The sequence below is a fragment of the Lycorma delicatula genome, chromosome 2, assembly GCF_047948215.1.
Source record: "Lycorma delicatula isolate Av1 chromosome 2, ASM4794821v1, whole genome shotgun sequence".
In the NCBI taxonomy this organism is placed as follows: domain Eukaryota; kingdom Metazoa; phylum Arthropoda; class Insecta; order Hemiptera; family Fulgoridae; genus Lycorma; species Lycorma delicatula.
This window is the reverse complement of record NC_134456.1, coordinates 225129811-225273989: the sequence shown is the minus strand read 5'-3', so window position 1 is coordinate 225273989 and position 144179 is coordinate 225129811. Positions and strand designations below refer to the sequence as shown.

The window sequence follows — 144179 nt, the reverse complement described above, 5'->3', positions numbered from 1 at the left end:
ATTACTTTGGAGAATGATATGTATGAATGTAAATGTAATGTAGTCTTGTACCATTCCTGAGGTGTGTGGTTAGCCCAACCACCAAAGAACAGCGGTATCCACGATCTAGTATTTAAATCCGTAGTAACTCTACCTTTACTATACAGTCAGACTCAAAATAAATTTTACTGTCAAAAATTTTAAAGTTTAAATAATGTTTAGATACTTTCTGAATGGCATAAAATTTATTTTTAAATTCTAAAATTTTGCAACACCAGATGGGAACCACTACACTATAATATTACAATTAAGCTCAGTCAACTGAAATGGCTCTGTCAATGTGTTTTACAGTTATTGTGTACTAACCAACCAATACAAATGAGGCATTTGCAGTTTATAGTAAGACAATAATTTTCAAAATTTTTGCATAGGCCATCTTTTGCTTCACAAGCTTTAGTAAATTAAGTTAGGTTGAGAAAAAAAAATGAGCGGCCATCTTTTGCTTCACAAGCTTTAGTAAATTAAGTTAGGTTGAAAAAAAAAAAGTTACTACTTCTGCCAACAGATCAGAAAGAACAATCACAGAAAATAAAGAGTTTTAATTTCTAAGGAAACATTTTATTCATTCAACTTTAAATCTCTTTATTGTTGGAAATCAATCTATTCTATAAATAACACACAGGTTGCAGAAACTTATGTTGGGGATTCTTTCAACACATGATAGATATCACATGAGGTGTAACAAACAGCTTTTGTCTCTGGGCCGAATTGGAAAGAAAACTTTTTCACAAGCCAAACAAAATATTAAAAAATGTTAAAATACAACGATTCATTGAAGTAAACAAAATCTTATTATGGAATTTCTTTTAAGTTGAGCTGAAGATTATTAAATATTTCTTGGCAAGTTTTTTTTAAATTTCTGTATTTTCCATTATTCAATTGCTTATAAAAAAAAAAAGTTAATATTGGAAAATTTTTCATGGGCCGCAAAACCATGCCTGTATTGTGGATATATAATGTATTGATCTATTTTGTTACAACTCAGCAAGTTTGCTTCAATCATAACCATATATTATTTAATATGCATTCAATCATACTGCAGATTACTTTCTAAGAGACTGCAATTTACATCGTTTTTATTGATTCTAAGTCATGAGGAAATCCCAAGCAGCAAACTAACAATTAGAAAAGTTTGCACTCATATTTTCATAACCATGAAAGATAAACAAAATGAACCAGCATTGCGAAATAAAATAAAATAAAATAAAATAAATAAAATATTCTGTTTTACTTGGTATAAGTTTTAGCTTTCTAACTACAACTTAATGGATTAAGTTGTAGGATTCAAATAGTACTTAAGTTCTTAATGGATTCAAATTAGGTCCACATTATAATGTGTTGTTCTAGACAACAAAAATAGTCAGTTTTCATTCTATGTGATGACAGTTAAAGACAAACCAGTTTTTATTACCTGTACAAAAAAATTGAATTATGGAAAAACATTTTCCCAGCTGTGACATAGATGTGGCAGAAACTTGCCCACTGTGAAAAAATTCCACAGAAATTATACAATGTTTTTGCATAATATGGAATCTACCAAACTCAAAAACATTAAGAAATAATTGAATTCACTAGAAACTTTGTGTATAATACGAAAATATTTTCACATCTATTTACTTTTGTATACTACAATACTACTTTCACCACTTGTTCATCCACTCTACACTGTTTACAGGTAAGTACACATCTTTTAAGGACCAAATAATGATGCTTCAGCAGATACTGAAAAGATGGGAGAATGTCCTACCAGCATTCTTTTTGCTTTGTCAATATGGTGTAAAATATTCCAAACTGACAGTTAGAAGGTGAGGGAGAATGGAAATATCTAAATCCTTGTAAAATATTCCCATAGGTCTACCGACCCTAGAATAACCCACTCATTTTTTTACATGTTAGCGAACCAGTCGAAGTCATTTGGGATTGAATCACTAATGCAGTATCAAAGAATATGCACATATCTGGACTAATGTTTCACGCAATGTCAAAGAATATAAACATATCTGGACTAATGTTACAAAGTAAAGTCTTTGCTGTAGCCAAATCTCCCATAAATGAATTCAAGATGTCTATGGAATGGCTGGGTAGTTTCAAGAAGATGCACAGTATTGTGTGTAAATAACTGTGCAGAGAATCCAAGGACGTGGATCAAAGAGTAGTGAATAAGTGGAAAACTCTCTTAGTTAAAGGAGAAGTGTTCTGGAGACAAAATGTCCAAAGAAAAGTTCATGGTGGTGTTATGTGGGAATATATGGTAGGTGAAATGGAAAAGCTTCTTGTAATTTAGAAAGCTGTGAAACTTACATGCTACAAAAACTCCCAGTGTGGTGCAACAAGGCTTGGATGACTGTTGCATTAATGGAAGAGTGATTTTAATGCCAAAATGAAGAAAGAAAATTGGAAAGTAATTGTTTACCTTGACAAAACCATGTCATCCAAAGATAACTCTGTCCAATATAAAACTCACTTGGTTTTCTCCAAATACAACCAGTGTATTGCAGCTATGGATATGGGTCTTATTTACACCTTCAACTCTCATTACAGGCAATATCTGATGTAATGCCTTTACTGAAAATTGAAGCTAACAATTCGTATACTTTGGCGAGATCTGTGTCTGTACTAGACGCTGTTAAATACATTAGCTTAGCAGTAAACAGATACTGTACAAGTGGAAGCCTTGTACAAGCCTTGTGGAAGTAAATACTGTACAAGTAAATCAAACTTGTCAAGATAAACCAATTTCATATAGAAAACTTCATTAGTTCTTGCCACTTCAAATCAGCTATTGCCCTTCTAGCACAAAAAATGATGAAAATGAAGAGAACGCTGTAGAAACACAACTGAGATCTGCATATATAACAAGGCCCTTCAGACTGTAAATGACAATTTTCAGTTCTCAGCAAAGTTAAGGACTGTATAAAAATGCTCTGCACAAGACAAGTAATTATGCAACATAAATGCATTTGCTGCAGGTTTGCAGATGTCCCCCCATAGGTATGTACTCGAGTATAATTTATACATCACATAAATCTAACTTTCTTACATTCATTAACCTCTTACTGGTCTTTGGCGGTATACCTTGTCAACATTATTCCAATAAAAATTACCCTTGATATCGTCTGTCATTATGTCAACAAAAAGTGCCTCTGATATATTATTTTATATATTATTAAGAGATATTATTTTATCTGACAAAGTATTTCATTGTTGTGCACTTGCATAGTTCTTTTAATAGCCGTGGTTTCGCACAGAGCACTGATTGCATTACCTTAGGAAATATTGATGTTTGATCCAAACAATGTGTTGCTAGGTTATGTTGACAATTTTTAAACACTGAACGTGCATATTATTTTGTTGTGCTTATACTAATTTGTCTTGAATTGCTTAGTGAATACATAGATTTAGTTAATGATGTATTACACATGTTTTCATTAGAATGGCTACTACATCTGGAATAAATAAAATATTTTGGATGATATTCTGATTAAATTATTTCAGAAGTCTCCCAGTACCTAAAAAAGTTAGGAATTCAAAAGAAAACAAAAACCCCGCACACAAAACATTAGGTATTGAGTGGTTAAGTTATGATGGTGCTGAAATATTTTGCCATCTAAAACAATTTTCTAGTACTCCAGATATAAGTGACAGTTGATGATCCTAATGATGTTTACTCTAAATTATTTCACTGATGAATTCAATTAATTGTTGAACAGACTAACCTCTATGCTGGAAACATTTTACAAAATAAGAGGCTAAAAATATTTTTGAAACAAACAAACAGTAATGAGATATGAAGACAGGTGTAATTTGGAAGTCACAAATAAAGATTTTTACACAAATCTTTTCTATAGCATGATTTTCAAAAGTTTTGTCTGTAAAAGAATGAGATTTTCTCTTGTTTCTTGTAACTGACAACCCCCCTTGTAATCTTTCATATCTGTTTTTCATTATTTTATCAAGAGATTAGTTTAATTCTACAATCCAGAAAAAAATGGCAATTTACGAGAGCTTGCTTCTGCGGAAAGGGCAAAGTTTTATTCAATTTATTTGAATTAAACAATTATGGTTTTGAATAAAAACATATCCTCTCAAATCTAAATTTGGTTATATTTATAAAAAAATTAATAAATTGAAAGACCCCAACCCAAACTTGGTCATAGCTCTAATGTAGTCATATTTCTAACAATGGTTAAAGTATCCACACAGACAACTTTTACTGGTTTAGTTTGTGCTATTAAGTAACTTAGTTGGTACTGTTTAAAGTAACTGTGTTTTGTCTTCTCCCTGGTTTGGCTGATCAAAAACTATATAAAAATGATTGCTTTATTCAAAAAAGATGGTAAAATGGTGGTTTGAAAATAGCAAGACAAACAGGAGGCATTACATTCATCAACAGTCCATGACTTAAAATAGCACTGAAGTACTGCATAAAGGAAAAATAAATTGGTTTCAACTTTAAATCAATGATCAAAACAGCAGAGGGGATCAAATGCTTGGTGCTTATCCATTTGAATGCAAGAAGTCTGGTATAAGAAACAATTTAAGACATTTAAACATAAAATCATTTTTAATGCTCATGTTATTCATGCAAAAAGTGGAGGTAAACTATCTTCACTTCAGTTTAGATAGGCTCCAATTCAAAGTAGTTGAAAGGCCTCATGGAACAGATTCCAGAAAAAGGCAGGACTTCCTTAGGCGTTTCCCAGAGTATATTACTAGAACAGAGAAAAAGACTGCTCTGACTCGAAGGAGCAGTTTGTTCAGCAAATAAAATTACAAATGAATCTTGGTACTACTGCACTGAATATGACTTTGCACAGCTCCTTGCTTTAAAAATGTTCATACTAAAAAGAACTAGCAATTGAAAAAAACTATCCAGTTTAATTTTTATCTTTTATTATCTGCTTGTCTTTAGTAATATTTTAAATAGTCTAGTATTTTTTAGTCATTAGTGTAACACTTTAATAAGTGCAGTTAAATAAAATATCAAACCAAAGATCAGTAAAATTTTTCATTTAATTATCCACAATATTTATTGTCAAAGAACTGTTTAAATTTTGTTGCAAGTGTTAATAGCGATAGAAAAGTTATAATAATTACTATTATGACATAATAAGAACCAAATCAAGATTACTGTCAGGCTCTGTTAATAAAAACTCATATTTCTTATTCTATGACTGTAAAATGGGTAAGATGCACATGAATATGGCTATTAAATAGACTAATGCTATAAAATATTTTATTTTAAATTTATACATATTAAGTTGTTATCCCATTCAATATACATCTCTCTCTCTCCTCTATCCATCCCTACAATGCTCCATGCGAATTTTCCATTGTTCGAAACAGTCCAGGAAGTCACCCGTGAGCTCTTTCACAGAGTTAAGCAAGGACCTTAAATAAAGATAAGAATAGTTAAAAGACTCAGATTACCTTTTTTTTCAATATTTTTATAAGTTTTTGATGTGGAAGGGCGAACTGAACGGACATCATCTTCAACATATTCTTTGCCATCTAGGAAATGCTTAACCATTCAAAAACCCACACACATCATAAACATTCATTGCCATATACTTTTTTTAATAAAAGATAAGTTTCAGTAGCGGTTTTCCAAGTTTTATATAAAATTTCACAATTCTTTGCTCTTAACACTTATTTTTCAGCAAAACAAAACACAGATGTTATCCAAACAACGGCCACGGCCAGACTAATATGTCTACAGAAACTGGAGTGACAACAATTGAACAAGAAGCCTTCACGCTACACAGCTGTCAGTCAAACGAATTTGGCACATGTGTAGGCAGTTCTTCTGTAGCAGCATTAGTCATATTTTATGAGCAAAATATGACAAAATTAGATGTGCTCAACAGCTTAGCGTTAAATGAAAAAAAGAAACCAGTAAGGGGTTAAATAGCTTCTGTAACCATATTAACATGAGGTGCTAATTACTTGATGCATCATACTCTGCCAAGGGATTGATGACTTATTTCTATTTTACATTCCTGTAATCGAGCTTGGGTTAGTTTTATGTTGCTAACACGACATAACACTCTGAAACATGTTTTCAATGCTATTATTAAAGTAGTAAGTACACTAATTTGAATACTATTTAAATACATACAATTAAGTAAGACAATCTTTATGAAAACAAAAGAGATTCAAAACTCTTAAGTAATTCTGTTTGCCTGTCAGCAACTAATATTTGCAAAACTAAAGTTCAAAAAACAATTGTTTTATTAATTTCCCCCTCAATAGATATATAATTATACTAGATGATCAAAAAAGTAATGTAACCACAATTTACAAAATATTCTGCGTCACTTCCTTAATAATCCAGGCAAGAGATTTTATCTACCTACTGTACATGCTTGTTACATCCATAACTAAATGTGTAATAAATAAGCAATCAGCTCTTTCATATAAAAGAAACCATTAACTTATTTATTGCACCTACATTGTTGAGGATTTGAAAATTGTAATCTGTCAACAAACAGTGAAAAGGCTTTTGCTCAAGATCATCCAGATACGTAACTTTTTGGGAAACAGTAAGTGATGTTGATTATAATTTTTCACGTTTAGAAGAATGTAATTTTATCAAAGATATGAGATTCACTGATGCATTCATCTACAAAAATTAATTAGTAAAATGTGGTACACATTGGATTGATAACATTTTTGTATTATTTCCTCTCTTCTTCTGCTTCTTTCAATATGTGTAATAAAGGTTATAAATTAAGAAAAATCATTTTCATGAAAACTGTGAAACATTATATTCAAATTTACATCTGAAACTATTAACTGATAAAGTAATAATAAAAAACTAAAAAATAAAATAAAATAAATTATATATATCACACAAATAAACTGCATATAGGCTAATAATATTAAAATCTGCAATTTAACAAAGCCTGAAAACAAAAGAACTTAAATCACTTTTTTTCACAATCATATACTTATAAATATAACATCAATAAATATAGTGTTAACTGGAGAACTGTTGCATTACTGACATATTCTGTAATAATAAAAATTAGCAATGAACAAATGTCATTAACTTAAAAAAATAAACTACAATAATTCTTATCATTGGCACTGGCCTTTTCTGATTTATGAACATCTTCATACTTATCAATAAATAATTAAAACTTGCATTTCTAGTTTGTTATAGAAAAAAGGCCACGATAATATATTCCAGTATAAAAAAAAGAAAGTTAATTACAATATAATCAATTACATCTAAATTTCAGGCAGTTAATATTATTCTACATGTTTTATTAACTTGCATTTGTGTATATATATATTTAATTATAATGTTTCATTATTATTATTAATAATATTAGTGTTACAGTTTACGATAGCAACCAAAATTTATTTATATATATATTTGTATTATAAATCAAACGTTAAAAAAAAGATGAATTTTATGTAGTTGAATGTCAACTATTGAATTTTAAAATGCACCTGAAAACAAAAGATTTACCCAGTTAATTTCGGGTATATTTTAACAAGTATGGTAAGCAATAATTAACAGTGGAATGGATTTCTACATTTATAATAGCCGTAAAAAAAATTCGGGCTTTCAACGCATTATAATTATCATCTTCATTATCATTTATTAATATTAAAGTAGGAGTGTTCGTTTCTTAGCCAATAATACAAAAAACACAAGTTCGAACCTAATTCATCAAGACAACACGAAACAAATTAATGTCTTTCGATTGCATCAGACCGAAACGTGTGGTCTCAAAAAGAAATGTATTTATATGATTTTTTGGTGTTACATTCACTCCAATTCAGGCGGATCATCATCCGAATCAGAATCAGCATCCAAGTAGTCTAAGTTTGGTTTATCTCCTGATCCACCTCCTAATCCACCCATTGACCGCATCATCTGATAATAAAGAAATTAAATTTTAGAATCTTTTTATTACATTAATAATATTTAAAAATGGTTCCAAATGTACATATTTGGTATTAAAAAACACAATGAATATTTATTTCTCTTACTTTTTAATAAAAAAAAAAAAGAACTTATAATGAGAAATCTACAATTTACAACTATAAAACACAGCTAACAAACATCATAATGCTCAGAATTCCCAATTTCCTTATAATGTATATATACAAATATATATTTGTAATCAGTCTGCTACTTTATAAAACGATATTAACATCCAGTAAATTATTTTGGTATGAAGTCACAAAGAGTAATAAATTGATACTGCTTCTAATTTGGCTATAAATATAAGCTCATAATAACTACATTTATGTTCAGGGTTTTCTAACACTGGCAAAACAAATTAAAATTAAATTTAGCAGTTCACTTAAACTTAACACAAATAATGGAGTCTTCAAAGATAATGCAAAAAGAAATTAATAGTAAAATATTTTTAAAAAAAATTCATGATTGAAATTTGTAACACGACAGCAAATTGATACAGCTGCTGTCACAACCATAGCCAGTTAGGTATATCTATTAAACACTTATCGACCAACCAAAGATGCTATAATTAGTTAACACTAATGCAGTTACATTAGAAATTGTAGTTGTAAAATTTGTACTTACTGTTCAGTCAGTCATCTTTTTTTTTTTGAACTCACTGAGGGTTAAATTAAACAGAAAAAAAAAAGCTGGTAAACAAACACTTATTTTAGACATAAGTAACACGCAAAACATTAAACTTACATGAAGCTTGTGTACTAAGTGTTAATACAATCAAATATAGCTTCCTTCTATTTTATCATTTAAACATAAATAAGCTTTAATGTTTATATTATTTAATGGAGACTAAACAATGAATGGTGGTAGTACTTTAGTATGCAGTCTACAATCAAGTTTACGCTTTAATATGCTGTCTACCACAAAACAATCCCTTGAAGTTATAATACTTGTGTAATAAACAGATAAGGAATACAATCATAGTCACTGCATGAGTATATTGCATAATCCTAACACAACATAACAAAGCCACTGTAAATTGATTTTATATGCAACAAAACTTACAAGTAAATTGTCATCAAGTGAAACTCCATTTATGATAAACACAACAAACATCAGAAAGAAAGGCTAAAATACATCTTCATTTTTCTGCAGAATTTTCCAGCTATCATCAAGATGAGATATGAAGTGTTTCTCCACAACGCTTTGCATTTTCTTCAAAATTTTTAATCTTTGCATGAAACCAAGATTAGATTGCTCAATCAACTCAAGATTTGCATCAAACAGAGACTGCCCTGCATATGGGTGTCTGTGTTCACAAAATTCTCTCGATGATTCACTGCATAGAGTTTAAAGCTAAGCGTCGTGAGATAACTGTAGGATGCCTACTCATTAGAGACGCATTCACACTGTATGATGGGGAGCAGCGTAATTTTATTCCCTTGCTACACCCAAAAATAACACACTTCCTTTCTTAAAGCCAGAAACCCAGGGTCCATCTACCTTGCAATTGATTTCTTCAGTTATTCTCGACTTTGGCATATTATCATATTCAGGCCATTCATCATCATTCAACGTGCAAACCTTGTATTAACATCTTCCTGCAAACCTTGCCTCGCCGATTTTAATTCAGGTATTCTACAGTACTAATATCACAGAAGAGTGGGCATGTAATATACTCTTATTGTACTAAGCACAGATTTATTAGAATAAGCCTCAAGTACTTAGGCCAAATAATTAATCTGTACTTAGGACAATCCTTGTCCTAAACACATACATTGACATTTGAAAGTCTAAATCTGCCCACAGGGTGCTTAAATTATAATACCATCAAATGAACTGAGAGAAAATAAAAATATCAGTACGCCTGGAATATTTTGCAAAGGAATGAAGAAAAATAACTGATAACTTTCAAAGACTTGTAGCAAGAAATATTGAATAAATTTTCCTATTGCAAACATGAAACAAGCTATTAACACTCAGATCTACAGATAACATTCAAAAAGTACCTGAAAGATTGAAGCTGATATAATGAACACCAACAGAATTACAGGAAAAAATCAAATAACACAAACACAGAGATCTACAAAATGTGGCTGGAAACAAAAGTTAATAATAAATTTTCCACTTCATTAGGTTTTGGTAATGAACAATACTTGACATCCTAAAATAAATTATGTAAATATCAAATTAAAATTGCAGAAGGCAAGAATTGTACAAATTAGTATGATTAAATCAACTATGCTGTAAATGTACTACTTCGACAAAATATTAAAGGATTACAGACAGTCATGATAAATTAAGTTGTCACTATGTCTTGTTTTTAACTTTATTGAGTTTATTAAGAAAATGTTTCACATCAGCAAAATATATTAAATGGCTAAGAAAAAAAATTATTACCAGCTGAATGTTGAAAAGTCAGTACTACACTCATACCAATCAAAATTGTCTTACGCAACATAGATTCAGACCTACAACCAATTAAGTCGACCAGTTACCTAACAAGGGGAACACAACCTCATTCTGGTCTGTGCAGGAGCCAGGGGACAAACCCCGCACCCCCACCAAGTCCCATCATGGTGTCTCACGTGGCATTACCAAGTCACAATCACGACCACCACTGGCGGAGGGAAACCACGCTCTCTTGTCACATGAGTTAACATACCTCGGCAGCACGGTCACCCCACTAGCAGAAGCTAATCACAAACAATACCAATATAACTGTGGCATGATGCCAATGCACCTACCTCCAACCAATCCAATGCCTAAGCTGGAATCCTACCAAAACAAGAGTACCTCAATTAAACTCCCTCTACAAACTTGCACCCTTGCGGTGTGTAGGAAACCAGCCACTATAGACCACTCCTTGCAGATCATCCAGTTAATACGTTGATCCAGAAACGAATGTACTCTTTCAAGTTCCCTAACAGCTCGTGAACGTTTGACCTCGTAACGTGATCCACTGTATCATGTCCCACAATCCGGGCACCAACTCGAATCCACCAAACGAAACCTAGCCAAACTCCCCCAAAAGGCACCATGCTCTGAGAGAAACTGTGTGATACCTACTGCAGGAGACCCATTCAATCGCACCTAAATCAGACACTATAGGAAATATACCATGGGTGTAGCGACCTGGGGGATTTGTCCCAGCTGACCTGCCAAGACGCAAGGTCCTTATCTTAAATCTCCTGCTTTTGTTCTGACGTCAACAGATTGTTTACCTTATGCGTTCCCTATGCTCACTAGCCAAGCTATTTATTGGTTTGACTGGCTATAACACAGACTGCATCTCACGAGATTGTTCTATAACCAACTATAACAGCCAGCAAGGGGAGTCGCTGGGCCCACAGCAAAATGTCTGCGCAATACCTAAAAGCAATGTGGTGAGCCCAGACAGGCGCAGCATACAGCATAATATAGCTTCACTGACACCTTTGTAAAGGATACGCATGGTATGGAAATTCAACCCCCAATAGGGATGAATGACTACGGATTCCATAAAAAGCATCAGCGGCCTTATTTGCTACATACTGTAGACGTTCCTTGAACCGAAAATTTTCATCAAGTATAAAACCCAGGTATTTTTGAGTTGTAACGTACTGAATGGGGAGACCAGTCATCTGGGCCTGGATTCGTCAGTAGCAGCCAATCAGCCCTTGAGCAACATCATTATTGTGGTTTTCTCTGGGCTGAAAATCATCTTATGTTGGAGACTCCACAGTCAGATTGTCTCACAAGCACTCAGAACTCTACATCGTTACATGAATCCCCTTCAATCAAGCAGCGCGTCGTTAGCATAAGCAACACAACCATACAGCAACCTTAAACGCAACATCGAATCAAATTCTATGATCCGAAGAAAGGGAATCAGAACACTGCCCTGAGGGCATCCTTTAATTAAGGTCTTACGAACCTCCAAGCTGCCGTCACGCAGGGAAACGGTCTGATGGCTGAAATAACTTGACAGCACTTCTAGTTCATTTCATACACACTTACACTTCTACATCTGAAACAGGGCAGTGGGCCACCGTAAATTGTTAAATGCCCCAGATATGTCCAGGAAAATCCCTAATACATATTTACATGGACAAGAGGAAGCTATATCCATCACCTTTAGTATGGCATCCTCAGTGCTCTTACCCGGTCAGAAACCATATTGGTTGTCCATTACTAAATGATCAGTGGCCAATCTAACATTAATACGCAACACTGAAAACAGTATTGTGAACATGTTTAAATATAGAACAGAATTATTAAGACTGTTGCCGACATGCAAACTGACAGGGTTTGCAACAGCTAACAATGATAACACTGCTAAATTTGTCACCAGACAGTGACTATACAAATGATACGGAACCATTAAATTAAAAAACTATATTGTTCTTTTCTACATTTGCTTTTTGTTAAAATAATGAAATGAATGTAGTATAAACTCTAAAAATAACTAAAATAAATAAAAAAATAGTTTTAAAATTGGACATAAAAAAATATAAAAGCAGCATTAAGACAGATAATAAATGTAACTGTCACGTTCACCATACAAGCATGCATCTGCAATAAACACATACATATATATGCAAACAAGTGTGTTAATATTTATATTCTTTGTACCTTTCTGCTTTCAACAGGAATACTCTTTGCATTCTTTTCCAGCATGTTCATAACAGAATTTTCTAAACTTGGATGAATAATAAAAAAAAGGAAAAGATCATTTAATATATCTAATTATAAACCTCTTCTAATATATTATCCTTCTTATATTACCTCTTCTAAGTCTTCAGACTGTCCATTTGCAAATTCATCTTCACTATCATCTTCATCCTTCCATTTATCAAAGTCAACCTTCAACCAATGAAATTTTGTTTTCTCTTTGGTCAACTGTGGCCAGTACGGGCCTTCTTCCTTCTTCTTTAAAAATAGCTCTATGTTTCTATCTCTCACAAACTTTGCCGATTTCTAAAATAGAACAAAAGATATTAAATAACTTAAATGCTCACCTAAATCAACACATGTGCAAACTGACAATACATAACATAAGGTTTACAAACAACAGATTACTGTAATAAAATCCATAACTTTAATAATCGGTATTCTTCAAATTGATCAATTTAAAAATTAATTGAAATAAATAATCCCATAATGCTCCATTATGAGAAACCATCAGGCTGCAAGAGAAACAGCTTAAAAAAGATTTTTATCATAGTACATAATATACAAATGCATGGTATAAACAATCAATAGTACACAATCTTAATCCTATCTGTTCTGAAGTAGATCTCTTGCATATGTCATCTCCATCTTTCTCTATTACCAGCTAAACTTTTGAGCTCCTGGAATCTCCCATTTCCTCTAAATAATTTTTATTCTTTTCTGGGCTCTTTTCTTATGTCTTAGGTTATTTTCTCTGTATTGACATATCAAAAGACACTGCCAATAGTCATTTGACTATTAAAATTATGCATTTAATGAGGTTAATGATTTTTTAATAATAATATTGTCATGTGCAAATATAAGGAAAAGTATGAAATAATCTTTCAAGAAGTTGAAAACATCAAAATATTTAAGTGGAAGAAGAGTGCAAATTATACGTTGAAATGTGGGTGTGAAGCAGTGTGTGACTATGGAAGACACATTACTTCTATAAAGATAACTTTAATATGACAGGTAAATAGGAACAAGATCTCAATTACGATGTAGAACATAGCTGAGGAAAGAAAAATTGGATAAAGTCAGTTAGCATGTTAATTAAAAAATTAATAAAAAAACTAGTTTTGTATATAGAAAAAATATTATATAAAATATGTACAAGTTCTTTAATTTTTATTTGTACATACTAACAAAAAGAAGAGAATAAGTTTAAAACTAGTTAAATGTCTGATAAAAAAAAAATTAATAAACTTGTCCTATGTTTATACGAATATGAGTAATTTCCTTTTTGAGAATTCAAAGTTAAAATTATTGATATAATCCTAGCCACATATTACACATTACATAATAATTATTGTGATTGTGACTTAATTGTTTATAAACAATGTTTTTAATTCATTTATCATGAATTTTATAAAATTACTATTAAACTGTTTCCAATTTAATTACTTTGCACAGTGTTTTAATACAGTGATAATTTTCCTACATTTTAATATTAACTATATACAATGAGATACACTATTTACAATAAGTGTTGCTAGTTTTTTCTTTTCTTAAATAAAAACTAGCATAATTTTATAATTTATTATTCTTTTCAATTGTATGGGTTTAAGATTTTAAGAAAAACAGAACTGAAATAGTGAAATTAATATTCCCAGACGCTTTACAGCAAAATATGCTCTTCAGAAGTTGTATATTGGTAAATTTGAGTTCTCTAGCCTCACCTGTGATTTTTATTTATTTATTCTAAAATTTATTTTTAAGTTGAAATAAAGCATCAGAACTATAATTAGTTGCTGCAAAACTAGTTATACTTAAGATAATAAACCCTACAACTAAAACCTAAATTTTATACAGATTATAACTTCTTTCTTAATAAATAATGCCTCTTTCACCATTTCAGTCCTGTTTTTCTTAAAATTTTAAACGCATACAATTGAAAAGAATAATATATTATAAAATTATACTCTTTTTATTTACGGCTTCTGGAAACATTAATCCCACTTTTATTTTGACTAACTAATATCGTCATATTAATATCAGCTGTAAAAAAAAAAAACCATTATGAACTGACAAAAAAAAAATTACCTCTGGGTCAATCTCTTTGTACAATGTTAAATTAAATTCGTGATTTTTCTTTTCTGTTCCACCAACTCCTTTAAAAAATATTTTGTCATTTTCTAATTTAATATCAGGATTTTTACAATCCTCAAGACAAATAGTCATAAATACACAATTTGTTCTTTGAGCCCACATCACAGGTGGAGGAACAGGACTGCTATAAAAAAAAATCAGAAAAAATCATTTATTAACTATTTTTACTAAATCAATAAAAAAAACTCACGCTACATTTTAACTATAAAAACATAAAACATAACTAAATAATTGATATGAACTGGTAGCTTAATCTCGTCAATTAAACACAAAGTGTTCAGATGATTTAAAATATTCTTATATCTACTGTATAGTTTTATAATATCTACAGTAAGGTGAAAAAACAGATTCACAATCTATGTGAGCAATCCCACCGGGTTGTTCCAGTGGTGAACTCATCAATGCACATCAGCTGATTTCGAAGTCGAGAGTTCTAAGGTTCAAATCCTGGGAAAAGGAGTTATATGGATATAAAAGGAGTTTATATGGATATGAATTCTAGATCTTGGATACCGGTGTTCTTTGGTGGCTGAGTTTCAATTAACCACACATCTCAGGAATGGCCGACCTGAGATTGTACAAGGCTACACTTCATTTACATTCATACATATACTCATTCCCAAAGTAATACCTTACGGTGGTTCTGGAAGCTGAACAGAAAGAGAGAGTCTTTATGAGCAGTACTGTGTGCAATTCTGCAGGCCAATTGACAAAGAATAAATAAGGAGAAAGGTAAATTGTAATTCATAACAATTAACATTCAGTGCCACCATATGTGCCAGCTCTGTAGCATATACTGAGCTGCACTGGTTGAAGTAATATTTCCTCCAACAGGCAGCAGCTAGCGCTAGTATTGTCTGTTAGCCATGCACACACCAAAACCCTAGTCATTGTTCCAGTAGCTGAGGTTTCAGTAGAATGACAATTTTTTGGCCGTTCAAAATTGTTTCTTTGTGCTTTGTATTTATTATTTGATGTACCCATTTCTTGATAAATATGTCTTCTATATTTCATCTAGTAAACGACAGAAAAAGTAAAAACTTGTCAGATACCCATGTCAGATTCCAACGGTATTAAATATATTCATAAATATAGACAAGGAAATAATAATCACACAGCCCTAGCAAAAGTAACACGTGACGCGTACGCCAAGATCATGAAGACAAAAGCTGTCTTAGTAGGATCTGAAAACTCCAAGGTGTATGCCAATATTAAGAGATGTAAAACCTGCAGTGGATATACTCATAGTTGAATAAAGTGCAAAAATACCTTCAAAAGACCTCAAGCATGTTTGAGATATGCTGATGGGCATAATGTATCTGCATGTAATACAGAGATTAGAAAATGTATCAGTTGTATTGTGCCAACAAGTATTTGTCTAAAAAAGGATCAACAGAACATTCTGCTGATGACAAATAACTGTGAAGCGACAAGGTGAGATGAGAACAATATATTAGTGATAACAGATTATCCCTGGAAACCAGTCACCATTTGGATTTGTTGTTTAATCTTTGGTTTTAGTTGAGATTTTATATTGAATTCTATTTATGGAAATTGTAGACTATAATCTTAGTGAAGAATTAATTTTTAACAAGACTGTTGAAATAAACAAAAACTCAAAATTTTCCAAGTCTGAGCTATTAATCCTGCATTTTAATGTAAGTATAAAGAAAAATATTATTAAGTTCAAAGCAATGATAAATGCTCTTAAGAATAAATCAGGTGTTATATGTTAAGAAGCATGGCTAATAGATATCAAATTTATTAATCTCACAGGATAAACACATTTTGAAATGATAATAGAATTAACAAAGCAGATGGAGTGATTGTATATGTAAAAAATAATCTAAGGTACTGGATTATTAACGAACAATTTGGGGATTTAAAAACCCTTAGCCTGCTTATTGATGATAAATACTGAATTCAGTATTTTATTTTCAGCAATAAAAATGCGTTAAATCATTTAATCTTGGGTGACATGAATATTGATATCATTGACCTTTAAAAAAAAGCTGAAGATTATTTTTATATTTTGTTACAGGATTACAATGATGGAACCTACATTAATCACATTTTTATCGAAGGAATATGTCAGGCAAGTGCTGGTAAATTGTTGGATTTTATCACTGATCATTACACCTTATTCTGATTTCACTATATGATTCATATTTATATTTTGAAGCCAAATTTATCTTGCTAACAAAAAAATATTTTTGCGATTACGTGAATCTGAACAATGGAAACAAATTTTTAACATAGAAAATAATGAAGATGCACTGGCCCTACTGACTGAAAAACACCAAAATAAAATTTCCAAAAACTGACTGAAAAACACAAAACCTCCCAACCCTGATTAATTCAGTTAATACCAAAAATTGACTGTACAAGGCATGGAAAAATGATCAGGCTGATTTAACTAAGAAAGTGAGGTACCTAAATTATTAAAAAAATACTTGAGAGCCTACTCAGGACAGCAAAAAATAAATGTGAGCTAAACTATATTCAAAATGCTGACTCTAAAAAATTGTGGCAATATGTTCATAGTAAATTGGACCAGAAGACAAATTCGATAAGTAAATGATCAACATAATGATTTACATAATGATCAACAATAAGCTAATTTTTTCAATGAGTTTTTCGGATCTGTGGTTACAAGGCTAAATTAGAGTGCAACTTCTCTGCAACAACATGAAATACCAAGTATACAATTTAATCAGCATTCACTGTTCCTCACACCTATAAATGAGAGTGAAGTTATGAAGACTATACATGAACTCCGAAATAAAGCTGGAGGCAGCAATGCGCTCCATGCATTCACCATGAAGTTGGCAGTACCTTACATTTCACTTATTCTTACACATATTATAAACAATGTTATGGAGCAAGGTACATGTCCACTGCAATTTAAGATGGAAGTTACACACCCAATCCATAAGGATGGATCAAAGACTCTGGTCAACAATTATCGACCTATAACATTGATATCCAACCTGGCAAAGGTATTTGAAAGAATAATTTTCTAGACTGTACAAGTTTCTTATAAAACACAATTAGTGTCAGTTTGGTTTTCTAAGGAATAAAGCCACCGATGATGCTATTGCTCACCTATGCAAATTTATTTACGATAGCCTATGCTGTGGCAGGTCAATGATGGTTGCTTTTCTGGCCTACTGTAAAGCTTTTGATACAGTTTTATCATACGATTCTCCTATCCAAACTACACAATATGGGAATAAGAGGTGTATGCCTATCTCTTATAAAATATTACTTGCAAGACAGAACTCAAGTTGTTAAGGTTAATGATACCAGAAGTCAGCCAGTTAAGAAGAATGTTGCAACGCCGCAGGGCTCAATTTTAGGGCTGTTGTTATTAATTCTCTATATAAACAACTTGCTAATTCTACAGAAGGATCTAATTACATATGATGATATGACCATAACAATGAATGGACATACATGGCATGAACTGGCAGATTCAATGTCTGCTAAGTTTGATTGAATTTTCTCATGGTTATATCAAAACAACCTTACATTTAGTATAAACAAATCAGTGTTCATAACTTTTGGCAATTAGAGAGATTCTATACCAGACAATATAGATATCACGATCGATGGTCAGCACCTCAGGAGAGTCAAAACTAGTAAATATCTAGGAGAGACATATGACTAAAGTGGGAAGTGCAGGTAAACAACATAGTTTTCTACAGGTTGAAACAAGTATTATCAAGAAAGGCAGATATGTTGCAAGTATACTATGATCTTTTTCACAGTATGGCAGTGTATGGAATCATCAGATGGGGTGGTCTTTATGGTTCTTAGTAAAAAAAAGTAATTTTAAAATAATTGGAATCTGTGAACAGGATCCGGACAGATCGTTTGACATCAGGTATGTTTGTTGTGAATTCTATTGTGAACCTATATAATGAACTAAAAAATGAGTGTATCCAAATCCAATTAACACTCATTTTAAAGTACTAAAACATCAATTTTTTTATATTTTTAGTATAGTTTATTTATGTACGTTTTAATTGAGTGAGCGTATACTTTACAATTTGTGTAATATATAATTTTTTTAAATTATACACAACCAACCTATGTACGGGTATTTATGCCTCCTCTAGATCCTTTTTGTATTATGTAAATGCTTTAAGTTATTTTGTAATAAATATATAAAAATAAATATAATCTAAAAAATTATAAACATTACATTTCTTAGTGAAACAAGACTTACTTTAACTAAACAAGAATTTCATGTAACTGTCAGAATGTATTATGCAATCACCAGTTTTGATTTTTATATATACTGTTATAGTACAGGTGAAGTTTTACAGGTGGAGCATATAACCCAACGGTTTGGTCTAGTGGTGAACGCATCTTCCCAAATCAGCTGATTTGGAAGTTAAGAGTTCCAGTGTTCAAGTCCTAGTAAGGTCAGTTATTTTTACATGGATTCGAATACTAGATCGTGGATAGCAGTGTTCTTTGGTGGTTGGGTTTCAATGAACCACACATCTCAGCAATGGTTGAACTGAGACTCTACAAGACTACACTTCATTTACACTCATACATATCATCCTCTGAAGTATTATCTGAACAGTAATTACCAGAGGCTAAACAGAAAAAAGAATGGTGGGGCATATGCATGTTTTGCAAATTTTTTTTGTTTTTTTCTGTCCGAGTATAGTGTACGTAATGGGGAAATTAGGTTCTTTGCAATGTCAAATAATTGTAATTAACTCTTTCTAGCCATGGTTGAAAATGATGTCAATCATTCTGTACCATCAAAAAGACATCCCTCAAACGTATAACAGCTACATATAATAAAAAGAGAGAAAAACTATCAATCTATGACATAAAAGAATGCTTGAGACATGGGAATCAGACCAAGATGTCGAACCCAATTACAACTGCTCGGAATCTGAATTTGAGAACAACACTAACAACGATGTCTATGGACAATCATTTACTGTTACCGACCCCCACTCCACCTTCTAATCCTCCCTTACGAATACCTTTTTCCACAGTACCTGGATTGTTAAACACACCGACTGACAATAGTTCTCTAGGTTTTTTTATTACTAACAAATTCCATGTTTTTTTGCAATGATTTTAAATGGTACAACTCTACAAATCAACAGCAATAGCCCCACAATCACGGATAAAAAATTTCGGCCAAGTAAGTTTGCAAGAATTTTAGACATTTTTATTATTACACATGGAAACAATAAAATTTCTGCAAATTAATGTTTACCGAGAGAGATTTACTGTACAAAATTCCAATTTTTCCAAAATTTATGAGTAGAAACCACTTTCATCAAATACTTTGGGCTTTACACTTCAATCAGACGAAAGAAAACAGTGGAGATTTTTTTTAATCTCCATTACTAAATTTTTTTTAACAACCTTATGGAAACTATTCACCAGCGAGAGAACTTTGTATTGATGAATCTACAGTCTTTTGGAGAGGAAGGTTAATTTCCAACAGTTTATTAAAAACAAGTGCCATAAATATAGTATCAAGCTATACATGCTAAACAAAGCAAACAAACTGACACTAAAATTCTTTGAATATATAGGATCAAACAAACTTGACGAGTGATCAAGCCATATCACAAAAAGTGTTGAAAAACTGATGAAAAATAAACAATCCATGACTCTCTTGAAGAGACATTCTTAATTTTTATACTAGTGTTGAATTGCTATAAAATTTAGAGTATCTATTTATACAGGTACATTAAGTTCTCTAAATACAAACCAGGTGACGTAAATAAGAAATTAAAAAAGGGAGAAATGGTGCAAAGCTTCACTAATAAGAATGTCTGTTCTGAAGTGGAGAGACAAGAGAGAAATTCTTACGATCTCGGAATCTGATGGAAGCAAAGTTTAAACTTAAACTACTCTTACAAAAGAAATTCCTAAAGCTGTAGCGGAATACAATACATGGGTGGAATAGATAAAAAGGATCAAATGATCACTTTTTACTCATGCGAAAGAAAAATGCTACATTGGTATAAGAAAATAGGCATCCATATACTTTTCAACTTCTGCTACTAAATTTGTGTAATCTATATAAAAACATAAAACATGTACTCTTTAATATGAATTTAGAAATATAGTTATATAAAAGTTATTGGGAGATCCTGTCTGACGAATTCTTGTTTCGTCTGTCTCAATTTCCCACTTGCCAGCTTTATAGAATTAAAGAAAAATAGAATTAAAAAAAATGATTCAAGGTATGCACTGTACACAAAAAGAAAAGTGAAGCACATTTTACTGTCCGAAATGTTCTGATCAACCAGGGTTATGTCTGGATAAATGTTTTGCAATTTACCACAAATATCAGCATTGATGAAATTTCACTTTTTTTTCAGTAGGCAAAATAAAGTATGTTATATGATAAGTTTTTAAATTTTCTGTATGAATATAGAAATTAATATTCTGTTTTGGAAAACTTTTTTTGACTGTATTATTTTATTTTTTCTTATTATCTTCATTAGTTTTTTTGTGTACATTATAAAAATATATTTATTCTACTTATTTTTTTTTTTTTTGTGTGTGTGTGTGTGTATGATGTATAATTTCACTTTGAGGTATATGTGAATGTGCACATCCATGTGGGTGTCCCAAGTAAGCATACACCCGCATCTGCACAAAATGTTGTATGTATGTGCCTAACATAATATTACATGATAAAATAATGTAGTTTACATGACACAGTAGTGTTGTGCTATGTGCCGCCTCAGTATATGCTATAGATGTTGTATTTACTATATTTGCCATAAAAAATTGGCAACAATTTACAGTTATAGTTTCGTCTCAGTTTGTAGAAGAACTTCAATTGTCTAAATTTATTTTATCTAACAAGTATAACAAGTCTTCTTCTTCTATGAATCATGAGACCTTGCCTTGTATCGCTCTATGAGTGATACAGAATAGCTGGACCGAAGGTGCAACCATATTGGAGAGGTATCTATTGAGAGCCAGACTAAGGAATGATACCTGAAAGAGGGCAGCAGCTCTTTCAGTATTTGTTAAGGACGACTTAAACTGCCATATCAACATCACTCAATCCTCTGAATACTGCGCAGCTGAAAGCAATGATGCAAAACTACAGCTGCTTTTTTCCAAGAAATTCATATAACAATGATGGAGGCACCTTCCTTTGTAAAATACACCGGAGGTAAACTAGTCCACAGTTCAGATCTCCAGGTGCGGACTACTAAGGAAGGGGTCAGCCGAAAATTAAAAAATAACATTCTACAAGTTGGAATGTAGAATGTTAGAAGTCTAAAAAAGGTTGGTAGGTTACAAAATTTAAAGAGGGAAATGGACAGGATAAATGTAGACGTAGTAGGAATTAGCGAGGTTCGGTGGGAAGAGGAAACGATTTCTGGTCAGGTGATTTTAGAATAATTAACTCAGCTTCAAATAATGGGCAGGCAGGAGTAGGTTTGAACAAGAAGATGGGGAAGATTATTTCAAAATGCATAGTAATAAGGATAAAATCAAAATCTAAACAGACAACGATTGTTAACATCTATATGCCTACAAGCGCCCATGATGATGATGATGAGGAGGTAGTGTGTATACAAAGAAATTGATGAAGCAATTAAATACATAAAAGGAGATGAAAATTTAATAATAGTTGGAGATTGGAATACAAGCACTGGAAAAGTCAAGGAAGGGAATATAGTAGGTGAATAAAGGCTGAGCAAAAGGAATGAAAGAGGGGACTGACTTATAGAGTTTTGCACAAAGTATAATTTAATAATTGCAAACACCCAATTTAAAAATCATAACAGACGAATATATATACATGGAAAAAGCCAGGTGATACTGCAAGGTATCAGTTAGATCATATCATGATTAAGCAAAGATTTAGGAATCAACTTGTCGAGTGCAAAACTTACCCTGGAGCAGACATTGATAGCGACCATAATTTAGTGATAATGAAATGTAGAAAACCCTGAAGAAAAGGTGACAGATGAATTGGTGGAATTTAGAGAAGTTTGAGGAAGAGGAGGTAAAGAAGATTTTTGAGGAGGACATCGCAAGAGGTCTGAGTAAAGAAGATAAGGTAGAAAATGTAGAAGAAGAATGGGAGAATGTTAAAAAGGGAATTCTTAAATCAGAAGTGAACTTAGGTGGAACAAAGAGAACTGATGGAAAACATCTGATTTCAGAGGATACGTTGAAGCTGATGGATGAACGTAGAAACTATAAGAATGCTAGTGATGAAGAAAGTAAAAGGAACTATCAACAATTAAGAAATACTATAAGCAGGAAATGCAAACTAGTGAAAGAAGAGAGGATTAAAGAAAAGTGTTCAGAAGTGGAAAGAGAAATGAACATTGGTAAAATAGGCGGAGCATACAGGAAAGTAAAGGAAAATTTTAGGGTACATAAATTAAAATCTATAATGTGTTAAAAAAGATGGTATACAGATATATAATACAAAAGGCAAAGTCAGAGGATGAAAGGGGAGAAAATACTGTTATCTGAATTTAAGAGAGCATTAATAGATTTAAATGGCAGAGAGGCTCCAAACGGAATACCTGTACAATTACTGCGCAGTGGAGGAAACAATAGATGGATTACAAACTGGTGTGCAATATTTATGAAAAAGGGGAACTGTCATATATCAAAAAGTGCTATTTATAGTCATGATGCCAAAGAAAGCAGGATCAGACAAATGTGATGATTACAGTACAATTAGCTTAACTAGCCATTCATCAAAAATTTTAACTAGAATTCTGTACAAAAGAACTGAGAGGAGAGTGGAAGAAGTGTTAGGAGAAGATCAATTTGGTTTCAGGAAAAGTATAGGGGCAAGGGAAGCATTTTAGCATTCAGATTAATAGTAGAACGAAGATTAAAGAAAAACACACCAACATACTTAGCATTTATAGACCTAGTAAAGTTATTTGATAATGCAGACTGGAATAAAATGTTAAGCATTTTAAAAAAATTAGGGTTCAAATACAGAGATAGAAGGATTGATAACATTTACAGGAACCAAACAACACTAATAATTGAAGAATAAGAAGCCGTAATAAGAAAGGGAGTCTGACAAGGACGTTCCTATCCCCGTAATTTTTTAATCTTTACATAGAAATAGCAGTTAATGATGTTAAACAAGAATGTAGATCCAAAGTAACAATACAAGGTGAAAAGATAAAGATTCTACGATTTGCTGATGATATAGTAATTCCAGCCTAGCATGGATGAAGTCCTACACAAGAACTAACGCATAAAAATAAACAAGAACAAAACAAAAGTAATGAAATGTAGATGAACCACTGAATGTAAAAATAGAAAGAGAAATGATTATGGAGGTAGAAGAATTTTGTTATTTGGGAAGTAGTAGGCTAAAGATATGCAAAGCAGGAAAAATGCCAAATAGCACAGGCAAAACGAGCCTTCAGTCAGAAATATAATTTGTTTACATCAAAAATTAAAATGTCAGGAAAAGATTTTTGAAAGTATATGTTTAGAGCGTAGAGCTTAATGTGGAAGTGAAACTTGGACCATCTGAGTACCTGAGAAGAAAAGATTAGAAGCTTTTGAAATGTAGTGCTATAGGAGAATGTTACAAATCAGATAGGTGGATAAAGTGACACATGAAGTGTTACGGCAAATAGATGAAGAAAGAAGCATTTGTAAAAATATAGTTAGAAGAAGAGACAGACTTATAGGTCACATATTAAAGCACCCTGGAATATTCGCAAAAAATTATACAGGCAGACATTTGGAACATGTAACACAAATTGTTAGGGATGTAGGGGGTATTCCGAAATGAAACTACTAGCACTAGATAGGGAATCTTGGAGAGCAGCATCAAACCAGTCAAATGACTGAAGACATAAAAAAAAAAAAAAAACAGTTAACAATAATGTAGGAACTAACTCTTTTACATAAGAGTAAATTTATCACAAAAAAAAAACTGATGGCATCTGGGTAAAATATATCCATAAGGGGGTAGCAGTATAAAGTTATTTTGTGGCTAATAACAAGAGCAATAAATGCCATTATCTAGGAATAGAAATAAAATAAGAAAATTGCCAAGATTATAACAAAATTATTGTCAATGTCAACAAAGTTGACATGAGTAAGTATAAAATATTTAAAAAATTATTTTAAACGACTCATCAATTAACCATTTAAATAATCATTAGAAACCTAACAAATGTTTGTGTTTTTGCTTAGAAAAAAGCAGTTACTTGCTTGAATTTTTGCACATTCAATAAAACTTTGTTTATTTTTGTTATATACATTACAGTTGTATCCTGCATATTCAATAGTTGTTGAATACTACTGTTTTATAAAATGTACCTATTGTTTTATATGCTTATGATTTTTACATCTTACAAAAAAAAACCTAAAACTGTTATGTAAATACAACACTACTCCATAAAATTACATATTAAATAAAAGACATAATACAGAATCTCAATTGGTGTTTTTAGATTTCAGATTTTAACATACCATTACAACAAAAATTATAACTATATTTGAAGGGCAAGTTAAAAATATATATGCTCAAATCAAATATTTTTTCAAGCATAAAAAACTGAAGAGTTTTATTGAAGAGTTGTATTGTGTTAGTTGTATTGTGTTCATCAAGAACACAATAACAAAACTACCTCAACTTTTGAAATAAGCAGCATGTGTTAGGCAATATCTATCTTTAGACAAATAAAAACATTTATCCTCTCACTACCCAAACTTAACAACAACCATACTTTTATTTTATTTTTTAAATGCTTATTTCAATTTTTCTTCAGTAACTTAAATATTAAAAATACTTTTTTACATATAAAAATTGTACAGCATAAGATCAAAAAGCTTTAATGTTATTTCAAGTATGATATGAATATCAGTTCATTCAAGATACTAATTTAATTTATTCAGGTATAGTTCAAATTTATTATATGCAGTAGGTATATCCATACTGTACTGTCTAAATATGGCACTGTGAACACATACACGCATAATGTGTGCTTTCTATTAAGTGCTTGTAAGTTGGGCTGACATAATTTAAATTTAGGTTATTACTTTAAACATAACCAATCAAAGAATATTAATTACACAATCTTTTATCAGACTGGATATTGTATACAAACTTAAATCTTATAATCTTTATCGATTGATTAAACAATTTTTAAACACCATCAGACTCTTTGGTAAAGTATAATTTTTCAAGCCTTGATTCCTAAACTCTTTGGTAAATTATAACTTGCTTACTTTGGTTATAACTAGGTTTACTTTTTGGTTGATAATTCACAAAACACAACACTGAATTTGTAGTTTACACTGTCATAGTGTTTTATTAGGAGCTACAAATTTAAAATATTAATTTTCAATTTTTTGTGAAGATCGTGTTATTTTTGCACCTACATGTGTGTTGGTTGCTAAATTCTCAAGCAACCTACCTTTTATTTATAGTCAAATCAAGAATTGAAGTCTTCAGTGACTTAGTATAATGTAACTGTAACTGTACAGGTAAATATGTAGTTTTCAACAAACTCAGGTCAAACATTCCAGACGTATGGTTAACTGAAACCCAACCACAAAAGAAAACTGGTATCCACGACCTAGTATTCAAATCTACATAAAACCAGCAGCTTTATTAGAATTTGAACCTGAGAACCGCTGACTTTGATTTAAGAGTTTACTACTACTAGACTGATCTTTAACATCCTTTAACATCTATTGAAAAGAATTTTTTTATTTTTTAACTAAGGGATACAAACTTTTAAATATAGTATTTAAATAATAATTGTAATTTTACAGTACAAAACTCTGGTATCCAACACAAACACTGACACTAACTACAAACCTCATCATAGAAAATACAAGCAGTTTGTTAAACACCAGATACAATATTTACAATTAATTATCTACTACACCACAAAACTCAAATACATATCTTCTTTCCATAACAGTGCACCTTTATCACTTACAATCATCAATAGATACTTGAGGTCTTGTTGGACATATAATAAAGTAATTTCCAATTAATGATTTTTAAAAACATCAACTGTATAATAAAATATCTAAAACCTATACTTTCATAATGAATGAAATCATTGTTAACACCAAAGTAATAGACAATTATCAAATTTAATAAAATATATAACCTATCAGTTATTAATGAAAAGTATATACACTGTTCTCTTAATTATTAATTCCATTCTAACTAAGTTATTATGTCTAACTTCTACTTGACTCAGATTATTATATATTACATTATAAATTAATGGGTATTATTATTTGATTTCATTCAATTGCTATTTATAGATTTTATATGTTTATACAGTATATAAGAGTGTGTATATTGTAGCTTGTTTGTTCAGTAGTTGTGTAGATAGAAATAAGGATGTGCTGTAGCATCACAGCAATAGTTTGCGGTGGAGGTAAACAACTTGTCAGGTAAGATCAGAACCCTAAGAGTGTACAACATTGTGTTTATATACTTTTCTGAAAATACTGAAACCATTTTTTATAACCAATAACTGGATTTAATACTTATAATCAGCCTTTGTTTGCAGCTGTTATTTGTTAATAAGTTTATTAATGTATTAGTGCCATTAAAGAAACTTTTTTTTTTTTAGTTAACTTTAATTGAATTGTTTATAAATTTATCTTATTGTAAACATAAACCCATGTCAGAAAAAAAAACAGTAAAATTGGGGGTGGGAAGAGGATTATCAAAAGTCAGACCCCAGCAGTTATATTCTTAATATTTATAATTTTATGAAAAAAGAAGCTGAAGAAGGGAAAGCAAAAAATTTAAAACAAATTCACAGTCGTGTTTCTAAAGTGACTGGTGCATCCATTAGATCCCTTCAGTGCATTTTAAAGCAACAAGAACATGAAACTAATGGAAGAGAATTCAGTATGCCTTGTAAAAAAAACCGCAAAGGATGAAATTGAAAACTGACATGGGCAATTTCAACAAAGGTTATTCAGAGGACGGTGAGTAAGTTACACTCACAACATGGAGACTCCCACATATTTGCCATTAGTAAAAAAGCAAATAACATTTGAAGAGGATACATTGGGCTCTTCATATTGTCATAAAAATTTTTTACTTCCATTGGAAAAAACTGAAAACAACAGCAAAATTTTGATAGAGAATGATGATATACAAGATAAAAGATTGCATTATCTGCGCTCCATAATGCAGTACAGAGAAGAAAACTGTACAATTATATACATGCATACATTCTTCCTGCAGAGAGCCAAGAATGGACTTATGGTTCTTCAGAAGCGCTGAGAGCAACCAATCCTAAAGGGAGTTGAGCAATAATAATTAATAAGGGAGGAGAAAATGATTTTATCAAAAATGCTCTCCTAACAGTTAAGTCTTGTCAAAATGCAGGCTATTACCATGATGATATGAATTTCAATAATTTTCAAAAATGGGTTGTGTTTCAACTGCAATCAGATCTGTCACAGATCTATAGTAGTTATAGGCAATGCACTATATCAAGATGATCAAATAAATACAGCCCCTAGTTCGAATTAAAAAAAACCCTTACATGATTAACTAGCTCATTAAAAACGGGATACCATTTTTACTATAAAAGTTCAAACTCAAATTGTATATGCTGATAAAATTGTAAAAACCATGATTTGAAACTGTCAAAATTGATTCTTTATTTGATGCTGAAAACTGATGTTTGGTGGTAAGATTTACCATCTTTTATCATCCACACTTAAATGCTACTGAGAATGTTTGGGCATGTGTTAAAAATTACATGGCCAAAGGAATTAACATTCACTTTAGAAGACACAATATAACTAGCAAAAGAAAAATTTAGAGAAATAAATGTAAATTTCTTGAAGGAAGTTTGCAAAACTGTGGAAAATTGTGAGATAAATTAATTATTTATAACTTATCCAATGTTAGCTGAAATTCTGTGTGTTTTATTGTAAAATTACATGAAACTAATTTCAGTTCCACAGATGACAGTGATGATAAAAAGGACAAATTGAGTGAAATAGTGTAACTTGAAAGAAATTAAATATGTTGTGCGTTATGTTAACATGTTAATTTAATGTGTCTAATAAAAATTATTTATGGAATCAATTTGGAAATTATGCAATATTATATGATTACTTGTGGAATTATGGTTAAGTCACTGGTTTTTTGATAAGTTAATTTTTTATATTACTATTAGCATCATGAATTGTTTCAACAAATATTGTTTCTGACAAATTCGATTCTACTGATATCAAATGAGTTAATATTTATATGATTTACAACAAACATATGCTTTGGTTAATGTTTAATCTGCATATAGTATTGTTAATTGAGTATGTTGGACATATGGTAATGAATCTTTGAATAAAAATAATCATGAATTAATGTCACCATCCACGATCATAAAGCTAAATTTATAACTAAACTATACATAGTAAAAACAAGATCAAAGATAAGCTTTGTTTTACTCAAGTAGATTTACGTTGGGGACATAAGGAACTCTGGCAAAGGCAAAATTATAGAGCCAAGTTTCTCTATGATTGTAGATGAAGGTTTGTTCTCTATATTGCTGTCTGCAGACTGAAACTCTCTCCATTACTGGATTGAAACAACTCAAGAGTTTGCGCAGCTCAAATGCCACTACTCGTCAAACTAATTTTATATGTATATAAAATCAGTTATTTATATATATATATATATATATATACATATATGCAATTATAATATAATTTGAATAATGTAACTGTATATTAAGGTTACTTAAATTTTTAAGGAATTATTTTTGTTTTACGTTCCCTTAAATCACATGACTATTATTTGATGCTCAATTAAATCATTACTCACATATTTTATATATGATGTGGTTCCTTTTCAATACATGTTACAATTAAAAAGTTTCATATTTTTTTCTAATTTTAAACTGAAGTTTTTTTTAAATTTGCAAATGGCACAAATGAGTTTATGGATTTAATATATCTATATTAGTCACATGTTCTGATCATTTTATGGCATTTTTTCAAACTATTCGTATTAAAAAGTTAGTTTTTCTACCGTTCTGGGGGTTTTAAACTTCATTTACAAAATTGATAATATATTTTATGCATTTTAATAAACCTTACATTTGAACAAATTTGATAAATTACACAGTTATTGTCACGATTACAAAATTAATTTTAGTGGCCATTTTAAGGTGAACCTGATCAGCTATTGAGATAGCTTAGATCAGGTTATTTATGTATTTTTATAATCCTTTAATGATGCTTAATCAATATCAGCCACAAAATGTTTTCACACATATACATATTGAATATGTATATGTAATGAACTGTTTTCATTGAAAATTGTTAATATTGAGAACATAAATTCACAATTTTAAACAAAACGAGAGATTATTTTTACATTTTTTTAAATTAAAGTGACTACATATAATAATTTTATTAAAAAACTTTTTTATAAACTACAATAATTACTTTAAAAACTATTAACAAGGCCAATTCTAACAGTCATAATAAAAAATTCTATAAAATAAAAAGACTGAAATCTTAAAAAACAATCTTTGGAATGATAAATTAAAAATACCCTTTAGGTAAGTTACTTGACATAAATATAATAAAAAACCTTGTTACGTATTGTTATATTAAAGAAAACAAATTTTTTAATCAATGTAAAAGTCAATTTTATAATCAAACTACGATTTAAATCACTTATTTCAAAAAATATACAGAACAAAAAAGCAGCAATGAGAAAATAGTTAATGAACAGGTGAAATTTAACAAATGAAGATATAAACTTTATTTTTGTTGTGTGTATTCCTCATGTGAATTATAAAAACACATTTCTAGAATTTTTGAAATTCCAAGTTAAATAACTGAAATATATTTTTTTAAATTTCTTTGTAACAATGAAGATATCAACCTGATCTGTGCACTAATTACACAATAATTATAGAAAAATAAATAATAGTAACACTAGCTTTGGATCTGAATGCAATCATTCATTGTATATATTACATCGGGTAGCAATTAATAGTGCACCACTTAATGAATAAAAAAAAAACTCTCAGCATGCCTGGAATATCTGAAAGGATCAAGTGACTATATACTAAACTAAACGACAACACTGTCATACAATGTAAAACTGGAAGAGGTAGATATTAACAAAATAATTGAAGTAGTAGTGAAACAAATACAATAGTTATAAAATTTGTACAAAATAAAACTACTCAACACAATTAAAGAGGAAACAAAAAATTCAATCACGATACATAACACAATCAGGAACATTAATAAAACTATCAATAAAAGTAGTCCTTTCTACAAGTGCAGAATTACTAACATGGTTAAAAACCAGAATGAAAGTGAGGAGTTAAAAATAAAACTATTCTATTTCAAGTGCAACAAAACCTTACACTAATTTTATTGTAATTGCAAATTAAAAAAGGTAGGTTATAACACTACACAGTGTGGTATTATACAGTACTATACAATAATTGTGTCTAATTTTCTATTATTAAACACGTTATCTGTAAACATAAATTTCTTCAGTGAGAAATTAATGAAAATGTGCATAAACCAAGACTGCATCTTTGTTATAATTTTGAATGACGAGGTACTTTGTTATAAAAATTGATAATTATGATACACACTTTCTGATCATAGAAAATGTTCAAACTGTATTACAAACACAATTTAAGTATGTAGCTTCTTCATGTACACACATTCCTTGCTTCAGCTTATAAGATATTCTAAGTTTACATGGTAAAACAATAACATCCTACTGAACACCATTATTCTGATACTTCCAAATTAGAACGATTTACCTGTTAATTACAGCAGATTTACATTAATTTCTGGGAAAAAATTTGCCCAAAACTTAATGTTAGCTAGAAAAAAAATCAAAACACAAATAACTTATGAACAATAAAATTTAATGAAAAATGTTAAGTTGGTGTGATAATGGTCATTTTACAAATTTCTTCCACATATTAAATAATTTATGTTCATTGTGCAGCCCTTTTAAGTAGTTTCTAGAAAACATTTACCAGAACAAGTATGAATATTTAATTCTAAAAACCGGTGAACAAGTGCAGCTATTAATACTTAAAGTAAAGCAAAAACCATGTGAAACAGACTTACTCCGCAGATTCCTTAACCATTATTTAAAATAGATTCAGTAACTTTGGAACAAAGTAGAACCCAGTGTGACGTTATACGAAGCACGAGTGCACGCTGATATTTCAGTATTTAAAGCCAATCAATATAATACTTAGTAAGATCAGGCCAGCAAATAACTTCAGTTATAAGTTATTTTTAACTATTAACTCAAATTATAAAACGGATTTTAGATAAATTAACAAATTAATCGACGCCGAAAAAACTCGTGTTGCAACGCAAATCAATAAGAAAGAACTACCATCGCAAAATGGCGGCGATTCGAATTACACAGAGGGGGGTTAGCTGCAATGACGACCACAACCTACCGAACAAAAATAAGTAGACTTTAGACATGCTCAGACAAGAATTATTTAATAAATAAAACCAACTTACAAAACAAATCGATCAGAACAAAACTAAACACTTACTTATCATCTCCAGACATCTTTAGTTAAATCAACAATAATCTGAAATAACTATAAGCAGCAACAGCAAGATTTCCTCTCCATGTTAAAAACAAATTTCCCTTACTTTGGTGAAGTAGTAGAAAATATTAAAATGTTTAGTCACTGTCGTTTCCTTTGAATTATTATTAATTTAATTTAAAATAACAGTTTCGTCGCAAAAATACCTTCGAAACAATCTCAATATTCAAAATCGTACTTTTTGTAAAAAAAAAATAACAAAATACACTAATTATTTGCGTTAATTTCTTCTTATTATTTAACTAATAGATCTAATGCACATGTTAATTATGATAATGTTAGCTATTGACGTAATATTGGCAATATTCCAAAAGCCATTTAGTTTTTTTATGGTTACTTGGGTTAATTCGTAAGGTAGTTCATTTTATTCTTTTTTTTTTTAGATTTCAGACTAATCTGACGAACATTTACTGAGAATTTGAATTACTTCGAAAATTATGAATGGTATTTACAGTTTTAAACCTTAAAAAATTCCAAAATCTATTTTTGATTTCTTCCTTTTAAGGTTAGAACTTCGAATGGATAATGTATATATGTTAGACGTGTAAAGAAAAATAAAACTATTTATTTTATGTAAGCAAGTTATTATTATGTAACTTGCTTATTTAAGTAAGTTAGAATACCAAAATAAACATTCCAAATTAACATATTGTCTTCCAACACTCCCGATAATACTTATAATGCAGCTATACAAAGTATAGCCAGTTTTCAGTTCAAATTTTGTAGATAAAACAACTGGTATACCATTGTAAGTTAATAGTAACATATGTTAATGCTACTCCAACAATATTTTTACATACAATTGTCAACTTTTTTTTATGCACTGGATGCTATTAGAAACTTACATGTAATGAAAATACATGAGAAAAATGTAAAATTACAAAAAAAACTATTTTCTACAGTTAATTAGTATTTAATAATAGCATTAATTAAAAAATAAATTGCCATACCAAAATACCAGCCATAATGCAAGTCGCTAAAACAAAAATGGATGTGTGTTAACAAACGTGATTTATAACATAATAGAAAAAACACATTTCCTTAATTGCATACAATTTCAGTTCTGTGTCTGAAGATTTTCTCTTTTGCTGAAAAATGCTGGATCACTTGGTAATTTTTCTTAACATAGGGGATTTATCACATATATCTTTTGTTTCCAAATCGTAAACAAACATCACCTGTGAGATGCTACAGGTCTTAAGAATAAAATTTAAAATTTTGCTGTCTGAGGATTCTATATACAAGCATTTCTTAATTTATCACTTAATTTAAGCGATAAATTAAGAAAATAAGTTCTGAAAGAACTCTTGTCCCTATCTCCAATCTAGTGGATTCACAATACTTCATAATGATACTAAACGTAATCAACCATTTGTGTTATTCTGTTGATAAAGCCACTAACCAGTTCATCCACCTCTGGGAAGGAGAAAGATTCTGTGAGTTAAATGGTTGTAGGAGCTCATGGTAATGTCCACTGCTCATACTAACACAGGAAAGTTTTCTGAAAAAAAGTTTTACCAGAGGTGAGCCTTGTATCTATGTTTTATTTGGTATTATAAATTAGATTATCTTTCTGATGAACAATACCCATGTCACATTTATCATTAATCCAGGATCCTTTCATAATGGCAAAGTTATATATTCCTATAATAAAGTAGGTTTATTTTGGACGATCTTTAAACTTTTTATTCTGAGCTAAAACAGTAAGGCTGTCTTTTACAGTTACAGGTAATACTTGAAATCCCAACACAAATAGCTAGCAGATTTGAGATCTTTCAACAATCAACCCTGCAGTCTCTAGTTTTTTCTGGTTTTATCTTAAGTAAATTGATAAGTTTTATCAGCACATAAAGGTAGCTCCTTCTAATTTGGAGAGAAGTAAAATGACATCTTCCTTTACTAAAATTAAGTTCTACAACTAGCAGCAGCAAACATAAGTGCTGAAGTCTTCATATCCTCGCCATAAAACCAAAGTCCTTCATTAGTTAGTCTCAGAAATAATGCTAAAATATAGAATGATAAACTAAATATTAATCAACTTCAAAATTAATGGAAAATTTCTCTGAACGTTTTAAAGCCAATTCTGCAGTTCCTGTTTTTATTACTTTTCTGTATAATCTTGGGAATTTTGTTAGTAAATTTGAAAGTACAGAGCACGTAACCTTTTTTCCTGAGAATGTTGTAGCTTTACACAAGTTTTGATTGACCTTGCTGTAGGCTAGTTTTATACATTTTTTTATTGCTAGAAAATGTGCCTCATTACAACACTTTTATTATAATTACCAACCAGGTGGTCTCTTACCTCTAAGAGAATGTTGTATTTGAAATGTAAATTGAAATGAAAAAAAAAAGAATGTCTGCCTGAGTTCTGAAACCAGAGAAATAAACAATTTGGTAGTAATCTTAAAATCATTTTTTGCAGCTTTTTTTAAAAATTATATCCTTTTGTTTTTGTAATAAAGTATTAAAAAGACAATTTTCTGAGGGCTTTAAGAGAAAAAACAAAATTATCTTAATTTCAACAATGTTGTAAAGAAATTATGCTAATGTAATCACTTCTCACTATTTCCTTCAGGTAATTGCAAAATTTTGCTTCCAATAAATTTTCATTAGAAAAGAAGTACAATAATTTGTAGCATAAGTGTTAGTTTCTCTTATGATTGTGATCCATGTAAGGGAACTTCAACTGATATTGGAGCTGTTTTCCCTGAATAATGATAATATATTGATGTATCTGTTCCTAGTGTGAATGTACATCCAATTTTTAATAAGAGATCTTGTAAGTTGATATGTGTTTATGTGTAGTGCTTTTACCATTCTACCTGATACAGTTGCTACACATAAAACAGATCAAGTATGTAAATTACCACACAGAAATGACACACATACTACAACTTTAACTATAAAAGGTTTTATAAATGGTTAATAGGTATTAACCATTTATTAACTATAAAACCCGGTCATGGGTTCAAATCCCAGTCAGACATGGCATTTTTCATGAGATACAAAATTTCATTTCCATATCCCATAGACAAGCTTTGAGATCATCAAGCAACCCAGTGCACTTGAACAAATATGAAATCTAAAAACATTAAATTTGACAATAAAACATATTAAATCCACCACACAGGCTAAATATGTCATTTAATTGCAAGCTGATATTTAATGGAGTTTTAAAAACTAACATTACAAAGAATTTTCTGGTGAGTGGAGAATAATGCTGAAATCAGACACTAATACACTCAAGGATTTTTACAAATTTGTAAAAAATTTGGTTTTAAGGAAATGAGAACCTTAATTTTGACTTCCTTCTTGTGACTAATTGATTAAGAACAGGAATAGAAAGCCTGGCTTTAACCATTTCGTCTACTCGTTTGGCTTTTTGTACAATCTCTAAGTAAGAACTAAAAGTTCTTACACAGTTCTACCATAATGCAAAATCTGTACCATTCTGCACAAAAAATAACAGCCTTTTGATATCTTAAGATATCAATCAGTAAGTCCCACATATAGAGCGCGGCGATTTACTCAACTTCCGTAGCACTTGACTAAAAAATAAAGAAAAAAAATTTTTCCTTGGATAGAATCAAAATAGGGAGGGCAACGTAAGAAGTTTATATGGGTTACTTGACTATCTTTCACAGGTCCGTCTTCCTTCTAATCCAATATTTTAAATTTCTTACCAGTAACATTTATTTTAGTATTAATATCTTGAACATGTTGTAGGGGGTTCTTTAATAAATTAAACTGTGAAAAGATGCCATAACCTCGTGGAGAATCGAATTCGAACTTGAGTAGTGGTGACAAACAATTTTCAACTCAACTTGAAGGCTGCGTTTGAGTAGTGTTTGTATGGTTTTTTTCAGTTTTTCAAATATAGAGAAAACTGAATCTCGTTTATTAAATAAGAAATATTTCAATTTTCCGTTAAATCATGATTTTCTGAAATTTTACAATTTTTTTAAAACTAATTTTTGATCTTCTCTGTATTAGCTTTCTCATCTCATCTCTATGTGTCGATTTCGGTTAAGTTTATAGGTTAGAGAATGTCATCTGAATTCATAAGTGTATTGAGATTGTGCTCGTTTTTTGGTTAGAATAACTTTTTTTGTGCTTTTTAACGTAATTGGTATGAATTTTTCGTTCATTTGCTTTTAAAGTTTGAAGTAATTTTGCTTTTAAAGTTAACGTTACGAGTATTTGCGTTAATTAGTACGTACAATAAGAAATAAGATGAAACTAAATCCGCCGTATTTTAAACGTATTAACTATCCTAAATGGCCGGTACCATTTGAACAATATTTACCATTGAAGTTGAAAAATAGGGTGTCTGGCAAAGGGCAAAAGACTAATGATATTGCATGTGTGCAAGAAATGTTTGTGCTGTTTGGATGTTTGAAGAAAAATGAATTTGCCAGCGGTGCATGTGCCGAAGAAGTAAATAAATTTAAAAAATGTTATTATACGCATTTGTCAGATTCAAAAAAACGCGATGAATTAATGAGAACTGGTGTACCACAGCCTGGTGCAAAGAATCTGAATCATATGCAGTTGAATACACTTCTCAATAAGTATCCTACTTAAACGTTTATGGATTTTTTTTTTAGTTGTGTAATTCACACATTAGTTTTTTTAAAATAATCTTCAATCTGTTCTAAACATCAGTTTCTGTGTTTAAAAGCATATTCAATTAAAAAAGTAATGGTTAAACATGTAAAAGTATGTTATTTGTTGTTTTTCTTTTTCCTGTTTAGCCTCTAGTAATTACCTTTCAGATAGTACTTCAGAGGATTATATGTACAAGTGTAAATGAAGTGTAGTCTTGTACAGTCTGTTTGACCATTCCCGAGATAATTGGTTAATTGAAACCCAACCACCAAAGAACACCGGTATCCACGATCTCGCATTCAAAATCCATGTAAAAATAACTGACTACTAGGACTTGAATGCTGGAACTCTCGACTTCCAAATCAACTGATTTGGGAAGACGCGTTCACCACTAGACCAACCCGGTGGGTCTATTTGTTGCTTCTAGTTACAATTATTTTAATATGGTAGGACCAATCTGATCAAATGCCTTCCCTGTATGTTTTAGTTAATAGGAAGTTTCTCTGTTTTGATGTTCATTTATTTTTAAGTATTCACTCATTTAACCCAGTTAGTTTATTGGACTATTTAAACAAAATTTGAAATAAATCTTATATGTTAATTTTTATTTTGTAAAATGCATTTTCCATTCAGTAAAATCTTATACTATGTACCAAAACTGATGTATAATTAAATTTGTTTTTCATAGCAGTTACTGTGGTTATTTTAAGTTTCTTATGATGTTCTAATCCATCTTGAGGTTTCAAATTTCATATGACCAATGAGATTTTTGGGCTTATGTCATTATTTGGCATTTAGTTTGAAGTTTGTGATGTAAAAACATCAGTTAATTTAAATTATTTTTTTATTCAATGTAATTATATCTATCCTCAGTAATTTTAAATAGGTTTGTGAAATATTTTTATTTATGTATTAATAATTTTTATTTTTTTACGTATTAATATATGCAAGGGTTTATTAAAGATTATATGTTATAATGATGTATTCATGTTTAAATTCATAAAAGTAGATGGATATGAGACATTTTCTTTATTTCATTTCCTGATAAAATTTTCTTCTATTTTAAAATTAAAGACAATATAATAATAGATTTCTGAGAATGCTGGTGTGTACTCCTTTAATTGTGTACTATAGTTTGTGAAAATTTGGTGGGAAATTTAAATAAATAATTAACTTTTTATTTATTATACTAATGTAAACAAATTAATTCAATTTTAGTTTCAGGTTATAAGTCTTAATTACAAACTGAAACTGATTGCTGAAATGTGGATAATTATTGAAAGGAAATATTATTATAATATTATTTGAAGTGAAATTAGAGGATGATGGATAGTAACATTTTAATATTAAAGCAAAGAGTCCAATGAGCAGTGATGATCTTTGGCTTAATGCTAGGAAAGTAATGTAATAAAGCATACTATCAAAGAACATTCAAGTTCAAATTAAAGTAACTGATTATACTTTAATAACAGTTTCAGAAGAGCCGAATCAGAATTATCTTCAATTTTATTCATACCTTAATATACCATAGTAGATATGCTTAGAATCAGGAAAACACAAGATCTAAATGTCGGAAAGCAAATTTGGTTAACCCATATAAGGTCAAGTCTGCCCCTTACTGTTAATTAGCAAGTTTTATGAGTTATGGTTTCATGTTCAGATGTTAATCTGACTAACTAATGGTCGTCAGAGTTGCAATTGAAGATGACTGACAACACTGTTCATAAGATGATTCATCATTCACATGACTAATAATATGAATCATGTGGTGTAGTCTCTCTCTATAGTGACTATATTCTGTTTAAACATAAATTTGGCAAAGTGTCCTACAAGATAGTGTTAACATTCATTGAAACCCAACCACCAAAGAACACTATTATCCATGATCTAGTATACAAATCCATATAAAATTATGGATTATTAATCCATATAAAAGTATCCATACAACGCCTTTACTAGGATTTAAACCTTAGAACGCTTGATTTTGAAATCAGCTGATTTGTAATGACAAGTTGCCCACTAGATCAACCCAGTGGAACTATTGTCTTACATTGGTAATTTATAACTAACCTCTCGCCACAAAAGTTTAACCTTAACCCTATCCTCTCAAATCTCCCCCCTATCCTATGTCAGAATGGATTAGCATTTTAACAGGTCTCGATAACTCACAAGACTGATAGTCAGTTGACTAGAGTTCTGATAACAGTATGAACTTTGATCTTGCACAGGTCACATGGTTTCCAAACCTGCTTTTTGATATTTAGATATTGTGTTTTCCTAATCCTAAGCATATCTAGTATAGTATAAAGAATGAACAAAACTGAAGTTAAGTAATTGCTCAGAATACCCGATTTTGATTTAGTTTTCTCTGTTTAAGATATAATATGGTTTAATCAAAGTGAATAAGATTCTTTTTCTTTCTATATAACTATACTTGAAATAATTTGTTATTTCTTATCGTATTTACTTGTTATTGTCACTGTATTGTACTTTGAGAAGAATAAGAATTTAATAGCTGATTATATTAAATATAGCTGAAATTAAATACTGATTATATTCCAGGAAAGTTTATTTAATTTATTAATGCATGTATATTTTAAAATTTAATTAAAATGTAAAATTGTTATTTGAATGTAATGTAATTAATTTTTATCTGTATATATTTCTTCTTCAGCATTTGGAAAAATATAGTTAAAAGAAGAGACAGACTTATAGGCCACATACTAAGGCATCCTGGAATAGTCGCTTTAATATTGGAAGGACAGGTAAAAGGGAAAAATTGTGTAGGCAGGCCACGTTTGGAGTATGTAAAACAAATTGTTGGGGATGTAGGATGTAGAGGGTATACTGAAATGAAACGACTAGCACTAGATAGGGAATCTTGGAGAGCTGCATCAAACCAGTCAAATGACTGAAGACAAAAAAAAAAAAAATATATATTTCTTCATAACTTTCATTTCATCTTCAGTTGTATGCAAATGGAGGACCTGTTGCACTGGCTCTGAAGTCATATAAAAACTGCTCAAATAACTTTCTATGACTGTTCAGTCCATCTGTATCAACTATTTATTTAGGTGTAGACCTTTCAGGATAATGATCATTTGATCTTTTCATACCTTTCTATTGTTTTCAATAAATATCACAGCCAATATTCCTACTAATTTTAACTTTATTTTACATATTTCTATCATGATCATTGATTAGAATTGGCCAATCATTTTGTATAAAGTTAAAATATTTTCTTTTTTTTTTTTTTTTAATAATTTTAAATTCAAATAAGTTTTGAATATTCCTCAGGTGAAGTAATGAAAAATTACAATTTAATTCCTGAGAAAATTGAGAATTTCTTTATTTCTCCTCTAATAATCTCTTCAGTAAAATATTATGTTGGTGAATATAAAGTTAGATGTTGTGAAAGGGTAGTAAGTTACTTAGCGTAAACTGAATATTAGAATTTCATATATGTATATACTAATATATATAAATATAATATATACTATTATATAAATGTGAAAGATTGTAGCAGGTTCTGTAAGTTTGTAACAGCATCATGTGAGAACCAACCAACAGATTGCTTTCAAATTCTCAGGATGTTTTTATGTTATCCTAAGGAAGGTTAAGCCATAGATCAAGGCCATTACCCCCTAGGGAGTAAAGAAAAAAAATTAATCCTTTTACTTAATTATATTTCTGTTATTGTAGCAACAAAAATCCAATTAAGTAAAGTAACTACTTTTTTTTTTCTTTAATGAATATGTGTAAAATATTTATTTAATAATCTCACAACCAAGAGATAACAAAAACACATCAGGTCCAGGTTGCAGATCCCTCTGGCTAGATGGGAAGGGGCGAGTGAAGCAAGCCCTGATCAGTTTTATATATATATATATATATATACATACACATTCCAAAAACAAAATTCAGTACAATCCACCAAAGTACAGAATCAATAAGAGCTCTTACCTTGTTTGATTCATTTCTTTTTTTCTATATATCAAAAGCGCTTTCGAGGAATTTCCTCATCAGTTGTAAAAAATAAATTATTACACGTTAAAACATTCATAAAACACTAAACGTAATATTATTACATATATGACATAATACATATAGTCAAATAATTAAAAATCTTTAACTTTAAAAACATTAAACATTTTTTAAACATGTTTGTGGCCAGCCACTAAATACAGCACTGTACTAATACAATATAAACTTTCCCTGCTATCTGTAGCAGCTTTGATAGAGTATCATTATTAAAATCTGTCTGCAGATTGATTAAGCTGAATTTCTGTCTATATTTATATATATATTTTTTAAATTGTCAAATTTTTTAATATTATTATTTTCTTTTGTGACTTCAATTATTTCCAAATTAGTTTCTAAGTCAGTATTATAATGTTTATTCACTATTAAATGGTCGGCAACATTAGAAAAACCCGATTCTTTGTTTATATAATATCTAAAATGTTCTGCAAATCTTACTTTAAATAATCTATTAGTTTTCCCAGTATAAATTTGATCACAATCATTACATTTTATTTTATAAATACCAGACACAGACAATTAAAATCATTATTATAATTATGGTTTTATAAATGTCTTATGTGGTTGTTGGGCTTATATACTGGTTTATATTTTTTATCATTTCAAACATCAAGGATTTTCAATAATATTATAAGCATAAGAGTATTTTATATAGATATTATCAACACTTTTATTTATAACTTTCAATGTTGTTAGGTTTTTAGATGCTTCATATCCATTTTTTATTGCAATACTTTTCATAATATTTATTTGTGCATCTAATTTTTCCCTGTTTTTCTGTGTGTAATGTATTGCTCTATTCAACATGTTTGTAAGTATATTAATTTGTGTGACCATAGATGATTGGATTTTCTATTAATAGTTATTTTAGTTTTTTATTTAGTTATTAATAGTTATTTTAGCTTGAAGAAGAGGAGGTAAAGAAGATTTTTGAGGAGGACATCGCAAGAGGTCTGAGTAAAAAAGATAAGGTAGAAAATGTAGAAGAAGAATGGGAGAATGTTAAAAAGGAAATTCTTAAATCAGAAGCAAACTTAGGCGGAATAAAGAGAACTGGTAGAAAACCTTGGGTTTCAGACGATATATTGCAGCTGATGAACGTAGAAAATATAAGAATGCTAGTGATGAAGAAAGTAAAAGGAACTATCGGCAATTAAGAAATGCTATAAACAGGAAGTGCAAACTGGCGAAAGAAGAGTGGATTAAAGAAATGTGTTCAGAAGTGGAAAGAGAAATGAACATTGGTAAAATAGACGGAGCATACAGGAAAGGAAAAATTACAATTAAGGAAAATTTTGGGGTACATAAATTAAAATCTAATAATGTGTTAAACAAAGATGGTACACCAATATATAATACGAAAGGTAAAGTCGATAGATGGGTGGAATATATTGAAGAGTTATACGGAGGAAATGAATTAGAAAATGGTGTTATAGAGGAAGAAGAGGAAGTTGAGGAGGATGAAATGGGAGAAACAATACTGAGATCTGAATTTAAGAGAGCATTAAAAGATTTAAATGGCAGAAAGGCTCCTGGAATAGACGGAATACCTGTAGAATTACTGCGCAGTGCAAGTGAGGAATCGATTGATAGATTATACAAACTGGTATGTAATATTTATTAAAAAGGGGCATTTCCGTCAGACTTCAAAAAAAGTGTTATAGTCATGATACCAAAGAAAGCAGGGGCAGATAAATGTGAAGAATACAGAACAATTAGTTTAATTAGTCATGCATCAAAAATCTTAACTAGAATTTTATACAGAAGAATTTAGAGGAGAGTGGAAGAAGTGTTAGGAGAAGACCAATTTGGTTTCAGGAAAAGTATAGGGACAAGGGAAGCAATTTTATGCCTCAGATTAATAGTAGAAGGAAGATTAAAGAAAAACAAACCAACATACTTGATGTTTATAGACCTAGAAAAGGCATTCGATAACGTAGACTGGAATAAAATGTTCAGCATTTAAAAAAAATTAGGGTTCAAATACAGAGATAGAAGAACAATTGCTAACATGTACAGGAACCAAACAGCAACAATAACAATTGAAGAACATAAGAAAGAAGCCCTAATAAGAAAGGGAGTCCGACAAGGATGTTCCCTATCTCCGTTACTTTTTAATCTTTACATGGAACTAGCAGTTAATGATGTTAAAGAACAATTTAGATTCAGAGTAACAGTACAAGGTGAAAAGATAAAGATGCTACGATTTGCTGATGATATAGTAATTCTAGCCGAGAGTAAAAAGGATTTAGAAGAAACAATGAACGGCATAGATGAAGTCCTACGCAAGAACTATCGCATGAAAATAAACAAGAAGAAAACAAAAGTAATGAAATGTAGTAGAAATAACAAAGATGGACCACTGGATGTGAAAATAGGAGGAGAAAAGATTATGGAGGTAGAAGAATTTTGTTATTTGGGAAGTAAAATTACTAAAGATGGACGAAGCAGGAGCGATATATAATGCCGAATAGCACAAACTAAACAAACCTTCAGTAAGAAATATAATTTGTTTACATCAAAAATTAATTTAAACGTCAGGAAAAGATTTTTGAAAGTGTATGTTTGGAGTGGCGCTTTATATGGAAGTGAAACTTGGACAATCGGAGTATCTGAGAAGAAAAGATTAGAAGCTTTTGAAATGTGGTGCTATAGGAGAATGTTAAAAATCAGATGGGTGGATAAAGTGACAAATGAAGAGGTATTGCGGCAAATAGAATAAGAAAGAAGCATTTGGAAAAATATAGTTAAAAAGAAGAGACAGACTTATAGGCCACATACTAAGGCATCCTGGAATAGTCGCTTTAATATTGGAAGGACAGGTAGAAGGGAAAAATTGTGTAGGCAGGCCACGTTTGGAGTATGTAAAACAAATTGTTGGGGATGTAGGATGTAGAGGGTATACTGAAATGAAACGACTAGCACTAGATAGGGAATCTTGGGGAGCTGCATCAAACCAGTCAAATGACTGGTTATTTTACTTGCTTTTAGTTTTGTATGTGCTGAAAGTATAATAGCCTACACTATAGAAAACCTACAGCAAGTAAAATAACTATTATTAACAGAAAATCTAATCATCTATGGGTACACAAAATTAATATATTTACAAACATGTTGAATAGAGCGATACATTACACACCGAACAACAGGGAAAAATTTAATGCAGAAATAAATATTATAAAGCGTATTGCAGTAAAAAATGGATATAAAGTATCATTGATTGATAATATTTATAAAAAACAAAATTTAAAATCTAAAAACATAAGTGTTGAAACCTATAAATAAAATACACAGTATTGATATCTTCAGTAAAGCGCTGGAAAATTTCTCTCCTTAAGGTAGGCGAACCTGTGTTGTTCATGACCACACTAGTAATGTACACTATGCAGCATTGTTGTCTGTAAATTGTCACATTGTAATACCTTTGATTACAAGTGAGTTATTACATTAAAATATGAATAGGAAAGTCAATGTTGCTGCCGACTGTGAAATATATATAGTCATATAGTTTTTAAACCATCAAAACACTAAGCCAGCTGAAATTCATAGGCAGTTGGTTGCTGTGTACGGTGGTAATGTAATAAATAAAGGGAACGTCAAAAAATGGTGTGAAAGGTATAGAAATAACAGAATTAATGTGCATGATGAAGAACATTTGGGGAGCCTTTGATAGTCACCATGGACTTGTTGAAACGTGTCGTTGGTGAAATCAGAAAAAATCGTTGCTCAATGATTTCAGATTTGTCCCTTTTACTTACTGATGTTTCAAGAGCTGTTATTGGTCGCATTGTTCATAGCCATTTAGGCTTCAGTAAGTTTTGTGCATGTTGGGTGCACGTCTTAACAGAACGTCACAAAAAAAATCTGAATGGAATCTTTTAAATTTTTGATGCGCTACACAGAAAAAGGTGATGAGTAGTTCCTTAATTTAATTCTTACCGGCGATGAAACATAGATTTTGTATTACACCCCTGAGAAAATGTGGCAGTCAAGTGAATGGCATCATCCTGAATCACCCAATAGACCAACAAAGGTCAAGCAACATAACGCAAACTGATGGCCAGTCTTTTGGGATTTGTTTGGCATACTGCTGATTGACTTTATGCCAAATGGAAAGACTATAAATGTAAAAGCCTATTGTGAAAGTATGTAAGTTACTTAGTATTTAAATTACAGGTTCCTCTAAAAAGATTTAAAAACCGCCAGATCTATTAAATTTCAATTATAAAAAATATACAAAAATCAGATGGGTGACAAATGTGGAGGTATTGCGGCAAATAGAATAATTAATTATCATTAAAACATTAAATTAAATAATTATTAAATAATGATTTGTTTGGCATACTGCTGATTGACTTTATGCCAAATGGAAAGACTATAAATGTAGAAGCCTATTGTGAAAGTATGTAAGTTACTTAGTATTTAAATTACAGGTTCCTCTAAAAAGATTTAAAAACCGCCAGATCTATTAAATTTCAATTATAAAAAATATACAAAAATCAGATGGGTGACAAAGTGACAAATGAAGAGGTATTGCGGCAAATAGAATAAGAAAGAAGCGTTTGGAAAAATATAGTTAAAAGAAGAGACAGACTTATAGGCCACATACTAAGGCATCCTGGAATAGTCGCTTTAATATTGGAAGGACAGGTAGAAGGGAAAAATTGTGTAGGCAGGCCACGTTTGGAGTATGTAAAACAAATTCTCAGGGGTGTAATATTAATTAAAAAATATTAATGCAAAAAATGTTCTTCTTTTACAATAATGACCATATTACCAATTTATGATAATTACTTCCAGTAACTACACTGTTTTCATTTTCTAATATATTAACTGCAAGAACTGCACCTGTCAGAAAATCATGAACATAATTAAAGACAAGAATAACGTAAAAAATCCTTCTAAATAATGAAAATAATATTTTAATGAACAGATTCATGTGTGGATTCAGAATTCATTCATGGATGTAGTCTCTAATGCAAGGGGGACAGGAAAGTATGTAGCAGAGATTTCTTTGTTGAACAAAGAACAATATGAAGTAAACACTTTATCAAATTTAAATAAATTTTTTTATCATAGGATTTATCTTTTGCTGAAGTTAGCTTTGCTAAATGATATTGCTAGCAGAAATCTGTTGGATGCAGCAGCTTCTCCGAATTAACATTTTTATAATTGAAATTAAATTAATTTTTATCGGCAACATGGGTGGCTTACTGATGGGTTGTCCTGCTGCAGTATAATGCACGGCCACATGTTGCAGATCTGACACATGATTTAGTGAGAACATTTGGATAGGAAATTTACGATCACCCACTGTATAAACTGGACTTAGCTCCTTCTGATTATCATTTGTTTGGGAAATTGAAAGAATTTTTGAGTGGTAAGCAATTCACGGGTGACGATAAACTTAAAAATGCTGTTAATCAGTGGCTAAATGGACTGGCTGGCAGGAGAATATGATGAGAGTATATTGAAGCTGGTGTATCACTAAATAAATATCTTTATGTGGTGATTATATACAGAAATAGCATAAGGTATGCAGTTTAAGAGAAATAAAAAAATATTTATAAAGTTTTGAGAATAAATTATTTTACAATGAAATTGACTTTACTTTAGAGATAATAACCTCTCATACATAAAGTACTCTTATTCTAATAATATTGAAGATCTAATTGATGTCTGAAATGACAAAAAATATAAACCAGAATATAAGCCCAACAACCACATAATAAGACATTTATAAAATAATTATAATAGTTTGTATGGCATTTATAAAATAAAACGTAATGATTGTGATGAAATTTATATTGGGAAAACTAATAATCATTTAAAGTAAGATTTGCAGAACTTTTTAGATATATAAACAAAAAATGGGGTTTTTCTAATATTGCCGACCATCTAATAGTTAATAAACATTCTATTACTGACTAATTTGGAAATAATTGAACTCATTTACTGAACTAATTTGGAAATAATTGAAGTCACAAAAGAAAATAATAATAAAAAATTTGACAATTTAGAAAAATATCATATGTATAAATACAAACAAAAATTGAGCGTAATCAAGCTGCAGACAGAGTTTGATAATGATACTCTTATCAAAGCTGCTATAGATAGCAGGTAAAGTTTATATTGTATTAGTACAGTGCTGTATTTAGTGGTTGGTCACAAACATGTTTAAAAAATGTTTAATGTTTTTAAAGTTAAAGATTTTTAATTATTTGACTATATGTATTATGTCATATATATAGTAATGTTACGTTTAGTGTTTTTTCGCTCGCCCTTTCCTATTAGCCAGTATCGGACCCGATGACTTTGTTATCCTCTTACATATACACACACAAGTGCATGCACGCACACACACACACACACACACAATTTATTAGCAACTAATGACCATAGTATTCAATGGTAATTGAGATTGAAAGGAAAAATAGACAAGCATCACATACACAAGCACCAGACATTGTGAATGCAGGTTGGTGCTGAAAAGATTAATACAAAAATCTGTTAAAATCGATTAAATATTTATTTAACAAATAATTTTACATTATAATAAAAAATACAAATCATTACTGCACTATACCACAGACTATAAAACTATCAATGCATGAAGATTCTTTCTTAAAAATATATTCTAAATATTTCTTTATATATCTAATTAACAATAACAATGTTAAATTATTTATCACAATAATAATAATTAGAAATAATACTTGAAAAAAAAAAATCACTTTTTTACAGTTTTTATTATTTTTTTTATTGTTCATTATAAATTTGATTTCAAGTTATCTAAAATACATTAATATAAATTATTGCTTTTTCCCTACTATTAGCTTATAAATTTGGTAAAATAAAATATTTAATATAAATGTAAATATGTAAGAGGATTGAAAAACTCAAATAATGCAAAGTATAAATTATAAATATATAAATTGATCAATAAGTGTACTTAAATCATGTCATTAAGAAATTATTATGATTTTAAAGCTGATTTATAAGATTTTTTTGGAAAATCATAGAGCAATAATGTGACAACAAATAAAAGTAATAAATATAGATAAATTCAGAAACTTAACTTAAAATCTTCAACATAAAAATTAAAAAATATTAATGCAAAAAATGTTCTTCTTTTACAATAATGACCATATTACCAATTTATGATCATCACTTCCAGTAACTACACTGTTTTCATTTTCTAATATATTAACTGCAAGAACTGCACCTGTCAGAAAATCATGAACATAATTAAAGACAAGAATAACGTAAAAAATCCTTCTAAATAATGAAAATAATATTTTAATGAACAGATTCATGTGTGGATTCAGAATTCATTCATGGATGTAGTCTCTAATGCAAGGGGGACAGGAAAGTATGTAGCAGAGATTTCTTTGTTGAACAAAGAACAATATGAAGTAAACACTTTATCAAATTTAAATAAATTTTTTTATCATAGGATTTATCTTTTGCTGAAGTTAGCTTTGCTAAATGATATTGCTAGCAGAAATCTGTTGGATGCAGCAGCTTCTCCGAATTAACATTTTTATAATTGAAATTAAATTAATTTTTATCGGCAACATGGGTGGCTTACTGATGGGTTGTCCTGCTGCAGTATAATGCACGGCCACATGTTGCAGATCTGACACATGATTTAGTGAGAACATTTGGATAGGAAATTTACGATCACCCACTGTATAAACTGGACTTAGCTCCTTCTGATTATCATTTGTTTGGGAAATTGAAAGAATTTTTGAGTGGTAAGCAATTCACGGGTGACGATAAACTTAAAAATGCTGTTAATCAGTGGCTAAATGGACTGGCTGGCAGGAGAATATGATGAGAGTATATTGAAGCTGGTGTATCAGAAATAGCATAAGGTATGCAGTTTAAGAGAAATAAAAAAATATTTATAAAGTTTTGAGAATAAATTATTTTACAATGAAATTGACTTTACTTTAGAGATAATAACCTCTCATACATAAAGTACTCTTATTCTAATAATATTGAAGATCTAATTGATGTCTGAAATGACAAAAAATATAAACCAGAATATAAGCCCAACAACCACATAATAAGACATTTATAAAATAATTATAATAGTTTGTATGGCATTTATAAAATAAAACGTAATGATTGTGATGAAATTTATATTGGGAAAACTAATAATCATTTAAAGTAAGATTTGCAGAACTTTTTAGATATATAAACAAAAAATAGGGTTTTTCTAATATTGCCGACCATCTAATAGTTAATAAACATTCTATTACTGACTAATTTGGAAATAATTGAACTCATTTACTGAACTAATTTGGAAATAATTGAAGTCACAAAAGAAAATAATAATAAAAAATTTGACAATTTAGAAAAATATCATATGTATAAATACAAACAAAAATTGAGCGTAATCAAGCTGCAGACAGAGTTTGATAATGATACTCTTATCAAAGCTGCTATAGATAGCAGGTAAAGTTTATATTGTATTAGTACAGTGCTGTATTTAGTGGTTGGTCACAAACATGTTTAAAAAATGTTTAATGTTTTTAAAGTTAAAGATTTTTAATTATTTGACTATATGTATTATGTCATATATATAGTAATGTTACGTTTAGTGTTTTTTCGCTCGCCCTTTCCTATTAGCCAGTATCGGACCCGATGACTTTGTTATCCTCTTACATATACACACACAAGTGCATGCACGCACACACACACACACACACACAATTTATTAGCAACTAATGACCATAGTATTCAATGGTAATTGAGATTGAAAGGAAAAATAGACAAGCATCACATACACAAGCACCAGACATTGTGAATGCAGGTTGGTGCTGAAAAGATTAATACAAAAATCTGTTAAAATCGATTAAATATTTATTTAACAAATAATTTTACATTATAATAAAAAATACAAATCATTACTGCACTATACCACAGACTATAAAACTATCAATGCATGAAGATTCTTTCTTAAAAATATATTCTAAATATTTCTTTATATATCTAATTAACAATAACAATGTTAAATTATTTATCACAATAATAATAATTAGAAATAATACTTGAAAAAAAAAATCACTTTTTTACAGTTTTTATTATTTTTTTTATTGTTCATTATAAATTTGATTTCAAGTTATCTAAAATACATTAATATAAATTATTGCTTTTTCCCTACTATTAGCTTATAAATTTGGTAAAATAAAATATTTAATATAAATGTAAATATGTAAGAGGATTGAAAAACTCAAATAATGCAAAGTATAAATTATAAATATATAAATTGATCAATAAGTGTACTTAAATCATGTCATTAAGAAATTATTATGATTTTAAAGCTGATTTATAAGATTTTTTTGGAAAATCATAGAGCAATAATGTGACAACAAATAAAAGTAATAAATATAGATAAATTCAGAAACTTAACTTAAAATCTTCAACATAAAAATTAAAAAATATTAATGCAAAAAATGTTCTTCTTTTACAATAATGACCATATTACCAATTTATGATCATCACTTCCAGTAACTACACTGTTTTCATTTTCTAATATATTAACTGCAAGAACTGCACCTGTCAGAAAATCATGAACATAATTAAAGACAAGAATAACGTAAAAAATCCTTCTAAATAATGAAAATAATATTTTAATGAACAGATTCATGTGTGGATTCAGAATTCATTCATGGATGTAGTCTCTAATGCAAGGGGGACAGGAAAGTATGTAGCAGAGATTTCTTTGTTGAACAAAGAACAATATGAAGTAAACACTTTATCAAATTTAAATAAATTTTTTTATCATAGGATTTATCTTTTGCTGAAGTTAGCTTTGCTAAATGATATTGCTAGCAGAAATCTGTTGGATGCAGCAGCTTCTCAGAATTATTATATTTTTTAAACAGTCTGTTGTTTGCAGCAGCTTCTCCGAATTAACATTTTTATAATTGAAATTAAATTAATTTTTAAAACAGAATAACCATAAAATTCTCTATGACTGAGGTTACAGGTTTTGGATACGGTAAGGTAAAAGTTAATAAACTGAACTACTGTGAATCATATTGTTTTCTTTATGTCACTTGAATTAATGGCTGCAAGAGTAAACTGTATTCAGCAAACCTTTGAAAAAAAAACTTAAGTAGCAATCACTGTATTTTCATAATCTTTCTAGTAACCCTATTTTATTAAAAAAAAACTGCTATAGTGTAATATTTAAACTATATGACAATCCTAACCTAACTGGTACAAATAGTTAAGGTATTTTGTATCCAAATATTTTCACATACCATTGTGTTTTTTTTCCTGCTGTATCAGAGTGACATCAATAAGATCCCAGAGGAAAAGAGTGCCATGACTTCCACCAAGTAGGAACACAGCACCGTTTAATGCAAGACATCTAAAAATGTTAGACAAAAATATTGAATGATTCATTTATTCTCAATTAAAACCTTTTATTACTGTTATAAAAAATGCCTATATATATATATATATATATAGGCTTTTTGATCAGCATTTTTTTATCTTATTGTGTATATATATTTTCATCTTTTACTAAAAAAAAAAAGCTGACAACATAGTTATAGGTCTTTACCGTCGTGCAGCTTTTTTCTGATGCACGGTACACACACAACTTAAATTATCGTTTTATTTAAATATAATATTTTTTGTTTATTTAATTCAAGGTATCCTAGGTATGTGCATGCGCTTTAGTTTTCATTCATATGGGTGTGGCGGAACTAGTGGCCAATTTAATATAAAATTCATTCATTTATTCAATCTTACTGCTCACCTGTGAGGTCACAACATAACAGACGACTACAACAGTTACACGTCAGTGTTACACTAGCGCTCGTTGCGGTGAGAGGGGGTTCTATTGAGGCAGTATACCCATTTAGCCGCTAGTTTATTTAGTTATTTTTTGCGGTGGGGGTTTGATTTTGCAAAAATATTTTTTAATTGACAAAAAATGTGCCTAAGGAAAATAAGACAATTAGGTGAAGTCTCAAGGTACTGAGGTGACCTTGCTTCACGCCATTAATCTTTTAAGTTGAAAATTTAATGGCATTAATGCCCTGTATATCGAGGCAATCTAACCAAGTTTGGTCACAATCGGTTCAGTAGTTCTGGAAATATAAGGAGTGCAAGACCAAATACACACACATACATATGAAAAATCCGTTTGGTTTTTTGGGTTCCTTAAGTGTCAACAGGTCAAGATCCAGTGAAAATCCCATACACTCAAATGGGACCATTTACAATACTTTCCCTTTTAAAGCTATAGCTGTGGTGTAGTGCTAGATGGGAAAGTAAAAATATATGTAATTTTAATTCTTGTCTTAATGTACATTTGTCATAGGAATCTCCTATATGTTTTGCTGCATCAATCTATCAGCATTGTCAGGTAATAAAAATATCCACAATTACTTTTCATCAGTCTTGCATACAAAAAACACATCACAATATTTATGTAAATGTACTTAACTATACATATTATCAGCAGATTAAAGTATATTTACAAGTGTAATGTTATGTGTTTTTTTTTTATACAACACTGACAAAACTAACTGTGGATATTTTCATCCCTGATGATGCTGATACAATGATGCAACCAAACTGAAACAAATGTCAGAAATTCCTATGACAAATGTATGGTACGACAATAATTAAAATTATGTATGTGAATTTAGTAGGAAAAAAAAATATATATACATATACAGATGGTTCAATTTAAAAGAAGCTCAGAAGTTTATACTGCATATATTGATACGAGATGGGTAAAATGATGTGGAAGATGTTGGTACGACTGGAGCTGGAATGGGGAGGACTATTTATTGCTTTACATTTGAGTTTTACCAATATGTATCAAGCATTGGGTTTTCAACACGGTTGCATAATTATGTTATTATTGTTAACTGTTAAACAATATGTATTCATGTTGGAAACTTATTTAGAGACAACATTTCATGTTGTTTGTTGGCAAACATTCAGGGAGAAATTTGAAAAGGAAGCATCAATGAAAAGTATTATTCAGAAGTTAATCAAAACATTTTGTAAAACAGGTTCGATGCCAGACCAGAAACATATCTGACATGGGTAGGTTTTAACGAAGCAGGTCATTAAAGTGGCAGTAATATCTCCTCTTAAATCTTTGTAGAGACTAAGCCAGGAAAAGAACACTTCACAAGGTTCAGTCCACACTGCAGTGAAGAAAATGTTATCCATATTTTATGCTAAAAGGTTCACTATTGTGAATGGTTCAAGAAATTCATTGACTCCATTGTTGCAACAATGGCATTTTAGATCAGGTGTTTTTTCACAGATGAAACATGGTTTCACCTTGGTGGGTATGTTAATAGTCACAATTACTGGACTTGAGGTACTAAAAACCCACACATTTTCTTTGAACTTCCCCTACACCCACAAAAAATAGGCATATGGTGTGAGGTTTCAAGACGACGAATAGTACCATCCTTGTTTTTTTTTTAAAAAACTATGGATGCTACTGTCTATCAAGAAATCACCCAAGAGTGCATAGCATTACTGCAAGAGGATGAGCGTAACTCCTGATTGCAACAGAACAGTGCCATACAGTCATTGTTCTATGGAGTTGCTACAATATTTTTTCATTGTAAGAATCATTTCTAAAGGATTTTTTTCTGAGTGGGGTTTTTTTTTTAGATGATTGGCTACATGCATCTTTAGCAGCGGAATCCGCACATTCATTATAGTATACATACATCTGTATATAGTACTGCATCTGGGTTTGTTTTCAATAGAAGTTGGTAAAACATTTGCTGAAAGAAGATAGTTTTTTCTATTATATATGGTGAGGTCATAATTAAAATTTATTGGATCGAGCTTCCACAGAGGATATAAACAAAAACCAGGTTGGGAAAATAGATTTGTCAAAATTTAAAAGGTACAGTAAATGCAAGGCATGAACACCCACTGGTGCTGCATAATGTGGATGGTTTTCAGAATTGTTGTAAATGAGAATTTGCAAGGACTGCTTTAACAACCAGGTGATTTGGTTATCCTTTAAGATGGTAGCAGCTGGTCCTGTCTATCCCAAAGTGATGGCTCACCGCAATCATCAAGTATGCTTGCAACAGGTCTTGATCTAATGGTACCTGTAGCGAGACAAAGAAAAGCGTGGTGTACAGCATCCAGTATCTTAAGCACAGTATGATGCGCTGAAGAGTATGTGATGCAACCATAATCCAAGTAGGACCAAACTAAAGAATAATTAGAAATGTAACATACATGATTGGTCGGCTCTCCACTTGCTGTTGCTAAGAACTTGTAGCAAATCTAGAATTTTTAAACCTCCTGCTTTTAACAGTTTTATATGTTTGATTCATGTAAGATGATAAGATGACTATGAAAAAGCAAATCTAAAAGTTTAACGTCAAGAGAGCTAGCAATTGCCTCTCCATTAGGACTTGTAGAATAAAAGGATCTCACAGGTGAGAAAAAGCTACATATTTTGTTTTCTCAAGTGAGAATGTGAAGCCAATGCCCTGGACCGTGCTTGAATATAAAATGTAATATTCTGTAGTAGTCTCTCAGCTGTGGCTGCTGATATACACAGCAAAACATGGCAACAGGTCATGATATACACAGAAAAATCATCAGCAAATAGAGAATACGAAAAAGGTGGCTGCACACATTTAGTAATACTACTATCATGGCTATAGTAAACAAGGTGGCACTTAATACACTTCCTTGAGGCATTACATTTTCCAAGGAGAAGCTACTTGACACAGAATCTCAAACATGAACATGGAAAATTCAATCATTAAGAAACCCCTAATAAAGAAAGGCAAGCATATGTCCCACGACTACCCGTTCTTTAGGTGTGTTCAAGAATACTATATTGCCAGGCCATGTTGTATGCCCTCCTGATGTAAAAAAAAATAGCAACAAATTATTGGCAGAGGAGAAAAGCATTTTGAATAGCTGTTTCCAGTGATTTCAGGTGGTCGTTGGGAACATTGTCTGTCATTGGTGGAAACCACATTGTTCTGGAGATATCAAGGCACACTTCTCTAAATACCATGTAAGCCTGCTGTTCACCATTTCCATCACTTAGCACAAAATTCTTGTCAAGAAAATAAGACAGTATTCTGAGCAGCAGGCTTTGTCTCTAGCAGGTTTAAGTATTAGCATGATAAGTACTAGGTTCTTGTGCAGGCATCAATACTCTAACATCTTCAATGCAGGACTGAAGACCCCGAACACTCAACTGGAAAATGTTTGTAAATGAAGGTAATAATTATAGATATATAGAATTACAGTTGTCTAATTAAATATTATAAATAATTAAACTTTTTTAGCACATACTTCAGTTTTGAGCAAATGTTGCAGTGTGGCCATACTCTTGATATATGAAACATGGCCATGGGTTGGGAGTGGAAGGTCATACTCGAATCGAAAGGTAAACTACTTTTATTTTCTCCGGTGTACAGGAATGCTGAATGTTAACACAAGGGAAGCTGTAGGTTCTTCCATTCCACTCTGAAATTTCATTATTCGCTTCACCTCTACAACACCTTGGGGAAGGAGCCCATCTGCTATTTCAGTAATGTCAATTTTTAGAAGGTATCGCAAAAAATTACTCCACGGCTTGTATTCAAAGTTTTGTGACATATACTTATGTTTATACTGCCCATGTTGGTGAGACATAAGAGAGATCTACTTTGTTCGTCATTAAATTTTTTGATTAGTATTGATCTGTCTCTTAGTTTCTTGATGTTCTTCAGTGAACTACATGATCCTGATCAACAAAGATTATTTCAAAGAACAATGAATCTAACATTTTTCAATAGTGATGGATGCATCACTATTTATATTATCTTCTACAGAACTGTTATCCTTATCAGACAACGCTGATCAAGGCCTTTTCACAAGACTATTTTCGGTGGTTTTTGCAGATGGATGTTGCAACACCACACAGTGTTATGTGTAAAAAGGAACAGTGTAAGGAGTTGTGTTGCCGTGTATGTATGTTGTAATTTGTGTAGTGTTTGTAATGTGGTATATATGTATGGTGTAAAAGGTTCAGCTCAGTGTGAAGTGGGAAAGGAAGCTGCATAAACTAGGGCCATGGGGGCATCTGGGTCCCCAAAGTTTTAAAGATTAAGACTTCAAGTAGGGGACACTAAAGGATTGTGGCATCAAGACCCCTTGATCTACTAGTCAGATTTCTTTCTACGGGGTTACTTCAAAGAAACTGTTAATAGGAGCAATCCAAACACCATGCAGGAATTGAAGACAAACATTACTAATGCCATCCAGTAAATAGATAGGCTATAGTTAACAAGAAAATCAATGTCGTCAAGTTCATAAAAGTAGCTAGACATCTATTCCAACACCTGTAAATTATTATGTAAATGTTTGCCAATAAATTATTATTTATAGACTAAACTAGTTGATGGGGACTCTTTTAAGTTGAACATCCTGTATGTATGTATAAATGTATATATATATATATTATATATATAAGTTCATATATATATATATGAACTTAAATGTAGTTTATTTAAGTGTATTTTTCTCTTGATTGTATAGAATTAAATATAATAAAAAGATTACCTTTACTAATTTCTTGGGTTAACCAATCAACTATACAAACTTATAAATTAAATACACAACGCCTCACTTAGAATTATCTAAGCTTCCTCAGGTTATAATACACATTCATACACACATCATATAAAATTCTCTTATATACTAAGAAATTAGGATGGGTCTACCCATCCTACACAACAATATTTTATCCCCAACCTTGTAATAGATCCCCCTACTTATACCTGACTCATCTCATCTTTAGATAATTATCTCTACATAACCTGATTGCTATTTCCTGTGTGTTGAAACCTTTACAATGTACATATTTTTTTCGAACATTATTTTCCTTAAAACTAAATTTACAATATATCATTTTTTAAATTAAATTAACATATATGTTGCGTAATTTCTATTGTTTATTAATTCTATTTCTAAGTTCTATTGTTGACAGCGTTTGTATTTTTCTTGATGTATATCATCATTTCTAGAGTGATCCTTTTACATGCATTTTTTTCTTTGTCTAATATAAGGGTGCTGTTGAAATATAATGAGTTTTCATGTTCTATTGTATGTTTTGTGAGCGCTTTTTTTCCTATATACACTGCCTTTTTTTCCTATATTTATGGGCTTTATCTTTTTTTTAAGGTATTGAGATGTTTGTCCAACGTACAATGCGTTACAATCTTTACACGGAATGCTGTGTACTACATTGGCTTGTTGATTTTTTCTATCAGCGATTTTAATCTAGAAAACATACTATTCAGATTATTGTAATATTGATGGGCTATTGCGAAATCCTTTTGTAGCAATTTTTTAATCTTTTCTGATGCATCTGCGACATATGGTAATGCAGCGTAATTCTCAGTCTTATTATTTTTATTAAGATGGTTGGCTGATAAATTATTATAGCGGTTATGAATTGTATTTTCAGATAATTATTGTTTACTAATATATCTTTTGCTTTTTTTTATATATTCTGGTCTATCTTCGGGATTTGTAAATTTTATTACTCTGCAAGATTGCAGAGATGCCTTTTAATTTCTAAATCTTTATTTTTAATTACTGCTATTGAATCATTAGTATAATAATTTAAAAAGAAAAGTTAATTTTTCTCTACCGATTACTTCTGATCTGATCACAGATTGAGTGTAATTCTAAGTGAGTGTAATTCTAAGTTAAAAGTCTTAAAACCTGAAATGTATAATAATTATAGTCATTGAATAAGGCAGAAAATTAAATTTACAAGCACAAAATAATGAACAGAGAAAAAATTAAAAATATTTGATATTGTTAGAAAAAAATAAAAATAATAATTATTTTTTTCCTCAGCAACAATAAAGCGATGCCCATTACGGTTTCTTAGATAATAAATTGTGTCTGTGGCATATATAATGATAATAAATAAGATGTAAAATATATTTACAAATTAAAATTGTAACACAAAATAATGAACTATTAAATAGTTTATAAAAAGGAAAATGTAGGTACATCATTAAGAAAATTCCCTTTTCTATTTTTTAACACTTGAGCAAAGTACAGAATGACTTCGCTATAATGCAGCTGTTCGTTGACAACTGTTACACCCACATTAATGGCTAACTGTGTTATTTTGAAGATAAAGTGGTAAACAAAACAAACCGGTGCCAATTTAGTCAATATTGCAAAATAATTAAAATATTACTGAATGTTACAGTTAAAAATGAAATTATGGAATAAAATAAAATGTAGAAAAATAAAAATACAGTACTGAATATGTGTTGTGCAGTATTTACATTTTTGTAGCTGCATTTACTTTTTACATTGTTTTTTTTTTAGACTGTAAACTATGGTAATTGACAGATTTTTAAGCACTTTCCCTTATATCCTAACTGAAAATACAGTACTGTAGTAACTGCTTTGAATTCAAAGTATTAAAAGTAATATTCAGTACTATTTTATTAGAACACATTATTACATTAAGAAAACACATCTGAATGTATATAACTCAACACTTTTATTTAAGATTAAAAGTAGGAAGTTATTTTTGTTTGCTTGGAGTTCATATTTTTTTTTCAACTATGTGTAATTATAGAGAGCTAAATGATTTTGTGTATTTATTTATTCTGTTCCATCTATTACTAAATATGTATACGTAGTTAAAATGCAAGTCTATAAACCTAGTAAAAAGTAGAAAATTTGTTTTATCTAAATACGGTTCTCAATTAATATCCGTGTTATAACTTATCCACACTATTTTGAACATGTTATAAAATGGTCAACTCTATTTGATGTAGTTACAAGCTTCTTACTAATGAAGAATAATGGACTTAAAATCATTTACATTTGCCTTGTCATATCTTAGTGCCCATAAATGGACAGTAAAGATTTTATCTTTCTACAAATAATTCCATAAAAATATAGTCCTTTGTTTCTGTAGTTTTAGTACTCAGTAACTTGCTTTTCTTAATATTTTTAAATGGAGTTCTTCAAAATATAATTTCATTCATCGTTACCCTCTTTGCAGGAGATAAAAGTATAAATCAGAAGATAATTTAACCCAGCATTTCATTCATTGTTGGCTATCAATGTTGTCCACAAGTGAATTTTTTTTGATGAGACGATTAAACTGACTTTATTTGCGAACAAGATTAAAACAGTACTGTTTTTTTATACCGTCTTGATTACTGAACTTCTCATTTTTAGTATAAAATATCTTGGATCTGAATAGTCAAAAAACCTTTTTAGGATATAAAATGAATTGTCACAACTTTGTCTGATACTGGTAAATGTAAGACTTGTTGACAGATGATTTAGTAAATGATTTCTAATATTTCCATGTATTTAGAATTGCAAATATACTACATTTATCTAAAATATAAGAAAAAATGTATTTCTAAAAAATTCTTTTCATTTTTATAACAACAGAACAATATTTATGTCAAATATCTTTACACTTTGGCCTACAATATAAACTATTATGGATCCATTTTCATTTTTAATAAATTGCCAAACCATCCAAAAAAAAAAAAATTAATAAATTTATTTAAACTTAATTAAAAGTTTCCTTTTAATAAAAAAATTCTACCCCCTTGATAAATAACACTTATTAGGTAAAATGAATTTTTTGTATATTTATTTAACTTAATAAAATTGACTATCACTTCTCTTTTTGGTTCATTAATTTTATAGTTTGTAATGTTTTATTGAATTTTTTCTATGGTTTCCTTGATCCTTAAATGCTAAAGCGGTTGCTTTTTTTATTTTATGGATTAGCTTATTTGTCACTACCTTCATGATATACATAATTAATAATTAAATATATTTAAGTACATCATTAATAAGCAAGTTAAAATTAAAAATCTTTTGAACCTTCCCTACAAAAAAAAATCACAAAATATTTCTTTGTTGTACATAAGTAGATTAAGAATAATTTGCTAAATTTAAACGCTTGGATGCAGAGAAGTGTCATTTTCACACAAATAAAGGAAATTGGAAATTATAAAAAAATAGTATAATAAATATAGTTATGCTTTATGAACATATCAAGACAATATTTATAACTACCCATCAATTTGAGAATGCTTTAATTGTTCTAATTTTATATGCTTATTTAAAAAAAAAAAAAAAAAAATTGTTAAAGGATTTGCATGGATTTTATCAAATCAATATATCGAATGTAGCAAAAGGATGCGAATCCAATTAGTTTGACAGTTCTTGTTCCGCTTCATGGTGAACCATTCCCAAAATATGTTTCATAGACTATTGGCAATAATTAAATCCCAAAAAATATACAAAATGGTTAACTTGGATACTTAAATCAATTTAAAAATATGTAATAAACAATAACTTAAATGCACTTTTAAACCGGGTCCTCCTGTTGCATCATAGAGCAACTATAATGACAAAAGCAATGATGCTAATCTCATGTAAATACCTCTTTTGGATGATTAATTAATTGATTTAGGTTTACCTGTATTTGTTTAGCTTGTTCTTTATTTTTTTTATATAAAAATTATATAATAATTATATAATTCCTGAAAGAGGGCAGCAGCTCTTTCAGTAGTTGTTAGGAGCGTGAGTCACAATGACTTAAACGTCCATATCAACATCACTCAGTCCTCTGAGTACTGCGCAGCTGAAAGCAATGGAAAATTACAGCTGATTTTTTTTCCAAGAAAATGTGGCTCTCTGCATTTTCACACAAGAATAATGGAGGCGCCTTCCTTGGTAAAATATTCCAGAGGTAAAATAGTCCCCCGTTCGGATCTCCGGGTGGGGACTACTAAGGAAGGGGTCACCAGAAAACTAAAAAATAACATTCTACGAGTCGGAGCGTGGAATGTTAGAAGCTTGAAAAAGGTTGGTAGGCTAGAAAATTTAAAGAGGGAAATGGGTAGGATGAAGGTGGATATAGTAGGAATTAGTGAGGTTCGGTGGGAAGAGGAAGGCGACTTTTGGTCGGGTAATTTTAGAGTAATTAACTCAGCGTCAAATAATGGGCAGGCAGGAGTAGGTTTCGTGATGAACAAGAAGATAGGGAGGAGAGTGGAGTATTTCAAGACACATAGCGATAGAATCATTGTAATAAGGATAAAATCAAAACCTAAACCGACAACGATTGTTAACGTCTATATGCCTACAAGCGCCCATGATGATGATGAGGTAGAGTGTGTATACGAAGAGATTGATGAAGCAATTAAATACGTAAAAGGAGATGAAAATTTAATAATAGTTGGAGATTGGAATGCAAGCATTGGAAAAGGCAAAGAAGGAAATATTGTGGGTGAATACGGGCTGGGCAAAAGGAATGAAAGAGGGGACCGACTTATAGAGTTTTGCACAAAGTATAATTTGCCAACACCCAATTTAAAAATCATAATAGAAGAATATACACTTGGAAAAAGCCAGGCGATACTGCAAATTATCAGATAGATTATATCATGGTTAAGCAAAGATTTAGAAATCAACTCGTTGACTGCAAAACTTACCCTGGAGCAGACATTGATAGCGACCATATTTTGGTGATAATGAAATGTAGATTGGGGTTTAAAACCTGAAGAAAAGGTGTCATATGAATTAGTGGAATTTAGAGAAGCTTGAGGAAGAGGAGGTAAAGAAGATTTTTGAGGAGGACATCGCAAGAGGTCTGAGTAAAAAAGATAAGGTAGAAAATGTAGAAGAAGAATGGGAGAATGTTAAAAAGGAAATTCTTAAATCAGCAGAAGCAACCTTAGGCGGAATAAAGAGAACTGGTAGAAAACCTTGGGTTTCAGACGATATATTGCAGCTGATGGATGAACGTAGAAAATATAAGAATGCTAATGATGAAGAAAGTAAAAGGAACTATCGGCAATTAAGAAATGCTATAAACAAGAAGTGCAAACTGGCGAAAGAAGAGTGGATTAAAGAAAAGTGTTCAGAAGTAGAAAGAGAAATGAACATTGGTGAAATAGAGAGAGCATACAGGAAAGTTAAGGAAAATTTTGGGGTACATAAATTAAAATCTAATAATGTGTTAAACAAAGATGATACACCAATATATAATACGAAAGGGAAAGTCGATAGATGGGTGGAATATATTGAAGAGTTATACGGAGGAAATGAATTAGAAAATGGTGTTATAGAGGAAGAAGAGGAAGTTGAGGAGGATGAAATGGGAGAAACAATACTGAGATCTGAATTTAAGAGAGCATTAAAAGATTTAAGTGGCAGAAAGGCTCCTGGAATAGACGGAATACCTGTAGAATTACTGCGCAGTGCAGGTAAGGAAGCGATTGATAGATTATACAAACTGGTGTGCAATATTTATGAAAAAGGGGAATTTCCGTCAGACATCAAAAAAAGTGTTATAATAATGCAAAGAAAGCAGGGGCAGATAAATGTGAAGAATACAGAACAGTTAGTTTAACTAGTCATGCATCAAAAATCTTAACTAGAATTGACAACAGAAGAATTAACAGAAGAATTGAGAGGAGAATGGAGGAAGTGTTAGGAGAAGACCAATTTGGTTTCAGGAAAAGTATAGGGACAAGGGAAGCAATTTTAGGCCTCAGATTAATAGTAGAAGGAAGATTAAAGAAAAACAAACCAACATACTTGATGTTTATAGACCTAGAAAAGGCATTCGATAACGTAGACTGGAATAAAATGTTCAGCATTTAAAAAAAATTAGGGTTCAAATACAGAGATAGAAGAACAATTGCTAACATGTACAGGAACCAAACAGCAACAATAACAATTGAAGAACATAAGAAAGAAGCCCTAATAAGAAAGGGAGTCCGACAAGGATGTTCCCTATCTCCGTTACTTTTTAATCTTTACATGGAACTAGCAGTTAATGATGTTAAAGAACAATTTAGATTCGGAGTAACAGTACAAGGTGAAAAGATAAAGATGCTACGATTTGCTGATGATATAGTAATTCTAGCCGAGAGTAAAATGGATTTAGAAGAAACAATGAACGGCATAGATGAAGTCCTACGCAAGAACTATCGCGTGAAAATAAACAAGAACAAAACAAAAGTAATGAAATGTAGTAGAAATAACAAAGATGGACCACTGAATGTGAAAATAGGAGGAGAAAAGATTACGGAGGTAGAAGAATTTTGTTATTTGGGAAGAATTACTAAAGATGGACGAAGCAGGAGTGATATAAAATGCCGAATAGCACAAGCTAAACGAGCCTTCAGTAAGAAATATAATTTGTTTACATCAAAAATTAATTTAAATATCAGGAAAAGATTTTTGAAAGTGTATGTTTGGAGTGTCCCTTTATATGGAAGTGAAACTTGGACAATCGGAGTATCTGAGAAGAAAAGATTAGAAGCTTTTGAAGTGCGATGCTATAGGAGAATGTTAAAAATCAGATGGGTGGATAAAGTGACAAATGAAGAGGTATTGCGGCAAATAGATGAAGAAAGAAGCATTTGGAAAAATATAGTTAAAAGAAGAGAGACTTATAGGCCACATACTAACACATCCTGGAATAGTCGCTTTAATATTGGAAGGACAGGTACAAGGGAAAAATTGTGTAGGCAGGCCACGTTTGGAATATGTAAAACAAATTGTTAGGGATGTAGGATGTAGGATGTAGAGGGTATACTGAAATGAAATGACTAGCACTAGATAGGGAATCTTGGAGAGCTGCATCAAACCAGTCAAATAACTGAAGACAAAAAAAAAAATAAAAATTAATCAAACGGTGGCTAATTTAGAAATCTAAAAATAAAATTCCTGTATTATAAATAATTAAAAAATTTTTTTTAAATTAATAATATTATCATAGCATTAATAATAATAATTCAAAAACTATAACTATTTAAAACAAAATTTCAATTAAAATATAATTATAAGTGAAGACAAGGTGACACAAAGAGCTAAAAGCTATTCTGTATAGGTACGTCCTTCTTGTTACTACACCAAGTCGTTAATTTGATTAATTAACATTGATATCAAGCAATTATACGTATAAGATTATTTCTTACTTTAATTCCTCATCAACAGTTTTTGTAAACACCTGTATTCCTGCAGTAGTGTCATAAACTCTGAAACTTCTATCATCACTACACGATACCAATTTAGTACCATCAGGATTGAATGCAATATCATTTACCGTGCTACTATGTCCTGCAAAAAAAATAAGTATACACATGATATCAAAAAAGTTATTCTGTGTTTAAAGAAATACCTAAAATAATAATAATTTACCATTTTATTGAAAATTATTATTAGCGCTTATTAATTTACTATAATTATTTTTTTATTAAATAGGGTTTGTGAAATAAAATATAAATAATCAAGTAAGAAATAAGTCAATACTTCAGTAAAATAAAATAAGTTAAAGAATAACATTTTGAGACAATCTCTCCATAATATTGTTTCAACTTCATTAAAATGATTTACTCTGAAATGCTAATGGAAAGAAAAATAAAACTATTCGATGCTAAAAAAATTCACGACTAAAAATTTTAGTAATGGATTTTTCTTTTGTAGTTGTATAACTGCATTTATCCACAGACTGTACTATCTACAACAGAGTTGTCATGACAGATTAAGGTTCTGTATAGTTTTAAACTCTACACTGAAAAACAATATATAAACTAATTATATAATACATATAAGAAAGCTTAACTCTGCAGGAAAACATGCAATTTAGTTAACAGCTGTTGAAATGAGATATTTGAAAAGAAAACTGAAGCAGGAACTTCTGATAGTCTGACACAAGTAGTTCACAGGAGGTAAGTGTTTTGGTTTGGCTATAAGATGAAAATAACAAACAGATTACTAATAAAAGCAAGGCCAAAGGGAGTACAGGGAGAGGTTTACCAATAAATAAATGGGAATAATTACATTCATAGAAACTGAATAAGAGAGGAAGTCTATGTGGAATAGTAAAGGACTGAATAATGTATAAAAACAAATGATTAGAAGCTATTATAATAATAAATGTTCCCCATTGGTATATGTAGTAATGGTATTTTTAAACATTTTATGAATGGAAAGAATAAGAAAAAATGTAGATTTTTTTTAAAGAAATTCAAAGAATTATGTAGGTCTGAAAATATTTTTTCAAATAAATAAATAATTAAAGCAGCATAAGAATAGTTTTGGTTTTTTTTTTTGTAAGAAATTCTACTTGAAAAGTTATGTTTTTATTTGACTATATAACAGAAAAACCAAACAATTCAAACAGAAATAAAATTTAAAAAAATCCCTTTTGGCACACCGGAGGTAGATTTTACCGGTGTTAAGTAGGGGATAAAAAAGATTTCCACCTTAAAGTTAAGAAAAACTTCACATTTACTCAATATGACAATGGTTGCATGTGAAAAAAAGTTTCACATGTTTAGAATACGAAAAGCCCCATCTTACAATTCCAGCAACATTCTGGTCATCCGTTGCCGTAAGGGTTGGTCATATCAAAAATTGTTGCGATAGGTAATGTTTAGAGGACTAACGACCACTAAACCAATTCAATATTGTGCCTATTAAGGGAGGTATGATTTTTATATCTGCAAAACCTCATTTTTTCCATCCCCTAGGCCAATGGTTGGCGATATCAAAAATTTTACTTACATAAGTCTTAGGCCCTTATGCAAAGAATAGTAGGAACTTCAAATGAATTCAATATTTTACTTAATAAGAAAGTTATAGTAATATTTTGTTTTTTCAAAAAAGCCCTCCCCATTTCCACCCCCATGGCTCGATTTTGGCCAATAAGATCTCGACCGAGATTTTGGAACGAGTTAATTTTAAGGAACAATTTGAAAGTGATTGGTGCAAAATTATGGCAGTTATCGTGTCCACTTATACATATATAAATGTATATATAAACTTTTAAGTTGATGGTGGTTTTGGGGTCTGGGAGATGTGAAACATGAAGATATGTCAAACTTTTCTGGAAGTCGAATCATAGTACCCATTATCATAGGTAGTTTTCTTATGAAATCTACGTGAAAGAAATAGAATAAAAACAAATTCAGAAGTAGAAAAACAGGATAGCTATTGATTTGGGGTTATTCTTTAAAACTTTTCCATGGTATTTTTGGTAAAGTTTCAGAAAAAAAAATATATGGAACTGAAGAAATGAATGGCTCTTTGTAGCTTAATACTCAATTCAGCCAATATTAGACATGAAGCAATGATAAAAACTAGGTAAAATAAGGGCTCAAATAATATTATACGTACTGAAATTAGCAGGAAATTGTACAACTGGAAGGTTGGAGAAATCCTGCAAAAGCAGTGGCGGCTTGCGTATAAGCATTGTGGAACTGCAACATCCCCTATTTCCACTTGATGTTAACGATAACATTTAATATAATGAGTCCTTTTTTCTTTCTTTATACTTTTACATTTATTAGAAAAAAAATAACTGGAGATATGCCATTGAATGCCTTACCAAAATCACACGAAACAAGTATAGTTAACTCTAACCTACTCGTATTCAAATGTATAGCTTCTGTAATTTTTAATAAGAATTGTAATTTTTCCTAATACCTAAGATTTTAAATATTTGCTTACTTGTCCCTAAAACGTTTTTCTAGACATAGACTACAAAATATTAATCTGTATTGATACTGAACAAATTTTTTCTGGTTAGGCAGGATCACAGACTTCAGGGAATATGAAATTAAATGTGTGGGAATGGAAAATGGGTAGACAAATAATCAGCAAAAAGTGACTTGAATACTGATTAATGTTCTTCTCTTTTTAAAGGTTAAATTGAGATAAAATAAAACCTAGAATGACTGCTACATTTTTAAATAAAATTTTACAAAATACTCGCTTCTTGGATATGTTTGAAGAAAATACAAATGTTACAACTTATAAGCAATCTTCCAGACTGTGAAAATTCAGCAGAAATTGATAAAAATGAATTGATGAGGTGACTAGTGAGAAACAGTTTAAATTAATGAATTTTTTTTAGTAACAGTACACTGATAAACAAAGACAGCAAGAGGAAATTAAGTTAAATTATTCAGTGAGTTAACATAAATATCTAAGCTTCATTAATGAAAGACTTAGTACCTCAATCCCATTTTAATGAATAAAGATTTAAACCAACAATACTGTAAATGTTTTTCATGGTCCAGTTCTTTTAACTTGTGAACAACATCAATGTGATAAGCAGGCCATCTTAACTTTTAGCTATTAACTATCAAATGTGTGTGGATATCTTTCTAAGAGAAAATTTCTTTTTTAAAAAAGATGTGAATAAGTAAAACACTTCTTCATGTTCTTCACAACTTCTGCGTCAACAGTGTCAATTGGCCTGGGAGCCTTTTGGTACTGCATACTTGCAGTCTAAGTTTGTACTTAAATTAAGTACAAAAGATAATATTTTTTCCTCATTTGTAGGTGGTACACAGTGGAAACAAATTTGAGTTCAATAATTGATAAGGGATCTTAACAAAGAAAGGTATACAAATCATTAGAAAAATTAATGAATCCTTTTTTTAAAGTGTTTTCATTTAACTCCCAATGTTTGTACTACCAGATAAAATCTTGAAATCAATTTTTCATTCCTTCCCATAATCCAGTTGATCTGAAATTTAGCAAAAAGGTCATTCCAATGAGAATACATCAATCAGTTATTATTATAATCAACTCATTGGTAACTAAGGAAATAATTAAAACTAAATAATATAAATTAACATAGAGTACGTAAAGAAAAAATTATATATATATATATATATTTATATATATAATTTATATAATACGATGTATATACATGTATACTAGCCCGCCCCTGTAGCCAGAACCTGGGCCCAAGTTGGCCCAGACGAATCTCGAAGCACATTTAGGAGCTCCTTGAGGTCTACTGGGGCCACGAGGCCTACCCCAGGGTTACAGAGCTCTCTTACCTCACTATTCCCATGTTGCAGGGGAACGGCGCTTTGAACACCCGCAGAGCTTGCTTCAGTTGCCATTCCAGACTACACACAGGACTCCACCTCCTGGAACACCTCTGCACTGTTTGTTTTATCCTCATAATTGTGAGAATAATACTGTCAAATAATTAAAATATTCAGGCTTTACAGAAACCGAAAAAGAAAGTAAATTATAAAAAACAGAATAATAGTAACTGTGGTAATTAAAGTACACACATCATTGAAGACAGAAAATTTATAACTTATTTATTTCCTGTGGAAGCAGAAATATGATGTAGGATTATCTTTTTTCCTTTAATGAATATCTTTAATTTACAACTTCTTCTTCCTTGGGGGTGAAGAAATTATATAAAGAGGAAGAGGGTTTTTGTTTGTTCGGGATAAACAAAAAACTACTCTATCAATCACAACCAAATTTTTACCCATATTTCTTGGCATAACTGACAAGGTTTTTAGATATATTTCATCTTGAAAAACCAACTGATCGATTGCTTTCAAATTTTCAGGATACATTCGTATTATAGTATGGAAGGTTTTAAGCCACGAACCAAGACCCTAGCTTCCTTGAAGGTTAAAATATTAAAAATATTCATTATTTTTTCTATCTATTTTTATTATTTTTGTCATATTATTCATTCGGATCATTCAGTTCGAACACAGTAATAGAGACTCACAGTTCATTAATTCAATTCATCAAAGTTTGTGCTTCAACCGGCAAATCTCTACTACTATTCTATTATATGTATATGTATATATATATATATAATTTTTTTTATATAAATATAAACCTTAATGTTAAGAACAGCCAGGTCATGTTCATCAAGTTTGCCAAAGAAGATTTTTGTCAATGGAAAACTCGGAACAGGTAGTCAATACATATATCTTGGCCAACAGATGTCAAGTGAAGGTGATACAATCAAAGTGGAATTGATAAGTTAAGCTTGGATGGCAGACATTTGGGAGACTTAACAGCATTTTCAAGAATAAACTCCCCTTTTGCCTTAAAAAGAAAGATTTGAATTGATGCATCCTGCGAATCCTTACAACTATAGAAATGAGACTTGGAAATTAATCGTTCAATCATAACAGAAGGTGTGGTTTGTAAAAAAAAATATGTAATGATGTATGCTTGGAGTTACCAGATGGGATAGAAAGACCAGTAAATGGATCAGAGAACAGACAAAATATCATTATGAAAATTAAAAAATTAAAATGGCAGTGAGCTGGCCATGCAGCAAGAAGAACTGATGGCAGATGGACTAAATTAGCACTAGATGTTAAATGCCCATGAAAAAGACCCAAGGCTTTTTGGATTGATGATATTATCAAGTACATTGGACTGAATTGACAGAAGAATGAACAAAACTGAAATTAGTTGGAAACATGCTGAAGAGTCCTTCATCATGCAGTGGATTCATAACAGCTGAAAAGATATATAAAATACAGTATACTTGTTTATGTATATACTGGGTCCCTGTCACAGCTTTGCCCGTGCTTTATGGTCACTTGTGTAACCATATATATATATATATATAGTAGGCAAATGAAATACAAACCATTAAAACACAGTAAATAGATAAGTTATTAATTCAAAGAATCAATTTTCATGAGATCCTGCATCTTCAGTTGTTATTGAATTCTATTATTACATTAAAAACTTATTTATTTATAATTTTGTTAATTTGTCAAAATTTTCTTTTATGTAAATTATTATGGATGAATATGTGAATTCTGCTGTCCAGTACTGGAATGATGTAATAAAACATCATAAAAAAAAATTGTATTTTCCTTTGTTCTATTGTCATTATTGTCAACTGTACTTTTATCATGTTTTTAATTAAATCATTATCTTCAAATTTGATTTGGTGATTTATCATTTTATATTTTTGTTTATATTTATAAATGTAATATTTCTGGAGTTTTTTCCTTTTTACAATTTGCATTTTCAAAAAATTATCACACACACACATTTGGTTTAGCTTCTTAAAAATTGTTTAAAATGGTTAATAATAACAAAGATAGTAAATCAATCATCCATGTGACCAAATCTGTAAAAATATTGAAATTCACTTTAAGTTTTTACTTCTAGGTTTCCTGGAGATTGAAGAAGAGCTTATTCATAAAATCCACTATCAAACTGGAAATTTTCTGACATTCATAAATCTGCTAACCATATTAAAGTGTTTTTAACAATTTCTAATTAAATATATAAATAATTATTTACCAGGTAGCCTCTGAATTATTGAACGAGAATCCAATGACCATAAAAAAATGTCGCCATCATCTGTACCAGATGCAATATGTTCATTATTACTAAAAACAAAATAAAAAAAAAAAGAATTGATTCAGTATTTGCAAGTACAATTTGATTATTTATTAGTGCATTTGAATATTGCTAATATACTAATGCTCCATTTAAACATAATTTTTGCACGGATAAAACTGCCACTAAGAAGGGTTCTTATGCTGATGTAAATTAGGTTATAAATAATTTGATGGTACTAGTAATAAATTTTTCATATTATTCAAATTTACTGCTCACAAGCTTATTAAAAGCAATGGCCACTTAAAACTAACAAAAATAAATCCTTTATTAGAGTAAATGCTGGTTTAAAAATAGAAGAAAATTTATTTTCGAGATAATTCTATCTTTATGCCTTCAAATTGATTTTTATATTAAAAAAAAAAAAAAACATTAAACAAACTACAATTGTTCACTAGATGAAAAGAATTTTCAAACATACTCTGGAAATTAAGTGTGCAATAAGTTGAAAAATATAGTGTCTAGTTCACAAAATAATGAAGCAAACATTTTATTTTTCTAAGTAAGAAGTATTTATGGGAAAAATAAATTAAAAACAATAATTTAACCCTTCTGCAATGTTTTTTGTATAATAAACCACTCTAATATGGTAGTATACTCTAATAAGAGTTATCAGAAGCAATTTAATAAATTTAGATGAGTTTACAAAACTCATCACGTAACTCTCCAGCAGCTTTCATAAAAAAAATTATGTAACTCTGTTAATAGTGCGTGCATAAATTGAATGATTTTTTTTTCATTCAAAATAAATTAACTAAAATTTTGGAATCAATTTATCATGTATTATGTATGTACTTGGTGCATATTTTTATATGAAAAGATTTCTTTATGGTAAAAGTATAAAGAGAGCATAGCACATTGACTACATGTTGATCTTGAAATCAATATGTGTTGTAGTCACAACAATTTGATATGAGTAAAATAAAATTTTTATCAATATTATTAATTACAAGAGAATACACTTTTACTTAAGAGAGCAAGTATATTTAACATCATGACATATTTATTGATATGCTAATTACTTAAGATATGTATGGCTCATATTGGCGGTCAGTTGGCTACTATTATTTTTATTTTCTTTACCTAATTCAGTTAGCTTATAGAGTTCAAGTAAACATACTGCACATACGAGTGTTCAGGTGGCAAATTCACAAATCCTAATGCATATAAAAGAAACTATGCAACATTAATATCCCCTTACCATGCGCTATTATATTTTACAATCAATTACAGATATATTTTAGATTTAAATAATTTAAGATGTGTTAAATGATCAATAAATATTTCTTATCTTGTTTGACATATCTGATAATCCATTAGTATTTCAGTCATTGAAATTGTTTATGGTTACGTAGTTTCCTTGAGTTTTTTATGAGTTATAAAATTGTCAATTGTCCACTAACAGGAAAAGTTCACTAATATTTTTGATTAAATTTCTAAGAGGTAACACATCGCTAAGCCATTTCTCAAAAGAAATGCTGTTCATCTTGTTATGATTGTTTCCTGTAGAGTTAGATTAAAAAATCCAGAGACCACCAATGACACACCCAGTATCACTGCTGATATGCATAACTGTGAGTGCCTACCTTTACCTGAGGAGCCTTTCTACCTTTAAAGGCCTTGCCTTACTACACAGAAAGGCTTCTTTTGATGAATTCACAGCTTTATCTTTTGAAACAAAGCTTTTCTTATGGCCTTCGTTAACCCAAATTTCATCCGTATAATACATTCTAAGGCCTTGCCTCATTTTTTTTATTTCAGAGAGGTAATGTCTTTGCCATATAATGATGCCTGTCAATTAAAGCACTTTCCCGACCCTGTTTTTCATTTTTTAAATTCATACATTTTAATAATTTATAAAATGTTGTTCTTCAAAAATCTGGTACATCGTTATCATCATTTACAACTTGTAACACTTTGTTGTAGGCAGTTTGTTTCAAAACTAAAATAATATACTTTTTTACAAATCACATTTTCATTGAAATTATCAACTTTTTCTTCAATTGACCCATGGGATTTTGTTTTCTTAGGAGACAAATTGCAAATCATGTAGTCCAGTGAAGCAGCACAACTTCCACTTGGCAGTTCTATTAATGAGATCCAATATCATCCAATGGTAATGCCGTTGGATTACTCTGTAATTCACTTTTGTAAACATTTAAAATGATGGTGTTTTTCCGTATGACTAAAAGGCTTTTTTGTGGCCTTTTTTCAGAGGGAATATCAATAATCATGCACTATTATCAGCTGAATCAGCAACAGGTATGTGTCACAATAATGGTATAACTCAAGTCGTACAGACACAAATCTAGGAATACACTATACTCACATTCCAGTAAACATAAAAAAATTGCATTATACTAACTTTAATTAACATTAGAGTAAATAAATAAGTAACAGAATCACAAAAATTGAACACAAGAACAAAAGAGTGACAATATTAAAAAAGATTTAATAGAACTGAGAAGACATAACATTAAATAAATGTTTGATTACATGACTACTATATGGCTAATTAAACGGTGACTAGTACATGAATAATGAATTTAGTGTTATAAATATGCGTTGTGAACCAAAACTGATACACGGGATGTGACTCAGCAGAATCATTACAAACTCACTAACACAAAAGCAATGTTTGTTTATTCTTCACTCTATATGCTAACTGAATGCAGCATAAAGGAAGATAGATTTGTAGGAATATATTTGTTGATTACTAAATAATAGGTAAACCACTGAAACAAGCAATTATAAACAGTTTTTTTTTTCTAGTAACAGATTTTTTTTCTTTATAACATTGAATTATAATGGAATGTTTGACATCAGTTCAACATTGAATAAGACTTTTGGTAAACAAAGTAATACATATACACCTATAAATACAGCCACCACAATAGTTGCAACATTACAAAATCTCAAATGGTCTCTCTTTCATTATTTAGTTTCACTTGGCTTGTCAAACGCCACTTATGAAGGAATCTTCATAAGAATCTACAAACGCATCTGTAAAATCCAAATACTGTAGGCATTAAATGATGCTGATATAGTCATATGATTTCTTGCTATCAACTTCTGAGACTTTAAAATGTTAACAAAGATATTACTCAAAATATGCTAACAACTAATGAACTATATTATAAGCAACTGCATCCTTTGGAATAATCAGTCCATATTTATTGAAGAACAATGATGGGAATGCTGTCACCATCATCACATCAGGGTAATGAATCTAAATGATAGAAAATCACTTCTTCATATACTGGAGAAACCTAAAATTAATCCAGTTACATTTTAACAGGATGAAAAAACCGATCACATAACTAGGTAATCAGTGAATGGAGTTAAAAGACTGTTTCCAAACTATATTATCTTCTGATACACTATACACTGACTTGAAGAATTTGTTAACTGAAGTGGTGGTTATCTTCAAGATATAGTGTTTAGAAATTATAATGTTTTAAGGAACGGTTAAATGCAATTAAATTAACAAATTTTAGTAAAGGTATTTTTAAAAGTATAAAAAAAGGATGCACATTTTAAAAGTGTTCTGCTTTATTAGCATACAATTTTTTTTTTCAATTCAGTTTTTAAATTGTCAAAATAACATTAAAAATTAACATAGATTTGTGCTTAAATTTTGTAAAAATATACATCTATCAACAAGCATTGCAAAAGAAAAAACTGAATTTTTCTAAGTAATAAATAAACATATAATTAATGTTAAATAAGCAATAGTACAGTAGCAGGCAGCCATATCTGTGTGGTCACTTTGAGAGGTATCCAAGGTGATAATAATAATAAATATCTTAATTTTATATAATAAAAAAATATTATAAAAATATGTAAAAAAAAAAAATAAATAAATAAAAATACATTTACTTACTGATCTATACTAACAGCAGTAACTTTAGTATCATGTTCTAATCGTGCTAAAAGTGATGATGCAGGTTTGATATTTGTGTATGGAAACTGTGCTCTCCATACACTTACAGAACAATCCCAGGAACCAGAAACAAGTATCCCTTTTTTTGAACCCCAAATAAGACAGCTTACTGCATCTTCATGTCCTAATACTTGATCCAAAACTTTACCAAACTCAACATCATATATTATTCTGAAATAAAAGAATTATCGAGCTCTACTTAGAAAAAAAGTAATATTGCGTTTACAAATTGAATGAATTTATGAAATTAAATTATATATGTTACATAATAATATACAGTACAATTTAGTTTAAGTATAAATACATTCTAATAAAAGGAAGACCTGCAGATATAATGAAATCAGAGTGTTATATGATATGGATTAATTAAGAAAACAAAATGACAATATTGCAATTCATCAGTTATAGTGACTTATTATTCAGATTTTTCTTTAAGATGATTTCCTGGTTCCATAGTGAAATTAAACAAAAACAATGATATATGCCATACTTGAGGTTATGGATGATTGTGATTTAATGGTATTAACATCATCCAACAGTTTGTGCATGCAGTTTGCACGTTAAATGATATTTCTTTGGTTAGGTTTTGTTTTTGGATGATAATACTGTTCTAATTTTCCTATAACTTAAAATGTACAATACAAGTCAAGCTAATCCTTTTACAACAAATAAAAATTATGGATTTGTTTTATGAGTTGGCCTTTGTTTTGCAAGATTTAGTTGTTTTTTAATTGTTAAAAAATCTGGTTTTTTTTTAATTTTTTTTAAAAGTTATGTAGTTTGGTAAAAAAATATAAAAGAATGTTATTACAAAAATTTAGATGCAACAAAAACTGGTGGCTACCAGATTTCAAATGAATGTTGAGAGATGATTTTCATTTTCAAATGAATTTTGTAAGCTGCTATTGTCTGTAGTGTTGCAACATACTCTTCTTATCATTTAATGGAATTTGTTTTTAGAATTAATCTACTCAAAAAACAAAAACTTAATTAACTGTTTTTTCCATCCGTGTTTGATTTTAAATACGATTTTTAAAAGAAAAAATTATATAAGGAATAATTTAACAAAAAAAAAATTATTTTTTTAATAATCTCTAAAAATAAATTGAAAGTCTGAGACTGAAAAACTGTTTTTTGTCCAGAACACATTTGATTTATGAGATTCTTGAGAAGAATCTAATGTTACATGGAACAAGGTCTTATAAAAAAGTCATCAATGAATTACATCTTTCCGGCTACGCTGGTGAAGTAAGCAATTCTTTTTTGAAAAACTTTCTGGTTACATCAGAAAACTAATTTAGAGAATGGATTTCAAATTTTTATCCAAACTGTACGCTACAGATATGAAAACAACATTTCACAAAGTTCAAAACCAACCAATAATTAAGATTTTGGATGCATGACGTGACTATGGTCTTTATGATGTCTATGTTTTTGAAAAAAATCCTACGATGAAAGTTATGATCAATCAAAGTACAACACTCTTACAAAATATTTGAAAATATGTTTTTTGAATATCCAAAAAGCTCAAAAATGTAACTTCAATTGCTAGGAGAAAGAAAAAATATGTAACAATATTAACCAAAAATATTCAATTAACCAGCTTCACTTATTTCTTCAGACATATTAAAAAAAAAAAAACATGTATCATAATGGATTTCAATGTTATTAATTAAAAAATCCTTTTTCTTTACTTCCTTGTACAAAATAAAGGAAGTATTGTGATTGCGAAAAATTTTGGTTTTCAAATTTCAATGGAAACATCCATTTTGACCATCCCTGAATCTATTTTGACTAGTTTCGGCATGACGTCCATACATATGTATCTAGCATAACTCAAAAACAATTAGCAGCAGTATGTTGAAATTTTGGATTTAGGACTTTTGTAACATCTATTGTGCACCTCCCCTTTTGATTGCAATCGACTGAACCAAAAGTGTCCAAAAAAGTTTCTTAACTGCAGTAGTAAATCCTCATTGAGAGCTTTTCAACAATATATCATAAATGGTACTTGTATTTATTTGTTTCAGAGTTATAGCCAAATAAAATTTTAATTAATGAAATATTTTTATCTTACAAGGGAAAGGCACATTGGTTCAAATCCAGCTTCATCTCCTTTTAACTTTTTTTTAAAATTTAAATATATTTATTTATTAATCTCCGATTGTAAAAATATTTTTACAATAAATAAAAATTCAATAACAAAAAAAAATAAAAAATATGAGAAGTTATTAATGAAATAAAATTTTATATTAAAAAAAATGTGTATATGTAATTTATAGGCGTACTAGGAAGTCATGTCGTGTCATCAGATTTTTTTTTATTAAATATAAAATTACTTGATGTTATATTTGCTTTTCTTAATTTTAATTTTTGAAGCCAAGATGCTCAACAATATAAGGTAATTATCAAAGTTTTTAATAACAGTATATTTGCATTACAATTTCAAAAAAAAATATGTGTTGTACTTTAGAATATCAGGGACTCGTGCATCAGGGGGCTTCTGTGGCACCCACACTCAATGGGAAGTATATTTGGGTAAAATTAATTTTTAAGAGATTAATCACTAAGTGGTGATAATAAATCTAAAACGTAACTTTTTAAAATTATTCAAAAAAATATATATATAATAATATATAGATACACACATACAAATGTTGGACTGACAAATAGATTTTTTGGATTTGGAAGCATTGGAATAAAAAAAATGTTTTTTAATGTCTCCTTAAGGGACAAAACTTAAAAAATACAAATTTATTCTATATACTTTCTTGTTATAGCTATAACAGCATATATTGCTATAGCTGGGAAGAAAATAAAAATGTATTTTATTTTACACTAAGTAATTCTTGCCAAATTAACTCAATTGCCATAAGTGTAACTTAATGAAGAAAATGGTGATGAAGAAATTGTGAGAGCATGTACGTAACTGACCAAATTTTTACTCAAAACTACTAAAAATAAGACTTAAAACACATGAATCACAGAAAACATAAAATCACAGAATGAAAAATTATCTTTTTACTTTAAGAAACCATAAAATTATATAGATTAGTCATATATGATTAACAGAGAGGTTAGGAATGCACAAATTGTAAAATGTGTACAAAAGGAAGAAACTGCACTTACTCATTAGAAGGAACAAGAATGAGCAGTGGCTTTCTATAAAAACAGTCTTAAATTTAATAGTAAAAAGTATGCAAAAACAACAAACACTATTGAATAAAATATATATAAAATGGTACTGAGACAATACAGAAAGCCAATGAAAATATTTTACATCGGGCAGAGTGCTGTGTACATTGCGAAGGAGGGATATTTTCTTTTACCATTTATCATTTCATATATTACTTTTCTGATTTGCTATTTAAGAATGTTTATTAGGTACAGAAAGAATTATATGATTTTCTATAACTTGTACGAGGACCTAAAAAAAAAATTGATTTGAGTTGAGTATTTTCTTTTCCAAAATAATTAATAATTTTGTTAAAATTCTGTTCATAACAGTCGGCGATGAAAATTATTTAAACCTACAAACTATTTATTTAAGTACAATAGCGTGCCAATTAATCCGAACACAGATGTTATTTAATAAAAGGTAACTTTATTTAGAATAAAAAATCATACCTGTACAATTTGTGAATATCTAATAATTAATATGTCCTTTATTCTTAATCACTTCACATACATAATTTGGCATCAATTCAACAAGTGAAATATAAATTTTTCTGATTTCTTCATCATGAAATCACACTGACATTGCTTTAATTAGATCAACTTTTATGGTACAATTCAATTTTGAGTCATTTTTTGACTACTGCCCAAAATTTTCAATTGGATTTAAGTCTGAAGAGTTACACGGCCACAGGAGCACTTTAATGTTTCATTGTTTTAAAAGTTTTAAAACTTTTTGTCAGTGTGGCATGGTGCCAAATCTTGTTGGAACACTCCATTGCCTTGTGGGGATTTGTTTCGAAGTTCTGTCACAACCCTCTCCTTCAGAATCTTGATGCACCCATCACTTTTCAACATATCAACTACTGAAAGCAATGTAATGTACTGTAAGTCATTAAAGTAATGACTTATCTTCAAATGTAAAACAACCCCAAAATATTTTTTTCTGGGGATGTATAACTGATTGTTAGTATGAGCCGGTAATGTATTTTCATCTGATGCTTTTTCAACATATAGAACCATTTGTCCCTGAACATAAAAATGTGACTCATAGGAAAACAAACATATTTTTCAGTCTTCTTTGGTCCAGTTAGCATGTGCTTTATCTTACAAGAGCCTTTTTTTGTACATTGCTGATGTTAAAAGCTTCTTTATAGCTAGTCAACAAGCTTTCTGTCCCATCTGCAAGAAATCAGCATATAATAGCTGTCATGTGTAAATCTGTTCCGTTGGCTGCTAATTTTCGATTTACGTCCGCAGCAGATAAATTTGTATCATGTTTACTTTTTCTCACTAACAGCTCACTAAAAGTGGAGTAGTTTTTCTTTTACGGTTACATTTGTCTTTCCTTTGAGGTGAAAAGGAACCACTTTTAAATTGTTTTAAAATAGCATTTGCTGTCCCTAGTCCAATGCCATACTCAGAAGCTATTTTTCATTGTGTCATACTATTATGTTTAGAAAGAGAAACAATTTTCATATGCTTTTTTGGAGTTATGTCCATTATTATATATTCAAGACACAAAAAAAAAAAACAAAAATATGACTGGTAAAACATGAAATAAACTCAAATAACACAACTAATTTATAACAGGAAAACTTGTACATAACTAAAGAACATAACCTCACATTTCACAAATTAAAGAATGGGTGTGGTCAAGAAGTGTACACACATAGAAACAAAAAAATTCTGTGTTTGGATTAATTTGCATGCTATTGTAAGTTTAATTTCCTAGAATTTTTTTTAGCTTGAAGATTTCATCACAAAAATTTGAAGCTTATGCATGGGAAATGGAAATGGAATTTTTAGTGTTAAAAAATGCCAATCCTGACCAGGATTTGAACCAAAGACCTCCGGATGAAAGGCCAAGACGCTACCACTCTGCTCCAAGAATTGTTTCAGTAATTTTATTAACTTTTCATTGCCTGCTTATAAACTTAAAATTTTTTTTTGCTATTAACACATTTTGCATAGTGGAGTTAACCACAATTTTCATGCCTGGCAGGTATGTTAATATTTTCTCTTATTGTACTTTTCTTTAATGAACAGCAGCTCTTAAACTCAATTCTATCATTTTGTGTGATTATTGATAACACTAAATGTTTAAAATTTATTACTGGCAGTCTATTTTACAAAATTGTCATATATACACAGTCTGATAATTAAATAATGAAAAAGACATCATGGAGTTAACAGAAACAGAACAAGTGAATATTAACTGTATTTTATTCAAAGTATATCCCTTCAGTATAATTATAATGGAATGACATAATCTAGCAATGACTGAAATGACCTATAGTCTTCTTTTAGGTGATCTGACAAGAAATGTGGCACAAACCATGAAATGAAATTCTTCTTGCCCTAATCTTCCATTAAGACAATGACTCAACACCAAAATCATCTACAATTATTCTCACTACAATTTTTAATTCGTTCTCTTACTCTGGTACTGAGTTACTTTTTATGAATAGTAGTTCGATGGACATTCAAGCCTATCATCAACTTCAAGGTTTTACCAGTTTCGAATCACCTTGAATGTGTTTTCATAAGATAAATTCATGACCGAGAATAATTATAATAATAAAATAAAATTTTACTGACTAACATAGAACAATCCCAGCAACCAGCCATGACAGTTTTTCCATCAGGAAGTACAAGTACAGATGAAAGAGGCATGTTCGATAAGGCAACACTTCTTTGCTGACATAGATCTTTAACTGAGTGGATTTTTAATAATGAGTCATGACCAACTGAAACTATACACTTTTCTGAATACTGCTCTGTGAAAGCAATTGCTGTTACTGCTTCTTTATGAGATGTAATTACATTTTTAGCTTTGATGGTCCATCCTTTTTTTGCTGCTTCTTAAAAAACAAAAATATAAACGTATTTAAAACATTTATCTTGCATCATTATCTATCATAAAATAAAATTCATTAAAAATTAACAGTAAATAAATTATGAGGCTTTGCAGTACATCAATGAGAGTTAAGGACAATATACATTTTTTCTGATCAAAAATTGTAATACAATAAGAAATCTGGACCCTTCTATAGAAGACATACCCTTTAAACTAGACACAACAAAAAATTAAAAATAACTATTCAAATTTTAGATCAAAAACATTAAACTAAAATTTATAGTCAATTACTATAAATTTTAGTTTAATGTTTTTGATCTAAAATTTGAATAGTTTTAATAGTAGAATAGTTTTATTTTTAATTTTTTGTTGTGTCTAGTTTAAAGGGTATGTCTTCTATAGAAGGGTTCACTTTTCCCAATATTAGATAATTTAACTTGTACAAATAAAACATCTGCTGATAAACATCCTAACACGGATTGCATTCAGGAGATTCAAATTAATCCTAAAACAGAATGTTCCTGTTATTATGGTTAGCCTGTCTTATTATACCGACAATAAAAAAAAAAACCCTTTCAGATTGCCACTATCTATCTAATTGTCACGGTACACTCAGATCAACTCAACCTCAAGCAATCTTGTAATTGTCTCAAGCAGTTTCAAGTTTGTTTTGTGATATAACATAGCAATGGTGTTATCATTCTAATCTATCTTCTATTTATATGGTTTAGAGCAAAAATGGTGGAGATGTTAATAAGGACTCTCTTCAGTGAAAGCATACCATCCTATCCGTTCCCTCCCAAGGCCCACTTAAACACTTATCTATACCATCAGAAAAAGCAACAGAACTATTAGATTCAAAAAAATATTTTAAATCCTTACATATTGTTATTTAAAATACACCACCAGTTTGTTGAATTAATTTTTCAACTAAGCAAAAACTACTCATTAAATTGTTTAATACATTGCATTTTATTATACATTCAAGGCCCATCTTTTTCTAAAACACAATAAAATTTAAATCAGCCATTAGGCTCATATGCAAATGCTCGGCAGGAAGACATAGAGGCTCTACATTAGCTCAGAGGTAGTAACTCTTCCATCAGAAACACTAAGGATACTGTGTGTACGGGAACTGGTAACTTCAGCATGAACATAAGAGGATCAAGAATAAGGAAAATGGAGGGTAGAAAAAAGTGATCTATTCTCTAGAGTAACAGTAAAATAAAACAAGCCAAACCAGAGCAAAGTTCAAGGCCCTTCAGGTACCAAAGATTGAGCCACACACTTTTCCTTAGATCAGGAAACTTTTACTCAGATGCAACAGGACACTACTGAATAATGATCTAACAAATAAAAATATATTTTATAATAAAAATTGTTTTTTACTCTAAAATTAAAGAACCACCTTAGAACAGGTACAATATTATTACTGAGTAGTTGAGAGTACCTACAAAAGAATCCTCAGAATAATGTGGTAAATGGAAGAACTAAGTGAATTACAATCATTCAGCCAGAACACCAATGTAGACAAAAGTTTTACATAAGCCATAATTTAATAAATTATAAGAAAAAGTAGCAAACACTCTGATCAAAAAAACATTAAAATGCAATGCTTATGAATTAGAGCACACTGTGCAACTGTTCCAAGTTTCCCTTTTTTGAAATGCTTTTCAAGCTAACACTAATCATAATCTAAATCTAATTTTATGTTTCACATAAAATAAAAATTAAAAAAAAAATTATTATAAATAATTTTACCTTTCCCTATCTTGGTGCAAGAAAGTGGTTTCTCTATTTTATAAATACATGTTCGCTGAGGATGTGGTTTGGTAAATATCTGTTTGGGTATTTGTCCAAACTCCATAATTTGAACTTCTAATCCATGTCGTTGACTCCAGTCAGACACAGAATCTAAATCCACAGCACCCTCATAACACAGGTAATAAAACACTGAAATTTATAAATCCACCTATAATATATGTAAACATAAAACAGTATATTTTAAAGCTTTTAATACCTTTTATTATTTGCTATATTTTTGTTAATATCAGTCAGGGACAAAAATAACCTAAAATTATAAATCTTTAAATAATACATCAAACCAAACCAAATTTAATTGACACAATATTTCTAATTATTTCAAAATTAGATATAACTTCTTTATGATACTACAAAGTTAAATTACAAATTACTTGAAAATAATACCACATTTTGAAGTAAATTAGTCAAAACTAATTTCAAGAATTTGGTTCAAGTCCATATTCTAAAATAGGCTTAACTATACCTTACCTTAACTTTCGTTATTTATTTATTTTGAGCTAAATTTTTGTCCAAGAGTCCAATCATAGATTATAGTTTAATGATTGTTCTTAATTAGTATCTGGTTGACTTTAATATTAATCAAATACTATTAATAATCATCATTACAGATACCTACCTGGGCCAGATCTCTTGAACCAATTCCATTCTCCTTTTTTCCCAGCGAAATTTTTGCATTAATGATAACTTCCATTTTTTTACCATCATTTATATATATATTTTTTTTTGCCTCTTTTTTGCATCTTCCACTGATCCTTTGAGCACTGTTTTAATCAATCTTTCTCCTCTCATTATATGTCTCACAGCCAGCTACCTGAATTGTTCTAATTAAGCTTCTTTTTTCAATCACTCTCCTCATTAGTTCATTTTTCACTGTCTCTCTATTTATTTTCTCCGATCTCCTCCATTCCTATATTTCAAAAACCTCCAATCTTCCTTTTTCACTTTTTCTTAGGGTCTATAATTTACATCTACACAAAAGTACAATTCTTTATTAATTTTCTATCTTTCCAATACGTTCTTTGACTTTTTAATATTTCCTTAAGGTGCTGGCTATCTAACGTAGTGTGAAGAACTTAAAACTGAACCATTACAAACTACACATAGTTGAGAGACGAAACATTTTTGAAAATATAAATTACATTAAATTCTATATTTACATTAGCAAAAGTTTACATATTTACCATATTTTAACAAAAGATGTTTGAATTGAGAACCCTGGACAGCAATGTACTTTTATGCTTCAATGATCATAATAAGAATCACCTGATGCAAATCATTGATGTCAATGACACTGATTTCTAGTTCAATGTTTGCCTTTAGTTCATTAATAGCGTAGGGATTTGATTGATAAACCCTTCAAAACTCCCAAAGGAAAACAACTGCAACTAGAGAAATTTGAGAAAGTGGAGACTACCACCCTCTGCTGACAGTTTGTTCTATAAAAACTGCATGAATGTAAGATAGTGAATTATCTGATTTGACACATTGCTAATTTTTATTGGAAGAAGCCATAATCTGTTTCATGATCTATTAATTGTGCGTAAATTTCTTAAAAAATTATGAAGTACCACTTCTGAATTGACAGTCTGGCCAAAAAATATTGTCTCCTCACTATACGATTACCAGAAACAGCACACCAACACCAATTTTCTCATCATGGATGCTCAAAGATCTGGTTAGGATACTGAAACATCAAATAACTGATGTTGTGGAAATTAACATACCCGGATAAATGAAACTGTGCCTTGCCTGGCATGAAATACAGCGTGGGTCTATCAGTTCATCAACAATGTTTTTGAGAAGCCAGTCGCAATAATTAAGACAATTTGGTTTGTCTGTTCTCTTAAGCACAGCTGTTATGTGACATGGTTTCAAATTTAAATCACGAAGAATCTTTGTTGTGATAATTTATGTGTAGATTTTTTAGACTTGTAGAAATTCTTCTTTGAATATCAGCTTTGGCATCTGAAGTCTTAACAGATTGTTACTTATTCCACTTTGCTTTTGAAACAATCCCATTATATAGCATTTTTTAACTAATCATGTATGCTTCTCTTGGCTAGGGTACTGGCATTATTCCTCAAATGTTTGACAGTTTTCTTGAAAGGATCCACAATGCAAATAAGCTTCTATAGCAGCAACTCTTTCCTCGATTAAATAATGCATTTTAGAAAAACACAATATAAAGAAGAAAAATATGCAGCACTGAATCATGAACAATCTACAACTAACAAAAATAGACAAGAATAGTAACACACACAACCAATAATAGTGCTAGTAGTAGCAGCGTTGAAGGTGACTTCAAATAACTACAGTTCAAGATAACCCAAAACATCTACTGAATGGCCTGCATTAAAACACCATTAGGACAGCACTTACAGCTCTATTTTTATCTGTAGTGTTTTATATGTTCTTTTCTGATTGATTTGTTCTTAGTGATGATGAGATGTTTGCTGATTTTATTAATATATTTATAATTATTAATGTTTTAATACTAAGCTTTGAATAGTTTTTTTGTGACCATAAAAACAAGTTCAAATTTAATCATAACCTTTGTGCCTTTATTTTCATACTTTTATTAGTGTTAAGAGATAGTTTATTTTAAAACTGTAATTTAGTAATATTAATGATGATAAATATTAATTTAGAATGGAAATAGAAATGTCACTGAATATCTATTACAATTTAGAAAACAGGCAGCAATACGTTTATTTTTTCACTATAGAAATATTATATAAATCAAAATAGTTTTTACTACAGTTACATGAAATGACATACATTTTTTGAAGTTAATTTTCCTTCAATTTTATATGATAAACAGATTAGTGTGAATTACATAATTTAAAATAATGAATATCAAAGAAAAAATCGTTAAATATTAATAAATGAATTTCCAAATAAAGTGCATAAACAGGACTCACTATTTGAGACAAACCTCTTAATCCTTTCAAACCTGTTATTATTTATATTAAAATATACTATAATAGTTATTAATTTAATTACTAACAGTACTCCTTATTTTTTTATTTTTTTTAATATTATAACTATCATTATTAATGTTGAAATTATAATTTTTGGTATAGAAAAACAAAAAATAAGTAAAAAAAGGAAACAACTTTTTCATCTTACCAATCATGTAATTTTGGACATGAAATTTTTTAATTTAATCTGCTTATTAATTTTCTTACATAAAATATTATTATTACTACTTCACTTATAACAATCATTAAATTAAAAAACGCATAATAAAATTAAAAAAATTCTTTTTACTTCCTTGTATGAAGTAAAAAAAGTATTGATCATGAAAAATCTCAGTTTTCCGATTTCAATGGAAATATCAATTTTGACTAGTTTCTGCATGATGTTTGTAAATAGATATGTACATACATATATATCTCACATAACTCAAAAAATGATTAGCCATAGAATGATGTGAAATTTTAGATTTAGGACTGTTGTAACGTCTAGTTGTGCACCTCCCCTTTTCAAAAAGGGCCAATAGTGTCCAAAAAAGCTCAAAATCCAAAAAAATCTGGATTTTGGACTTTGTCTTAACTGTATTAATAAGCCCTCAGTGACAGATTTTCAATGATATATCATAAGTGATACTTATTTTCATTGGTTCCAGAGTTAGATTCCATAGATATCATTTATAAATCCAGAGATTAATTAAAATTTAATTTTAATTGCCAAATAAAATATTTGAATCTTACAAGGGGAAGGTATATCGGTTCGAATCAGACTTCATATACATATATGTTCTTTTAACTTTTTTTTTTTTAATTTAAATATATTGATTTATTAATAATTATTAACCTCTGATTGTAAAAAAACTTACAATAAATAATAATTCAATAATAACAATAAAAAAAATCATAAGTTATCAGTAAAATAAAATTTTATCAACAATAATTATTACTAAATCAATAAATTAAATTAAAAAAAAAGGTTTATAAAAGAAATATGTATATGAAGTTGGATGTGTCCATGGTTACAGATCCGACATGTTCTCACTTACACCACATAACTACTTGAGCGACATGAACAAAATTAATATATAAAAGGCTGATAAGGACACCACAAAAAATGTGATGCAATGTGGTATTCACCACAGCGCAATTATTTAACTGTCCAGTTTATTTAAGAATTGGAGGATCGTATCTCACTTTCAAATGAAATAAGTTTCAATGAAGTGCAGGAAAAAATAGGTATATGTAATTTAATAGGAATAAAGGAAGTCAATGGTGCCCATATCAGATTTTTTTAAAAGTATTTCTGTATGTTGTAACATTTTTAAGTAGAGCCAAATTAAAATTAAACTAATAGTTATAAAAAAACTCTTAATCTGGCATCAACATTAAAATAACAAAAAATAAATTTGAGTAGTAAAAGTATTTTTTACTTTTCAGTATGCTTTTCGTGTTTTACAAGTTTGTTCTTTTAAAATTTTTTAAAATATTTCTTTTAATTAAAAAATGGGAAAGCCTAAAAATGAAAAAATCTGATGTGGATACCACGTGAATTCCTTGTACACCTATTAAATTACATATACACATTTTTTAAAAATGAAAGTACATAAAATTTTATTTCATTAATAACTTCTGATATTTTTTCATATTCTATTTTTTATTATTATTGAATTATTATTTATTGTAATTTTTTTTTATAATCTGAGGATAATAACTATTAATAAATCAATATATATCATTTAAAAAAAAGAAGATGAAGTCTGATTCGAACTGACATACCTTCCCCTAGTAAGATCCAAGTGTTTCACACTTGGACCTTACCATAATCATTGAAAAGCTCTCAATGAGGGCTTATGATTGCAGTCATGAAAACAGGCAAACTCCAAAAAAATATTGGATTTTGGGCTTTTTTGGACACTTTTGATTCAGTTGATTGCAATCAAAAGGGGAGGTGCACAACTAGATGTTACAGCAGTACTAAATTCAAAATTTCAACATCCTATATCATTTTTGAGTTATGTGAGATACGTATGTACATATATATGTACATACGTACAGACGTCATGCCAAAACTAGTCAAAATGGATTCAGCGATGGCCAAAATGGATATTTCCATTGAAATTTGAAAACCTACATTTTTTGCGATCACAATACTTCCTTTACTTCATACAAGGAAGTAAAAAGCTATTCATAAATAAAAAAAAGGTGAGAAACGTTGTACCTCTTTTTAAAAATAGGAAAATAGATGGGGAGACAAAATATTACCAAGTTTAAACTTCTTTCTTTTTCTGTTCAGCCACCAGGAATTACTGTTCAGGTATTGCTTCATAGAATGAATGAGGATGATATGTACAAGTGTATTCTTGTACAATCTCAGTTCGATAATTCCTGAGGTGTGTGGTTAATTGAAACCCAACCATAAGAACATCGGTATTCACAATCTAGTATTCAAATCCATATAAAAATAACTGCCTTTGGTAGGACTTGAATGCTGGAACTCTTGACTTCCAAATCAGCTGATTTAGGAAGACGCATTCACCACTAGACCAACCCGGTGGTTACCAAGTTTAAACTTTGTCTTCTTTCTTTTTCCTGTTTAGCCTCTGGTAATTACCTTTCAGATAATACTTCAGAGGATCAATCAGGATGATATGTATGAGTATAAATGAAGTGTAGTCTTGTACAATCTCAGTTTGATCATTCTTGAGATGTGTGACCAAACCAGTGAAACCAAACCATTAGACCAAACCAGTGGGTTTACAAAGTTTAAACTAAGTCACTGGAACATAACTCCTTATGACTTGGTAGAATAAATTTAGCCCATAATAATAAAACTGCTGGAAACATACAAAATCTGACCGTTTAAAAGGACTAGTGACATAAATCAAAGAACCAGAGAAACAATAAACATTGATGATCTCTTACTGCTATTTTAAACAGTTAGTGAAAATTGAATGGTATTTTTCTTGTAACAGTAACTAGCAAATTTTTTACTGTGTTCATGTGGAACAATATTCTCTGTAACTTGCTTTTCTAGACCCCTTTTCAAACAATTTTCGTAATTATTATTAAACCAGAACTGGCCTTTAATTAACGAAAAGCTAAAACATTTGAAGAACTTTTTTTTTTTTTAGTCAGAACAAAGTTTGATATATTTACTGGTTTATTCAGCAGTAAGACTTAATATAAACAAACAATGGAAAATGACTAAACATGCTAAGACTAATATAGCGGTGAGAACATCTCATTAAATAACAATTATTTTTACAACAAAATATCAGAGGTAGCAAGACTATATTATAGTAACTGCGAAAATGAATTCCTAAAAAAAAAAATAAAAAAAAAAAAAAAATAAACATGCCTCAGGCTTATAACAAACTGATGATACAGAACATGACAGCATCGGTGACACTTAATCTAATCAGATGAAATCAAAATTGTTTTTTTACAATATTTTCTCAAACTAACAATACAAAATTTCTGATAAAAAATAAAAAATATGCCATTTAATATAGTAAACACATAATCTGTGCATATCACCTTACAGTTATGAGCATTTTCAGCTTCTTTCCCCGATTGTTTATAACCAAATATGAGATCAATCCAGTGATGTAAATTGGCTGAAACATAATTAGATTCCAATGCTTGTCGCATTTTACTGATGAAATCTGTAACATCTACAAAAAATGAAATGGTTATTAAAATCAAAGCAATAAATGAAAAATCATAAACTTAGCTAAACTATAAAAATGAACAAATGTGATGCTAATATAAGACTAATAATAAATCTAAGTTTAAACCCAAGGTATAAAATAAATAAAAGAAAGAAAATACTTTGAATTCATCATCATAATCAGTGTTCTGCTAAATAGCAGGTTCTTCCACAGCACTGGCTCTCTATGCTTTTCTATTTTCAGCTAAACTTTTTGTTTTCCAGATATCTTATTACACAAGGAAACATCCCATTGCCTGCATGGTCACCTGATCTTGCAGCATGTGATTTTTTTCCTTTAGTGAGATCTAAAGGCTGAAATCTTTAAACAGAAGCCAAGAACCCTCGATCACTTAAAAGCTGCTATCAAACAATAAATCACTGCAATACCATTGGAAATAGCAAAAAAAATGTGGGATTTCAGGGAGAAGTTAAAGACCTGTATAGATAATGAATGTCGGCATGTGAACAACAAAATTTTTAAAAATTAGTAAAAAGTAAGTGAAAATAAATAGCAAGCACTGTTCTTTCAGATCATATTTAATTTATTTTATAATTTTGCTGTAATATTTATTTTATTTATATTTCAAATTGGGGAGTTATTTCTGTCAGACTCTGTATTATAGTATACTTCTACTTCTTCATTAGGGTGTTAGCTTGTTGTCATGTAAACTTCAATCAACATAATGTCCTTTTTTTGTACCCTTTAATTTCATAGTCATAATTATACTGTTTATATAAGACACCTTAATTATTTTATTCTTAACCTGCCAGGTCTTGTGGTAAAACTCGTACATTTTGAAGTCGAGAGTTCTCATGTTTGAACCCTATCCTCTATCTGCTCCTCTGCCCTACTAGAGGCTGTTGACTGTTGACAGAGTAGACTCCTTATTCCAGAAAACACTCGGCAGGCTGATTGATACACTGGGTGATAGGGTCACCACATCCCTATGCCTACTTATTCAAATAATTTTACTTTGATAAGGTATAATACTCTGATTTTTATCAAAATCTATCATTTCAAATAGTTCTGCCTGGCTAAAGTAAAACTCTTACAACTACTAACTTAACTAATTCAAATTTGATTTCAGAATTTTAACATTAATTTTCTTGAAAATATGAAGTTTGAATTTTTTTTCTGAAAATTTAATACAAAGAATATGTATTTTTAAAGACAGATTTTATCATTTAATTAATAAATCTATTAAAAAAAACATTAATGACAAAAACATTACTCATAAATGCCTGAAAAATGATTTCTTTAATGAAATTTGGATATTTTGATCTTAACATAAAAATATAGTTTCCAGTAAATTCAATTATACAGGAAACTATACAATGCAAACTACACAAACTGACTTTACACAATTAGAAACAAACTGAACCACCAAAGTATACAAAAATTACAGTAAAAGAGTTATAGAATGGTTTGTTAAAATCAAATTTAGAGAGACCATGTTTTATAGTTATTTAAAATTAACGACACAATAAATGTAAACCAGCAGGAAAAAGCAGCAATAAAAAAATAACCTGCACTAATACAAGTTTTCTTTTTTTTAACTTCTGGGACCACCGTCAGGTATTACTTCAGAGGATGAGATGGATGACAATTTTTGTAGCATTTGAAAATGTCAGCCTGACCAGGATTTGAACCCGGGACCTCTGGATGAAAGGCTGAAATGCTAACACTCACGCCATGAAGGCTGGCACACTAATACAAGTCGTATAAAAATTACTACACTTTCTTGAAGATTTACGATACTGAAAGGGCGCACTGTCAATTTCATAATATAATTACCTCTTAATTTTAAACAATGAAAACATCTTAGTTAAACATTTGAAAACAATAATGCATTCATTATAACTACATACAGTTTTTTGTGGCAATATGCAATTAAGTTATGCGATGTTAAAGTTATACATCCGAGACAGAAAGCAAATTATTTTTTTCTAACCTTAAAACAATGAAAATTTAAAAAAATTTAATAATTTGGATCATTCAATCAATTTATGTAGCAATTAATCCAATAAAACATGTAGTTCGAGTAACAGAAAAAAATACCTCAGTTTGTTTCAATTTTTATCACAAACCTTGGTAAGAAAACCATAAACTATAAAAAATTAAAGCCTGTTCTTTACTGCAGTATTTTATTAGCAACTCATTTAAATAAAACACTTTGTCATTTACATTTTAAAAAAAACAACTGTTTCTAATTATTAGTATGATATAATCAATTTTCATGCCTCATAATGCTTATTTTCTATTACTATTTCATTAGCTTTTGTTTTCGGAATGAAATAGAGGTTGCTCTACAAAAAATCTCCTGAACGACTACAGAATTTAATTTTTATGGTTTGTATCATTTAATTGCCATTCATTACTATACATTCATTTTTTTCTAAACTTTGTTACAAAATTATAACAGTTCAAAATCAAATTTTTTTTTTGTACCCAAACTTAAGTGTAGTTGTCGGCCGACAAAGAGATATACGTATTTAACCCACCGGGTTGATCTAGTGGTTAATGCGTCTTCCCAAATCAGCTGATTTGGAAAGTCAAGAGTTACAGTGTTCAAGTCCTAGTAAGGCCAGTTATTTTTACACGGATTTGAATACTAGATCGTGGATACCAGTGTTCTTTGGTGGTTGGGTTTCAATTAACCACACATCTCAGGAATGGTCGAACTGAGAATGTACAAGACTACACTTCATTTACACTCATACAGTATATCATCCTCATTCATCCTCTGAAGAATTATCTAAACGGTAGTTACCGGAGGCTAAACAGGAAAAAGAAAGAAAGATATACATATATATCTTATATACGATATAACCTGTATAGGTGATGTAAAATATATTAAAAAAGTTGCTTGTTGGACTATGTAAGGGCAGTTAGATGTCATATATAAGAACATGAAAAATATTTCCATACTGGAACAACATGAGAATTACATACAGATCACAAAATTTTAAAATAGCAACATATTAAAAGCAAAGACAACAAGGATAGAATATATTATATTTTATAATTTGGAAGTTTCTTAATCTTTTCAACATGAATACTATTAACAAGGGATTTTTACTGTTACTGATAGTTTCACTAGAAAACTCAACTGGTTAATTCCAAAAAAAAAATGTATAGTTCCAGTGTTCTGAAATTACAAAGTAGCGCCATATATCCATGTTAACTGGGGAAAACATGCCCAAATAATTAAAATTACAAATAATGCAGTATACATTTAACCGCATGAAAACTATTTGTCACGTGTATATTAACACTTTTGTATCGTGTAAGGCCTTGTAAAACAATAAATAACAAGTATGTCAGGTAAAAACTAAATTTTTGTCTATTCACTATTTACAGTAACTGCTACATAGGTGTTCTGTACAATACTACTTACAAAAAAATTATTTTTTTAGTCTGTGATTTTAATTTGTTTTTTTTAATGTAATTATTTTTTATTTCATTTTTCTGTCCTAGAATTTTTAAAATGTTGATATAATCTGCCATCTTGATTTCCATATAAGTAAGCAATTTTTCAACTTAGATTAATGCTTCCTTATTGTTCATATCACAAATTGGCTCAACATCGTCTTAGTCATCATTAATAATAATACTGTTGTTATTATGAGATGTGTTGGGCCCATGCATCGGCTCTTTAATGATACCAATTAAATTGTCATCATTTATTTTCTCACAGACTGAAATACATGCATCCACATTTAATCACTGTTGAATATTTACTTCATCAACATTTCTGCAGCCTTTTACATTTTTTAGCGACTGTAGCATTTCAGGAATAATTTTATTGCTTTCAGAGTTTGCTTCTTCTTCTTTTTGAATGTTGCTATTTTTGAAATTAAGCATTTATTTTTTAAAATGACTTTTTTACAATGGGTTTGCAACCTGATCCTAAGCGGCAGATATATTATATATGGCGTCTCTGATTGTTACTGATTTTTAAAACTGTAGTGCATTTCTACTTTCTTGTGTGACTAAGTCCACCATCAGATTTTTTCAGTATAATTGTTTCATTGTCTCAATTACACCCTGATCCTTTGGTTGAACCAGAGATGTGACATTCAGTGAAAGGTTAATTGCTACAAAGTCCCCATTTTCTGCTGTCTGTCTACAGATAAGTGGTGTTGTCTAAAATGAACAACACTGCTTTTTGAGGTAGACTTTTATTACAAAAAAAGTTTTACATGTAGAACAAACTGCTTTTGAACCACAATTCAAAAATATCTCTATTAATCCCTGTGGATGAAAAATTTTAACAGTCTACGAGTAGATGGTTTTTTCTTTTTAAACTTCTAGGCGATCTAGATTTACCTACCACTGCACTTTAATTAATCTTCTCCCAAAGCATTTGCCCAACACAAAATTGTAATTCAATTTTTGTTGATCTTGCAGCCTGATGCAGTTTCTTCTTTTGCAGATGTCAATGTTCGAGTAGGCATTTGTTCTCCAACAAAGCTCTATTTCACTGGTATTATATATTTGTGCGGGAACTAAACCTTTTTTTTTAATAATCTTCAATAATCTGCCAAATCTACAGAACAATGTTCTGGACAGAATAATGTTGTCCCCATTTTATCTGAACTAAGCTTCTCTTCGTGAATCTGTAATACCATGGTGATCTTTAAATTTTTAAACGACTGGATGAAGATTTTAATGTCTAAGCAATTTGTAATATATCAGAAAAACATTTTGCCTTGGCCAAAATCATTGGCTCTGATAAAGGAGTTCCTTGAGAAAACCACTTCACTATTACACTTTCAAGACGCTCACTTGTAGCACCTTTAAGTGATTTTCTATGAGAAGGTCCAGCAAATGTTTCACAACTAGTTGTAAATTGTTACAACTTAGGCTGTCGTTTAATTATATCTTGTACAGTTTATTGACAAATTCCAAACTCAATTCCTAGCAATGTAACATTTTCACCATTTTCATGTCATTTAATAATCACTAATTTTGTCTTGACAGTTAAAACAACTCGCTTTCTTTTATAAGACATGGCATTATATACATTGTATTAAAAAAAAAGACTCACCAGACTATTCAATATATAGAACGTACAATAATTCAATATATAACATATAAAAATATAACACTGTACTGTAAGGCAACATATTAAATTCAATGGCATAAAAAGTTGTAATGTAGGCCTGTTATGTAGTCTATAGAATTGTGTAGTTTAGTTCAAGGTTATGTAACACAAACAATGGTGTGGGCGCGTTACATGTCATACTGTACATGTGTGGAGTTCACTAAGGGAACTAGAACTAAATTTTAGTGTTGCGATCAACATTTTTGGTGGTATGTTGTGTTTATTTGCCTCGAATTACGAGACATTCACAAAATTGGCTCATAATAAATAGAACTAGGCGCGGGGTTTGTGCTTTCGCAAGCTCAATTAGCTAGTTCAGAGGGATACGATGTAGGACATTCAAGATGTCTGGACGAGGCCTACAGCGAAGGCAATAAGCTGAGTTATTAAATCACCGATGCAAATGTCTACCGAGGCATTTACATCGGTGGCATCCTAACGAGGCCAGGCTTATTACTATGAGATGTAAAAAGTCAGAAGGCTTGACTGCAGATGACTGCTGTTAAAGCCCAACAGGGCAAGGAACGTCACTAGGCAAGTGTCTTCCCATACGGGGTTGGAATGTACATGTGTGGAACAGATGTGAAGAGTTGCAGCTATTCAGTACTGTACTATGGTAGATAACCAGTATAAAACACCTTTCTATGATAAACAGCCTTGCCCCTATGAGACTATTTATCTAATAAAATCTGTTTTCCTACATTCTCATGTTCTAACCAGAATACAAACATCACTCAAGTTAAATCTGAAAGCCTACCAGAAAATACAGAACTACAGTACTATTTATATATTGAGGCCTATTATAGAACAACGGAACTTATTCAATATGATGTAAGGGAAGTATGTAACGCATGAATGAAAACCCGAACATGGATAATACGAAACCCAGTTAATTGGTCTTCAGATAATTGGCGCTTTACTGTAAATTGTTAATATTTAATAGTTTTGCTGTTATACCTAATGCAGTTCAACTTTATTAATATACGAGGTACGTTGACGTACTAAGGTTACATTTTACAAAAATTGAAAAATGCATATTTATTAATGAAACTTAGACATATTACACAAGTGCACCACTATTTTTCTACATATCTGCCATTTGGTTCCAAGCATTCTGATCAACCGGGGTATAAATTTTGTATTCTTCTTTTTTTTCTACTCTTCCTCCTTGGACCAGCACCCTGCTCCGACAACATTACTCAGTCCTAGAGGTGCCATAGCCTCAAACCTAGAGGGCCCTCCAGTCTTTTCTTTTTACCTATCCTATGGATCCCAGGAGTCCCTGTTCACTCATCAAGGTGGGACGCTAGAGCATCACCACCCCTCCTGAACAGGGCTGTCTGCCCATCCCTAATCTACCCCAAATTGTGATAATCTTCCTCTTCCACGAATTTACAATGCATTATTCTGCTCACCATAGCGCTTATTACATTCCAATTCCGATGGCTAAATAACATAACGCCCACTCAATTGTCTGATGAGCCGCTTCACCTTCGACCTGGCATAATCCCACCTCGCACACCTGAATATGGTATTCTTCACACAATCTACGTCTTCACAATAAACGCACTGGTCAGAAGCATGCTTACGCATCCAGTGCAGATACTCATTATAACTACCATGGCCGCTAAGAAACTGTGTGAGCTCAAAGCTCAAGTCACCATACTTCCTCACTATATTTTGACCCACGGCTCCAACTAAATTATGTATTCCTGTGCTACATGTTCTTACCACCATCTCCTTTGGCTATTCACCACATTCTTCACCTCTTCACCAATTAAAAAGCGTTTTCCACCCATTTGGTCTTTCAAAAAGGTGAAAAGAAAAAAATCATTTGGTGCCAGGTTGAGACTATGGACAGAATAGTTCAAAATATCCCAAGAAACACTGGTTGTGGAGATCAACTGTTTTGCATGCATGTGGGGCCGAGCCTTATCGTGCAACAGACACACTCCCTTTGTCAGCCACCCTCTTCTTTAGTTTTGAATGGCCTTATGAAGCTTTTGAAGGATTCACAATATCTGTCGGCATTTATGGATTGACCTGGAGTCAAAAAATCAATAAGGAAAATTCCTTTTTGATCCCACAAAAATGTTGCTGTGATTTTTTTCGCAGACTGTTGCATTTTGAATTTTTTTGCTGATGTGGAACCGGAATGCTGTCACTGCATAGATTGCCTTTTGGATTATGGTGTGTACTGAGCCACCCAGATTTCATCCCCAGTTACAACAGAGTTGAGAAATTCTTCACTTTCAAACTAACAACAGTAGACAAACTTCTGAGCAAAATGAACTTGATTTGTTTTTGTTCTTCTGCTAAAATTTCAAGGTACCCACTGCACGAACAGGTTTTAAAGATTTAAACGGTTGATTATTGTTTCATACAGCATAGTTTGACAAACTTCTAGACACATTTCATGAACTTTGTCCAAAGTCAAATGGAAATCTTCATGAATCAGCCGTTAGAGCTTGTCAACAAGCTAATCTCTCAAAATTGTGGTCCACTCTTCTCTTCAATGTTAATGTTTCTTCTACCTTCTTTAAACTCACTATACTACTTTGTTACTTTATCACGTGACATCACATCATCATAAACAGAAAAAATTTTGTGGTGGATGTTGGTGGACTTTTCATTTTTAGTAATAGCGAGATGTTGAGGGCTCGCACTTCATATTTGGTGAAATCAGGAATTGCTGGGTTCATGTTAAAAATGATTCAGACAAAACAAGTCAAGCTAATGACCCCATCTAGGCTTGTTCTCTTCACTTGGACCTCCTTTTAATGCAGGAGAATTAACTTTAAAAAAAAATTTCCCTTGGAGCTACAGACATACTGTAACTTTACTTTCAGAACAAACCTAGTAATAATTGAAAATTAATAACTAAGTTTTACAATATAATGATGTCTACTGTTATTTCAAAATATTATTATAATCTTTACATCAAAAAACTACATAATAATCAGAGTTTAGGTAAAAAATATAATTTTTTCTTTTATAAGCATGTTACAGTAACTAGTAGGCTTCAAATTATTTTTGATAAACTGTTTACAGATTATACCTTTTGCCCATGGTGGTAAAATTACATTACCAACTCGACTTCCATCACTTCTATAACCAAAATTGATGCCAAGACGATTCTCTAAAAAATCACCATTAGTTTTGTCATCATAAAACTCAGGGACAAGTTCTTTAAAGTCAGACATATTTGTCAACACATTTCTCCAAACATCTGGAATACTGAAAATAAAATAATGATTATCATTAATGTTTTTGGATTTGTCAGAAAAAGATTATAAAGAAATGTGCATATGTGTGATTTATCTTTGTAAACAATTAAAATTTACTGCAAATTCTACCATACATAACAGAACCTGTGAAATATTTTCATAGGTCACAAATCACTATTTTTAAAATAATGGTGATAATTAATACTAACCACTGTTAATCCATGTTTAAAACATTACTGAAGCCGAAATAAAACTGCATATAAGCCTTCTACATAATTTATACTATATATACATATTCTATTTCGATATAACTGAAAAACTAATCAGTTCTATTAAGGTAGAATGGTTTCCATAAAAAAACATTTAAATTTTATTTTTGAATGCGTAAAAAAATTTCATCTCAGACTTAATTTTTTATAATTACTTATAAACTTATCAGAATAACTGTCTATTACAAAAAAAGTGTACCTGTTGAACATTCTGTCTGGATGATCAAATCTTCCATTTTGAAGGCATAACATGTAATGTGGAAATTTTCTCACTAAATAAAATAAAACAAACCCAGGAGTTGAATAATGAGATCCATATAGAAACCGAGGATGAGGCATTTCTTCGTAGCGTTCCTGTAATGAAGAAAATTTAAATCAAAGAAATTTATATAACATGAAGAGGCACTCAAGATAAGAAGATATACCCAAAAAAATGTTAAATTATTAAAACAAGATACAAAGCTCAAATATACGAGGGACATTCAATAATTAAAGAGACAAATTGTGTAGAAAAAACTGTGTATCTTTACAAAATGAGACTTTTACAACTTCTCAACATAATCCCCAACAATATTAATGCACTTGTCCAAACGATGAACTCGTTTTTTTATACTTGATGCAAAGAAGTATAAAAGCCACTTTCCCACAAATTCTTTGACATCCTCATTGTTGCTGAATATTTTCCACATAATGCTTCCTTGAGTGGACCAAACAAATAAAAATCTGAAGGATCCAAATCTGGACTGTAAGGAGGATGTGGTAGTATCTCCCAACACATTTTTTCCAATGGTTTCTTGGGTCAGCTGGGCAGTGTGAGAACGAGCACTGTCATGTAGCAATATCACACCTTTTCTTTGAGATCCGCAATGTTTTTCTCTCATTGCTGGCTTTACTTTTTTCATCAGCATGTCTGAGTAGTAGACAATGTTTGTTGTACGCTGATTTTCAAAAAAATTACTGATTACAAAAGACGACACCTTGGGCATCCCAAAAGATGGTCAAACATGACTTTTCCCGCTGATGTATTCTGAATTTCTTTTGGACAGGTAAGCTGGTGTACTTTCATTCCACGCTTTGTCTTTTGGACTCTGGTTCAAAATGGTGAACTCAAGTTTCATCACACATTAAAATCTTGTTTAGAATAGTGTCACCTTCCCTTTCATAGCATTCTTTCAAGTCTGTACACATTTTGAGTCTTGTTTCCATGTGTTGTTGCATTAACTCTTTTGGGACCCACCTTACATTTGTTTTGCTGTACTTGAGCTTGTTACCGATAATGTTATGAACTGTGCCAACACTTACTGCAACTGTTTTTGCTATATCTTCAACTGTAATATGTTGGTCTTCATGAATAATGTTGCCAATGCGGGTTTCAAGCAAACAAGTTGACACTTCAACTGGCCGGCCAGGATGTTGCTTGTCAATTACTGAGGTTTGACTGTTTTTGAACTGTTCTACCCAATTATAAAAATTTCCGCGGTTCATTCAACTTTCACCATACTGTAAAATCATTCGAGAAAAGATTTTAGCCTGTTTTTTACCTTCAGAAACCAAAAAACGGATCAGTGAACGTTGCTCAACTACTGTGGAAACTTCAAGCAGACATGCCATCGTTAGATGCAATATTGAGGTTATAAACCATAACAATTTTTATTCATCAGCTGTTCTCAGCTCATCCCAGCAATGCCAACCTAGTTATGAAAGTACAAAACTTGTCCTACAAACTGTTTAATTTCTATATCAATTTATCTTTTTAATTATTGAATGTCCCTTGTACATGGCATATAACTAACCTCAAAAACTAATAAAATGACAAAATATTATAAAAAGGATATGATACAATAGCAGAAATATAGTAAATAATAAAACAAAATTATAAAGAGTTTCAAACAATTCAGCTTATGAGAAATATATATATCTACCTCCATGGTGGAGTGGTAGTGGCTCTGCATTTCATTCAGTAGGTTCTGGGTTGCATCCCAGTCAAGACTAGCCAAATTTTTTATATAGCAGAATTCATTTTTTATCATAAAATAATAAACAGAGAAAAAGCAGTAACTGAACATCAGCCTGTAGTTGGTGGAGTGAATACGCAAATATATAATATTAAGCTACAACTGTGATCATATGAAGATTTGTAAAAAGTAACCAAATTTGAAAAAAAAATCATCTGGATGTGATGGTGTGATATCAATGGGTAACACACCATCACTGTCAAACGGTAAATGTAACCACACTGAATGGTTGTAATCAATTTTCTACAAGAAAAAGATAAAAGGTATTGAGCAACATATATGTTTTAAATTAAACTGTCTTAAACTGAGGAAAATTTTCACCAACTTAAAACTACTACCTATTTATTATTTAACTTATTTATTTAAAATTAATTATTTACGATTTATCTATTAAACGTAACATATACTGTATTGTAGAAAATGTGAACCATGGTTGGTGACAGTAATAAAAATTCATTATTGACAGTTGAAAGCTTTTGGCTTTGTCAAACGATGACAAACTATTTAAAAATTATGATCAGATAATGAAACGTGATAATGATAAGGAAACCAAAGCAAAATCATTGCAGAAGAAGAGAAATCCATTCTGTGACCAAAAATAACATGATAAAAAGTTGTTCCAATATGAAGATTATGTGGTTTTTGGTTTCAAATAATTTTTTTGACAAGAAAGCATTGTTCATCAGAATTCAGCTGTGAGGTCAAATACTCAACAGAGAATTTTATTTGATAGAGGTTCAGTGAAAAATAAAAATATAAAAATATTCAACTCATCTATGTAGACTCAATAATTAATCATAATATCTTTTTACATCCTGTACTTAATTATATGAAAGAAACTTAGTATGGGACTAATAAAATAAATTTCTCAATGAAAGAAAAATGAATCAGGAAATCAGTGCATTTGCCAAAGGGTAGGATTGAAGGTATATTAAGAATAGACATTGAACTTAGCACCTCTGCCTTTTTTAAACCCTATGAAAAATAGTAAATTGATTTCATTTAAAAAGTCAAAATGATCATACTGAAGGTGCAAGGTGCATATCAATTAGTAAGTTCTGATATTTAATATAATGTTTGATGATTAGTCTACTATTATTAAATATTGATAAAGACAATAAAATAAAGTGAATGGTGTTTAAATTTTAATAATTAGATTGTTTACAGAAAAACCATCAGATCATACTTATTTTGTAATGTAGATTTGCCCATCAAACACTGTATTTCTAAAAATCATCAATGGATCTTTCAAATCCTGCACTTAGGATTCATGAGTAATGAGTAATTCATCATCTAAATGATTTGTTTTCAAAAGTATGTATAACATAATAGCTCTAATTATTATTTTTTAATTATTTCTATAGTTAGTTTCAATAAATAATTTTCCAAAAATCATAAATATTCTAGAAGAAAAAAAATTTGTCAATACAAGAAAATATATGTATTAGAACTAGTTATAAAAACAATCTGAATCGGGTTAGACATTGGCAAATAGTCATAAAGCCAGGACTTGGAATTAAAACATATTCCGCTTTTATATATAATTAAATAAAGATATTTTTACTTAATTCACAAAATTTCATTATTCAATTAGGCATTTACATAACTGTTATGATACAAAAGAGAGGGATGAAGATACTAATTTTTTTTGAAAACAATAATTTTGTAATAATGAATCGAAGATATTAAATTTGATGACAATAAAAATGTATATTTTAAGAATTCTGAATACATATTTTGTTTTGGTAATTGTTTTATCAAAGTTGCAGAACTTGCAAAAGGCACAAGAATTGTTTAAAAAAAAAATATGGATACATATGAAAACTTTTTTTTTTTGCAGGGTGGATTATAAATACAATATCATAACACAATTATTCTAACTCAACTTCAGATTAAAGTTTTAATTCTTACCTTTAACTTAGAAAAGCGTTCAGGGTTTAAGGCCCCAACTGGTTTAGACAGATCTCTATAAGTTTCAGGATTATCTAAGTCTAAATTCTGAGAACTATAATCAGCAATAACCCATGGAAATACAGGATACTGCGTTAAATCATTAAACGTTCTATCAGCTAAACTGAAATATATGCATAAAGTATAAATTTATGAAAAAAAATGGAACAGATACAACATCTAAATTATAATAAAAATACAAGCAATGTATACCATTAATTTATTAAGTAAACATACTACTGTTTATTATGCTTCATTCCTGTTGTATTACTTGTCTCAATAACTAATTAAAGAGAATTCTTAGATCAAAGCTACGGTAGTAACTGAAAGTAATATACAGAGTGACACGCTGTTTTTAGTCTATTTTTTTTACATATGACATTTGTATAATAAGACTGAATGAAATGATTCAATAAATACATTTTTAAAAGTTTATTCTTTTTATATATAAAAACTCACTAAACAAAAAATCCAGATGTTTTATTTATTTTGAAGTACATTTATTAGAGAAAAGTGCCTGTGACTTGTTTACTAATGTAAGCAGCATCAATTATTTTTTTCAAGTAAAATTGCAATTTTATGGAATATATATCAAAGCAGAATAGTACTAAAATAAGTTACATGACATATTATTATGAAATTTTATATAAAAGGTCTATTAAAATTGTTAATAAAATTAAAAGTTAAATGGTACTAAAAACTGCTTAATAGTGGTGAATGCAACCAGCACAATAACTTAACAGATACTAATGACTACTTTTTATTGCATATGACCAGTGTAATTATCTAGAAATTATGATAAACCACATACTTAGCAATCGCAAAGAATACATTCTATTCAATATATTTTTGTTACTCAGTACAGAAAAAATGAAAAGGTATAATGAAAAGACATTTTTCAATCAAATAATATTTACACTGCTTGTTGGACAACCTTTCAGTCCAGCAGTGAGTAATTTTGACATATATTTCACATTAATTAACATTTTAACATTACGGTGGTGAACTGGAATGGGCAATTAAAATAAACATGTGTTAAAATTTAAACTTACTTTTTATTTTCATACTTATATGGTTATTAAAAGATTAAAATTAAACAACTTATTAAGGGTCTTATAAAAAAAAACATCTAAAAAGATCACATCCTTTTTTGAAGTACATCCTATTTAGGGATGGCAACCATTCTTCATAAATAAGGGTTCTTACATTTAATTCCTTCTGATAATACAGTTACACATCACTGTCACTTTTTCAGTGTGTAATGGTCATGATTCTCCACAACCCAATAATGAAGTTCTGCGTTAAAATAATCATTTCGATGAATGTGGATTACATCAGTTATCAATGATTTTTCAGGATTTTTTGTCATGTTTTGTAGAAATTTAAAAAAAAACAGCTTTCCATTAAAATCATATGTTTAAAATTCCTGGTTTACTTGAATTTTATATGTATAAAAGTTTAAATGCTGCATCAATATTTTTGTCCATTTGTGACTAGATAAACACATCACATGTTGACACAGCACGTCATAATGCACAATATTTTGGACTCTATAACAATGAGGCTCTGAGAGCTTCAACAATTTTGTGGCATTTGGATATTTCTTATTAGGCCTGTATGTTTCTTATGAAACTTCAAAATTTTCAATCCATGTGTTTACAGTACGAGTCAACTGAACTGAATTATAATATTAGACTTGAAAATGATGAAAAAAAACTCATTGCTCAGCTTTGTAACAATCACAATTTTATAAAATGCTTTTATATTAAAGAAAACACATTATAAACACTCCACTGATTGAGGAAAAATAAAGTGATAGCAACCCATTCAACTCACACTATGGCTATGAAGTTAATAATACAAAATCACATGTTCCTATGAAGAACCCTGGGTAATTTTATGAAATGTGGAAGACTTTTTTGGGTAGTTTTATTATTAATTTATGCTGTTATAACATATTTTCTGGTAAAAGACTGATGTTGAGATTGATAGATTTTAATTTTTGGAGTGAATTTTAAGGCTGACCTCAAAATGTTTTATGCCCCAAAATGTAATTTTATTAGAAAGAAATTTTATTATTCAGGTGCAATAATTATTTAACCAATATTCTATTTAGACTACTGATAATCATATTTTTAACAAAAAAAAAAAAAAAATATATATATATATATATATATATATATATATATATATTACTTGAACGCTGAATAAGTTTTTGGTTTTTGAATAAAATAACAGGAGTAAAAATTAAACTAAAAACTTAATATCTAAAATAATATAATCATAGTAAGAATACTGCATTGTAATAGAATTATAGGGTTTTATCCCTTATCATACTCCTATAGTAGGTAGGTAATTTATTTTAAAAAATGTGTTATTTGGGAAGTAGAATTACTAAAGATGGATGAAGCAGGAGTGATATAAAATGCCGAATAGCACAGGCGAAACAAGCTTTCAGTCAAAAATATAATTTGCTTACATCAAAAATTAATTTAAACATCAGGAAAACATATCTGAAAGTAAATATTTAGGGCATAGCTTTACATGGAAGTGACACTTGGGCAATCAGAGAACCTGAGAAGAAAAGCTTTTGAAATGTGGTGCTATAGGATAATGTTAAAAATCAGATGGGTGGATAAAGTGACAAATGAAGAGTTGTTGTGGCAAATTGATGAAGAAAGAAGCATTTAGAAGATATAGCTAAAAAAGAAACAGATTTATAGGCCACAACTTGAGGCATCCTGGAATAGTCGCTTTGATACTGGAGGGACAGGTAGATGGGAAAAATTATGTAGGCAGGCAACATTTGAAATATGTAAAACAAATTGTTAGCGATCTAGGAGATAGGGAGTATACCAATATGAAATGACTAGCAATAGATGGGGAATCTTTGAGAGCTGCATCAAAACAGTCAAATGAATGAAGACAAAAAAAAACTTTTTTTTTAAATGGATAAAAGATTCTACTGATATTCTTTTGCAGTATTTACATATATTACTATTTCGTTATCAGAAGTTTAATGTTTACTCAGTAGTATTTGTTTGGGGTGATTGTTGTTTTATAGATATGGCGTTAAATTATAATCATTTGTGCAAAATTTGTCATGATGAAGTTTCTGCAAAAGCCTAACATTTTACATAAAAAATAGATAATGCAATAATGGTTCTGTAATGAAATTAAGTTTTGGTGTGAAAATTTTGTAAAGCATCTCAAAGAGTATGGGCTGGTAATTGATTGTTTAATTCACATCTTCTGCTTGTGAAAATTGTTAAATTTATATATTGGTAGTCATGAAGTTAGTTCCATTTCATTTGGTGAATGGGAGTTGGAGATAAGTGATAACATTGTGGTTGGCTGGAGCTGTTATTTGTGAGGTTTGTGTTTTTCAGGTAATTAATAAATTGGATGGCAAAATTGGTTGTGCTACTTTAACAATGGAGGTTGATGAGAGTGTACTTTCAAGGAGGATGTGTAACATTGGGCAAGTTTACCAACAATAATAGATCTTCAGGGGTATTTGCCATGCCACCTGAATCTTTTTTATGGTCATGGTGCCTGACTGTAGAGTGGGGCAACTTTGTGTGGTATTATTCGTGAGCAGAGTAACTAAGGTTCTACCATAATTTATGATTTCTGGAAAAAGGATCCGTCATTTGACACCAAATCATTAAATAATTTTGTTTATGCTGACAATGATGCCCATTTGCAAAACACAGAATTGGCATGGCGTAACACTAAAATGAAAAATAGGAGGCAATTTTAAACTCAATTTAAGATGCTTGACAGTTATTTATGTGAGGTTTTGTGGTGTGAGAATGTGAAGAGACAAGGGTGGAATTATTTTGACTATATTATGCAGGGAATTGGTGAATTTATGCCACCACAATGGGTAGTAAGAGTTAATTGTAATATTTTTTATTAAGGAATCTAGGCTTAAATATGAATGTAGTAACTGTTCAAGGGTCATATAAATCTGAATTTTACTGCGTGGACTGAGGAAAAGTAGTGAATGTGGTTGGAGGTAGTTAGTTGGAAATGTGCAGGGAAAGAAACCGGCCAGCCACGCCTGTAGGTAACATTCCCATATCAATAACAGAATGTCTGAGCAGGAGGTACCATTGTCCAGTGCACAAAAAATTATAATCTGATTTCTCACAAACGAAGGTGTCAAATCCTGTAAAATTTTGACTCGACTCCAGGCACAGTTCAGAGATGCTATTCTGTCAAAAATTTAAGTGTTTGAGTGGGCCAAAAAATTTTAAAGTGGCCATGATGCATGATGACAACATTCAAGTTGTTGAGCTAGTGGAAGGTGACAGCCACATAACTGTTATATATATATATACACACACACACACACGTTGTGTTCCAGGACGTACTTGCCGAACTTCAGGAACTGATTCAGGACACCAAAATGAGAAAAACATCCACATCAATGTAAGTCCTATTTTGCTTTGTTTTTCTCTGGACACCATTTTGTGATTTTCAACAAAAAAATTATTTCTCAGGAACGAGTAAACCTACTTTAATTAAATTTGGAAAATCTCTAAGATAGAAAATTATATATATGTATAATTATATTATTTATTATTATATTATATACAATAATAAATAAATAAATGAAGGAGAATGAAGTTTTACACTCACAAGAGAAATTATGTAGCCTTTGACTTAATTCATGTGTGAATATTTATGATTTTGAGACATAATAACTCCAGAAAAAATTATAAAAAATTTAAAAATACTTGTACCTAAATTAATTAAATGAAACTGGATATGGTCTTTGCAACCTAAGAAACTTAAATAAAATTGTTTTTTGAATTAGCTACATTATGTTAACATCTTTATACAAAAAAAGGATCTATTGATTATTGGATAACATGAATTATACATATTTACAGTTAAAATGAGCATTTGGTGATATTAATTTACTGCTAACTTTCAGAACGTTGATTGTGAGAAAATGCTTTATTACAATTGTGAATCCTTACTTTATAAAAAGAACAGTGTGAAATTTTTAGAATAAAATGAAAAGAATCAATTGCTTGACCATAAAAATTCCTTGTCTTATATCATCCTTCAAAGTAAAATGAAATCAAAATTAGTTTTTTATTAATCTTTTTGCTACAGTGAAGCAACTGCTACCCTGGTGTTTGAGTTATTTCCTTATACATCAATATATAAATATTGGTATACAAAATATTGGCTAAGTTGTAGATGTGTTATATATGGGCTTAAGTTAACTAACAATACTGGGCTGTGCTCAATTTTCCTGTTAAACCTAAAACTTGTTATTGGAACAGTTGTTAAAAAAAAATTTTTAATAATTCCTACACGTTTAGATGTCCTGAATTTTAATTTCATTATTTAACAGAAAATTCTTATACTATCCACCAATTTTTGTGGAGAAAGGTTTATATTAAATGGTGTATTTTCATCCTTATAAAGGTTAGTTATTTTCAAAATTGATTATGGTCTAGAAAATGTGATCTGGTATAAAACTTATCAATAACTAAATATGGTATGTCTACCACCAAATATGTTTCCTCTGTTTCTTTATTGCTTGGGTGATGATTCTCACACCAGTATCTAAAAGAAATTAACCAACAAATTTTGGTTCAATTTACTACTGAACAAACTTTTCCCCATCTGTGAAATGTCTTTAAATCTTTTTTTTGTGTTTGTTGAGAGACAGTTTCACATTTTCTAAAAGAAATTTAAATTACTACCAAATGACAGTGCAAGAAATATAACTTCAAAAACATATTGTAGCCCATGACATGCTGTGGAGAAGGTGACTACAGTCTCCCTTAAGTTACACAATTTTGCCTTTTCTAGGATGTTGATGTAAATGTTTTTAAATGCATCTCAAGCTTTTTTCCATCGCTTTATGTTTGGATTTGATCTCAGTCTTAAAAAACATTGATTTATTACAGGACCAACAAATATCCCTTCTTTCTCTTTGTCTCACTGATGCATGGCATTTCTGCCTTAAACAGCCAAATCCTATGCTTTTATTTTTTAGAGTCCTCAAACATAGGTTACAGTAATATTTTGGGGAACAGACTTTATTCTGATCACCAACCTTATATTAGAAGTAAAGATATATCCTCTCCTTACTAATGTTGATAGAGCCTTTTTTATGCCTTTAATGTGAGATTTCCATTGATATAACAGAATCTTCTGGTTGAAGATTAAGACAAAAATAAATTATGAAAATTATTTTACTCACTCAGCACAAAGAAATCACAATTAATTCAGGTTAAGAAAAAACCTATTACAACTGTCTGCCTACCTTTTCAGAGAATGTTGGTTTCAAGTAAAAAGAAATTTAGTTTTGTGTTTGACACAATGCACATGTGTGTAAAGTAGCCACCTTCAGGAATTATTTTTATCCTTACTCACTAATTTAAATATAAAAATAGTTTTGCTAAACTTAAAGTTTACAGTAACATTCTACTGTAATTATATAATAAGTGTTTATACTCTACTCGTGTTTAATTTTGGTGATACTATAACTCAATTATTTTATGTCACTTAAATTTCATTGTTAATTTAGTTTCTCTCCCTCAAAAATGGTAGATGATATGATAACTGAATTCAACTAAACTACTAAAAATCATAAAAAACTATTTCAGGGAAAAACTAAATGTCACTAAGCATTAATTATTTATTAATATATTATTGTTACTTAACAAAGTTAATTAACCATTTTATTTTGAAAAAAATTACATCTTATTTGTAAAACTACGTTGATAAACAATCGAGTTACTGCACACAATTAACCAGGCAGTACGCTTGCGTACCGTAATGCAAGCTAATAATTTTTTGCGTTTTATTTCATCCAATAAATGTAATAAAAAGTATTAATAATAGTAAATGAATGAAAATTATCACCTTGCTTTATGGTGCACAAGGGTACTGCCAGGTTAATTGTCTGCAATAACTTGATTTTTGTCAAGTTGGAGTTTTACAAATGAGGTGACATCATTTTATTCAAAATAAAATGGTTAATCAATTTGGTAAAAGTAAAATTTTCATCAAACAAATAATTATAAAAATATTGAACATTAAAAAATTAAGATGGCTGCTATTTTGAAATTTTTGAAGGTGATGTTTTGAAATTTGTTTATTTTGTAGAACAAGACACTAGTCTTAGCACTGCCAAATTAAATTTAAGTAGGTTTTTCATTCCTAAAAATAAAATTTTTGTTGAAAATCACAAAATGGCGTCCAAAAGGAAAATAAAACAAAATAGGACATGTCAATATGAACCTTTTTTGGTGTTCTGAATCAGTTCCTGAAGTTAAGTTTTAATTTAAATGTGTGTTTTTAAGTGGCTTATTGAATAATAAGCAGTAAAACTGAAATTAACCTTTACAATTAAGATTATATTAAACCTCCCTTTAATCAATTTCTATCCTTTAGTTAAACTCATTACCAAATTCTATGACTTCTAAAGTTCATCTATCTCTGATAAATCTGATTTGCTCATCTTACTGTAACATTTTTTCTTTAACAATCTGTTTTTTTAAGCTTAGATATAAGATTCATAAAATTGTAAATAGTTCCAAGCATTGTTGCAATAGTTCAGACAAACGTTATAAAAGAAAATGATAAAAGTGATGAAAGAATTTTTTTCAATTTCATAACAAAGGTTTCATTAATGATAAAAATTATAATATACTTGACTTTTGATATATTTTATTAGGGTTTACCTAACTGGTTTATCTATACCTATTTAAATTTGACAGAAATTCAACAATTTACAAATATTTTTAATTTTTGATTTTTTTTTAAATTATAATTTTATAATAAGATAACACCAAACAGATTTAAGGTAAAAAGACGTTATTAAAATAACAATATTTTGGATAATTTCCATCTTAATTATTTTTCTGTTTTTTATGATTTACTTACTTGAGATAGAACGTATATTACATAAAACTAAATTTGCATTAATGCAATTAATTGTGAAAATGGAATATGCAAATTCCGAGTGGATAAAGATAAATTACTATGTCTAATAAAAATTTCAATTTTTTGGGTATTAAACAAAAACCACAAATTAAATTTTTGTGTAAATTAAGGCAAGTAAGTAGTTTTCATTACTCTTAAAGGTCAAATATAGCTGAATGAAGTAATAGTTTGTACTTAACAAATAGTTTCATTGGTCGTATACTAGGCTTCTATATTGGTTAACAGAGAAAAAAAGAATTAGAAAAAATGTTTAGCATCATATATTTTTGGAAACAGCAAGAACATGAGAGATGTTCATTGCAAAAGACTTCAATATCTCTTCTATACCATTTTGATTGAATAAAGCTTTTTCTTAATTTTGCAATTTTTTTTTTAAATATTCATATGTGTAAAAATTTAGATTACTTTTGATGATAATAAATAATTGAACTACTGTATTACAGCAATCATAATAGTGCTTTACTGTTTTCTGTTTCTTACACTATAGATTACATAGAAAAATTTTGTGTGATATATACAATCATAAAAGATCGTTAAAAGCTGTTAAAAACAGTTTATGAGCAATGATGCAAGAGTTGTGAATAATCCCTAAAGAGAAGTATTTTTTTAAAATTTATTAAAAAAAAAAAATATTTTTAAACAAGAAAATTGGGTAATCCATAATTCATTCAAAGTATAAACTTGAAATGATATCAATTAGTTACATAGTCCAATATGAAAAAAGAAGGCAACATCAATTTAAGGAATTATGAGATTATTTAAATAAAAAATATGTTTCTGTGCAAACTTACATATCTATTTTAAATAAAAAAATATATATAGTAAAGGTATCAAATGAAAAACTGCGATGAACTGATAGATTATCAAAAATGTAACAATACAATGGAAATAAAACTATTCCAAACATTATACCTGTTTAAATATAGTAGGTAATCATAATTAGATAGAACGCCATTCTGCCATAGAAGGGTTATTTTCTCTTGATTAGATTCATCTAATTCTAGAGAAGGTTGTATCATTATCTCATTATATAATTTATCTCTTTCAGTTTGTGTGTTCAGGACAAGATACAAATATTTAACTTCACAATCCTCTCTACAGTACACTTCCAGACCCTATAAATAATTAAATAAATCAATAACTGCATTAATTTTAACATACTGAAGTTTTATAACTTAAGTCAAGATACATTAAGTACACTAATAATAAAGTTCTACAGAACATCTAGTCCTAATAATATTACCTTGAAATCACTGTAATCAGGGCATTTTGGAAATAGAAATAACTGTTTCATAAAATGGCAATGGAAGAGTTCATGACACAACAATATGGCCAGAATCACATTCATCCTTTCTCTCAAACAATAGTATATTTGTGTAATGTAAATCTGAAATCATCTATTTTTTTCAAAATATTGATATTTTAACAGCAAAGAAATGTTAAATTTTGTTTAATAAAAATTACTACCGAAAATATTTAAATTGCTTGTAAAAATATATAAAGTGGTGATGAAAAATCAAAAGTTGTTAGTTATTCCAATGATAAATTGTTCTAAAAATGTTGCCAGCCCACTGATCAATGCTGATCAAAAAGGTATTTTTTGATGAAGATGTATATTCTTTTCAAGAATAATATAATTCATAAAGAATTACATAATAAAAATGTCTTCATTAATAACAAAGACATGATTAATGGAATGTCATTGCAGTAATCATACCTCCTTACTTGACAACTGATTTTTTTTCTAGAATGAAACTTACCTAGAAGGAAACAATACAAACAATATCATTGTAAAACGAGATTAGTTCTAAAAATGTTTTCAAAAACTTTATGAATGCAGAAATTGGTAAGAATCTAGTTAAGGAAATTAATTTGTAAATTAAACTATAGCTAGCAAATTTATGAAGCTACCTCATATAATTAAATATATACTTTCCAATAATGTGTAAATATAATAGCTACTAGTTTGAAGTGGCTTTGTTGTACCCATTAAATGTAAACTATTAAAAAATCTGCTTCATACATCCGTATTAATGAATAACTTACTGAAATATAATATAAATGCAAAATTCTGATAAATTGTAAATAAAAAAGCCTTTGTGAAGTGCACATTCTATCTGATAAACATACACACATAAAATTATTAAAACAAAATGTTTAATAAGAAGAATTATTATGTTCTTTCATCAATCACAAATTAAAACCGATTATAATTTATCAAAACTATTGCTCTTAATAGATCTGAGGTGGAATTGAGAACTAGTGGAGTTATGAATTATTTTAAATTATATTAAATATATTATTTTATCAACCCATCACTTTCAAATTGTATTTGTTCACATACTTTTTATGAAAACTCTTGAAAATTATATACATTAAAGATATTACAACACTGTAACCCAATGAAAGAATAACATTAGAAAATTACATTTAAACAAATGAAACAACACATTTAATGTAACTTAAAATTAATAAATGAGACTAGTTCTTATTCCATTCAACCAGCAGATTGCATTAATTTAGATAATTTACAAACATTTTTATTTTGTAACTAAAGAAACAACGCAATAATTCTGTATTAAATTGTTTTAAATTAATATATGTACTATTATACTCATCTAATGAATCAATGGATAGAGCAAAAGTTCTATGAAAGAGAAAAAAGAAAAAAACAATAAATGTTCTATTGATTAATAAAACACAAAGACAACATAATTATTTAAACAATAATTGACAACAACCTTTGTACGAGGTCTGTTCAGAAAATAACCAAACATTTTTTAAATATGCGCCAACAGAGATATTTAGTAACATGCAGTTGGCAGCACTGTGTTCTGCAAAACCTCCTCTGAAACCACATGTTCTTGGATTGTTGGTATCAGGTTTAGTTTTCTTGTTATTGTTATTTGATAGCAACATGTTTAAGTGTTAGTAACAATTTTTGTAATGCGAGATTTTCAGAAGCAGTGAGACAACGTAAAATTTTCATGAAACTGCAGAAAACTTTCACAGAAACTTTTCGAACTTTTGAAAAACTTACGAAGATGATGCTCTGGGTTGTACACAATGTTATGAATGGTTTTCACGATTTAAAAGTGGTCGTCAGTCAATTGAAGATGACTCTCGACCAGGAAGGTCTTTGACTTCAACTGATGACACTGATGTTCAGATTTCACACAACTGATGTTCAGGAAATTAACGATCTGGTGCTTGCAAATCGCCAATTGACTATCTGAGAACTTCCAAAAGAGGTTGGTATTTCAATTGAATCACAGTGACATTTTGACTAAAAAATTGAACATACATCGAATTGCAGCAAAGTTTGTTCCTCATTTGATGACCGAACAGCAGAAAGATCATCGAGTGGATGTTTGTCGGCACCTTTTTGAACAAGCCAATGATGACACATTCATGCAGAGGATCATAATGGGAGACGAAAACTGGGTTTATGGCCATGACATTGAGACGAAAGTTCCATTATCATGATGGATTGGCAAAGGATCTCCAAGCCCCAAGAAAACAAGTCAGTCCCGATCCAATGTCAAAGTGATGCTTTCTTTTATTTTAAGTGATGCTTTTTTTTTATTTTAATGGAATTGTGCATTTTGAATTCTTGCCTCAAGGTGAAACAGTGAACCGTGTGTACTATCAAGGCAATTAACAATGTTACTTGAAAAATTTGCAAAAAGAGAACAGAGTTGTGGTGAGATAACTTATGGTTCCTTCACCATGACAATGCACCTATCTGCACTCCACTTTGTCAATTTGTCAGTTTTGTGCCAAAAATTAGATGACTCTCCTACCAGACCTGGGTCTTTGCGATTTTTTCTTATTTCCAAAATTAGAATCAGCGATGAAAGGACGCCGTTCTGAGACTACTGATGACATTAAAGCAAATTCATCATGGACCTTAAAGGTCATTTTTAATGGCCAGGGCTGCTTCACCAACATACATCATGAGTCAGCTGACTCACGATATCATTAACTCTCCAATTTTTCAACCAGCTCCAAATTAAATTCTGTATACAACTGTTTCTAAGATAGTCTTCAAGAAATTAAGTTGTTAATCTTATTAACAACTCCTAAAGGGTTAAATTAAAAATGGGTTGGAAAGTAGTGCCAAGAAAGGAAGACCCAGAAACTTGAAATCTGGTAGGGATATTACTCTTAGATACTAAACTACCGCTAACAAGGGAGGTTTTCCCTATTTATCCCTACGGATTTGAGATGGGTAAACATTTTTCAAGATACACTTCGCTCCAATTGAAATCCAGCTCTGAAATTTTCCAGGAATATTTCCTATAATAGTACTGAGAAAATTTTCTTCAAGTTTGGGAATTCCCTCCTTAAATTTCCTAAATGTATAGTAATTTCCATACACTTAAATAGGATTAATTTATTATCAAATTTTTCGTATTCTGTGTTGATCTCAATATTTTGCACTTATGGAGTACTTCATAAATGTTACTCATTACAGATTTGTAACCAGGAAGCAATACACAGTAAGACGCATAAAAAAGCCTAAATATAACTTTCATAATTTTCAATTTACAGGATTCCATCAAACTCAATGAGCAAAGAATGGTCAACATACTTGGCTCATAAATGCAAAATTATAGTACTTGCATATATGCAAGTTATGAATTTCATTTTTCAACTTATTTTGTATTACAGCCTTGGATAAGCTGATCATATATTTTAATGATAAAATAATAGGTAAAATATCAATAAATATCCAATTACCTAATAGATAAATAGGGTATAGGTAAATATACAATTGCCTAGAAAATTTTTCAGAACTGAATAAATTTTTTTTATCGCTTTGAGTTTCTGGTCTATCAGGTTAAAAAATGCTTCAACTGCAAAGAGTTAATGCTACACAAAAAAATATGAGTTTATTAATAATATGAATTTATGATTGGCCCTTACTTTTGAATTTACAAAAGTAAGGGTCAATCGGTAACAAAATGAAAACAGTTGAAAAAAAAATTTATTAATGGTTTCAACTACTTATATATTTACCTTATATTTCTACATAATAACAATTTTGTTCCAAATACCTTTAATATTATGAAACAAGCTTCTTCAAACCCGCTGCATAAAATTCCGCCACCTGAGATCATAGCCAACTTTGCACTGAGATTTTTAACTTTATATTTTCCATGAATTGTTGAGATGCAAGCTAGTTTTTGAGGTGTAGGAAGAGTTTGTAGTCACTGGGGCAATATCAGAACTGTAAGGGGGATGATCAGAAAACTCCCATCAAATATTTTAATCATTTTTGTTGTGCATGCAGCCATGTGAGGATATGGGTTATCGTGAAGAACAATCCCTGATCTCACCATTTCCCACTGTCGATTTTGAATAGCATACTGCATTTAGATAGTGTTTCACAATAGACTTGTGATGTGATAGATGTTCCAGGTTCCATGAAATCAATCAAAAGCACACCCTTTTGGTCCCAGAAAACAGTTGCAATAATTTCTCGAGAACTGAACTTGTTTGAATCTTTTCAGGTTAGATAAACCGAAATGAAGCCACTGATTGAATAGTTGTTTTGTCTCATTACTGACATATGAAACCAATGTTTCATTACCAGTAACAACATGGGAAAAATTTGCCTACCTCGTGGTTAAAGTGGTTGAGAAATGCATGTGCAGATGTCATTCTGTGATCTTTGTGAGCACGTCAACATTTTTGGCACCCATCATGTACACAGTTTACGACAGCCTAGAATGTCAGTCACAGTTCTCAACAATATTGTGTTAGAAGCTTCTACAAATTCAAGAGATAGATTGCTAATCCTAAAGCGATGATTTTCTCTCACTTTTATATTCACAGATTCAATAAGATTGTCAGTCCAGACACTAGACCTGCCACTTCTCTGTTCATTGTGAACATTTGAACAGCCTTCCTTAAACTCACAACACCACTGCCTTACTTTTCCTTCAATCATTGCGGTAGGCCCATATGTTTCAGACAATTGACGATGAATTTCAGCAGCATTATGTCCTCCTGTTTAGAAATCTAATCGCTGATCGAACTTCATAAATGGCAGGATTTGTTATTATTGCACTCACTTTCACTGTCTTGCAAAGGCAAACAATAATGAACTGACGGCAGTGTTACATGTCCAATAGCCAATTTAAAGCTACTAAAACCTGTCAGTGTTGCCAATCGCTATTTATAACTGATACGCCCTTACTTTTGAGCCTCATGTGTGTGTGTATAAAAATGATAAATACATAAAACATAGTTTTCTAATTCTTTAATTTACCAATTTATATCAGGGAATTATTATAAATAAATATAAATTGGTTGATTTTAAAGAATTAGAAAACTGTGTTATTATATGGAAACTGTAATCACATTAAGCGAATCTTTTCATAATTTGTAAGTTGCATTAAATGAGGGATTCCAGTACTAATTAGAAACTTTCATTTTAAGATCCTGTTATGCATAAGCTCTTCCAGGAATAATTTGTAAAAATGAAATGTTTAAGGCTGTTTAAGGTGCTCCCCAAAATCATGGTCTGCATCAACAACCCAATACTGAATAAGGATTCTAGCTCAATATATTTAAGTGTGTCAAAAAGATGAAATTTTACTTGAGAAATGAAGCTCTAAGAAAATTAAGTTTGGAGAAAGCTACTACATCTTCAAAAAAGTAGAGTACTGCTGTAAAAAGTATTGTAAATATTCAGATAATATAAGTACGTAAAATGTACCTTCAAATTTTTTAAATCCCTTTTTATATAAGAATGAGTAACTTAAAAAATTCAGTATTATTAATTAAAAATTAAATGAATTAAAATAATAAAATATATTGACATTATCACTAAGAATTCTGAGAAAAATTTGACATAATGTTTAAAAACTTCACATTAAAACTACACAAAAAAATGATAACTTAGTAATGCAATATTTAAATAAGTACAAATGTATATAATTAAATATAAACATACTTACAACTTGTCTTAACAAAAATCGTCTTTGAATAACTGATTTTATCTCTTTTAATGGTATCTTCAAATAAAAATGCTGTGAAGAAAAAAAGCTGCAATTAAACGGTTATTAGTAATACCATACACAATTAATGCAATCTGAACAAATTAAAATTAAGCAAAAATTAATTTTCCAAAGGATATTCTCATTTTGAGATGACTGGGACTGGTAATCAGAATTAATTGCAGCCTTCCTTTTAACTACTCATTTACGGATGGTGTCAATACACCATATAATATAATAAGCTCCTCGATATTACAACTACATTCAAAAACACTAAAATCCATTAAACAGTTAAAAACTTGTTAACTCTTTTATTTTGCATAAACACAAGTGAAGAAATAATCCTTCTAAAAATCATTTTGATGACAGTTTTAGGTTGATTCTCCCACACAGGTCCAGAATGATTATGATTCAAAACACTTGCCTTTGGAAGGTCAAAATTTAATGTAGATAATCTATTAGAAACTAGAGAATATAAACTACATTAGTAACAAGAGAATTGAATTAAGAGCAAATTTTTAACAGATTCCATTCTTAAGAATGAGATCAGAGTTTATGACTTGAAATTGATTCAAGCCATCAAACTGAGACTCCTATGTATTATAAACCCTCTACGGACTTTTATGTGGAGTTGAAATGTGGATACTGTAAGGTACTGGTCATTAGATCGAAGGTTTTCAAAATGTGAATGTACCTGTCTAACTAGCAGATTTGTGATTGAACCTTGTCTCAATACTCAAGATTTACTACTTAAGTAAGGAACCAAGGTTATGGATACAATGAAAAGCAGGAAAGTAAAATACTTCAGAATCATATATGAAATGAGAAACATTACAGACTACTGCTGCATTTGAGTCAGAGGGAACCTGGAAACCAAAATTTAGTTAAAGATCTCAAAATCAAGGTTTTTGGTTTACATTGATTGTAACTGATCTCTCTCAGGTTGCAGTAAATAATATAGAAACCACAATGTTGGTAGCAACATCCACAACAGGTAGGAACCATAATAAGAAAATTAATAAAGTTTGTATTTAATTGAATAATATTCTTACATCTACATTTATAAAAGCTGTACTATTTCCCTTTATACACTGTTTCAGCTGAGCTCAAATGCCTTCTACAGGATTTAATTCACAGTGACGTAGCAGAAATCTCAAGATCTAAGTTCCAGGTTTTCCTTAGTTTTTCATTAGCAATATACTTTTGACTATTCAGTTTTTGTTCTAACAAGATATAATAACTCACTTGTATATTGTTCATTGAAACATATAGCTTAACATTATTTTTCTCCATTATGTTAGTTATTAGCTCTTTTTGCTTTAACAATAAAATTCATTATACTTGAATTTTCTGGCACTTACATCTAACTTACTTAACATTTCTAACTTAGATGGTTTAATCCATGGGAGTCAGATACCCTGACATATTCTGCATAATTTGCTGACTACAATAAAAGCTGAAATAGGAGATTAAGTTTTAGAAAATTGTTTTTTAAAAGCACATTAAAAAATTGTCTGTTTTTCATTTCACCACGGTCTTTCTCTTTTTCCCCACAGATTTTTATTTTGAAGATTGACATTTACACATTTAAGCCTAATTACATAAAACAAAGTTAATTTCAAGCAATAAATTAATAGAGTAATTATAAATAGTACTTTAATAGCAAGGTAAATAACAACAATAAATCAGTAAATGAAAAATCGATAATAGATCATAATAATAAAACATTACAGACAGTCTACTATTTTAACATATCACTTAACATAAACACTAAAAAACAAAAATGGTATAATTAAAATTATAACTATAAGACAATGAAAAAAATTACACAGTATCTTATTACAGCTTAGAGGTATTTATACAAATACAGATATAAAACTTGGGTGGCAATTTATGGTCATACTGCTGACATAACTGAGGAAATTTGAAAAAGAAGTGTCAGAAGTAAATGTGTCAACAATTGTAACAGATGTATACAACGGTTATTTATTATGTTGCTTTAGATCTTTCACAGCGCAGTCAGTCATGACCTACTTACCAATATTAAATAATTTTAATCTGAATACTTCAACTCTAAATAAGTGTACCAGTGTTCAGAACGTTATCAGACTGAAGTAGAGATGGCACATGAATGATCAATAAACGTCTATGATATTTGTCAAGTATGATATTTCAGATGGTAAGTTATGAAGTAGCGGATATGTGGGTTCAATAGCATATTTGTGGCGATTGAGTAAAGCAAACAAATTTTGACATTTTCTGAAAAATAGTTAAAATTCAAGTTTAAGCTGTTACAAAGTTTTGCTTTAAAAGGTTTAACCCCAAAGACAAACAAAAAGAGTTACATTCCACTTCAAAGGATTCTTCTCCTTCATTTTCAATGGTAAAAAAGTGGGTTGCTGAATTTAAATGTGGTTGTAGGTCCATTCTAGATGATGAACTTTTGGGATAACCAAAAAACCACTATGATCAATGAAATCATTACAAAAATCCACAATGTCATATTAAATATCAACTAAAGATATGCAAACTTGCTGACATTACAAACATCTTGATAGATTGTGTCCACTACATTTTACTTGATGTTTTGGGTATGAAAAAGCTTTCTGCTGGATGGGTGTCATGATTGTCAATTCAATCTAAAATACATTCAACTCAACACTTTTCAAGGGTAGACTTATTTAAACACAATTATGCAAACTTTCTAAATGTTTTCATACCAGATATAATATAAATTCACCATTACATACCAGAGACCAAACAGTAGCAGAGAGAGGTCAAAGTGAAAATGTTTCCATCTGAAGGTAAAATCATGACTATGGTTTTTTTTTATTCTTAAGGTATAGTGCTCATAGACTGGAAAAAGGAGGACTGTTACTGGGGAGTATTATGCATTGTATCATTACTGAACTAATTGAACACTCTCTTTTTCTGTTCAGCCTCCAGAACCCTGTAAGGTACTACCCACCGGGTTGATCTAGTGGTGAACTCACCATTGCAAATCAGCTGATTTCGAAGTTGAAGAGTTCTATGGTTCAAATCCTAGTAAACTACTTTTATACAGATTTGAATACTAGAATGTGGATTCCACTGTTCTTTGGTGGTTGGGGGGGTTTCAATTAACCACAGATCCCAGGAATGGTCGACCTGAGACTGTACAAGACTACACTTCATTTTCATTCACATGTATCATACTCTGAAGTAATACCTTATGGTGGTTCCAGAGGGTAAACAGATCAAAAAAAGAGGATCAATTAAAAGGTGCTATTTAGATGTACATATAAAGCCAAAAAAAATTATCTTTCACCATATGTGGCTGAATATGTTTTGGTACTGCTTCAATATTCCATGACCTATGCTTCAAAGTGCTTCCACACGTGCTGTATTTGGCTTCCAGTGATTACTTTCTCTTTCCAAACCTGAAGAAATGGTTTTGAATGGAGATTTACTTCAAATAATAGGTGAAAACAGAGACCATCACTTATTCTGCAGATTTAAACAGACTACAGTATACTAATGACATTAGAAAGTTGGTAAAACCATTAGTATAAATATACCAAATTGCAAGATTACTATGTTGAAAAATAAACAAAAATTTACGAATAAAAATCTTTTTACAGGCTGAGAACTTTTTGAACAACCTCATAAAGGGATATCTAAATATAAAAATAAAATCCTGATTTTTCCATGTCATATACTGATTTGTGCCTATTATCATACTAGGCCAAAGATATAAACTCAGAAAATCATTAATTTGTCAAACCTCTATCTTATCTATCTTCATTCTTACTTAAACCTACTGATGCAATCCCATATCAAAAAAATAATTTTTTTCACTAAAACTTTCTCTTTTAGTAGATATGGATATTTTATAATAAAAGAAAGTTTACACAGCTACACTTTTAACAGCGAGTTATAATAAGGAATTAAGCTTTTTTAAATGAACAGTTTTTAATAATGCATCATTTTTTAAAACTATGCATCATTGTTACATATTTTTCTAAAAAAAAGTATTTTTTTATTATAATTTTTACAGTAAAAAAATAACGAGGGATTAATTTTTCAAACTTTTATTTACAAAAGTTGTAAAATTGCATAAAACTTGACAATATATCAGAAGAAAAGAATAGAGCTATTTCCTAAAAATAGAAAGAGAAGGTATATTTCCCACTTAAAATCACAGGGCAAAAATATGTTTGCATAAACAATATTAGCAAGATCATTAGATCAAGTAACATCAGTATTATTTTTGTGCTATTTTTGTTATAAAACTGCATTGCACATATTAAATCTTCTTTTCAAAAAAAGTCAAATAAAATTGTAATGCTTATGCTGTTGAACTAAAATAAATTAAATCACAAAACTGAAATTAGAACCACAAAATAAAAATACTAAGTGTTTAATAATTTATTACAATTGCTAACAAATTATACAGCAAAGTCATACTTTGCTATGTTCCTTGTTGCTCCCTTTCTGACAGGTGATCCTGAAATTCCCAGACTGTGTTGTGCTTATCGGGGATACGGTTTTTGCATGTTGTTACAGGGGAGGGGTTTTAGTTGGTGAGAGCCTGACATTATCTTCTGTGTGGGCGGATGGTGTCTGTTAAGATTTCCCCTCCTCTAAAGTAAAAAAAAATAGTTATACTTATGTTAGGCTCATGAATTGGTGCAAAAAGCTATGAACAATAAACAAAGAAATGACTTAAATTATATAATTGGGCCTGGTAATTTATTTAACAATGTTTTAATAGTGTTTTTGTATGATAGAAATCTTGCAACATACAAAAACACTCACAACAGAAGTCCCTTACAAAGTCCATATGAAACTTAAAATTCTTCCACTGTGCAATTAATGAATAAAATAAAACTGTATTACTAATAACAAGAAATATATTACTGTCAAATAAAATGTTTTTTTTACATACCGGTTCAATTGTATTAAATGGCTGAAAATACAATGTTGAGGTAGTTAAAAGAATTCTTCCAGGATTTACAACCAATGGAGTTATTTTATTTCCAACTATTTCCATAACAACTTTTTCATACAGATCTTCAAACCACACAGGATCAAACTGAACCTTTGCCTGCCTACCTCGCTCAATGGCAGCAATCTATAAAACCAGTTAAAAATAACTGTCAATATTGTAAAGAAAGAATATTAAAAAATCAAACTAAATTACATATAATTAAAAATCAATCACTCGTTAATAAGACAACATTCCCCAGATTTAAGAATCAATGATAATTCATCTGTGAGAGTGTAATTAACTTTTTAGTTTATCATTTTTGTTCATTCACCAACAATCAGTTGGTACAACAATTAGCACCAAGCTTTGGGATCTGTTGGTCTCAAGTTCAATTCTTAGCAAGGGTCAGGCATCTTCTTACTTACTCATCTTCCCGTTGAAACACATGTCCTAATAGCAATAAAAAAATAATAACAAATTAATAAAAATTAATATATTAATCTACTCAAAGATAACATTAATGAACATCAATGGATTTTTATAATATTAAATTTAATTAAAAATAGAATCTCCTTAAACTAGAGAATAAATCTGACTTCACACCACGATTATAACCTTTAAAATACACAGTGCATGGGATAGCTTACATTTTAAAATAAATTGTACATGTGTAGTCCAATAACATTTTTAATATTAAATAATTAATGAGTGAAATTTAAAATAAATCCATTATGAACAAAACATTAATTGATAAAGATTGTAAAAAAACATTAGTCAGGAGATACTGGATGGTTTCAATAAAATTCCATAACAATCACTAAGATTCTAAAATTAAATTATAATATTTTTAAATCTACCCATAGGCAGACACAAAAGATAATCATAATTTGGTTATATTGAAACATAAGTTCAAAAAACTGAAGAAACAACTACGTATAAAAAGGTGAAACGAACACTAACATTAAAGAAATTGTCACTTGTATAAATATTATAACAGACTTATGTATAATATAAAGGCAGAAGAAACCATAAACACCATAAATCCAGAAGATGAAAACCCAAAGAAATTGTATTAACGTATGCAAAGTAAAATAAATTAACATTCAAAACAGTAAACAAAGTCACGTTAAAGGAAAATTTCTGTCGAACAGAAAAGAAAATTATAGGAAAGGTAGATTAAGAAACATAAGAACATTATAATAACTACGCTACACAAACAGTCAGCTGTTTCTATTACTTGAGAAGAATCAAGAATACAGTACTGGCCACACTAATGTTCTTGTATTTTGTCAAATTATGATACAATAACTTTTCTGCTGCAATTACTGTTTCAAACAAAAGAAGCTGATTCTAGGAACTTTCTGAAGCTATATCTATCAAAAAATATATAATACTTTATGGAAGTAAAACATGGATGACAGGAAAGCCAGAAAGATGAAGGAAAATTTTTGAAAACTATTACAGAAAAATTCCAAAAAATTAAATGAGTTGATAAACTTTAAAATGAAAATCTTTTAGGATAAATTGGAGTAAAAAAAGGCATAATCATAAAAATAGGTTGATACAAAAAAAATTAAGGTATCCACATATAAATAACAAGACTCGTGAATAATGTGATATTAGAATTCCTACAGAAAATAAAAACAATAAAGAGGCAATAGATAGTGAAAATAATTCTAGGAGTATTATGCAGTATATATCTTAAGGTTAAAAAAGTCTGGAAAATAAAAAGGAATACTGAAATTAACAACAGATACTGTAGTCAAATAGTTAATTGACAACACAATACTAACAATTCAGGATACTTACTAACTCAATACCTTTCAACGAGAGGAGATAAAGAATTCAATACCAATAAACAAAGTTGTGACCATTTCAACAACACATTGACACTAATTCATTTCTCTTATTGGCAATCAAATCGTAAAACTTACACATCGAGAAGTTTCAAAATTATAAAAAAGCCAAGGACCTACAAATGCACCAAATATATCGATTTAATCCTTCTAGTAAAAATACTGTATGAATAAATAAAACACAAATTTGTGAAATAGGAAACTAGGCAGCTTTTCCGCAAGTCTTGTTTCTGCTTTCATAATTTGTTTGTACTTTTTTTTTTTATGATTAACTCATCATGTAAGCTGGAAGCTTGTGTATGGGACCGTGAAGTGGAAATTTTGTAGCGTATGAAAAATACCATGTATAATCGGCACTCTGGATGAGAGGCTAAGACACTACCACTACACCATGGAGATTGGAGTATACCATTTACAATGGTCATATACAAAGAAAAAAATATTCAAAAACAACTGAATTTAATTCCAACATTCATAAAGCTCTTATATCAAAATGTAATATACCATAGCAGTATTATTAAATTTGTCATTTCTTCCATTTCATTAGCAATAAATGTATTTGAGCATAGTAATTACAATTACTCTATATATTCATCTCAAAAAATCTGATTCTATTACTCATATTAAGAAAGTATTGAACATCGCTTTTTGCCAAGTAAGTCATAGTACATTTTTATATTGTCACCATCTAAGATAGTTTCAGAATGTTTTAAGTTTAGAAAAAAATGACCAAAATGAGAGATTAACAAAGTATGCAACAGTGACTGTGTATAGTATTGAATAATAATATGTGTATAAATAACAAATCTATTTGTGCTAATTTAAATACGCTGGAAACTTTAAATTTGTGATTAAATCATTTTTTTTCATATTTATGCATAGTAACATGCATAACACATAATTCAAAATATGACAAAATTAAAATAAATATCATACAACTATTATATGAAAAATCTGCATTTTCTAAGATTTTTTGCATAAAATAACACACCACTGGTTTGGTTTATTATTTATCCAAATCTATGGTTTTAGAAGTAAGATACTATTTACATGCAATTAAAACTAACAACTTTTTTGTACTGCCATTATAAAACTTATGATTTGGTTGAAAAACTGAGATTTCAAGTTAGTGTCAGAAATCAAAAATTTCATTTTAATGTCTGAGTACTGCTACTGTTAGCGATAATCAGAATCTATAGTGTAATTTGCATCAGTTTCTTTAAAAGTAAAACTACCTAGCACATGGACACACATGCGCGCTAGAAAAAAATTCATTTTAGAATTTAGTATGCCAATGTATAATTTTACATCCAGTAAGAATGGTAAAACAAGTACTTTCAATAAGGAAACAAATAAATTCACAGTTTGGGCTCTTAAAATACCAAGAAATACCATTATACTTTAAAAATGAAAAAACAACATTTTATATTTTTAACATAATTGTTTTATTGATAAGATCTTTTTTGTAACTTTAACAGAAATAGTTCATTTCAATGTAACTAAATATAGATTTTTTGTTCTACAAAAATCAGATATGTAATCTAGTGGATGATAAAATAGACAAATGCAATACAAACCTGGAAATGCTCAGACTTTGCCAGGAATTAAACGAGTTCGACAGTATCTATTTAAGCAGGTACTGTATCAAATTCAGGATACAATTTACTTAGAACTGAAATATGTTACTGGGAATTAACTAATTTCATTGCATTTAATAAATTGGCTGTGAAGTTACCAGATCTAACTTATAACAACACATTAAAAAAAAATAATTGTTACAAATAAAACATATTGTCATTTCACAACAGATTAAATTCACAAAACATTTTAACAAGAGATATAAGTTTTTTAGTAGAAAATTTATTATTTCATCCTTATTTTACAATACTTATAAATGATAATCAACAATTTAATCATTATCAGGAAAAAAAGAAACACTCCAGTAAACACATGTCAACATAATTAAATAAGCTAATACCATGAAATTTTACAGAACTTTCTGCTACAATTATTACACTACTGGACTACCTTATTTTATTAATGTTTTCTAATAACATTTTAAGTGATTTTACAGCGCTCCAAATACTGCCACCAACAAAACGTGATTGCCTCTAGTCAGTTCCAGATAGTTTAGTTATGTTCCGGAAACCTTTACTTATATTAAACTTTACAGACAAATATGGCTAATAATTTATAGAAAATTTACTAATATGGAACTACGCCACTTAAGTATGCTATTGGTTTTTTGTGAAATTGGGGTTAAAAATTAATAATTTTATAATACATTTTACATCATAGTATTAATTTAAAAAATGAAATGGTACAACCAATATTAGTTCTATAGTGTATGCTATAACATAAACCTTCAATTATTGACGATTTCCTGTGTTTTTCTTATTATTAATTTCTTTACGTTTAAATGACAGTTTTGCACATAATATAGAGTTCCAAAATAAAAAAAAACCATAAAATACAGCAAAATATATCTAAATATGGCAAAAAAAAAAAATACTAAACAGAAAGATTATTAAGGGGAAATAGAAAAAAAAAATTTTCTTATTTGTTTTAGATAATCTGGGTGCAGCAATTCCAAGAACCAAAGCAACAATTGCAGTGTAAAACAGTATAACCAGTACATCATGCCTCACCAAATTAAATTTGTTTACCTCTAAATTTATGTAAACCTGGGAATTGTCTGTAGTCAAAGCTCAAGACCAGTGCAGAATTACAGCCTAATATGATCAACTTACAGCACAAATTCTTTTGGTACCTTCTTTCATGTTCCAGTCTTTTTAAGTGCCCTCCAGTATTAAAAAGGCATACTATAGAAAAACAGGATCATATTAAAAAAAAATAAAATATTCATCTCTTTCCATACAAAAATTTAATCTCTTCTATTTAAGGGCATAGTTAAAACATATTAAGTATAAAATAAAGATCAGAATACAAACCATTTGACTCTGCTCTAAAACTGGTAAAGTAGAAGCCCTATAAAGCTGGGAGATTTGTCTAAGGCACACCTCTATGTTAGCATAATTAAGCAGGAAGAAAAATGTCTTTTTCACCTGAAAATAGAATCAACAAGTAAAATTACTACTGCCGCTAAAAAGCTCAACTGTAAAGAAAAAAATTGTTATCAAATTCAGTGTAATTTCAATAACAAAAATGCTCTTTTATTCAGTTGTAAACTGAATCTATGGGATTTTTAAAACAGTACCTTAATGAAACAATATACCTACCACATACAAAAAAAAAATTCCTACTTCCTTCCTATACTAAAGAACAATAAGCTCAGTAAGTTTGCAGCGGGCCTGAGCTACTTTCAAATGAAGATATTTATCAATAGTGGCATATTTCCCACAGATTTTTTATCTTCTTTCGATATTTGACAACTATCAATCTCTTCCCAAATGATACAAAATTTTGTTCCTGTGATTTAAATAACATTACAGATAATTCTTTTGTGTCTGAACATCTATCAGTAAACAAAAAATTCATAGACGCTCTCTTAAGACAAAATTTACATTTTCTCTTAGTACTTAATAACCAAGTGCTGAAATCTGAAATATTTGATTCAAAACTAAAAAAAAAAAATAAAAAAGGTACTTTAACAAAAAGAAAACCTGTAAAAATTTGACAGCCCATAAGCTGGGTAACCCCAATTTTAAGGTTTTGGGCAAAATCAATTATGTAGGAGTAATCCTGAACGGGTAAATAACCTAGAGCACCATTTGGATAAAATTTTAAAAATCCAGGGGCCCCAATAAGGTTTTTAGATAACTAACTGTTACATCAAAACAACAGCTAACACTATGTAACAGAGGCAGGATTGATGTGATAAAAGCAACACCAAATTATGTACAGTCTTGATCAGTGACTGCATCTTGTGTTTTCACAGATGACCTCTTTTTATAAATATATAAAATATATAAATTTTATATATATATATATATATATAAAATACCAAATTTTAAAATATAAGAAGAGGATTCAAAAATCAAGCTACCAGCTTGTTTTCAAAATATAATGTTTGGCTTTTAAAATTATGACAATATGGTAGTAGATTGGGAGTCAATTACACGCTGTTGTATATTACAATTTCCGTATGAAATAAACCGGCTAATCACAAATTTAAAAAATAATTTACAACGAAGCGGCTAAAAACAGAAAAAGGCTAAGGTAATAGGAAAAGGTTAAGGTAGAAAAACTTAGTTCACAGAAAATAGTATTACTTACTGTAGTACAGAACCAAAGGACCTCATTAATAGTTACTAAATTGAAGAAAATAAATTTTAATACATTGAGGTAACAGAAGTAAATTTTATAGAAAATGTTCAAAGTTAACAAAGGTCAGAATAAAAAGATATTTCATTAAAAACAATAAGAGGTAAATGCAGGATCAACATATCCAATCTATTTCAAATAAAAGGGATAGACAGATGTTTTTAAAGATAACCAAACTTAACAGTGTAGTTTTCACTGAACATGGATTGAAACAGGAAGTATAAAAACAGTTTATTAGATTATTAGTCGGTTTATTGTTATAATTATTATTACTGTTGTAGGAATTCACATAAAATTTCACTCACAGCCATGTATTTTAAATATAAAACAAGAGCAAATTGTGTTAATTATGAGGATCAATCATATGTAAATTGGACTTTTATCCTCATGACTTTCATATGAACATGAGTGGGTTGGTGCAGAGGGATACTGACAAAGGAGATGTGTGAAGGGGATGGACACAGCATTTGTGTACCCTGATCAATAGCATCAAGTCAAAGCAAAAATTTCCCATTGTCGGATGAACAACATATTATCATGAAGTTCCTCACAAATAAGGTCGTCAAACCCTCCAAAATTTTGATTAGGCTGCAAGCACAGTTTAGGGTACGACACAAAGTACCCAAGTTTACAGTGGGCCAGTTGTATTTAAAGGAGGTATGAAGCTGTAGGAAATGAGACTTACAAAAGATATCTGAGAAAAGTGTGACAATTGACAACATTTAACTGATCCATGCAAGAATGAAGATGATCAAAAATTTGATGAAATTGTTTCAAACGTGGGTTATCAGTCATCGAAGTGTTCATTTCATTATATAAAAACAACTTGGCTTTGGGATTATAACAAATAAACCATGTGTCCCTCACTATAAATTAGTTTTACCTCACAGAAAATGTTTCCACAATGATAGTTAAAATGAAATCAAGTCAAAAAATAAATAAATATTTTAATCCATTTTGATTCTATTGAGAAGTTAATCTTATTATGCTAGGCTTACAGTTAACAATCAAACATAACAAACTTGTATGTAAAGTCTAGTACATTCTACCTTTTTGTTTTTGCAAATGGAACTGGAAAAAAGTATAAAAATATTTGATAAATTGTTAATCAAATATTATGAAAAATTAAATAATACTATGAAAATTTTCCTTATATTTTTTTTTCACAAGTGCTTTTGTTTTTCTGCAATATATACTGCTTTCCTGAATAAAGTATATTAAAAGTTTTTTCAAAATACAGAATAAGAATGATAATCAAAAATTAAAAATTTAGGTTAAGATGCATTTCCATAAATTATTTATTAAAAACTTTTAATTGTTATATATGTTTTGAATTAAACCACACTCCCATCAAATTCATTTGAATTAAAATAGTTCAGTTTTACATAACTGAGTTAACTGGTTATTTAAAGCAAGCAAATGAGAAGGTAAAATTTAAGGTGAATGGAAATTGTATACCTTACATTTCACAATCAATAAAAAAATATTTAAAATAAAATGTTAATTCTGCTATTATAAAAGTAATAAAACATACTAACTACACATCTATTGAATTATAGGATACATACGTTTTTAAACACGTAAGGTGCTAATATATTTCCTTCTAACATTTCAATGTACTGATTACAAGATATAGTTATCACATTTTTTTCAGATGACAAAAGCCTGAAAACAAAATTGAATACTACTATAAAATAATACTTAAATTCATTAATTAATAATGGAAAATTACTACATTAAAAAAATGTTTACATATTGATATACTTAACATAAACAAATTTATGTTAAATTAACATTTTAAAACTAGCTTAAAAAAATAACCAGATGTAATATTTAGATGACAAAAAATACAGAGCACTGAAACACTTGTAACGCATTGGCTAGAAATCAATGAGATTATTTTACTGCTTTCGTTATACGACTGCTTTTCTGTCCAACTTCCTTACTTCCAGTAATATTTCACTTGTCGAGTCACTTTCTAGTAGGTTATAAAAATTCTTGATAATGTGTTTTAATTAAAGCCTACAGATGCTTATTATTATACAGCACATGACTACAGTCTAGCAAATAAATGAATGCAGCTGGACTTTGACTGAGGTAATTTATCAATAAACCATCACAAAAAAATTCAATATATACCAAACCAAAGTATTCACTAGTTTATTAAAAAAAAATTATTCACATAACAATAAACACTGCATTTACATTATTGAGGAAAACTTGAGAAACAGAATTTTTGCGATCTTTTTTTTTTCATTATTTCTGGCCTCCATAATTTTGACAATAATTTTTTTCTAGAATGTATTATTTTCATATGTTAAAATATGGACCCCTATCTTTGCCCCTCATCAAGAGTAAGGTTGTTTTTCCTCCAATATCTTTACACCCTTTAAAAAAATCTCCATATCCAGTTGCAATATAAAAATTATTTTTTAGATTGGCTAACATTTTTACAATACAAATGAAAAATAAAACTTAAATATTATAGTGGCCCTTTAAGAAAAGTTATATTTCCATATTTTGTTGGATATCAAAATGATTTTCTCACACTGTAAACATTTTTACAGAATCTTATTTCTGTTGAAAATGTAGAAGGTAAAACAAAGATATTTATAAAATTTAGCAACTGAAAGTAAAATAAAAAAATCTGAAATACTTTTTTTTTATTTCAAGTAGAACTTAGTACAACAATGTGGCAAAGAATATTTCTTAGAACACCTCATAAACATTTTTTTTCTGTAATTTAATGAGAATGAGAAACAAATAATAATCATTGAAACACAAATTATGCAGCTACAAAATGACATTTAGAAATACAAATTACTTTGAAACCATTGTGATATCTGCTAGATACCATACACAATGAAATGTATATCAGATCATGAAGCCAACTGTGATGTAAAAATAAACAATTATCATGCATTAGAAGTTAAATACTTTTTACTATTATATTTTACTAAGGACAATTTAATAATTATATAATTCTGTATTTATCACATTCTCTTTTCATTTCATTTCATCTTGTGGAATGTATTCCTCATTTAGAAATAACAAAAAAAAATTATATTGCACATCTATATAAAAATAATAACAAAGAAGGTAAGGCATAAACACTGCAATTTGGGGGTATACAATTAACCGAGTAATATATTGAATAAATTGGATATACATTCACATATAGATAATTATAAAAAATAGTTACAAATACTACACAATATATCAGAATCAAACTTTGCAAATTATTTCAAATAAATAAGAATACTTTACGGAAATCACATTCAAAGGCATTAACTATGACACACAAAAATTATAGTCATGATTTACCACATTTAAGCAAAGCAAAATTTACAAACATTAAATTTGATGAATACAACATATTAAATGAAAAACATACTTCAGAGAACAAATACACTATTTAATCTTGCACTTAACTAGTGTTCTAATAACGTGAGCATAATTAATAAAATCATCAGGTATATGAACAAAGGAAAAAACTGGATTATTTTCTCAAAGATCTTTTGGGGGCATATTTTTAATTATTTAGTGGCTTCTGGTTTTTATTATGTTATAGTCATATAAACATTATTTTATAATGCTTATCTATGAATATAGCAATAAAATCTGATATAATTAAGAACAAAGAACTGAAGTAGTCATGATTAAAACTAACAGAAAATACAAAGCACTAATTCTTTAAAACTTTAAATTATTTTATTAATTTGATATAAATTTTCTGACCAACGTAAATGGCGATCATCAATTTTTCTAATTTCGGCACATTCTTTAAAAGGAATTTTAATTAATGGTTTTGAAAGATCTTTTGGATCAAATACAAGTGATTTTGAACATATTTTTAATCTTCCTAACTGATTTTTTTCAGTTTCAATATTTTTATTTTTAATACTTGTTTCTTCGCAAAGGAACACACTCAATTCTTCAAAATATATTTCACCAGGTTCTAACAGCAACAATGAAAATCTAAAAATGAAGAAGACATAAATAATAAAAACAGATACAAAAATTAAACATGCACAAATATCACCATAGCAAAGACGAACTACAAAAGTAATATTACTTATAAATAAAAATACAATCAAATTAATTTTTTCTGAACAGCAGGTTTGTAAGTTTAAAAAGTAACAAAAACATTCATTCATTTTTTACAAATAACTTCACTTTTCTTTTCTTTTTAAATAATGTACATTATACAAAAATATTTTTTTATTACATTTCTCATATAGTGAAATCTTAAAACTCAGATATTAAAATACCTAACAAAACATTAACTGTACTCTGATTCTACACTGGACTAAAAGCTGAATCATCTTAATTTGTTTTTCAGCATGATGAAATACTTCAAATTAAATGAAAACTATTTTTAAACCACAAAATATTAAATTACTTGCTTTCAAGTAAATTTTATCTTTTGGAATCTCCATTAACAGCAGTGACTAACTCCACTGATGAAAATGCTACATAGCTCTTAAAGATCCTAAGGAAAAAAATGTTTCATTACTTCAAAAGTACGTCTAAAATGTAATAATATTAAAGTATTATTACGTTCTGTCATGCTATCAAATAAACAGAAATTATTCTTCCAATATTGTGTAGCAAGTGCATTTTTCTTAGTAAATGGTATGAAAGTATAACTATTACTACTACTATTATTATCAGTGATAATCTTAAATTGGTTAGGAAAACCCTTTAGCGTGTAATCAGTCTAATTTGGGTTGTACCTTTAAAGTAGTGATTGGGGTATATTTTGTTTTTTTGTTAATTTACTGTGGCTAGATGTTAATTACTGGTTTACGGGTGGAATTTGTTAAATTATGCTGTTTTTGTTTATTTGTGATATGATTACACTGCAATTCATTAAGTACAAGTTTTGGAGGATCCATAAAATCCAAAGTATCTCTCAGAAGAATAATTTAAATGTAATTTTAAAGTAAATGTTAAATAAATTTTAACTTTTTTTGTTATCATCTGTTATATGGCAAACTATAGTTGAAAGTCAGCTGATTAAAAAAAACAAACAATTAACTATACAACATGACCAAGTTAACATTGGATACAAATGAAAACGTTTTCTATTGCAGCTGTTCATGTATTGTATATTGAGTACTGTTATCTTCCTTTATTATTACTAATAAATTTAACAAATTTTTATTACTATTTATATTTAGTACTAATATTAATATTTACTTCTGCATTACCTATTAATGGAATTTTCTATTATCATTAAATTTAGTTTACTTGTTTATTTGTTACATTATTGTCTATTTTGTATTTATTATGCAATGTTTCAGATGTAAACAAGAATAATGCCACAAATATTAGAAAGCCATACATTCATAGCGAATATTGAAACATTATTAACAATGTTATTACATAGATGGAAAAAAAACAAAAAAAAAACGGGAAGATTACTTCAACTGCAGCAGTCAATTCTTTTTTCCTGTAAGTGAATTTAAATTGGGAGCATTGTGGATTGGTGTTGATAACAGCGCTATGCCGACTAAATTTGGATGGAATGTTAATTTGGTCATGCAGTACATATCTATCTATTGTACATCACGAAGATTGGGAAAAAACTAAATTCAACACTAAGATTTTTGATATAAAAATAAAATGGAGATATCTTCTGTTAAAAAAGGCAGTTTCAAGCAGTACTGAAAGTATGAAGTGAAAAATGTATTTCAAATAATTTTCTCAGCAATTTTCATTTTTAGGCTCGCAGCCAGGTAAACATATAATTATGCTCTTTGTAAAATAACACTTGAAATATACCACGAAACCATCGTGTAATGTGGCGCAACATAGTAACGTTTTTAATTAGTTGCCAATATTCTTTTACGTAATATTATTTTTCCACTTATAAAAAAAAACATCATCATGAATAATCACATATCTTATTACCTGAAACCCTAAATCGTTGCTTTTATACCAGCAAAGCAGTGGCATACATAACCTATATATTCCTCTTAACCGAAATATTAAGCAAGACATACGTAAAAAATAATCGAAGACGAAGCCGTTACTAAAAGACTACGCAATCTCACAAGAAAATAATACATTCTTACCTTTCTTTATCCATCAGACACAAATACAACAAAAATCACGTGACAACTGTCAATTGTTTTCGGCATTAGCCAAAATTTATTGCATAACTTGTTTTCAAAACATTTTGCAGTACTGCCAACATATTTTGTAAAATGAATAAAAAACTAAAAAAAATTTTGATTTGCTGAATTTAGTATTTTTGCTACAGTGTTCTAGCATGCCTTCCCATGCATTATTTTTTGTGTTTGCTGTAATGTTTAAAACTTTTTTTAAAAATTTTCATTACAGGTATATATATTTATAAATCTCTAAATAACTACGTCTTAAAAAGCTATTGGCCAGTATCGGTGATCCCTGAGATCGACCGGTAAAGTTTATGAAAGGACGTCTTTCCTGTTCTTTGAGCAACAGATCACCTTTAAAAATTCCTGTTCTGTTAATGCCATAACAAACTTGGTGGATCACATTTTGGGTGTTTTGAGCTGAGGGAATACATCACTGTAACCTAGTGCGACTCGACACAAGCTTTTGATTATATCTCTTATGATTTTTTTTAAATTAAAATTTGGATTGCATCATAAGAACAGGTTTAAATTTCTTTTAGTTTTATGCAGTAGAAAAATTGTTTTGCACTTACTCATGGCCTATTCTGTGAGACAGGCGTACCTGAAAATTTTTGGGACCACCTTTTGATTTTTGTAATAGTCAACTACCTCTTGTGGCATGTCCCAATAAGAGATGCCCTGATTAATCACTTTTGTTTCAAGTTGTGAAGAATACGAATCTAGCAGAAAGTTCATCTTTGTGATTTAAGGCCAAACACTTTTAAACTTTGTACTTCTGGAGGACTATTCTAAACTTTTATGATTATCTGCAGTTAAGTTCTTATGCTTCTGGTTCTTTTAAAGTCTTTCTAAATAAATTATCAAACTGTTGACAGTTCAAGTTACCACCAGGGCCTAATTATTTCTATAATCTGACCATCCAAAATTACATGTACCTCTCAAATTGTATTGATAAGATTTCTACCAATTTATCTGAAAATAATTTTCATATGATCAAAGATTATTCTACAGAGTACGGTCTTACAAACCGCAACTGTCAATTTTCTGAACGATTATAAGTGAAGAATAAAACAAATTGGAAAAACAAATACATTAATTTTCTTTGATAAAAACTTAACAATTTTCTTAATACCCAGGTCTTCTTTTTAGCTTGTCCTTTAGAGAAAAAGACATATTTTAAGCATAAAAAGACAACCCTACTAAACGATCTTAAAAATCAACAATGACTAATGAAAAGTGAAATAAAATACATAGTAAAATAACCCTACCAAAATTACAGAAAGATTGTTTTATTATTATGTTATTACTTCTTTATTTATTTTTATATCTTGCAGTGTAGGAATTCAATAATTTTTTCGAAGTACAATATTATTGATTGATTTCAAACTGTGAAATTTATTGTTGTAGAATCAATATTTTTATTTACATTTTATTCTTATTAAAATTTCTATTTTAAGTATTATTAAAGCTAATACTATATAAACATCAGCTGAAATGATGCATGCAGTTGGTAGACTCATTATTTTATAATTATGCTGTGCATCAGATGTAGCCAGTTCAATGATTCTGAACACAGTTACATAAAAAAAAGTAAAATTGAAATAACCATTAATAAAATCAAGATAAACAGTTACCTCAATATTTGACATTTTTTTATGATTTTAAGTAAAACATCCATTAAAAAATTCAATAATTTATTTAAAAACAAGCAATACATCCTTCTTATGCTCAGAAATAGGTTACTTTAACGGCTTCAATTTATTTCACTTATTTGTGAAATAAAAATCTGAATAGATTGATAGAAAAATTTTCTTTTAAATGGCTATTATTGGAGGTTACATTTCCTAAGTGTAACCAATAGAATAATGTTTATTACTTGGAGTATTGTTTATAGCAGTTCTGCTCACTTAAGTTACCCTTGTATCCTTATTAATATTAATCTTGATTTCATTGGACACCATAAAATTAGTAAACCTATTTTTTATTTAAATAATTTTTAATTTGTCTAGATTTGGAGTAGTATCTACACAAAAATATTTTAAACTGAAGAAATATAAATTCAAGTTTTTTTTTTTAAATTCAAGTCTTTTAGCTCAGGAGCTCGAGAGTACCTCCACTTCATCACCACCACCAACCCATGCAAGCACGGGTGAATGACAGCTCCATGTGGAGTTGTCCCTTACCCCCTTGCATCCTGATATTTCATTTGAAGTATTCCCACACAAAGTTGAAGTCCATCGGACTGCATAACATTGTTCCAATGATGGTAACTACTTTGAGATGCCCAGTTACAGCAGCACAGTCACAGAGTTCCTCGTCCCACCGCGGGCACTAGAATATCATGGACTCCGGCATGTATAAGTCCCAACAGCAGTGGCAGAAGGGGTCTTCAGCTCTTCTTCATCCACACAGGTATGAATGAAAGACCCCATGGCCAGTCACAAATTGTGTCAACAAGAACCTGTTTGCCAAACTTCCTCCTGGCTCACAGCTTAATGTGCATGATCAAATGATGCGTCCACCTTCCTTTCAAGGATACAAACACCTAGCTTGTCAATCTCTGTAGACAGTTGTGTTCGCATTGTCCTTAGACACACTCTGATAAATTTGCACAAGAGCCGCCACCAGCTGCTGAAGTGGCGGCATCCCAGTCACCACCAACACTGCCTCAGTTGAGACCGAGGCGTATGCTGATGCACCTTAACAGCCATACGGTGCTGTACTTATCCAAAAGTCTTCTGTTACACTCTACTGCCATGGATTTCTTCCATACTGGGACGCCATAGAGGAGGATCAAGGTTGCCACATGCGCATACAGCCTCCTCTTCGACGAACAGGGCCCTCCAATGTTCAATAATAACTTAACAAAGTTCTTGACAGTCTGCCCAGCTTTCTCACTCACCGCTCGGAAATGATGACTGAATGACCACCTACAGTCCAACCACACCCCTAGATACTTACTTGGCGACCTCCCATGATTCAACCATCGCAATCGGGAAGGGTGTCAGTCACCGCTTTCCTGCTATTAGGATAAAAAAACTTACCCTAATACAATAATATATATAATAAATTAACTAATTTTAAGATAAATATCGTAAACAGCATTAAAATTGTATTTACATAAATACACAATATAAACTTTATTTATTATTCCCTGAGTGTAGTAGAGGTACATTACAGTTTTTACATAGCTTTTTATTCCTGATAATTTTCTTCCCTTCATGCAAAAATAAATTTTTTTTCCAAAAATTCTGTTGCTTGAAACCCTTCTCTTTTGTGGATTTAGATATATATTTTTGTTAATTTTTCTTAGTTATTTAAGATATTTAAATTATTTCCTCCATAGTTGACACATTATAATCAGTAGAGTTAATATTTCAATTTTTTTTTTATTTCTATTACGAGATGGCAACAAATACTTCCAGGAGAGAGAGATAGCCATGATCAAAGAAGGGTACACAAATATTTATTTATAAATCAGATATCTTTTCAAGAATTTAAAAAAAAAGATAAAAGATAGAATTTATATTTTTCATGTAAAGGACAAGATACAATAAAGGAATTTGATTGTGCTCAGATAACCAAACAATGGGTTTTTTGAGTTAGACTTTTTTCTTGCTATGTTTAATTATATAAAAACTGTGATGTCTATAATAGTCTCACAGAAGAGTTTCCAAGCCCTCAAACTTTTCTTGGAAGATTAAAGAGTGGACATATTTATTTCTTGTAATTTTTATTGCTTCTGATTTCTCTACTTTTTCTCCTTCAGATTATATCTATATGGCAAAATGGACATGAGTATATTCAAATCAGAAAATGTTTTCTTACCTTAAGTAATTTTAACTGTTTTGAATTGTGGATTGTCTAGAAGCCGAGGAAACTGTGTTTGTGGCAGTTAGGAACATCACAAAGTGGTTTTCTATTATTATCTCTAAATTATGGAAACTCAAAAATCATTTTAACGATGTAATCTGAATTTGCCTCCAAAGATGCAATCCTTTTACCAGCGTACCATTACCAGTCATTGTAGACAAACATAATGCCACATATTTTATCCATAATGCCAAATTATTATCCTTGGAAAGTGTTTGCTGTAAGGATGTAGAGAAAATTCTTTTAATTTTCTCTAAAATTGGGTCTGTTTCCAACATTTTAATGAAAAAGTGGATCCAGTTTGACTTGTAGAGGTATCCTACATGAGCTATGCTATCAGAGTCAACTTTATCATATTACCTTCTATAAAAGAGTTCAATCCAACAACTTTTAAGAATATTCTTAACATGAATGCTTTAGTTCCTTTAACATTTCCATCAAATTAAGTTTTCAGAACAAAATTTAAATTCTTCCTGAACATACTTGTTAATATTTACAATCACTTGTAACAGGACCATCAATAGTATATATTTGAGAATTATAATTGTTTATATTTCTGAGCGGCAATTCCATAACCTTTTGGTCATTTTCAACTGATTTACGGCTAAACATTGCATATTCACCTGAACACCTTCCTAACCTGTATTTTTCCTATTTTTGTTTAATTTACTTCACACCTATGAAGCACATCTTCATCAATATGCATTAACAGTTCACCAAAATAACCCTATGTAAGGTTTGAGCTCATTGGACTAAAAATAGAAGGTTAGGACACATTATTGTATGAAATTTCTTGGCAAAATCTTCAAAAGAACACAAGAGGAGTGAGGGGTAATATTGGAGGAAGCCATACTTTTATTTTGCATTTCTACAATCAAAGTAGGGGACTAAAAAGAGAGTGATAATTAATTGTACACGTTGAGAATGCACATGAGTGGAATAACATTCATTTTGGCCTTAATAATAATTTTGGTCATACCACAGTCTGTTTTTAATGAGGAAATACAGCCTCTTGTCAAATCAATCATCTTCTGATAATATATTTTATTAGATATTAATAAATCTTTCCTACAATTGAAATTATAAAAGCTATCTTCATTATATCCTTATTATAGGAGTAAATTCAGCATCACATACTATAAAAGCACTACAAAATGACAAATGACAGCCTTCAGTTAATAGCAAATGTGACAGCAATAATAATTAAAATGTAAATAATTCAATTAAAGAAAGAATAAACAATAAGTAAAAATAGAAATTTTCATATGTTCCAAATTTCATTATCATATTTCCAAGTATAACCTTCAAAGCTTCAGTGGTGAATTCATTCACTAAGAAAAAAAAAATTATAAGGGGTCTTTCAAATAGAGTGCAAAAAACTGACAGATTGTGATAGTGATGTTGGATTCTTTTTTAAATTTTTCAAGCATCATTTGTTTTCAATAGTTTATGACAAATCATCATTGAATGATACATGCCTCATCATTTACAAATCATAAAAATCTATTACGAAAATATTGAATCGCTTAAAGCTACGAATTGTGCAATTTTGATATTTATGGTGTGCATAATTAGCCAAATAAAAGCATAATTTATTGTTTGGTTAAAAAATTTAAAGAAAATTTTTCTACTTCATATTGAAACACCAATTCACAAAAGAAATGCAAGGAGTCAGGAGAATATTACTGCTATATTGCAAATGTTTGTGAAGATTGAAATATTTCAGTTGAACACCATTCACAAGAATTGGACTTTCCTTCAACAACATAGCAATTTTTACATCAAGGTCTTGGTCTACACTCATGTAAGATTCAACTAACTCAAGTGTTAAAGCCATGGGACCGTTCTTTTTGTAGACTGATTGTTGATTAGACTCCAGAACAGCTTGAAGTGAATCCAAATTTTCATTAAAAAATCTTTTCAGAAGCTCATTTTTGGCTTGATAGCTTTGTAAACAAGCAAAATTGCCATATTTGGGATGATTCGAATCCACAAATGATTCAACAGTGACCAATACACCCGAAAAAAAAATTACTGTTTGGTGTTAATTATGGACCACACCATAATCCAGCCAATAATGTCCCTGGCTGGTGGCATCATTTAGCCCATTTTTTTTAAAAATGAGAAAGGAAATGCTATTACAGTAAAATAATGAACACTATCAAGCTATCAATTGTGATTTTTTGTTTGCAGATTTGGAAATTTTGATTTTAACGAGATGTTATTTCAAAATGATTGTGCTACATGCCAGACAGCTGCTGAAACAACTCAATTATTGCATCAAAAGTTTGGTGATTCAAAATTTCACAAAATGATAATGTCAGTTGGATATCAAGATCGAATTATCTGACTCCTGACTTTTTTCTCTGGGGTTATTAAAGTCACAAGACTAAAACAACAAACCAGTAATGAATTCAAGCTGATGTCACAAAAGTCACAGAAAATTTTGTTGATAGACTTTGCTATGTCAAGTAATGGCTATGGAGGGCACATAAATGAAATTGTTTTTTGAACATAATGTAATGTTATAAGTTCAAAAGAAAAAAAATTGTTTGTTGATGTTACATATTTTTTGTTTTAATACAATTTTACTTTTTGCAATGAAAATGAGAAATTCTTTATAATGTTTTAAAGATTAAACATTTATTGAAATTAAATTAAAAGTACAATTTACAAATAAATTTGAATATTCCACCGAAATTTTCTATAAACCTAAGTAAATTAGATAGAGAAAAAAATTACTTATAGCTTATTTAGTACATTTGCATGAAGATGTGAAAAAAACAACATAAAATTACATTTCTTCATGAATTGTTAAATCATTTTATGGCACCTACTATGCTACTTATACCAACCCAATACTACTACTACCTACTTACCAACCAATAACATGCATTATTCAGTTGAAAGAAAATATTGAAGACAGCATCTCTAGTCATGCAACCCATGTGTAAAAAAACTACATTTATTTAATGATAAGAATAATGTAATTACATGATTCAGAAAACTAAGCAGGATAGATTTTTTATTTTTAAATAAAAAACAATTTTTGGAATTTTAATTCATTAAATTTTGAACATTTTGAATAATGTTAAAAATGTCCACATGTTGATATAGGAAGTCAACTCATTTTTTCTTCTTCAGTGACTTTCAGGTGACACCAAAAATAAAAAAAATGTGAAAGCCATAGTCCATGGGAAATTACAAGGTGATCTAAAAATTAAAAAAAAAATTACATAGTCGAGTTGACAGTGTGGCATATAGCACCATCTTGAATATTCAGTAGGTTTAAGCAAGTCTATGAATTTTGTAATAATTTCTGTATAGCCTTCTCCATCCTGACCCTTGTTTTGTGATGATCCTGGTTGCCACAACACCTCCTCCATTCCTAGCCCTAATGGGCTTTACCAGAGGTCGTCTTTTAGATCCTCTAAACTTGATAATACAACATAGTCATCAGTTTGACCTCAGTTAGGATGCCACTAGCCACCAATGCAAATGCCTTGGGTGTATTTACACAACCTACTATTGCCTTCATATGGCCTCTTCAAACCACGACCTCCTGCCATAACTTACAACCCTCAACTACCAAATTAACCAATTCGTGGAAGCACGACCCCCGTGTCTTCCTCTAACACTGAAGTTTCACACAAAAACTCTTACCATATCTAACTTCAATTAGACTATGTACTCCGATAATTACTTGATCGAGTGTTTACATCAAAAATACTATCCTCATACCAACAAAACAAAGTGTTCATCACAACAATAACAATTTTGTCCTACAATTCCATTTACTCAAAAGACCTATTGATTTACTTAAAAATCAAGAAATTCACAAATTTAATAAGCATCTGATGAAAATATACCCTATTTATTTCTACTCTGGTCCGCTTTTGGGAGTCAGGTCAATGTTTACACTGCAGCTCCATCACAGTGTTCTTCACACATCCATTTTCATCGTAACAGCTAACAAAGAAACAAATGCATTTTACATTGTGTCATCAGTGTCTTGCATGTTCTGCAATACTGCTGTGAATTATTGCCAGTACAGTGTAGTTTAATTAAGTGTGCGTGTGTGTGTTTCGTTTTAATTGGTGTCATACTGACCCATGTACTACACCTTCCTAAATCACATAATTTTTCACACATCCATTCTCATCCTAACAGCAAATATCTCAGCTAACCAGGGCATGATGCCAAAACACCTATCTTGGTGAAGTAAGAACCCAGGTGGACCCCTAGCTACCCGCATTCTTTCTAAAACAGCATCAGACCCCCTCAGCCATCCTTCACAGGGCTAAGAATCTCTAAGGAGGCCACCAACTATGTTCCATTCCCTTTTAGTTTTCCAATTTACCTGCAGATCAAAACCAGAATTGATCAAGCAAGCAAGCCATCAAACGATTCAGTCCACCTTACCTGCCATAAATGGAAACCTTAGTTGTCTATTTCTTTTATGCGCCTAGAGGTAAGTTGGTCTACCTTCTTAGCATCATAATGTAATTGGCGCTCAGTCACAAGGATATCAATGGGCTTAATACCAGAATTAACAAGGACTGCCTATTGAGAGACAGTCCTACAGACCAGTCACAGATAACAAATGCAGGGCTCCCAACAAAATATTCCTATAACATTTGTAGCTTATTCGATGTGTCCAAACAGGTAGCATACACTGTTATATAGAACATGCATGATTCTGAAATTAAGCCCCCAATCAGGGTGAACTACTTTTTGAACACTGAAGAAAGCAGAACATGACTTTTTGGCAGCATATTTGAATGTGCTAATTGAAACGAATATTCTCATCAATGATAACATCTAGATACTTCTACAGTTGGACATACCTAATTCGATGACCATTGATATACGAGGTTGTCATGTAACAGCTAGTCTGTCCTTGAGCAATATCACTGTTTTCTCTGGTGTAAACATCATTTTATGTTGCAAACTCCACAATTGGAGTATCTTGCAAACCTGGGTTGCCTTGAATTCTATCTCATTCTTCAGATCTCCTTTAACCAGCAAAAGTCCATTATGCATTTTTGATGACACGAGATCCACTGGGTACCCTCAATTGTATTAAAGAATTCAATTTAACAACCTGGAGCAGAAGCCCTAAACCATTACCCTGTGGACTACCTTAGTGCTTTTCCTCTTTCTAAGACCCTGTCTCGAAGAAAAAGGGGTCTCTATTGCTGAAATAACTAAATAATACATTCTGCTCATTCTGTGTACAATCATGTTTCTACAACTGAAACAGGGAAGAGGGCCACCACAAATTATTACAGCCCCTGATATGCCCAAAAAGATATGCAAGACATATTCAGACTCACTAGAAGAAACAATATTCGTAACCTTAAGTTATACGAGTGTCTTTCCTGGAGAATGTAAAAGCAACTGATGAATGTCATGCAAAGTGTCATCATGTAACACTGACAGACAGCCATTGTGTTTAAGATTAGGTAGATTTTTTGTTTCACAAAATCTAAAACACAAAAACTAATCAAAAAATAGTAGTTTTATTTGGAACTACCCTACCAGGAAAATTAGCCAAAAAACATTCTGGTATTCAGAATAAAACCAAATGATTAAATAATATTCCAGAATAAATATATGTTGGGCTTGTGGAAATAGCATGCTTATACTGCTATGAAACTACCGATGTAGATAGAGGGATGACAAGTCATTTATGCGTTTTTATCTTTAGTACAGCAAAATATCTTGCTTGCCAGGAACCCTGTATTAATAAACTTGTATGTACCGGTTTGGAGTCGAATGACACTATGAATGAATACACTGACTCCCTTGCTCCTGAAATATTAGATATTCATTCATTTCTTGTTTTTTACAGTGCTTATCTTAGAGCATTGATCTCTCAAACTTTTTCACCCACTGCCTACATTGAGAATCAAACATTTTCTAGCATCCCCAACATTTTTAAACTTACCCTTAAAAATAATAACTGCAATTGCTGTTTTTAAGGTGCGCTCTTAAAAATAGCAATTGCAATTATTGTTATTAAATGTGGCATATCCTATTTCTGAGTTGAAAGTTACATTTTAGTTTGAAATATCAGGAAAACATATTTTTTGCCTTTTTTTAATCAGCCATCGCCTTTCTAGACAGCCTGAACACTCCCAATTTTCTGTGGGCCTTCTACCCCCCCACCATGAAGGCCAACAGCACCCACAAGGAGGCTTTATTCCCCACTTTGAGAACGAAGTGGGAAGAAATGTCTTAGAGCCATTAAAAGAGTTGTTACTAAAGGTTTGAACCTGTTTAGGGATCCAAAATGACTAGTTAGCCTTTTATTGAATTAAAATTTTATTATATTCAAAGTTTATTTTCAAAACACATTATTTTTTTAAAGGGACAACACAATTTAATCATTTCAAAGCAAACTGCATGTCACCATAAGCCTTCATTTAATCAAACTTAAAGTAATTACCTCCACTTTCAACATTAATCATACTTTGAAATTTCCAACTTTGTTTTAACATCGCTGTTAATCAAAGTTTTTTTTTTTATGATTCATATAATAATAATAATGTATTTTATAAGTGTCAAATGGATAAAGATTTTTATTAGGTATATTTTGTTTTATTTCTGATTAAATCCCTCCTTATTTCTGATCTGATCCCTCCTTACCAAACATTAATTAAATCTTGTTTTTTATTTATTTCATCCACTAACATTTTGTGGGAAACCATAATGGGATCC

General features: G+C 29.9%; 3 protein-coding genes across 4 annotated transcripts; 1 reads left to right on the top strand and 2 right to left on the bottom strand.

Annotated features, from left to right (window-relative positions):
• Nucleotides 1–6781: 6781 nt before the first annotated feature.
• On the bottom strand, nucleotides 6782–32508 carry p23 (cytosolic prostaglandin E synthase). Of its 2 annotated transcripts, none has more exons than XM_075357281.1 (4): nucleotides 32350–32508; nucleotides 14714–14903; nucleotides 12743–12934; nucleotides 6782–7927 (listed from the first exon to the last, which is right to left on the bottom strand). In XM_075357281.1, the coding sequence occupies exons 1-4, from the start codon at nucleotides 32364–32366 to the stop codon at nucleotides 7820–7822; spliced, it is 507 nt and encodes a 168-aa protein (XP_075213396.1). In that variant the 5' UTR covers nucleotides 32367–32508; the 3' UTR covers nucleotides 6782–7819. The 2 variants fall into 2 exon arrangements, with proteins under 2 accessions (XP_075213396.1, XP_075213395.1); XM_075357280.1 differs by lacking the exon at nucleotides 32350–32508 and adding an exon at nucleotides 31904–32194.
• Nucleotides 32509–36432: 3924 nt separating this feature from the next.
• Nucleotides 36433–37130, top strand: LOC142319704 (uncharacterized). Its single transcript, XM_075357278.1, has one exon. It carries the CDS (start codon nucleotides 36640–36642, stop codon nucleotides 36988–36990), a length of 351 nt encoding a protein of 116 aa, XP_075213393.1. The 5' UTR covers nucleotides 36433–36639; the 3' UTR covers nucleotides 36991–37130.
• Nucleotides 37131–49904: 12774 nt separating this feature from the next.
• Nucleotides 49905–133646, bottom strand: LOC142319703 (protein FAN-like). Its single transcript, XM_075357277.1, has 18 exons — nucleotides 133539–133646; nucleotides 131197–131436; nucleotides 129027–129123; nucleotides 126126–126239; nucleotides 121277–121462; nucleotides 116311–116382; nucleotides 110255–110457; nucleotides 101324–101486; nucleotides 97597–97751; nucleotides 96960–97138; nucleotides 88624–88755; nucleotides 82047–82238; nucleotides 80031–80289; nucleotides 74192–74422; nucleotides 70210–70298; nucleotides 64080–64221; nucleotides 51333–51442; nucleotides 49905–50622 (listed from the first exon to the last, which is right to left on the bottom strand). The coding sequence occupies exons 1-18, from the start codon at nucleotides 133550–133552 to the stop codon at nucleotides 50531–50533; spliced, it is 2670 nt and encodes an 889-aa protein (XP_075213392.1). The 5' UTR covers nucleotides 133553–133646; the 3' UTR covers nucleotides 49905–50530.
• Between the last annotated feature and the right edge of the window lie 10533 nt (nucleotides 133647–144179).

Coding starts and splice junctions, on each gene's coding strand:
- p23 (XM_075357280.1), bottom strand. CDS start 31,923: ATGGTTAAGGAATCTGCGGA. Junction 14,904..31,903: donor ATGGTTAAGGAATCTGCGGA/GTAAGTCTGTTT, acceptor TTTTTTTTATAG/CAGTCCTGTTCCTCCACCTG. Junction 7,928..12,742: donor AGTCTGAAGACTTAGAAGAG/GTAATATAAGAA, acceptor CTTTATTATCAG/ATGATGCGGTCAATGGGTGG.
- LOC142319703 (XM_075357277.1), bottom strand. Junction 116,383..121,276: donor CATTTAATACAATTGAACCG/GTATGTAAAAAA, acceptor TTTTCTTCACAG/CATTTTTATTTGAAGATACC. Junction 82,239..88,623: donor AGCTGAAAATGCTCATAACT/GTAAGGTGATAT, acceptor TATAAATTTCAG/TGTTTTATTACCTGTGTTAT.
- LOC142319704 (XM_075357278.1), top strand. CDS start 36,640: ATGAAACTAAATCCGCCGTATTTTAAACGTATTAACTATCCTAAATGG.